We start from the raw sequence: 144,179 nt of genomic DNA on the forward strand, positions 1-144,179 counted from the left end.
TCCTCTGGTGTTGACTAACCAGGTGGCTTTTGCTAAATGTGTATCCCAATGTTTGAAAGTTCCACCCCCCATTGCTCTCAGTGTAGTCTTTAACAGTCCATTGTATTGCTCAATTTTCCCCGAGGCTGGTGCATGATAGGGGATATGATACACTCACTCAATGCCATGATCTTTGGCCCAGGTGTCTATGAGGTTGTTTCGGAAATGAGTCCCGTTGTCTGACTCAATTCGTTCTGGGGTGCCATGTCGCCACAAGACTTGCTTTTCTAGGCCCAGGATAGTGTTCTGGGTGGTAGCATGGGGCACAGAATATGTTTCCAGCCACCCAGTGGTTGCTTCCACCATCGTGAGCACATAGCGCTTGCCTTGGCGAGTTTGTGGGAGTGTGATATAGTCAATCTGCCAGGCTTCTCCATATTTATATTTCAGCCATTGCCCTCCATACCACAGGGGCTTTAACCGCTTGGCTTGCTTAATTGCAGCACATGTTTCACATTCATGGATAACCTGTGCAATAGTGTCCATGGTCAAGTCCACCCCTCGGTCACGAGCCCATCTATATGTTGCATCTCTTCCCTGATGGCCTGAAGCATCATGGGCCCACCGAGCCATAAATAGCTCACCCTTATGTTGCCAGTCCAGGTCCACCTGAGCCACTTTAATCTTGGCAGCCTGATCCACCTGTTGGTTGTTTTGATGTTCTTCAGTGGCCCGACTCTTGGGTATGTGAGCATCTACATGACGTACTTTTACAACCAGATTCTCTAGCCGGGATGCAATATCTTGCCACAGTGCGGCAGCCCAGATGGGTTTACCTCTGCGCTGCCAGTTGCTCTGCTTCCATTGCTGTAGCCACCCCCACAGGGCATTTGCCACCATCCATGAGTCAGTATAGAGATAGAGCACTGGCCACTTCTCTCTTTCAGCAATGTCTAACGCTAGCTGGATGGCTTTCACCTCTGCAAACTGACTCGATTCACCTTCTCCTTCAGCAGTTTCTGCAACTTGTCGTGTAGGACTCCATACGGCAGCTTTCCACCTCGATGCTTTCCCACGATGCGACAGGATCCGTCAGTGAACAGGGCATATTGCCTCTCATTTTCTGGCAGTTTATTATACAGCGGGGCCTCTTCAGCACGTGCCACCTCCTCCTCTGGCGACATTCCAAAATCTTTGCCTTCTGGCCAGTCTGTGATCACTTCCAAAATTCCTGGGCGACTGGGGTTTCCTATGCGAGCCCGTTGTGTGATCAGTGCAATCCACTTACTCCATGTGGCATCAGTCGCGTGATGTGTAGAGGAGACCCTCCCTTTGAACATCCAGCCCAGCACTGGCAGTCGGGGTGCTAAGAGGAGCTGTGTTTCAGTACCAACCACTTCTGAGGCAGCTTGAACTCCTTCATATGCTGCCAATATCTCTTTTTCAGTTGGAGTATAGCGAGCTTCAGATCCCCGATATCCTCGACTCCAAAACCCCAGGGGTCAGCCTCGGGTCTCCCCAGGTGCTTTCTGCCAGAGGCTCCAGGTAGGGCCATTCTCCCCAGCTGCAGTATAGAGCACATTTTTAACATCTTGTCCTGTCCGGACTGGTCCAAGGGCTACTGCATGAACAATCTCCCGTTTAATTTGTTCAAAGGCTTGTTGTTGCTCAGGGCCCCATTTAAAATCATTCTTCTTTCGGGTTACTTGATAGAGAGGGCTTACAATCAGACTGTAATTTGGAATATGCATTCTCCAAAACCCCACGACACCTAAGAAGGCCTGTGTTTCCTTTTTATTAGTTGGTGGAGACATAGCTGCTATTTTGTTAATCACATCCATTGGGATCTGACGACGCCCATCTTGCCATTTTATTCCTAAAAACTGGATCTCCCGTGCAGGTTCCTTGACCTTACTTTCTTTTATGGCAAAACCGGCTTTCAGAAGGATTTGGATTATTTTCTTCCCTTTCTCAAAGACTTCTTCTGCCGTGTTGCCCCATACGATGATGTCATCAATGTATTGCAGGTGTTCCGGAGCTTCACCTTTTTCCAGTGCAGTCTGGATTAGTCCATGGCAAATGGTGGGGCTGTGTTTCCACCCCTGGGGCAATCGATTCCAAGTGTACTGGACACCCCTCCAAGTAAAGGCAAATTGTGGACGACACTCTGCTGCCAGAGGGATTGAGAAAAACGCATTAGCAATGTCAATTGTAGCATACCACTTGGCTGCCTTTGACTCTAGTTCGTATTGAAGTTCTAGCATATCTGGAACGGCAGCACTCAGCGGTGGCGTAACTTCATTCAGGCCGCGATAGTCAACTGTTAGTCTCCACTCCCCATTAGACTTTCGCACGGGCCATGTGGGACTATTAAAAGGTGAGCGAGTTTTGCTGATCACTCCTTGGCTCTCCAGTTGGCGAATCAACTTGTGGATGGGAATCAGAGAGTCTCGGTTGGTGCGATATTGGCGCCGGTGCACCGTCGTGGTAGCAATTGGTACTTGTTGTTCTTCAACCCTCAGCAACCCCACAATTGAAGGGTCTTGAGAGAGACCAGGCAGGGTAGACAGCTGTTCCGTGCCCTCCGTCTCCAAGGCAGCTATACCAAAAGCCCATCGATACCCCTTTGGGTCCTTAAAATACCCTCTCCTGAGATAGTCTATGCCAAGGATGCACGGAGCCTCTGGACCAGTCACAATGGGGTGTTTCTGCCATTCATTCCCAGTTAGGCTTACTTCAGCTTCCAATACAGTTAAGTCTTGGGATCCCCCTGTGTAGTGGGTTGACCCTGGCTGGATGCCAGGTGCCCACCAAAGCCGCTCTATCACTCCCCCTTCTTAACTGGACAGGGGGAAGAAAATATAACAAAAGGCTCGTGGGTCAAGATAAGGACAGTTTAATAAACTGAAAGCCAAGGTCGCGCGCGAAAGCAAAGAAAAACAAATGATATTATTCTCTACTTCCCATCAGCAGGCGATGTCTAGCCACTTCCTGGGAAGCAGGGCTTCAGTACGCGTAGTGGTTGCTCCTGAAGACAAAAAATGCCCCCCTTCCGTCTCCCTTTACTTAGCTTTTATATCTGAGCTGATGTCATATGGTATGGAATATCTGTTTGGTTAGTTTAGGTCAGCTGTCCTGGTTATGTCCCCTCCCGAGATCTCGCCCTGCCCCAGCCTGCCATTGAGGGGGGGGCAAAAATGTTGGAGAGACAGCCTTGATGCTGTGCCAGCACTGCTCAGCAGTAGCCAAAACACTGGTGTGTTATCAACACCTTTCTAGCTACTGATGCAGAGCACAGTGCTATGAGGGCTGCTATGGGGAGTATTAACTCCATCTCAGCCAGACCCAATACACCCTGTCACACCAGAAATAGAAATGGGTTCTGCCCCTTCATAACTTGATGGCATTAAAGTACACTGTGCGCCGGTGTCTACTAGAGCCTTATACTCCTGTGGGTCTAACGTGCCAGGCCATCGAATCCACACAGTCCAATAGACCCGGTTATCCCTTTCCTCCACCTGGCTGGAGGCAGGGCCTCTCTAATTCTGGTCAGAGTATCCAGTATTCACTTCTCGTAAAATTGGCTCAGAAGTCCCTTCAAGAGGATCAGAAATAAGATCAGCCCTTCTACTCTGTTTGAAACCGGAGCAGCATTTTTCCTGGTAGAATCCCCTTTTGTGGTGGTTTTTCCGCGCAGCTCACATACCCATGCATTTAGGACCGAGGTAGGTTTTCCATCCCATTTCCTCATGTCCTCTCCATGATCACATAAGTAAAACCACAGGGCACCTCGCGGTGTGTACCTTCTATATTCTCTCTCTTGGGCAGAGGAGCGCTCACTCCTAATAGCTGAGACATTGGTCCTTACAGGTGGGCAACAGGACATCTCCTCTTTGAATTGCTGGAAATCCTCGGACAGCTTCTCCACAGCCGAAATGCAGGCTTGTAGGGAGGAGGAGAGATTTTCTTCGTATTGACGGATTTGGCGAGCCACCTTCATCCACTGTCGGTGCCTCTTCGTCTTTCCAGGTCATTATTGCCAGTGAGTTGGCATAGGACGATGGTGCACTCCGTACAAACTTCTGCCACATGGGTCGTGTGCATTGGACTTCGTCTGGATCTTTGGGTAATTGTGGGTTGTCCAGATCATGATGAATTGTCTCTAGCACAGCTAATTCCCTCAGATATTGGATACCTTTTTCCATGGTTGTCCACTTGCTTGATTGACATATAACATCTTCCTTAAAGGGGTACCTTTCCTTCACACTTGACAGGAGTCGCCTCCAGAGGCTGATGGCTTGTGTCCCTCTTCCAATTGCCTTGTCAATGCCACCTTCCCTGGCAAGCGATCCCAGCTGCTTGGCTTCCCTACCTTCTGATTCCAAGCTATTAGCCCCATTGTCCCAGCATCGGAGGAGCCAGGTGATAATATGCTCACCTATACGGCGGCCAAAATCTTTTCGCATATCCCGCAGCTCACTCAAGGATAGGGACCAGGTTATTACCTCTGGTTCTGCCTCTTCCTCCTGTTCCCGTGATGACCCTGGTTCGCCTTCATCCTTCACTAAGCGAACTGATTTTTTTGTATATTTCTTTTTCTGTACGGGGGCAACTGATACTGGTGCAGGTTGGTCCGCTGGTTCAGTTGCAGTACCGCTCGCCAGGTCTTGGATAACCGCAGTGTCTGTTGCCGAGGTTTGGGTAGCTGCCGTGCTCATTGCCGAGGCTGGAGGGGCTGCAGTGCCTGTCACTGAGGTTTGGGTAGCCACAGTGCTCGTCGCCGGGGCTGGAGGGGCTGCAGTGCCCGTTGCCGAGGTTTGAGTGCTCATCGTTTTGTTGTTAGGTCCAGAGACCTTCTCTTCCCCTTGAGGGTACTGAGTGGTGTCGAACAGGGCTCGATAGGCATGGGCCAGGCCCCAGCACGTTGCAGTAATTTGTATCTCTCTGGAGCTGCCGGGGTGACAGCATACCTTTTCCAAATATTTTACTAGTTCTTCTGGATTCTGCACTTGTTCAGGGGTGAATTTCCAAAACATTGGAGGTGCCCACTTTTCTAGGTACTTGCCCATACTACCCCACACACCCTGCCACTCATAACTATCCAGCCTTGGGGCCGATCTCTGGGTGATTTTCTTAAATAGTTGTTTAACCTTAAACGAGAGCTGAACCACATTCAGAAGCATGCTAATTCCTAGCAGTAGGGCTAGGACCGTGCTGGTCCCAACATCCCAAGAGTATTCAAATTTTTCAAAATTCTCAAACACCATTGTAACTGGACTGAAGGAGAAAGGAGAGGGGAAGAAAGGTATCCCACCCATAGACTGTTTTTCCAAGGAGGAAAGGTAAATGGTATAATTATTAATAGTCTCCCACAGATGGCTTCCACAGTATAAAGGTGACAATGCTGAGTGCAAGTACTGGATTAATCCCACAGCCGACGACTTTATCATACCATAAACCAGTGTTATACAATACATCAAAGCGAAAACCTTAATCCACCTCCCACGGATGATAAGCAGCAGAAGAGGGACTACATACAGCAAGCGAGGTGATACATAACAGAACTTTAAAAACCAGAGCAACAACTCTAAGAACACATAAATCAACATAATGACCAGCGACTATTAGACCAATATAATGAATGTTTATAACAAATTCGTTTTAACAAGCTCTGGTCAGGTTTGTCGTTATCTCAACCCTTCGTGCCCCACGTTGGGCGCCAAAAAGGACTGTCGTGGTTTAACCCCAGCCAGCAACTAAACACCATGCAGCCACTCACTCACTCCCCCCCACCCAGTGGGATGGGGGAGAAAATCGGGAAAAGAAGCAAAACCCGTGGGTTGAGATAAAAACGGTTTAATAGAACAGAAAAAGAAGAAACTAATAATGATAATGATAACACTAATAAAATGACAACAGCAATAATGAAAGGATTGGAATGTACAAATGATGCGCAGTGCAATTGCTCACCACCCGCCGACCGACACCCAGCCAGTCCCTGAGCGGCGAATCCCTGCCCCCCACTTCCCCATTCCTATACTGGATGGGACGTCACATGGTATGGAATACCCCGTTGGCCAGTTTGGGTCAGGTGCCCTGGCTGTGTCCTGTGCCAACTTCTTGTGCCCCTCCAGCTTCCTTGCTGGCTGGGCATGAGAAGCTGAAAAATCCTTGACATTAGTCTAAACACTACTGAGCAACAACTGAAAACATCAGTGTTATCAACATTCTTCGCATACTGAACTCAAAACATAGCACTGTACCAGCTACTAGGAAGACAGTTAACTCTATCCCAGCTGAAACCAGGACAACGAGTGATCATGAAAACACTCGGTGTGGTACCAAGGATGAATGCTCTTCCGGTGTTTGAAACCGAAGCAGATGTGAGAATCCTACATCATCTGAAAACTGTGGGTTTACAGCAGGTGGACACCAAAACTTTGGACTTCAATCCTCTCCTTCTTCTTATTGCATCTTAGATCCCACTAGACATCATCAGAGACATGAGCTCTACCAACAGCTGCACATATTTACCAGCTTACCTACCACCCTCTTAAAAAAGCCTGCTTAAAACTATCTGGAAAGAGACAGTAAATTGAGTGACAGCCTTTCAGAGTGTTTGTGATGCCTATTGGCCTCTGGATAAGGACAGCAGAGAAAGAAAAATCCCACAACTGCATGTTGCATGCTATGCTTGTGTCCATGCCTTACACTGCTGCAAGACGTCTGGGTAGGGATCTGCGCCGCCCTCTCTGCTCAAGAATAATGATTGCAACACACCTTGCTGCAGCCATTCATTTATTTTTTGTTGAGAAAGTACTCAATGGTAAACTTGGCTGCTTTTCAGTACAAAAGATTTCAGTGTGTAATTCACTGACTCAATAGGCTCCCAAATAAAACGAATCTTTCTTTGCTGGGGAGAGGGGTACCCAGTCTTTGTCTAAGCAGGCTCTTAACTTCCCTAGAGGTAGCTGTAAATGAAGCTGGGAAATTATTTTTGCACTTGCTTGTGAGAAGAACTGCATGGAGTTTAGGATAATCTCTTCACATGAGCTACTGTTCCCAAGAAAAAAATAACAGTTGAATGCAAAGCCCCATGTCCTGGGTTTAAGACCTCAAGTCTCAAATGAGATCCTATCAGTTTTGTACAAATGAACCAGCACCCAAATTTGACTCCAAGGGAGGAAGCAAACTGCAGAAGGTACCGTAACCTGAGTTATGCACATGAACTGGTAGAGCAAATGGAGCCTAAAACAAAAGTTTCCCCCTTACCCCCCTTTGTGGGACCCTCTAGCAGCAGCTGATGAGCAGCACCCTGAGACTTCGGTGCCAAAGTGAGGGCCAAAGGTCCTCTGTACAGACCCACCTACCCATGACAGCTTTGTAGCAACCGAGTGAATCGGCTCCTCCGCAGCCTGCAGCACTGAAACCCCTCAAGAGAGTGCAGAATACATCCAGGGATGGTCCAGGACACTGGGCCTTTCGCTCCTGGCACTCTTTTTCCTATCCGCTGCTTACTACCCTGGCTGTTTGCTCTAATAGCTCGGGCAGTTGCCTCTCTCCCCAGTGGAAGAGTAACCAGCGTATTTCTGTTTGCAGACTTCTGGATGCAAGTCCTTTACATGGCTGTTCTCAATTAGTTCTTCTCTTGCAAAGGAAGGGAGACAATATAATGAATAAAGCTATTTTGTGGAACACAGTTTTAACCGAAATATTTGCTGCTGTTGTCACCATTGGATTAAGACAGAAGACATTTGTTAGAGAAGAGATTAGGTTAGTTTGTATCTGCAGAATGGGGGTGGGAGGAGTAATTGGAAACTACAAAGACAGAAAAAAAAGATATTGCCACTCCAGCATCATGAATGGGGAGAAGGTTTTGCACTGCTATTGGCACATTTAAGTAGGTGCATGAAATAAAAGCAGCCCTCACTGCAAATGCTCCTGTCTTGCACTAAGACTTGTATGTGTACATCCTCCTCTGGTCTGGAAGCAAAAAAAGCCACACTTGCAAAAAGTTCCTCTTCATATTAGAGAAGCAGATTTGTGCTAAGACGTTCCAACTCTACTGACACAAAACTAAAAACACATGCAAAAAACCTTTTAATGCCTTCTCCCAAAGTGAAATCTCTATCCTAGCTTTCGTGGCCTACTAGCTTGTGGCTAGTGTATGTTCTTCCAGCTGAATAACTTTGAGGGATTTACACCACACTAGAACCTGAGTCTGTGAGCTCTCACTTGGTTGCAGCTATCACTGCAGAGACACACATTTTATTCCACTTTGCAAAGTGTTTTGTAACTAGGTACCGTGCAATCATGCAAAGGCTCCACACAGTGTTCGGCTGCCATCGTACAAAGCCAGGCTGTGCTGCCATTCGCGAGCTGAAGCCCAAGCTCAGAGGGGTCTGCCTCGCTCATGCAGGAGATGTCTTTCCTTCTCTTTTTCTTTGGTCTTTTTTTTCTTCCCTTTAGCAGACAGAAGACTTGTTCATTTCCCATTCCTGCCTACTGAATTATTCATCCAAAATGTTCCACCGGTATCTTCTTGTCTGCCAGGGAGCTCATCATCCAACAATTCCTCTTCAGTCTTGACTTGTAATCAGAGCAATTAACAACCCATTAAAGGTCTCAGCATGCCCATGGCTGCAGGGGTATGGCGTGCAACTCAGGAGTGGGCCCACTCTGACTCCAAAACTCAGGCAGAAGACCCACTGGCTAGAATCTGTTGTGAAGGACAACAAATCTACAGTGAAAGTAGAAGTCGGGTGCTCAGGAGTTTTCAGTCGATACAGCAAAATCATGGAAATCAGCGCATCAGTTTGGACTGATCTCAGTGGCGAGAGGATGAGGTCCCAGGTGCTGCCATGGTCTGGCTGGAGGGCATGATAAACTTCTCCTGTGGGCACTCAGCCTGCTCCAAACAAGGTTGTTCACCTCTCATATGTACGGGGCTTCCTCCCCACACGTAACAAACCCTTTTTTTGCTGGAAGGACCTGAAAGGGAACATGAAGGGCTGTCATTGATTCCCTCTGACGCGCTGAAAATGATAAAAAATGGTAATCAGCCCACAGTGCGTTTGCAGGCGTCTGGTAGTTGCTGCCACTCAGGACCAACGTACTCTGGGGCTGCAATCCCACTCTTCTGCCTCTAGAAAAGCACTTTACCCTGATTCAGAAAAGGGCGCACGATTCCTCCCTGTCCATGAGCTCACCAGCTCCCATGGGAAGAAGGTGCTGAGCTGTGATCTCTCCCTACCTGCTGTCTGCCCCTGTGATTGACTAACCAATATGTAATACGAAGTGGTGCATGACCTCGGTGTGAAAGGTCAACGTAAACAGCATCCTTAGAAACATTCCCTATAGAAAATAGGTACATGGATTTCCTATTCTGTCTTCCAGTCTGCGCTGGGGGCTTAATAGGTCAGGACCAGAGCAATTCATCACCTTTCCCCCCTGTCCTTTGCCTTCCTAACGTATCGGAGATGTTCTCCTGCACTTCTGGGTTCTGCCTCTGCTAATGTCTCTGGAAGGATAATCTGTCGAGAAAGAATGTGAGAATTATTAAATCAATAAACACTGCTAACCTTTCAACTGTATCTGTCCAAGGAGATATTCTCACCACTGCAGCAATCATTTGATTTAACATATTGAAAGCAAAATGTTCTTATTGCATATGTCAAACAAGACAGGAAAAACCATGCTCTTTCTCTGTCAGGAGAGTGGAGGTGTCCACAGGGGCTCACAACATGTTCCTCCTACACCTCAAGTCTGAAAGGCTTTGCAGAGTTACAGGGAAACGCAAGCCCTAAACCCTGTGTGAAATCCTCCCATCTATACCCAGATGTTGTTATTGGGGGAAAAGCAAACACATTTACTTATAGCCAGATCGAAATACATGAATAACACCTAAAATTATTTTAATGACTTTTGGTAGATTTGGTGGGGGGTTCTTAAGCAAGAAACTTCTGCATTTTTTTTCCAAATCATCTTCTGGAAGTCAAAATGCAGAACTGCAGCATGTGCTTGAGCCTAAGCCTGCTGGGAGGAGCAGTGAGCTGCTGGGGCATTTTTCAGATGCTTAATAGTGAGGGGGATGACTAAACATTTTGCTGTTCTCATGAAGGCCAAGGTCTCTGATAAGCACAGGGCGCCTTAGCTTGTTGTGAATATCAGCAGGAATTGCACGTGCTTATCTCATTATACGGTTTTAGCGAGTTTGTTACTTTGGTCTGCACAAGAGGTATCTGTTCTCAAAGCCAAATCCGCAACGTGGCTCTGCAATAATAACTAGAGAGAAGGATTTTGCTCATTCAGGAAATTTCTCCCTCCTCTAAATATACACAGGATTCCTCAGCTTCCTGGAAAACACATCAATGAACTGTTAAGAGGTCTTGTCTCTTGTGTTAGAAAAACATGATACAAATTGTGTTTGAGGATCATCCCTGTTTACATGCCTGCAGGAATTGAAACGGCTTTCCAGAAGCTATTTCCAGATAATACCAGTATACATTCTCCTGACTTAAAAACAGTCAACTCAGTGTTTAAAGCAGAGAGTGAAAATCTTTCTATCAGTAAAAGAGATCCCCCAAACATTTCTTCTAAGCTGTTGTGAGATCCTCCTAAAGCCTGTCATATTTATGGTTTTTTATAGGAGAAGTGTGACTCTGAACCACCTTTATCTTGCAGCGTGAATGGGCCAGTCTCCCATGTTTTGTGTATGCACTCATGCTATGCCAGTGAGCTTCTCAGAGACTGCAGGAGAGGGATTTTCAGGAACAGTATTATCAAAGCTAATCCTTTTGGAGGGAAAAATACCCTGAAATCCACTGCAGCTCTAAATGATGTAAGTTGTAGCAAGAAGTGTTTGGGGTTGGGTTTTTTCCCTTCACATGTTCTGTGGAGCAAACAAGAAAAAAAACTCCTCCATGTGGGTTTTTTTGGTAAGAGCTGGTACCGCGAGAGTAACATGCACAGTGAACAACAGGGCGACACACAGCATCATTTCCATGGCCCGGAGTCCTTTCCCAGCATCTGTGGCTACCAGCTGCAATGTACTACACTGACTCACTTTCCCTGGCTCTGCCTGGCTGCGGAATCACGTTGATATGACCTAGCATCGTAACTCCTCAAGACGTCTTAATGCTGAAAAGATGTACCAAGCCCTTAGTCATATCCTGAGCACAACACAGCATTTGAGTTCCACAGGCCAGGCCAAAGCAGCAGTAATTTGTTAAATTGGTGAAACATCCAACAAAACAGATTAGCGGTCCAGCAGTAATGTGAGCATGCCAGATGTCTTTCAGGCTCAGTGGGGAAAAGTTGATGGAGAAAGCTGCATGGAGCCTGCACTCAGCCTTGGTGGGACTTGCCCGAGTCCCCAGGACAGCCGCACAAAGTGCCTTCCCCTTCATTAAATGCAAGCACATTTAACGATTGCACGCTCCCGTCGCCGCCATGCGCTTGAGCCTCTTCCAAGCAAGCAGCAATGCCGGTACACTCCCTCCTTCCTCCCCGCATCACCGCAGGAGACACCACCGGGTGCTGGTGCCCACCTCACCAGGACAGAGCCAGCCGGCTCAGCCCCTGGGGCTGGAGGCAGCAATGGTGGGACCCAGGAACGCATCCTCTGCCGCCCGCTCCTCTCCCTGCTGGGGGGGTGCTGCCCAAGGACACAGCCGGTTTGGCAGCGATGGATGTCGCTGTCGCAGCAGTGTCTGTCGCAGACGTATCGGGGTGGGCTTCTTTCATGAACCAGGCACCCTTGCCGCCGTAAGAGTCGTCAGCTGGTCGGTCTGGCAGTGTGGAATGGGGGCGGGGGGGAGGCACGGGCTGGCACAGCTCATGCTGAAACCTTTCCAAACCCGCCACCGAGCAGCAGCACCTCCAGAGACTCCCCTTCAAACAGGAGATCCACGAGAGCTACATGCCAAGCTGCAATAAGAAACGGAGGCTGCGAGTTGTGTAATATTTACATTTAATACAATCCACTGACATCTGACATTTTTCTGGTAAATTTTACGTGGGCCATAAACACTTCTGGAGCACTGAGTAAATTTTAACTCCTCCAAAGGTCTTTTGCGCCGGTGGTATCTGCAATGAAATATTTTGCTGCCTTGCCCCCCAAAATCTCAGCGATCCACAACTGTCCCAGCACCGGCATCTGTCATTAAACTCCTTACGCATCCCCAGTGCACTGATGCCGCAGAAGTATCCCCCCTTTTTGTGTTTTTGGTGTGATATTCCCCACTATCAGTTCCCCTCCCCGGGTGCAAACAGCATGCACATGGCAAACCCAGCTTTCCTGTGCCCTGGCTCTCAGAGCCAGCGGCATCCTCCCTCGGGGGGCTTTGCACAAGCTGCCACCTCGGGTCCAGCAGCGCTACGCTTTCTCTTGGTCATTTGTACACAGCTGACCTGCCGATGTAATGGTGTCACAAAGAGACACCTTTTAAAAAGCAATAAAAATTCAAAACCAGGGAAAGAAAATTAATAGCTGAGTAACCAGCCCACCTCTGGTAATGAAACAGAAAGTGGATAGACAAGGAGAACCTGAGTCAAATGCAATAGCTCCAGGCTCCGTCTCCAATGCCTTCCCCTCAGACCTTGGAAGGAGGCCAGCAGAGCATCCCAGTATCTGAAACCATATCCAACCCTGAAGTTCGGATCAATTTGCGCTCTGCAGCCTATTAACTTTTTGTTAATCCACCCCACATTGTTTTACATCGTGCCTTCCATCACAGAGAAGGAGGGTTCGTGGCAGTGCCGGGGTGACTAATGGCAAGTCCCCCCTCAAAACCGGGGGTTGTTCAAGTTACAGCCAGGTGCAGGACTTAATGGGCTTTGGCGATGCTGCCAAGACATAATTGCCGTAAATCAGTCTGAGCCCTATGGAGACAGTTCCCTGTGTTTTGAAGTCCATTTGCCCGTATTGCTTGTTCAGCTCCTTAATGCATTAATGATAAGATAGCACGGGGCATATGCAGTACAGCCCCCCCCCTCCAAATCGTGAAGTAATGAATCAATACTGCGCCTATCTGGTCTGACCGTGGAGGAGAGGAATGTAAACAAGGCTGCATGCAGGGAAGATCTCTTTTTCCAAAGGTTTCTTTGCCAGTCCCAGGGAGGGCTGAGCATCTCTAAGGACTGTGGGGGCTGGTTTGCAGAAGTATCCCCCAACTTTGCACATGACTGCAGTACTCCTTCCCTTGCTGCCTGCCCGCATGGGTATATTTTTATTTGTGCCTACCAATGCTTTTCAAGTGCCTTTCTCGACTGAAATGCGCTACATTAACAAAAAAAACAGGGAGAGTACCACCAAAGGACTGGAACGCTTTTTCTTACGTCAGGCAAGCTCCGGAAATCAGGTGCTGAGTGGTACTTCGTGGCAAATAACCTGGCTTTAAATGGGCCCGACGCTTTTGCCCTTCTAGAAGGCGAGGTTATTGGGTCTCTGAGGTGAGCCCAGACAGGTGGAGGTCAACCGCAGGCATTGTCCCTGCGTGCGGCTTGGGGGGCTGTCCTGATGTTCACCGTCCCCGTCCCCTGCTGCTGGGGCACCCAGGGGCCGTGGCATCCCTCGACATCACGGGGTGGCTGTGTGGGGGCCAAGGGGGCTGAGCAGCTGTGAGCCAGCCAGGGGAGCCGGCGCTGCCTTGATACTGAGCGACTCCGGGGAGGTCATTGGGCTTGCCCGGAGAGGAAAGAGCCCCAGCATCGTGCACTAGCAGCAGCTCCCTTTGAGCTGGCTGAGTCTTGGCAGGGTTTTCTCCCCTCCACCCCCCTGATTAGTGCATTATAACCGCTTGACAAATTGCTGGTGCTCTATTGACACGTTTATTCTGCTGCTTTCTTCTCAGCCAGTCAAGAGGATCCTGGCTGCTGGTAGCAGGAGCTCTTGGGCATTGCAAACGTCGACTGATGCAAGTGTCACCCTGTAAGAGTGAAAAAAGTAGACATACACGCAGAGACTATCATCCTTTTGATGGTGACATTGTTTTCATTCTGCCCCATCTCCTCCTTTTTCATGTAAAAATTTAGAAGCAGGAAAACCCAGACAGAAAGGGCAAAGAGGTAAAAATCACTGCCTGTCTGTTCCTCGTCACCTAGCGCAGGTTAAGGTAACGAACAATTTCTACTCACCTAACGTTTAAAGCAGTGAACGGCCTCTGCCTGCCTCGGTCTGATGGCACGTCTCGTTCCTGTCCTTGTCACCAGCACAAGGTAGGGGCTGGCCTGACCTGCACCAGCCGGGACAGCCCTAGCAGGAGAGCTGGGACAGATCTCACCATGGACACAGTCTAGCTTGCCCCCCTAACCCCTTCCCCAGCACCTACCCCCAGCTGCTGGGACGTGTGATGGGCTTGGGAACCAGCTGTCCTCAGATAACAGTCGTGAAGCTGTCTCTGTGGAGTTTCTTAGCTTGCTGGGGAGAAGGATGACCAGTCCAGCTCTGCTTAGTTGCCATCAAAAAATCAGATGAATAATGGGATGAAGTCTGGACCCCTGTACTTTTTCTCTAGTGCAAAAGGCGGTCCCAATACCCTCGTTCTGTTTTGATTTTGAAAGATTTTTTAACCGTTGCCTCTTGAGAAACTTTATGCCCCAGATCAATTTGTGTTCTCAGTATTACAACGTACCTGAAATGACTCTGCAATCTGTTGTCACTGGTAATAAAACTTAATTATTCACTCTGCTATCCTTTACAAAATTGCATGCATTAACTCCTCAAAGTACTGTGGACTAGCTAGCCAGGTGGGTCCTTCAGCAGAGGTCCATGTCTTTGGAAGTGAAGGTCAAGAGTTTTGTTCCTGTTGCTGCACGTGTGCAACTGGCTGTCACCCAGGGCTGGCTCTGCCGGCCTGCGCCAACAGACTGCTACATCTTCTGCTGCTGCCAGCAGAACTACGTGAAAGACAAGAGATGCTATACAATTAGCAAGTGACACTTCTTGCAGGGTACAAAGCAGAGAAGTCGTCTCGTCACGGTGTGGCATCGGCTCCCTTTGAGGTGTGACTCAGCTCAGAGAAACTGCTGTATCAAAGCAACGGGGCTTGACAGGGCTGGGGCTGTGAATGATGATGAATGCAGAGGATCAAAGGGTCACAGGCAGACACTATAGAAGAGGGAAAAATAGCCCAGCTTAGTTAAAAAAAAACCAGCCATAGTATTTAAACATAGAAAAGAGTTATAACTTACCCAGTGCACCCATTGCAGATGCAGATTTGTTCCTTTTAGTATATTTTCAAGTGTTTTTCTAGTCTAGTGCTAAATAACCCAAGATTTCACTGGTCCCCTTAGGAGAGGATTTCACAGCTCAAGAAATCTCTCTGTAAGGAACCATTTCTCGTGCCTCCACCTGAATTTTCATTTGTCCAGTTTCACCCATTTCTCCCCATTATATAGCTCCCAGCCTTGCATGGCCCTGGGGATTCTTCTTATACCTTGGTGCCCAATCCTTCAAGTCCTTAGAGTCAACATTTGCATTCCCTCAAGATGTCATTTAGCTGAGTGATGTGTGTTTAGTTACTCTAATCTTTCCCCATAAATCACCTTGTTCAACCTTCTCTCTGTTTCTCATTTATGAGTTTTTCCTTCTCTGCCATCTTTCCAGTATTACTGAGGCATCTGTAAGTGAATTTAGCATCATATTTTCAGCCTTGTGGAGGAAGACCATCATTTTCTTGAACAATGAGATGACATTTACTATATGATAGGTATTTTCTGAGCTATACGACTCTCCACTACCATACTTCTTTTTATATCCATTATCACAGCTGGGTTTCTCTCTGCAGTACAGATTTCCTATTAATTACCACCCACTGTTGACTTTGCTCCTTAAATTAGACAACAGGTTCTGGAATAGGTACTAAACTGGTTTTTTGTGCCCTACACCAGTCTAAGTATTGGAGAATTATGTGAGCAGCAGCAGGAGGTTATTCGACATCTGCCTGTCTTGGTTTCCTTGTGCCTCTCTTTGAGGCATCTATCACCGGGCTTACCCAGTATCCCATCTCCAATGAGGCTGAAAAATTTGGCAGTTCCTGTGATCTTAACTGAGGCGATTCTTTTCACAGCTAAATCCACACTTGTGTTATTTTTTTTTTTCCAAGTGCAGAACTGAGACCACAAAAAGGTCCACAGGTCACCATTCCTCTCAGTTACAGGCAGCTGCTTGAAATAGATGCTTAGTCTGGAAGAGTCCACCAAACTTCTAATATATATTCACGCAGGACAAGGCTCACTCCATCACTGTTGCAAGCACAAGACTTGTAGTACAGAAGACCAAAAGCTACACAAATAGCAATATGCTTCAAGTAAAGAGCAATGAAGGACACTACTCATGTCCTAAATCCCCACACCAGCAAGAAATTTGTTAGCTGAAAATGTCCAAATGAAAGATGGATCTTAATCCTTACAGTATTTCTAACTGTTCTTTGTCGTGTTTTGCCCAGATGAATTCAGTTATTTAATAAATCACCACAGCTCCACTGAAGACAAGCAAGGCACCAAGACATGGCCTCGTTCTGAAATGAGCAATACTGAGTTGTCGCTGTTGGCACGGAGAAAGAGGAAAGACTTTTTTGATCCCCTGTTCAAGGTGGGAAGTCTAAACCCATATACTCAAACCTCTGCAAAGGCATCAGAATAAGTGACCTACTCTTAACCTGGGCAATTGTAACCTCACTTTTTAATGCCCTCATCTAGCAAAGCACATAAACAGCTTATACATAAGCACAGTGAAACAGGTTTATAAACATCGATAGATCAGGGTCTACCTGTCAAAATGTGGTTGTAAATTTGTTCCTTCACTTGCTACACTGTAACGGACTTCATGACACGTACTTATTTCTTCTGGTCTGAAATTCTATACAGAGCATCACCATTTATGCAGCAACAAAACCAGTGTTTAAGCAAAGTGCTTGACGTTTTACACGGACCAAGTAGTTGCAAACAAGTATGATGGAAAATGTAGCTTATAACACGAAATCCTTGGTGCACTGGCAAAAATGCAGCCCTTTCTGCAGAAATGTGGAATCATGGTCCATATACACGTTGTATCATAGTTCGTGTTTTGGTAAGCCCAAAGGACATGGAATAACAGCCTGTGTCCCCTGTTGCAGAAGAACAGATTTCTTTCCGCAGGAATGCAATCAGTAGAACAATGAAAATAATTCATCAGATTAAAGTACAGATAAATCCTGTCCTGACAATTGGATGTTATCGTGTTCAAGTTCAACTTAATTATTTTTGCATTTAATTACAAAACGGTTAATTGCTTCATTTTAATTATGTATCTCTTTTAATTAGATTGAGGCTAAAAAAAACCTGATAAGGCTGCTGCTACCCCACAGCCCTTCCACTCTTCATTTCATCTCACACCGTATCAGTTCCTTTCCCCTGCTTTGCTGTTGGTTTCCTGCGCCAGGTCTCTCCCAAATCCCCTGCTTCCTATTTACCTCCACTTTGGCAAAGCCCCGGCGTACAAGCCACGTGGCAAGCCCAGGAACCCGCCTGCTAGCCGCAGCGAGGCGGTGCGTGTGCCTGTGCTTGCGCAGAAGCGCGTGCTGGGCCTGGGGGCTTTGCCTCCTCTTTCCTCCCACACCATGGGGCCAGACCCATTTTCCAGCCACAGAGGTTTGCCCAGCTGTGGGGATGGCTGTCAGTGAAGCAGCCCAATTTATTAAGCCTTCTCCCAGAAGGGAGGAGCACATCAGAAATTCCCTGGGGCATGTAGGGGAGCCGCAGTTTTGCCTTTGCTCAGGCTAATTTCAAAACCTAAGAGTGTCCCTTGCTGTCTGCCTCCCCCTGCACACTCATCGCTAATATCTCAGAGTTGGAGGATTGCATGTGTGCGTGCACATGTGCACGTGTGTGTGTGTGTGCACGCGCGTCTCGCTCTCACGCACACACTCTGCCAAGTGCTTCCCCAGCATCAGCGGGAGGATGTAGCTGCCCACACCCCCATGGAAACGCAGGGGAGCCCCTCTGCAGTGGAGGGCACACTGATGGGCTTATCTAAACCCCGGCTCTCTGCGAGGCATCGGGCCATGAAGGGGAGGTAGGAGGGAAGTTGCCTGCGCAGTATATAACGGACCGGCATTCGCATTAGCGACCAGCCCTTCTCCAAGCAGTAAATCCAGCAGCTCAGGACACTTTGCTCCCGGGGCGGACGAGGAGGAGCTGAGCTGAGCAGCTGCCTCCAGCTGCACTGCAGGACACGGGTAAGCGGTGCCCACGGGGGACAGGCAGCGGCTCCTCACACCCCCAGAGCAGAGATAACTGGTGCGTTGCAATCCAGGCAGCTTGTCCTGGCTTTTATAGCAACTTCTACATCAGCATTGATTTTAAATTTTGCGCTAGCATCTCTTTATACAATGTTGACTTTTCGGTGTAGTCAGTGAACACCAAACCTCAGCATGAATGCCGAAGGGGAGAAATGTGGAGAGTAGAAAGGAAAGTCCCTTTTTAGCATGCATTCTGGCAGTGCTTCTTTTCTGCTTGTCAGCATAAAAAGGCATTCCTGAACTTCTCACACAACAGAAGAAAATCATAAAAGCTTATGAAGACACCCTCAGACTGAAACACAGCAGGAGGATGCTCAGCTGTCTCCTTAAAATTTTCTGTATGAACTTTAGCAATTCATGTTGCCTCTACAAATTTAACACAAAAAATAAAACAAAAATAAACACAAAAATATTGGACTAGGTTATTAAGACTCCAGTTTGCTAGGGTGTCTTAGGTATGGTCTCAGGTCATCACCACTTTTCCAAGATTAGTGTCTAGGTTCCCAGAACCAGGCAAAAACCTGCCAAACTGCAAACACTTTGGCCTGTTTAGTTCTATTAAAACTAAATACTAACCAAAAAATACAGGAAATATACAGGAAAACAATATCAACCAAACTAAATGATTAAAACCAGTGAAGTATTCGTAAAGCTTTTGCTTTAGGACTAATCCCATTCCCTTGCACTATAAAGCCCTTTATAAGACCATGCACTGTTTTTTCTGGCCATTAACTACAGTATGAATGGCTCTTCCAGGGTGACAAAAACCTGCCTGACTTGGGAAGGTGTAGCCAGGACAGTAGGTGTAGCCTCCCACCATGTGCCTCCAAGGGGCTACTCATCCTACCAGGAGCTCTGAGACCCAGCAAAGTCATGTCAGCCTGGGATTTTAGAAAACATGGCTTTTAGGTGCTTGTTTCGGTGGCAGGCTCAGAGAAGCTTTGTCCCCCTTTCCCTGATACCCCTATCAGATATGTCCCAGCCTGCCCATCCCATGAGGCTGAAGACCCTGAAGGGAAGCATTGGTCTGACCCTGCTTCCCACCCCGACTGGTGCCACCTCCACCTGCCCTACTCCCAGCCTTTGCATTCCCCGCACTGGGCAAAATTAAGTCAACAGGTCTCTTCACATCACTAAAAAAAATAAAAGACCCTTAAAATCAATGGAAATGTTTAGTATAACAGAAGAACTTAAAATTCACGCTGCTGAGGGATCCCCCAGCCCAGCATCCTGCTTCCAATGGCATGCAAGAGGCACGGAGAAAGGACAGACAGAAACGAACCTGTCCATCGTGATCTCCTTCTAGCACTTTTTTCCACCTCCAGCACTAAGTGAAGGATTTCCTGAGTCAAAGGTTGCATTCAGCCATAGCATTCCTGGGTCTATTTGCTGTATATTTGTTTAAACATGTTTATTTCACTTGTGGTGTTGGGGTCCACACCACCTTGTGCAAACAAATTCTGTAAATTCATAGAGCACTTGGCTAAAAGAAGTGTGGGTGGGTTTGGGGGGGTTATGCATTTAATTTTCATTAATCTGATCTCTAAATATTTAATTTTCTTTTAAGACTGGTAATTTTCAGTCTGATGATTCCATAGATTTCTTTCACAAGTCCTGGAAGGGTAAGTAATGGCCCCGCATGCACCCCTTTCCTCACTGCTCCTGTATCTCCTGCCTTCCCCATGGTCCTTTTGTGTCCCTTACTGGTGTCAGAGTCCTGCTCCGCTGTATCTCTGCCTTGCAGGGAAGCTGTTTCCTGCTTTAGCTTTTCTTGCTTGCCTTCCCCTGAACCTTTCTGAGCCCTGCTCTGCTCTAGTTGAGCTCAGGTGACCTGCCCGTGCAGTCTGACCTGCTGTCCACGCAGTTCTGGTGGGTACCTGGCGAGTGGGGGGGAATTTGATGCAATGCAATTTGATGCATTGTATTTGTTTGAGGTTTTTTTATCTCAGCCCACCTGGGTAATTCTAATATCTGAAGAATTATTGAAATATTTATGCTATGCTTTTGAAGAAATGCACTTTACATTTAAGAACTGGTCCGCCTGATGTTTATGCTGACTGTTTAAAGTCCTGGCTCTTCCTTGGCTTCCTGTTGTGAGAAGGGATGAGTTTCAGGGAGCTTGCATTCTCCCTGGAAATTCTCTGATGGGGAAGTGCCGGAGGTGGGTTTGTGGCCATAGGAGAGCACCAGCAGCATGCACCCCACTCCCACTTCTCCCCCATGGCCTCTCCTATTCTCCGCTCTGAGACCAAGCTAAACAGAGTGTGGCCTAGCCTGGCATCCCTGCCCTCACAGCTTTCAGGCTCAGCAGCTAAAACACAGGTAGGGCCAGAGTATTATTTGAGTAAAACTGTACCAGGTAGCTCACTTCTGCCTCATCTTGGTACTTCCACACCAGCTGTACACAGCAGTGGTACCTAAGCAGCAGCCTGATGGATTGGATGTAAATATATATATGTGCAGATACAGTATCACTGTCTTCATCAAAGGGTAGTGGATGATTATAAAAGCATTCATGGTAGAGAGAACCCACCCTTCTCACAGGACATTCCCCCTTTCCTCTGAAGCTGAGTAATAAAATAATTTTTAGGTTTTAAATAGAAACCCCAAAGTACCTGAAATGTCACCAGTTAAAGCTTTCAGAGAGAACCCTGGACTGGGAAGGAGGAAAAGGGTTCTGGTATTGCGCCAAGAGATGGACATTTTTGTACAAACACCTGCAGATTTGCAAGGTGTTGCGTTTTCTCTCCTCCTCCCAGATGTGTCTACTCCTGACCTGGGGGCAATTTCCAGCTAAGTCCTGCTGGAATTTCTCATCTCCAGAGATAAGGTTACACCTTTTTTAAATAAACCTGGCCTTTAATAAAATGCCTGCCTTTGTCCTGCTAGCTAAGCCTGCCCATAGGAGCGCAAAACAGCCAGCTGTGCTGGTGATTCCCCTGAGGTGCAGTGAGAAGGGGAACTGGGGCAGTGGTGGTGGCAGTGGTGACAGCGGCTCTGCTCCTGGGTTCTGGCAGAGGGTCCCTGAGCTCCCTACATGCACAAGTGAACAATGATGGGCACAAAAGCCAGGCTTGACCTAAAGTTGTGGTTTTTCTCTGCCAGCTCCCCACCTACACGCTGGACTAAGCATAGGGTCCAACTGCCCCCAGCCCATCACCGCTGTTTTGGACCAGCCCATCCTGGAAGGAAGGAGAAAAAGTTCTAAACTCTTGACAGATCAGTGCCATAAAATTCAATATTCAAGGGGCCTTCCCTGGTGGCTTAACCTTCCTCACTTGTGACATAAACCTTATAGCGACACACAGCTCAGCACAGGATCAGGGACCAGCAAACTGGTTTCAGGGATCAAGAGGTCAGAATAACCTGGCACGACTCCTTCCCACACAGCCTGAAACCTCCTGCGCTCAGCAGCACTGTGACTGCAGCCGGGCTGGCATCACAAACAGCTGTTATCCAATTAATTGATGTGACATGGGGGGAAATGGGGAGAGGGGGAGAATACGGTGGTGTCATGAGAGAGTTTGAGTGAAACACTTTTTAGCCACCCTTTCAAAGAGCTCCTATCAAGTGCTTCATTTTTAATGCTTCAATTTGCTTTCCTCTTCTTGATTGTAATACCCTTCTTGAACTTTGCAAATAAAATGTGCTTTCCCTTTTGATTTTTGTCATCATCTCCCTGGCAAGTTATCAGACTTTTAATTCCAAGCCTCCATTTCTCCCACACACACACCTAGAATACTAGCAGGGCGAGAAGTTAATAAAGTATTTCTCCCAGATTCCCAGCTCTCCAGTGAATCAGCACTGTGTCCACAGCCCTGGGCAAGGTATATTAGATCAGTTCTACTGCCTCTTCTCTTCAGGAGGAGTAAGATGTTAACCAAGGTCAGAGACTGGATAAGTCAATTACAACCTGGATTATACTAACCTCTCCTCTGTCAAAAGTCTTCTTCAGTTGAAGCAAGGTCATAACACAGTGCCTGTGAATGCAAAATGTTCCTTTTCCCCAGGTGTCTCAAATGACTGGAAGGAAAAGAGGTGCCTTTGGGAGAAAATAGACAGGGCTGGAAACTAGTACACAGCCCTTAATGACAACCTACAAGGAAGTCCTAAGTGCCTAGATACTATCTATATAGAAACCACAATCTAAATCAAAACTAAGGATGCTGAATTCTGGTCACGAGAGACAATTGCAATAAACAAGATGCTCCAGAATAAGACTGGCCAGCAGAGAAACAGAGGCAAACTGGGCAGCTCTTCTCCAGGTCATGGTACCAAAAGGAAGACGGCTCTTCCTCAGGTCTTAGCCGCCGTGCCTGTCCTGCCTCCCTGCTGGCAGCTCTGGGCAGACGCAGCCACCAGCGAGGATCCCTGCCCAGGCAGCCCCAACAGTGACACTTCTGAGCAAGGCTATCCACAACTGCTTAACAAGAGGAATACAGTCACAGGGTATCGGCCGCTGGGAAGACCAGACCAGAGATTTAATTTTCTCGGTGGTGGTGAAACTCAGATGTGACACTGGGGATGGTGCAGGTGCCTGGTACCCACGTATTTTGGGGTCAGCAAGAAATAGGAAATGATGGAGCCACCACACAACACATCAGCCAGACAACTCCATGGGATGTCAGAGGCAGCGAAGCTGACCCCTTCCCCACAGATAGCTTCACTGGGGCTGGGGAAATGAAACTTCGTTCTTGGGAGCATGAAGACATCTGTGAGGGCAGTTAATTGAACCAGTGTCACTGAAAATGATATGGGTAATGACAGATAGTGTCAGCTCATGCTGCTGTTTCAGTTACTGGAACAAAGGAAGAGAGAAGAGGGCAGAAATAGAAACAAATGGAAGAGAAATTTCTACCAAATGTCAGGGAGAGGGTTTTATTTTTATCTCTCCACCCTCCTTCATTCAGAGAATAAGCAGTCTGTGCCACCAGGACCCTGACCAGACACACGGCATAGCTATGCTGAGGTCCTGGAGGTCCTGGCATGGTGTGTTAAACACCTGCCATTACTTCCCCAGAGCCCTCCTCTTCATCCCGTACCTAACTGGGGAGCAAGCAGACACTGTGCACGGACTGCCTCGGCAGTGGGGCAGCACCAAGGGATCCCTCAGAGAAGCAGCACCGAGTCTTGGTATGCCTGCACAACACTCACATCTGGAAAATGAGGTGAAATTTGATCTCTGCTGCAACCACTGGCTAAACTTCCCCTGATTTCTGAAGGACTGGGGTTTCACTCTGGGGATGTTGCATTTCCTTGGCTGATGCGCTTTCCAGAGGGGATATGCTTTCATTTGCCACAGCCGTCTCCACTCCTTGGGAAGGGATCTGACTGCTGCAGCCCGGGTGTTATCTTATTGTACCTCCACCTGAAATATTAAAATCTGACCTGGTGAAAGATAGCACAGAAGTACAAACCACCGAGGTCCCTGACTGTTGTGCTCTCACTCACTGGCTGTGCTTTTCCTGGCAGCCAACTCAAAGGAGACGCAGCCTTGGTAGGAGCAGGACACTCACAGCGTGCTCCTGAGCTGCCTGAGACCAGAAACAGGGGCAGGTACGGGAACAAGGCAAAAGCCAGCTCTGCCCTGGGGTGGCTTTGCTGTGCATGGCAGAGGACAAGCCAGCCGTCCACAATGGAGACTGAGCCACAGCACGGCTTGCCTGTGAGACCCTGCCCGTCAGCTACCACTGAGACAAAACAAGAGAGTGTCGAGAGCATCTGAGTGAAGGACCTCTGTGCTCTCGGTGGTGCTGAGGGTTAGCCTATTTCTAGCTCGTTCTGTGATAATGCAGCTTGTGTTTTGGATGCTTGCTTGCACTTAAGCCTTTTAATCACTTGTTCATTAAGAAAAGGTTTTCAGGACACCTTGCTGAGAGGCAGCATCTCATATACCTCTGAGGAGAAAAAACAGCCACTTAGTCAAACACTCAAACCACTCAGATCCTAATGATAGAATAGTAATGAGGGTGAAGTGTATTACCAACTTAATGATAAACTAAGAGATTTGGCACCCGTAACATGGGTTCACTCTTTAAGCCCCATGGCTGGTGTCTGAAGGATAAGTGAGATAAGTAGGGGCCAGAAATTGTTTTTTCTGTTGGGAGCTGGACCACCTAAATTGAATTTTAAAAATGGTTTAGTGACACAGTGGAAGAGTGGTGCAAGGTGGTGAAAAAACCCCTAACCTTCCTTGTGGTGACTCATGACATAACAGAATCAGAAATCAAATTTACAGAGGCAAAAATCCTTATGAGGTGCATATTATTTCCTGTTTACCTCTGTGCACATCCATCTTGAGGTGTAAATCAATATTTCCTAACTCATGTACGGCAAGAACCTATAGCTTCAGATGGACGTGGAAGTAAAGGCAATGACTAACCCCACCTTGTCCCCAGTTATCCAGGACTCGTACTTAGGGCCGAACCCTTCCCTGAGAAGCCTCCTCTTGTCATTGCTAAGTGCTACCACTGGCAAAGCTGGTAAAAAGCTCTTATACAAGAGTCAGACCACTGCTTTAATTGGAATAGATACCAATTTATTTTTTTTCTGCCAAACCATCAGAAATTGAATTTATCAGTCTTTTCCTGTTCTGTTCCTGGATCCTCACTACGGGGCAGCCAAGATGCAAGGTGTGAGATTGCCTGTCCTGCATTTACCGCAGACTTTGCTCTGGCCATGGGGAGATGGGGTGAGATGCCCATGACACCACACCTCCATGAATATTGCATTTGCTAAGAACTGATGCAGCTTTACATACTTATATACACAAACATATTAATCAGTCACACATAAAGTGCAATCTAACGCAATGCCATGGCAGGCATTGCCCATTGAAGCGATTTGCGATTGCTTTAAAGGATTCCTTTCCTGACAGAGTGAATAATTTCTAATCTATGTAGACACAGGCCATTTAGCATGGTTTACCTTAAAGAGTGCTCCTCAGCTTGGCCAAAAGGCAAACCAGCTCTGCTGGAGGCCCAGGGAGCCTGGAGACAGCTAGCAGCAAATCTGGGGTTTAAAATCTCCATCTCCTAAAATATAGTGCTATTTTTGAGGTGAGTTCATCTCGGGTACTTGGAAGTCTGGCCAAACCATTTCTGGGCCATCCAGGCAGATAGCACGCTGTGAAAACAAACCAAGGCATGTACTGCACCTTCTTGGATGCAGTTGCACAAGTGCATATGTGGCTGTTGAGGACCAAGGGGGATAGTCAGGAGGAGGTAGGCTCAACCGAAATGCTTCTTAATTACAGACAAAATTGAAACAGAGTCCCAGCACAAGTCTAAAATTCTTATCATAACTCCAAAATACTCAGATAACTGCATTTTTTCCAGAAAGAGTGTTTCAGTTTTGCTTGGACTGTGTGGTTTCAGAGCCAAAACAGGGGTGCACACACTATTAGGTATCACAGGGCACTTTTCTCCAGGCAGCGGGCTTCCTTCCTGGGGGCGTTGTTCCCCACCAGCTCCCAGCACTACCTTCCGTTCTCTGAGCTCAGGCAGATGCAGTGCTACCACAGCATGGCTCTGGGGCACCTCATTGCTTGTTTTGAAGGTCTGGAACCAAATTTGTGGATAAACACAACATTGCTGTTGTTAGTAATAAATACAATAGATGAGAATTTCATTCTTTGAAAATGAAAAGGCATTAGCTTTTACTAAGCTAATAATAAGGGTTTATTTTTTACCCTCAATCTCTTGCATGCCTAAATTCAGACCTTTCAAAACCAGCTCTGTCTATTATGTAAATGACTTTAATAGAAGGGTTAAAAATGCTTCCCACCATCATGAACTACAGGCTAAGGTGCATTTATCTCCTGCATCAATGTACAACTTCTGCATACTCTAGAAGGTTGGTGCTGAGGTTCAGAGGTTGGTAGCAGATGTAGGCAATATTTAAAAAAAAAAAAAGTCAAAAAAACAGGGTTTTTTTTTCAGTTTCTGTCCTATTTGCTCTGCTGTAATTACCATTATTAAAGATTTTTTAATTGTATGTTACAGGACTCTTCTTTTGTTTCTAGTGCAGATCTGGCACCCTAAAGGAGCATCTGGCACCCTAAAGGAGCATCAGCCACCCAAGGCAGTTCTTCCTGCGGTGGTGGGATTATTCCCCATGGTGATTCTGAATCAGCTGCCTGAACTAACACTATACTCTCGCTGGTAACCTGAAAGTACACTTTCCAGTTTAAAAATTTGGATTAAAAATATTGGGTGTTAATACCCAGCCCCTTTGCTGGCGGCAGGGTGTGTGTATGGGGGGGAGAGGAGGAGAGGGCACACTGCAGGAGCACGGGGAGCTTCTCAGACCACCCACTAGGGCAGCCTCCAGGCTCCAAGTTCCCCTTGTCTGAGACCTCCTCCCAAAATCACAGGACGTGGAAAAGCCACGGTTCAAGTCTGCTTTATGACTGATGTGTTGCTGCTCTTTTCTTTTGCAGATAAAGCAGTGAAGAAATAATTAATGAGAAAGTATAAGGATGATGCAATCCAGAGTGAAATCCCAGTTAAACCGAAGCCAGTGGGGTTTTTGCTTCCCACGTAACCAGAGTTCACATGCCAGCAGGGAAACGAAATAGAGGATGAGGCAGCAGTTAATTATTCGAGTGTTTTGCACTGTGATCAGTGGGCCAGGGACTCCTCTCCCGGCTTTCTCTTTGCACCCACGTTCCTCCCTTGCTGCTAGAGGCAAATCATGCTTACAGACATACAGACAAACTCCTAAGACGGGACCCCGCCGTGGGATGCTGCAGCCCAGCAAGGAGTTTGTTTACGAAGCAGATGATTGCAATGCAAGGCTAGCACAAACGCCAGAGGAATTTTTACCTTCAGAGGCTGCTTTTCCATTGCTGGTCACCAGACATAAGATAACAGGAGAACAAGGGGAGGAAGGACTGCAAGGTAGATGCGCCCGGCACTAGGCACGGCTCCACGCTCTGAGTGTTGGTGTAGCAGGAGATACCCATAGAGAATTCATTCTCCCATCTGTTCCTCTGTAGATCACTTTAAAAATTAACTTACTCTATTAAAAAGAAAATGTGATTGTTACAGTTAAGTGGCTGCAGTGCTAGAGATAGTTCGTCCTCCCCCAGCCTCTCAAATTATATCCAAAAATGCACAATTAATAACACATTAACTTAGCCAGAAACGAGTGAGAATAAGTTAAGGTTTTGTTACAAATGCACTTTATTTTGTGTAATAAACAAATTTTTTTTCCTGGCCTGTAATATTGCAGAAGAGATAATTCCTCCCTACAGCACATTTCACACTTTCCTAGTTTCAGACAGATTAGCACAAATGACATTTCGTGCTCAACTCATCTGATTTTAGAAAGCACTCCTCCATCAAGTTACGCTACGTTCAGATAATTATTCTATAAAAATATTCTTAAACTAATTGTATGAATGGAGCAAAAATACGGTTACATCAGCTAGGCACTCTCTCCATGTCCAGCAGAAAATGTGGAGCACAGGGAGCTGCCAGGGTCCTTCTACCAGTGGAGAGAGTGACATCTGACAAGGTTGATATTTATGTACAGTTCACATGTAAGAGTATAATCATTAAAATCAAGGTAATACAAATAAAAATAGGTATTAATGTTTCAAGAAGCTCAAAAGAGACTTATAAATCCATTAATTTTTCAGCAAGAATGAATCCATCGGAGCCCAGATCCTTCTTTCTAATAAATTCAGTTGTCAGGCTCTGAGTCATTTACTGCAGATGCTGACAGTGCTCTATCAGTACCCAGGTTAGGCTCTGCTTTGGTAGGATCTTCTTTCTTTGTCTTTAAATTGATCGTGTGATAAAGCCTGCTGCTTGAGCAATGGGTCTTACACCAATTAAACCACTTAGTTTATCAATTCTTTTTCCGTAGCTAAAAATAATAAATGTCTACAGATAGCACTTTGCTGTCTTCAGAGCTGATCTGGGATCAGTTCTCTTATGAGAAAAACACTGCCCGAAATGAGATGTGAGCTCTGCCTTGTTACACTCCAGAGCAGGGAGCAGTGTAGCAGTGCTCCAGAGAGCCATTTGCCAAAACAGTTTCCTCACAAGTATTCCATTGGTATCTTGGGCAAAGAGAAAAGTAGAAACATCTGTGTGAAGTTATCAGTAAATTTGACCTCTGAATGCTGAGTTCCTGTCTCCATTTCACAGGATGTTTTCACCACCTTCCTATGTGAAGGTCCCCAGTAGTGCTTGTCCTGGCTGATGTTGTATTAAATCCTTCTCTAAAAGCTTCTTTACAAGATGTACCTGCAGTTCTGAGTTTCTAACTTCTCTGATGGTATCACTTAGATATTGGTGGAAAAGTCACAAAGATACTAGACCTGTTGGTATCAATCCTTGCCCTTCACTGGGTTTGCAGCCTAAGAGGCAGAGTAGTTTCTACAAGTTAAAAGAGATGATCAGCAGCCATTAGCAGTCAGAACAGCTTTTCTTTCTCCAGGCTGTAAATAGCCAGAAGGTTGTGACTATTCCTTTTCTGTTTCACGATTGTACCTCTGTGCTGGGGCACCGGCTGCTATGCTTCACAAGATGGTTCATCTTAAATCTGGTTAGCTGGTTAAGCTGGTGCAGCACTTGGTGGTAAGTGTCCTTTGTTGTAAGCAGTGTCTGTACTACAGAAAGCTGCACTGGCTCCCTGTTGGCTTCTGGGTGGCTTCTACGGTGAGAAACTTAACTTCAGAAACACCTCGGCACTGATTCAGCTTGGGCAATGTCTGAAAGTTCAGCCAGGGAAGACATTTGGCATCAAGTCTTCAACTCACCTGATCCAAAAGCAAAGTTCCGTTAACTGCCCCAAAGGCACATGGATGCTTTGAGTCCGCTTTCTTGAATCTAAAAAATGCACCTCCTGTTAGTGTTAATTTGACTGTTCATGGTGTCTTTTTGCAAAGTACAGCAGAGGTGGCTTTGCAGATCCACATCCCTCAAAGCCACAGCTCAGAGCAACCCTAACTCAGGCGACCTGGATGGACAGCCAGCCCTGCCCCATCTACTCTCGCCTGCAGGCAACCTGCAGCTTCCCTCCAGCGCTTCCCTGTGTTGTCCGGTGGGTCCGGAGGTCCCCGGCTTCCCACGCCGTGGTGGTCCCTGTCCCCGCGCGTAGGTGCAGCCCCCCACCAACCCTCCTTACAGGCTGTGCGGGGATCGAGCTTGCTGGCCTCTTCACCAGGCGCTCACCCTTTTTGTAACAGAGCCCACACTTTCTGCAGGGAATACTTACACAGGCAAAAATGTAGTCAGAAAATTCCCCCAGAGAAAAAAGGGCAAGAGAAGAGGAAAAAAAGGTTTCATGGAGATATTTTCAGCAGGTCCCAGTGGATCGCTTCACTGCAGGCAACTAATTTGTGGGGCTTCGTGCCAGAGGGCAGTGTCAAGTATCACTGAATTTCATACAGGTCCAGAAAAAGTTAGACCTGCATTTTAAGTGATGGCAATATTCAGAATGACAATAGGTTTGCTTTAATCACCGACCAACCTGTTCTGGGAAGGTAAACCCTTGTGCTCCAGGAGCTATGTCTCAGCAGCCAGAGGTTGGTGTACGAGGAAATGTTCTTGGTGGGAGGGGAGGGAAAGATTTTTCTATATTGTCTGGATGAAGTACTGCCTAATTTCATCTAACAGCCTGGACTCGGGTGCTGGCAAGCATTGGGAGGTAATGCAATGAACAGAGCTGGTGTCCTCTAGCCTTGGCAACCACTGCTGCTCTTCACCTGCTGGCCATTTCCCACCGCTCCTCCCCTCATGTGGCCAGCCGTTTTCATCACAGATACATGTAAGCAGCAGCCAGTTTACATGCTATATTCCCAGTTACACAGTCATAGAGTGTGAGGACTATTTGGGTAATAAATACTGACATGTCATTGACATGTATATAATACATTTGAAGCACAGACTACAGGTATTCTTAAATGTATATGTAAATAATTAGTATTCTTCAGCTATTTCTGAAAATGTGTAGAGAATAACTCTAATAAAAGCTATGTCAAATAAAGATGGGAGGGATAAAAATCCCTGTGAATTTTTAATCTGAGAAATAAGGAACATACTGTTAATACAGCATAATTGTTTCATTAAATATTTAAAATATACCTTCCATACTAAATTTATATTTTAACAAATATCTTTTCTGTTTATAAACTTGTAACACATTTTATGAATATTGCATACAGCCAGGAGAAACTTCCCCAATAAAAAGAACTTAATCCTTACACATTCAGCCTCTTGATCAAACATTTCCATTTTATATCAGGATACATTTGTATTATTCATTATAATTTATAAATTTTCTACTTAGAGATAATGCGATTACAAATGTTTCTTGCAAATCTTTCTTACTCCCCTTACATACCATTTCATTTAAATATTATTGTTATTTACAATTGCTTCATTTTAATAAGAAAAGATGCTTACAACCAATTATTTAATTGAATGGTGCTTCTCAACACACTATTCATCTCTTTCAAAATAATTTGCATTTTGTGTATTTGGAGCTGATATCGGAAAACATTATTGTCGTTTTGTCAAATAACATTCTGCAACGTGCCACTATTTGGGGCAAGACCTGATATGAGAATGGAAATCAAGAGCCTCATGAGCCTTACCAGGCTTGTATCCTCCTTTACTAGATGGAATAAATATCCTACTGGAGACAGACCTTCAGCTGGCAATTACTTTATGCCCCTGAAAATATTAATTTGGTAGGAGCTCTTACATATGCCTCATTTTTTTATGTTCTCAGAACATTGGGCAAATCCACCAGAAACTCTGGCTGGGAAGGAAAGCTTCTCAGCCCCACCATATCTCAGTTAAGCTACCCATATGGTGCTCCTTTTTATTCTTTTTATCTTTATTTATTTTTCCTTTTTTTACTTTTTTTTTCATTTACATTTAATGAAAGTCCAGGTTGTATGAGGAAAACAAAAGGAGCTGAATAATGAACTAAAATCATCTGTAGGCAAACAGCATCTCTGTAGTACAGCAACACCCTTCCACAGAGTCTTGGCATGTTCTTTTATGGTGTGTTTTAGGGTTTTCCCCATTTCCACATCATTAAACTACGTATGAAACAGTAGTTGCAGGAAGCTATCTAGCACCGGCTGGCAGAGCCAGTATTTGTGCCTTGATGCTCTTCAAAACACAAATGTCAGATTTTCATCTGATATAAGATATCAACATTGATGCAATCATATTATCTTAGACCAAGGGGATGTGCTCAGACCTCAGTTCTGCAAATACCAAAGCAATTGATGAAGTGTATTACGTAAGATCTCCTAAATGAGTGCTTAATTTTGCATGGTTGTCTGAGCAATCGTTACCGCTTCCTATGGGCATGTGGATTATGAAACATCTTTAATTATCTCACTATACTACTGGGTTTTTTTCTACTTGACCCCTCCCTCACTAATTGCTCCTCAAAATCCTGCTCGTCCTCATCATCAATGCATGACTGTCTCATTTACTGCACACTGTTCACACCCTGCTCTGAAAGCAGAATTATTCATGCCTTCTTGGGCTTTGCTGCGGCGTGCAGTATCAGTGTTTCACAAACATTTAACTTACTCCCACGGTGCTTCTGGTGAGATGAATTATCAGCGGAGATGGTTATGCATAGAGAACCAAGACACACTGAGCGTATGGTCCAAACTACCCACTAATTCAGGGTAGAAGGTTTGAAATACCTAAGGCTTATCATTTCATAGTACATCATATTTTCTACAGCACTTCATATGCTCAGAAAATAGCTTCTATTGATTTCAGATGCGACTGTGCATGCCAAGTACTCCTGCAAGCCCAATCCTGAGATTTCAAGCTGGGTACCGCAACATGCAAATTGCCATCTCTGAAAAGCTTGGTTCCTGTGGCTTTCCACCTTCACAAAGGGATTTTGTGGCAGAAAAAAGGCTAGGGTGAGATCCCAGGCGGGGATTCAGCTGCACTGTAGAAGAGGCTTTTCTCTGCCCACAGTGCCATGTCCCACGTGCAACTCACGCTCCAGCTAATGTAAGAAATGAGATGCAGAGAACTGTTCAACTTGGTCCACAGCTCTGATTCAGTCCAGAAGCAAAACCCGGGCTGTGCACAATGCCGACCCATTGCATTCAACAACCCAGTTGTCCTCTAGAGAATACAATTTGGCCGTAAAATGCTGTAGATGTACAACAGGGTCAAATGAGAGCTGTCCGGACTGCCTTAGTTCTGGCAGCTTTCAATGTCTGAGGCATTTCCTTTATCAGCTTTAAGACAGTAGCTTTTTCGTGTAGTCTTCTGCATTCTTTTTCTAAGAAAGATGTTAAAAAATTAATCCCATCATTTAGCATCAGATAACGTTCATGTGGTTCATTTGGGTTGGTGGGAGCTTCTGTATTCGCAGCATAAACCTGCAACACTGGAGCCGGCCAGGTAGCTGGTAACAGTGGTAAGCTTTTGCAGACCAGAAGTAGAAGAGAATGAGACGGATGAGCTTCATAGATGATGCATATAGCTGGGGAACAGCAGAAGTCATGGACCTGGGAGTCCACTGCAAGCTCTGGGTGCCCATCCCTCTTCCTTGGGGGCCATCAACAGGAGCAAAGCTGCTGAGAGCACTGCAGAGAGTTGCTGCCCCCTCTTTACCCCATTTATGCAGGCACTACAGGTAAGTGTTGGGTGAAGTCCATCACCACCAGTGGCCCTGGGCTTGGGCACGCTCAGGTGCTCTGTGCACATGTACTGCAGTCACTGAGGTCCTGGAGACGGGAGGTGGCATTGCAGCATGCTGTGTGAGGTCGGTCCCCGGGGAGATTTTTAGCCATTCAGTAGGACAAGTAGTTAATAAGCAGATGCAGCCCACAATGGTTTTTTTTTTTTCATATTCTTGTACTTTAAACAAGTCCAGGATGGGGATGGTAAAAAGCATGTCCTTGACACAAGGTCTTGGCTGCAGAAGAATTGCCAGCCCCTACCTTGAAGCTTTCAAATTTCAGCTGAGAGATAGATGTTTTTCCCCAGCTTCATTCTGAGGAAAAAAAAAATCAGTGAGCAGTAAACATCCAGCATTGAAAACTTTAATGCAAATACTTAATACTTTCCTATGTTTAAAAAGGAATGTTTTATCACAGAAAATACCACATCTTTTCAGTAAAAGGTAATGACCCCGATGCCTTCTGTAATTAGAATGACTTCTGTAGTCCTAAATAGTAATTTTAAATAATAATATTTTCCAAGTAATTTTGATTGATTAAATAATGAGCCACAAGCAGGAATCTAGAAAGATCAATGAAATATAGTTTTTAATGATTTGATATGCAATCCTGAGCCTGCAAGCAGGTGAATGTGCCCTGTTTTGCAGCAGGAGGCCAACGCCTTCCAGGAGCATCACCTCAAAGTGATCACTGAAATCCTTTTAATCTAATATTTCATCTTATACCTTTCTTCTACAAGTGGCTTTCTGACCAACAGCATTAAGTTGGATTTCCTGTAGATACAAGGCACGGGCAGATGCTGGCTTCATTGACAGGATCCCTCTTCCCTTCCTAGTCCCCCATTTTCATGCAAGTTTGTAGAACCTACCTCCATGACCTCTGGCAGATTTTGCTGGAAGAGGTTCAAAAGTTAGCAGAGAGGACAAATTGACACGATAAGGTCACACACACTTTTATTAAGGAGACGGAACTAGGAAGGGGGGTGTGGGTGTGGGTGTGTATAATCACCATATACAGAAGGGCACTGTATACAGAGCACAGCTGAAACAGCTGGAGCTGCACCAGTTGACATGAGCCAAAGATTTTGCACGTATTGTGCATTCTAGCCTTTCATTTGCATGGCGCGTGGAGAGTCCGAATGGTTTGCTTTTCTTAAAGCAGTGCACCACTTGAAGTAGATTTCTAGGACATAATTGCTGTAGCTACTCCATGTATTTATTATCTTCGCACAATAACTGACTCCAAAGTTTAATAGAATGGGATATCATTTCTTGCACAATAGTGATGTCTTGTTAAATTATTCACATTATTTATTTGACAGATACTAATAACCGTTATTTGGTATTCAAGAGAGAGACAAAAATGACTATTTATTACCTTCCTCCATTATCTAATATTCATAAGACATGTGTGATGTAAAATGTCTTTCTGATAGATGGCTGTCTAGGATATGTTTACATGTTTTTCTTTATTAACAGAGAAAACAGCTACTGAAACTTATTTACAACTGTCCCTCAGTGCCCAGGCCAGCAAACTTCATTTCTAGGCACCAAACCTCCCTCTTCCATGTTCAGAAAATATCCCGATTTGGACCACGTCCCACTCCTGCACTCCTTGGCCTTTCCCTGTGTGCCTGCCAGCCCGCTCTCATGTCTGCTAAAATGTGGGCAATAGATTTGTGCTGTGACCCCTCCGCACAGGGTTGAGATCCCTCAGGAGGTCTCACTTATCCCAGAGGTAAATTGATGTTGACATTTGCCTTCAGAGATGAAAACCTATTATATGAACATTGGCTGTGTTTCCCACCCCAGCCGATAACCCACCACGAAACCGTACTATTCATAGGCTCGATTCATATGACAGAATGGGCTGCAGGCAGGATTTATTTTCCCATTGTCGGTTCCCATTGAGGCAAGGGGTATTTACATGTGTTAATAGACATTAGTCATGTAAATCCCCAGTTCATCAATGGGAAAAAGGACTCTGAAAATTGTTAAATCTGATTTTCCAGGAGATTAGAAAAAAGCCACACTTAATCGTATGCTGCTATCGCTACTCCTTTTTTGGTTTTAAGAATGTTATTCTGATTATTCAGATATAATGGCCCAAATATATTCAGTTATGCAGAACAATGAAGGGAAATCAAGTGTCCTTGATTCCCTGACATGCTCCTATGGAAATAACTGATTAAATCTTTCAAAGCAACGTATTTTCTCATCTTCCATTTTAATCATCACATTATATACCACTACTGTTCAAATGCAAAACAAGAAGTTTAGTTTTAAATGCACATCCAGCAGCCTCCTTCTTTGATTTAATCTTTTTAAACCTCACAAACAAGTTATCAGCTGATTCTATAACCTCGAGCAATGGGCTTTCACTCTAATTAGCAAACAGAGGCAAACAAATCCAAACAAAGAAGAACCATTCCAAGTTTCATTGACAGTACAGCCCATACAGGGCACAGCAGCCAGGCTGTCAGCTCAAAAATGGGAATTCCTCATATTTTCATGAATAACTTGGACATTTATTTTACTTGCAGATAAGCCCAAACTGAACAGGTTTAAAAGTAGGCCACAGGTTGAGATTAGAGTTCTAAACTGTCTTGGTAAACCTGGGATCCTTTCTCCGGCAGGAGATGCACTCTAATAAATACAAGAACAAAGTAGGAATAATCCACTGTACAAGCAAAAGGGCGGTCAGGCAGCAGTGCTGCAGAGAAGGATGTGGGCTTGTAGGGGCTTTCAACGCAAAAATTAGTCCTGGTGGTGTGCTCTGGAACAGCCGAGACATGAAACCGCCCCTCACAGAAGAACCAAATCCAGTCTTGGATACTGTTTGTATGCCTGTACTGTTTGTTGTCTTAGACTGCAAAATTTGGGGGCAAGAACACACTTTTTTCTTTATTATTGTCTCTGTACATCACATAGCACTATGGGATCTGTGTTAAAGCTAAGGCACTCTGTCAATGACAAAGACGATGATGATATTTACTGACTCCACAGCCACAGTAGGAGACCCAAGAGATGGTGAGGTTTGACCTACAAGTGGGACCCCCAAGTGGGGCATGTGGGACCCATAGGGCAGGGGACTCTTCTCTCCCCCAGCCCCTGCAGAGCTCAGTCCATCTCACACACGAGGGTGAGAACAAAACTCAGCGCATGTCGTTCAAACTACTGCTACAGAGACGCATCCATGTGCTTTCCTAAACACTAAGTGGACAGTTTAGTGAAAGACCTATCATTAGCTTTTGGGGAAGCCAAATACGCTGTGTCCAGAGGGTCATCCTCATCCACAGATGTACCGGCTCTTCCGAAGGACTCTAACAGACCTGCAGTGCAGCACATCCCTCCAGTATCAATCCAGCCTACCTGTCTGGTCTTTTTTTCATCATACTGCCTGACAATTTGCTTGGTATGGAAGGCAGACAGACAAGAATGTGGTTTCCCAGAGCTCTTTTTTTTAAAAAGAGTATCCTATCTACCATCTCCATTTCCTGACGTATGACTGATGGAAGGCAGGGCTTACACATTGCTGTTGGTAGTTTAGCAGTCTTGTAATTGAGTCTCCTCAGGAGCCCAGAGTGAACCCCATCTGGACCCGGTGATTTGTTGCTATTCATTTAATCAACTTGCTCCAAAACCTCCTCTTCTGACAGTTCAATCTGAGGCGGTTTGTCGCTCGTCCCCAATAGGAAAATGCTGTGGCACGGGAGGCTTCCCGAGGCTCCTCTTCAGCAAACACCAGCACAGAGGGCTTGTCTGCCTCCGCTCTTACGGTCCTGTCATCTCTAAGTGCTCCCATTACCTCACGGTCATCTGTTGGCCCTATGTGCTTGCTGGCAAGTGGCTCCCACCTGATGTGGTTGAAAAAAGGTTGAATTATTGGGTTTTATGCCTTTTAGCAAATTATTCCACAAAATCCATTTTGGCTGCTTTTACTATGGTTTTGCATCTGATTGCAGAGCTTGTGCTCTTCTGCTTTCCCTGGTTTGGACACAACCGACACTTCTTAAGGCTGTCTTTGACAGCCTTCTTTATCCAGCTGCTTACCTTGCACCTGTTTTACTTTCTTTCTAAAATATTTTCTGATAACTGGAAATACTTCTACTGTGACCCAGTAGTAAGGTGCCTTTTGAGATAACCTCCTCACCACCTGCAAGTGTTTTACCCTCTTGGCTGTTGCTTTTAATTTCCTTTTAACAAGCTGCACACCCATATGTCATGGGTCCCTGGGTGAACCATGCACTCCGGTTTCTCTCGAGCACCCAGATGCTCTACAGGCTGCGTTATTACGGCACCTGGTGAACACCTCTGCCAGGCATGATAACCCACCTATCTGCCAAATGGGCTAAGGACGGGCACCAGCATCTTCCCGCTGGCCTCCTTCCTTTGCTCTGCTATACCTGTAGTCCTTGGGGGACGATTTGGGGAAGAAGGGGGGAGACTCTGTTACTTGTTTACCTACACTATTTTAATCCATCTGGTATGGACTCTGGAGAGTGAGGGACTCTCTCCTTTTCTGGAGTTGGGGACTGAGGCTTCTCTCGCCCCCTTCTTCTCCATCACCTCATCTCACTCAGCTGGAGCAAGCGAGGCGACCAAGGCTGCCCTACAGCACTGTCCTGCTCCTCCACGGCTCCACACCACCACGACCCAACAAATGAATGAGCTGGCAAACGGCACCGCGTATGGAAACCAGCCCGCTCCATTGAGAAGTCTGTGGTCAAAGTGAGCAATTACCTCTCCACGGCCTTTAGTTTTGCCTCCTGTAAATTCTTCTTTTATGATGCCCGGTCACTAAATATTAATCTTCCAAATGCAATGGCTCTTCTCTTAACATGCATGTGACTGGACTCACCCCTGGTGCAGGAGTGTTCAGTGGCTTCCTGTGCATTTCACAATCCAATACCAAATCTGCTCCCCACTCTTAATGACTTTGTGATTTATCAACTTGCCCATCTTTCCTCACTTCAGCTCACTGAGATTTATTTATTCCTTTTGTACATCAGTTCAGGGAAATAAACAGCACACGCATTTCTTTTGCAACCAAACAAAGGTGATACAACAACAAAATCATCATTAAGAAAAGTCCTTCCTTCCAGGCACTCACATTCACTACTTTTTCAGCAGCTTGCATAACCAGGCCTACTAAACACTGAGTAATTAGTCCTGCTTGGGATTTCTCCCTAATGCCATTATCCCTAACGGCACTGGCAAAGATTTTACTTCATGTGCGGCCTTCATTGATTGTGTAATCACCAACATGTTCACGCAAATCATCTCCTGGATGTTGAAAGAGATGTCTTGGCATAAATTAATGGAATTTGAAAAGCTTTCAGCACAAAATTTCTCAAAACTTGTTCCCTCATTATCACTTGTGGTTATCCACAAAGCAAACTATTCCTCTTTTCCTGAAAAGAGCTGCACTGTCCAGCTGTGGTCCCAAGCCACACTCCCACCTATTTCCCTGAGACCCAAAGACCTAAACCAGCTCTGAATCCACCAGTCCTGCAAGGTCGTTCTAGACTTCCAGGAAACCATGTTTGTTCAAAGAGATCCTTCCCCGGGTGATGTGGACATGATACGATGCTCTCTGTCCTCAATTCTGCTCTGGCTACTCATGCACTTCATGTATGCTGGCTAGTCTCATGTGTAGGAGAAAAAAAAAATTTAAAAAAAAGCTGTTATATCTATGCCCCCCAGTAATCCCTCACTTTCACAGTATAACAGACACTAAAAAAAAACTGGCCAGGATTAAGTAACTGCCAGGACAACTCACTGAACTGGCCTTGCAGCAAAGACTGGGCGAGTGTCCTGGTTTCAGCTGGGATAGAGTTAATTTTCCTTCTAGTAGCTGGTGTAGTGTTATGTTTTGGATTTAGTATGAGAATAATGTTGATAACACACTGATGTTTTCAGCTGTTGCTAAGTAGTGTTTATACTAAGTCAAGGATTTTTCAGCTTCTCATGCCCAGCCAGTGAGAAGGCTGGAGGGGCACAAGAAGTTGGGAGGGGACACAGCCAGGACAGCTGACCCAAACTGGCCAAAGGGGTATTCCATGTCATGTGACGTCATGCCCAGTGTATAAACTGGGGGGAGTTGGCCTGTGGAGGTGGGGGCAGATCACTGCTCGGGAACTAACTGGGCATCGGTTGGCGAGTGGTGAGCAATTGCATTGTGCATCACTTGTTTTGTATATTCCAATTCTTTTATTATTATTATTATTTCCATTTTAGTATTATTATTATTTTCATTTTAGTATTATCATTATTTTCTTCCTTTCTGTCCTATTTAACTGTTCTTATCTCAACCCATGAGTTTTACTTTTTTTCTCCAATTCTCTCCCCCATCCCACTGTGGGGGCAGGGGGGGCAGTGAGCTAATGGCTGCGTGGTGTTTAGTCGCTAGCTGGGGTTAAACCATGACAGTGAGCCAGCCCCAAAATCTGAGGAGGAGGGATCTGTGCCCTGAAAAAGATGTGGTGGCCGTGGGAACAAGCAGCATAAGGTAAGGTGCAGTGAGATCAGATGGGTGACAGGGCTGACACATCCTCTGGGTAAGTATGCAAGCAGAGGCCCTCCCTGAGGCTTGCATGTTCATGTCCTGGCCTCAGAGGGCCAAAACTCGAGCAGAAATGTTATTCCTAGTAACTGCTTTTTTATCAAAACCGTTCAGGTCAACCTCCTAGCTGATCAGGGCAGAGTATTGATGTAGGCAGCTCAAAACCAGACAGCAAGCCAAAAATTACCTGCAACCACATCTTTCTTTCAAAAAACGCCTCTGGTTATTTCGAGGATTTTGGCTTTGGAGGCATTGACCACCCCTACACTGAACACAAGCCCCTTGGGATACTTGGGAGCCCTTGATTGTGGGATCAGACGGAGGCACAGGTAACCCTTGCGAGCCTCCGTTGCCAAAGTCCTGTGCTGAGTGTACCACCCCAGCCATGTTTCCCCAGGCTTCCCTTGTGTACACCATGCTTCACCAATGACACTAAAACAGTCAGGGGGTCAAATAACATGCAAGTACGCATGGGGCAGTCCAGATGATGGCTTGGACTGGAGGGTTCCTCCCAGTAACATACAACATGTCTAGAAGCAGCAAATGCTGGTTGCTCCGAGAAAAGAAGAGTTCTGCAGCCTGGAATGGGACCTTCAGAGAAATCCAGGGACCCAATGGCTAAGGAAGAAAGGGGTATTTTCTAAAAGAAAAAAGTAACTAAGCACATCTGTATGCAGCGCTGGTGAAACCAAACCGGGAATAGTGAGTGTACTTCTGACATCCATGTTACCAGAAGTATTTGGAAAAAGTCAGCAAGCACATAAAGAAGAGCACCCCAAACCGATTGGACAACCAGAGAGCTATTCTCTGCTGAAAGGCTGGGAGTTCAATCTGTTTAGCTCATCAGAAAGAATACCAAGGAATGATTTGATGATAGACAGCAGATAAGCACTCTAAGGGATGGAAAATATTGGGTATTAAAGAGCTCTTTTAATCTCATGGAGAAAAGGGACAGCAAGTATCAAAGACTGGATGGTGAGCTCAGACCCATTCAAATCTGAAACATGGCACAGATTTTTAGTATGAGGGTTGATGGGCACTGCAAGCAAACTGCCACAGAAAGTTATGGATTTCCTCACCCTTAATTATTTCAATGAATTATTAAAGTCTTTCTGAAAGATATGCTTCAGGCAAACATGAACATCCTGTGCTTCGTACAGAGATAAGTGTGTTACACAGAGGGACAGAGGAAGCACGAAGAAATGAGAGTAGCTTTCTGGCCTTGGACGCAACCACCAAGACTAACCTCCTTCATGCTCTTAGGGGCCCTGGTTGCCCCCTCAGAGGAAGACGACAGATTTTTCTGGACGGCAAGTCAGACATGGGGGCCTGTTTCTGTGCTATGCAGGGGGGCTCTGATGACTCTGCTCCTGGCCTTGCTTCAGTGCTTGAAGACCTTTGGCAGCAATGCAGAAGGCAGGAGACTCTTCTTTCTGTTTGCATTTTGGGTATTTGCAGAAATGTCTCTTCCATTAGCCTCCTTTCCTAACATATGTCCAATCAGCTGTGCCTGTTTGAATTATTGTCTTCTGGGTTTTATTTCCTTTTTTTCTATTAAATAATCCACCTTGTATCTCTGGCTCTGTAAAACTAGCATTACTTTGTAGGATTTTTACTGGTGTTTACTTGGTTACCCTTTAAAACTCTACTAACCACCAATACATGTCAAAACTGGTGTTCACACGCTGCTCGTTGCTGTTGGATGCACTCGACAAACACTAGCTGGCAGCACCACATTTGCTGCATACATTAGCATATTAGCCTATAAAGTTATTCATACCAAAGTGCATTTCTGCTGTTTAGTTGAAATCCTATCATCATCTTTACCCTTGCAAGGCTTTTCTTGGCTGAACATGCAGTTGTTTTGGTCGTTTCCTCGCCAGGCACAACACAAAGGCCTTATTGACTATTCTTGCTCGAGTGAAGGAGGATACCTAGAAGAGTTTTGCTTACCTTGTAGGCTCCAGCACATAAAAGACTTACTCTGATACCATTTTCAGCACAGTGGGAGCCAGGGCTGCTGAGAGCCTGGGTTATTCATATTAATTTTTAATTCTTTGTTATTGCTTCTAATATACTTCAGCCATTGACAAAAATAGTTCTTTGTACCCACATTTTCTATCCTGTTATTTCCACCTTTGGGCAGCCAGCGTCCAGAACCCTGTGAACTGGGAACCACCTCTGGGAACACAATTTCCCCCTTCCAAAACACTGAGAAAGCTGAAGCTGTTCCTCACCACACCAAGGAGGAACCTGACAAAAGGTGTGCCAGAGCCACGGCACAAGGCAGCAGATGTCCCACGGATGTTCTCTGGGCTGAAACCCCGGAGAAGGCACCTCTCCTGCACAGGGAAGGATGCTTTGCACTTACTGCGAGCCCACTTCGGGACCCCCTGCACTGCCTGGCAGCAGGCATATGCTGGGGACAACCACAGCTGCAGATCTCTGCTGCCTCTCAGACATTGTCCCATACAACCTCCTGATCTATACATAAAATCCCCTGGTTGAAACGGGGTGGCATTTCTGAGCCAGGCTGGTTGGTCTGGCCAGGGCATCCGCTTCCAGCTAAGCTGGTGAAGATGCAGGTCATAAGCATCTATATTATGCTGGTCCCTCAACACCTGCACAAGGATGGGCATGACTTCTCTCCCACTGAAGGCAGGAGGAAAGAGGGAAGCTTAGTGTATGGCAGTTGGGGCAATATGGGCCACGTCCTGACCATTTCTCATCATTTGCTTACTGGGATGTAGCCAAGTGAAAATGCTGTAACTTGGAGTTGGAAATCATTGATGTTAGCTCTGAACATGAGGACAGACACAACAGGTCAGAGGAAGGTCCACATGCCTAATGGCAGAGGAGCAATGTAGGGTAGTGCTTCTCTGTTAGACGTGCTCAGCCTCGAGATACCAACAGCTTGGAGGTTGATACCTGAGGTTGAGGTGCTGCCTTCATATTTAACAGCCTTCATGGGGACTTCTTCCCATCAATCTACCTTGCAGTCCATGTAACTTCAGAGGCACCATGTCCTGAGATAACAGGTTCCTCAGCGCACCTGTGGCCTGCGTGAGAATCATATTCCGCCCTTTGTGTTGAATGTCCTCCTCGAGATTTCAGTCGGTGCCCCCTAATTCTCCTGCTGAAAGAGCTACCACAGGTATAATTCCTGCTTTGGAGGCAAACCATACCACCAAGACCTTAAGCCATGGTATAAATTACAGCAACCTTTCGTCCCTCCAATGAATGCCAGCACCAGGCGGCGGAGGAAAAAGAAATTGAGGCTGATCTCTGACACCCACCTTTATTCCCTTTACTGAGCCACCTCCAGCTTTGGCTGACAGTCAAGTTCTGCAGCACAAAAATCTGAGACCTCGTACATGTAGCTCACATGAGCAGCTCTTCCTACAGAAAGAGCCCCTTGAAAGCCAGGGAGCTGGCCCAAGAACAGGTTTTCCTTTCATGAGAAAAGGTTGCAGGTTCAGACTCTAATTTGTTTGATAATTCTTTTATTGTGCTGGCCAACACGCTAAAAAGAGATTTATTCATGAAAAGGACAACGTCAGCATCTATTCCCTGTGCAAACAGATGAGAAAAAAAATTTGTAAACAGCAGAAGTAAGAGAGAAAGCATGAAGAGCAGCATACTAAATTACCCCTGCCATGTGGGTCACTTTGGAGAACGTTTTTATTTTATTTATTAAACAGCTTCTGCACAAAGTGTGTTTTGCTCGACTAAGGCATCATACAGTGAATATTAAAATGATGCTGCAGCTCTTAAGTGCTGGGGGCAGGGGGAGAGCGGAAACACCCCTTTTATCCTGGAGTTATTGTTTTATAAATAAAAGGTGCTGATGACACTGTGTGTACAACACAGATAGGGCGTAAAGAATCACTGCAGTGGCTTGATAGGGATGATCTGTAGCTGAAAACCCATTAACACAGACAGTAGGTGAGGCAAATGTGCTGAAATGTCAGGATGTGGAATGCCAGGAGAACAACCCTTAAAATAGTTCCACCAAAAATAGCCTCTGTGGACAATAGGAGGGGGGGGTGCCTTCATTTATTTGTATTACCAGCTCCTTGATACACTGTCCCTCGAGCACTCCCAGTTGCAGACAGAGCGGGAGGCCAGGCAAAGGGCACACTTTCGTCCCACGCGTATGTGCCACTGCTGCAGTCCACGTAGGGATGGGAGCACTGATCAAAAAGCAAAGCCCACTGCCCCTGGCGTGCTGGGGCTGCCACTGTCGGGGGAGGAAACAGTTGCCTCGAGCGGCTGGCAAATACATGGGGTAAAACTACAGCTCCCCAAATGCTTCAGAGCAGCTCTCTGCAAACAGCAGCAAATCCTCTGACAGAGCCCAAAGGAAATAAATTGAGTGATGCCTGTGAGCTGACAGGGTCTGTGCGAGAGGAGGGGACAAGCGCTGATGGGGTGGCTCTGATGGGGAAGCAGACTCCTACACTCCATCATGCCGAGCACATACCTATTTAACAACCTGAAAAAATCACCTCTTCTCGGCTTCTATGCTACCTGCAAAGCTGGACCCGCCCTCAGGAGCTGCAGGTGGTGCCCATGCAGTCTTCATTTCTCTAGGCGAGCACCACTTAGATGGCTTTAGAGTTAAAGCCTTAACAAGGGTTAAAGGGAAGGACTCAGCAATGCTTTTTTGCTGCGAGGTACATGCCCCAGCCACATCTCACAAAAGGACCTAGAGTCAACTACACCCACCTTTGGTTTCTGCAGGGTAAAAAAGTCCAAAAACCAGGTGTGTAGGCAAGAACCATGTCACCATGTGTCCCTGAGCATGATGGCCAGAGGACTAGTTATGCCAGACTTAGCTCTTGGTGCACACTATAGGCATGACTCAAGGCAGGGAGGGGAAGCCCCCAAGGAAAAGAAAACCATAGGAGAAACCCACTTTTTGGCACATGGTGAAATACAGCTATGTCAGCAAAGTTTCATTTGCAATATGTGCAGTGAACATAGGTGGGAATTCAGTGCCTGGATTTGCAGCCAACAGCTTGTGATTCAGTGTGATGACTCAGGACTTTCAGTTTCTCTGCAGGCAAAGGCTGCTCAGACCTTACTCAGGCAGAATTTCCATTTTTCATGACAAGAGGCTATGTCTTGCTCTCCTAGCTCTTGTCCTGATAAAGCTGATATTGCTAACTCACAGCATTTCAGAAATTTTGTACACAATAATCATAGCCCTGAGAAGAGTTGTAACCATTGTTTGTTGGCTTTATAGTCACCTTTTCTGTGCTTAGAAATGATGTTGTCACACTCTTCCTGAAACCTACTGACCTGATGCTGCATCTGGCAGATCTCCCTGGGATCAGGAGGTGAAATAGTCATTCTTGCATCCTCCTCCCTTGGGTACAGATGTTAAAGGCGACTCTTACTCCTGATTTCGATTTTGTAATGTGACCGCCGTGTATTTCCATGTACCACCTGTGCAGCATCACCCTATGCAAGTCCAAAGGGTCCAACCTCTCCTTGAAGCAGAGGGCATTCAATGTGTCCAACACCTCTGGTGCTTTGCCTACCTCTAGGTGACAGCAGAAGATGGGAGTAAGATTTATACCGAGGTCAGGCATAATTAAATAACACAGGATTTAGAATAAATGAAGTATAAACAATTCAGGTGTTGGAAAGGATGAGGTGGAAGTAAACCTGAGTGAAGCTTTGACTCTAGAAAGAGTAGAGTGACCACAGACATTGCAGCACTTGGGAAAGTATAGGAAGGAGGCAGACTGTAGCCTTTGGAAGCATAAATCATAGACTGTATCTATCTTCTCCAGTCATTGGGAAAAAAGAATGAATGACAGAAAAAGAGAAAGGAGAGGAGGTCAACAGAGAAGGGTTAAAGGTTAATTACCTGATTGCCAGAATATGAAAGGTAATGGCCCCAGATGCCTGTGAATTTCCTTTCAAAAGAGGCATCATCATTTAATACACTCTTTTATTACCACTTTCATGTCAGCTTCCTTGTGTTCCAAAACGGTCTTTTCTTCTGCTATTAATATGATAACAATTCACACACCGTTTTTGACATGTTAGGTAAGGGCAGTAAATCTGTTAGAAACATAACCTGCTCCTGCTGAAGTCAACGGGAACTTTGCCACCAATGCCTACGGCGATGCGGAAGGTCCGATTCTGATGACTAATGGCATTACTCACATCTTTACTGGAACATGTTGTTTATGAATGATTCCAAAATGTTTGTTCAGGGAGCTCGATTTAGATGCAAACATTGCCAGCTTGTACTCCATTTTATGATATCGGGAGCTCTCAAACTCTGGTGTGTGTCACCTGTAGTCTGCAGGCTGCCTGCTGCTCTCATTTTAAGTGAGGGATTTGCATTTTGGAGGGCAGGTAGCATACAAAGGGCTCTTTCTTACAGCAAGCATTGTACAGCATGGGAAAGCCAGAGAAGCAGTCTATGTCTAGGTTTCAAGGTTGAAACGTTACAAGCAGGTGGTGGGAGTCATGGTCCGTCCCTGGTCCTTTTCCACTGCCCAATGAATGGACAGTCCCTTTGGAAAGGATGAGTATCAATGCCTTAGATTCAGCCAGTTCACCTCAGCCATCCTATAGAAGTCATAAATCAAATTTTTGTAGGCCCTTTGCTCTGGGCAATGGCCCCAGCTCCATCATCCCCTGATGGAGGGCAAAGGACATGACAGGGGACATCCCCTGGGCCACCGTGCAGCTATGTGGTCACACACGGATTGGTACCTCTCCACGGGTTTCCTAGGTCCTGCCCCGTAGAGGGTTGCTGAACCCACATCTGCTACAACAGGGCCCAAGAAAGGTCCTCTCTGCAGGTGAGGGAGGGAAGCAGAGGGCCGTCTCCTTCCCGGGCTCTGTGGGCAGAAGGGCAGTAGCAAGCCTCTGAAGGTCTGAGCTGCAGTCTGCTGCTTTCAGCTCTGCTCTTACTCCAAGCACGTGGCCCCACGTCAATACTAGAAGGGGAATCGTTTGTGTTACGCCTTGACCTCGCAGGTAAGCTCAGGGCCTCATTTTAAATACGCTTAGTTTGTGGTCACCAGTGTCTAGGACTTAAATAGACATGGCAGAGCAAGGCAATATTCTCTCTCTATTGCATGGACAAAGGGCTGGCGGCTGGCAGGACAGCAAGGCAATGGTACCCACAGCTCAGGATAGGAGCTAAAACTGAATCTACAAAGTTTTGCTCCCAACACAACCCACAAGCTCACTCTTCCTTGCAAGGCTCTTCAAGTCAAGCTCCTCTGCTCAGAGACGAGAGAAAGAGTTCACAGTACTATAATGGATAAATGGGGTTTACCGGCTTCTAACTGGGGTAATACGGCACTTACCCTCTTCTCATGTATAGTGAATAAATCAGAGTTCACCTGCTGCTTTGTGGAGAGGAGCTTGAAGTGCCTGGGTAATCAGAAGGCAGCTCTAAACATGTCCTGGGGGTTGCCTGATGGCTGAACTACTACTGCATCTGCCTGCCCCCAAAGGATGGTAAAAGCTGATGTACAGACCCAGTGCATACAACTTATTTTTGTATCCTCCAACTATGCCAAAACAGTATTTTACACTTCAGCTGAGAGCTAGTCTCTACGTAAATGGGCCACTAAACAGAGTTATGCCGTATTGGCAGTTCTCAGAACATCAGGCATGGATATTGCCATTTTTCGGGATGTGGGATGTAAGATGAATAGATTTCATACCATGACTTCCAAGCCTCCATACTGGGACTTCTGATCAACTGCTCTATTCACCACAGTTATGGCAGCTATTTATGTTAAATAGATTACAGGCTGAGCAACTTAGATTTTCTCTGAGTGAGGTGTTGTTTCAGCTTCTTTTACGTTAAAATTTGTTTGCATTAGTGAGGAAATACCATACTCACATTCCGCTGGGACAAAAATTTGCTTGTGGACTCCAGTTCATCTATTTCTTGTTAGAGTAGAAATGTCTTCTGGTAAGGGGCCAAACAGGCTGGTTCCTGGGTTCCGAGTGACCATTACTTATTGAAACACTTAATTCTTTACACACCTCGTAAGGAGACCTCTACGGCAGATACTGTGGGAAAGACTTTGTCATCTCCCATTAAAATAATTCTAACACATTTTCAGCCCAGATCTTTACCCACTGAAGTCACCAACCTAATTCCTAGAAATGTACCCTAGCAGGCAAGTAGTACTTCTTTAAGTACCATAAGTTGCAAGACTCAAAAGTAATCAACTCCTTATGTTATTCACAGCTTTGCTATTTATTGGGATTAGAGTCAGCTTCTTTGGAAACACTTTCTAGCACTGTTTAAAGACTTTCAGTTTTCTGTTTTATGCAATTTAACCACTCGGAGGCTTTTGTTCAAAAATAACTCTGCAAGTATTCTTCTACCATAACTATAATGGGATGATTACATTTCTACAGAAATTCTGGGAATTTATATAAATAAGATGACAAATCTTCCTCTGTTTGAGTCAGGCTTCTTGTGTATGTTCCCTGCCCCCCGCCATTGATCTGTGCTACTGATTCATTAGTAGATTGGTTCTCATTTTGGTAGAATTACCAAAACTTCTGTTGTCCCCCTTGTAAGAATCCCTTAGGTAAGGAGGGAGAAGCTACAGGGGTATCATACTCAAGCAGGGATGCAGCCCTTGTTCTTCAGTATCTTTGTCAGGCTCCGAAGTCCCATGTCCCCACTGCGGGCAGATGCTTACTTCTGTCAGCTCTGCAGCCATGGGACAGGGAGAAGAGCTGGTGAAAGGGTGTTTCAGGTGAAGGTGAGCCAGAGGCTTTACCCGAGTACTGCTGGGAGCAAAAGAGAGCAGAGGTTTGCATTATAGTTCTTTTGTAACCTGCTCCTCCCGAGCTTTGCTGCTTCTTAGTAGCAGTAAGCGTGTAGAGTATCTGTGCACCAGAAAGCTTTCCTAAATCAATAGTCTCCTGTTGCTACATAAATACCTAACTGGAGCAAAGATGTTTATTTTAGAAGTGGGAGATGTTGCTCCTGTGACAATGTTTTATTATAATGATTTTGATCCTGAACCTGCAATCTTTACACAGAGACAAGACTCCCCTTGATTTCAGTGCAAGCTTTGCCTGACTAAGGATTTCAGAATTAGCTCTTTGCTTTTATTTTTATTGAAAAACAAGCCTGCACTTGACAAGGAAAAACAGTAAGTGGATCATGTCAGGGAGACAAGTTCCTATGAGAAATTTCTAGCAGGAAAAACACAGCTTTACAATTACATGGCAATAAGTTGCAAGGTTAAAGTTTTAAGAATTTTCCAGGAGAAAAAAATGCTAATGCACTAATGTCCAGGGTACCTATTCCATCAGGGGAAAAGGCCCAACCCAGCACACGCCTCTGGTACCTCCCTGTCAGAGGCTACACAAATGAGTAAAGGTTGCAGCACTGAAATGAGTAATAAAATATTTCCATGAAATTTTAAAACATCCATGGAATTAAACACATTTTGACCTAAGGATTTCTGAGGGAAGATTCCACATCAGTCTGGCCATACTTTATGCCACCAAAAGGGCCCTGATCCCAAGGGGGCTATAAGCCTACCCAGGAGCGGCAGCCCTGTACCAGCACTCTTCCCTCTATGAGAACTACCTAAAAACGCACCATCTGCAGAGGGGAGCCACACAGCACCCACACCCTGCAGGGATGGGAAGCACATAAAGCTCTGCAGCTAATAGTAATTGCAGAGGCTCAGAAATGGCAGCAGAGGGGCCAGGGGGGCTGCCCACCAGCCCTGCTGTGCCATGCAGGCAGGCAAGAAGTACCAGGGGAGCAGGGCAGGAGCAGGAGGCTGGGAGCACTTGGCGTGGGACAGGCAAATGCAGAGTCAGGGCTTCAATCCATGCCTGTCCCCTGCCCCCCAGCATCAGTGGACCCCAAAAAAGCCTGGGACAAAACGTCAGTGGGGCAGGTGCATTCACTGGCTGGTCTGGCAAACAGGGGCAAATGGAGCATTTGGATGGGTTTGGGGTCTTGTCTGTGGGGGGTGGGGTGGTGCGTTTGTTTTAAACCAAAAATTCCCGAGGGTCGTGAGCGTGTTGCTCAGCCCGCAGCTGCTTGCTCAGCCCTTGTGTGTGTTTCGGTGCCTTGCTGAAGCAGGTGGGTGCCCCCGGTAGTTCATCCCAGCTCTGGCTGGACCAAAACCGGGGGATCGGCAGCACCGCAGGCACAGAGAAGGCAAGGGGGGAAAGCGGGGATGCATTCTCCGGGGGTGGGTTGCTACATGAAAGAGCAGCAACCCCAGTGCCCATATAGAGGGCACAGGAGCCTGAAGTAGGCAACTTGGCAACCTCAGGCATGCATTTCAAAGGTGGGCAGCCCTGGGGGACACGTGTCGGCCAACGCCGCAGCCCCTCCGGTGCCCCACGCAGGGGGCAAGGCCCAGGGCAGGATCCCATCCCCCTGCAGAGGGGGTTCCCCCCCCCCGTTAGGAGGCTGCGCCAAATAACCGATCTTCAGAACCAGAGGTGCACCGGCATCACTCTGTAAAATCCAGCGTTCAGCTCATCCTCACAGCGGGCTGCCAATCCGTTTTAATGGGATTTTGCAGCCCCCTTGATCCCGCTTTTTAAGAAGAGACAACGCCGGGGTCAATGTGTTTAAACTCATTCCTTCATAGGCGTGAACCGCCGGCATCTTCCCTCCGCGAGCAAAACGCGCGGGTGCGGGTGCAGAGGCGGCTTCTCCCGCCGCGCCCACCCCCAGGCCCCCTCGCTCCCCGCCGCGCCGCCCGCCGATCACACACCCGCGGGACCCACCTGCCCGCTTCAAAAAGGCCTTGTCGCACCAATTTTTTTTATTTCCCCGGCCCGCCCCACGCCCGAGCCGCGGATCCCTCCGGCCACCGGGGAACTCACTGCGGCGCTATTAAGCGATCGGTACCGACCCCCGGGGGGAGGCAGGGCAGGGCAGGGCAGCCGCTCCCCCCCCCTCCCGAGGGCGGCACCTCCGAAGGTGCGGGCCGGCAGCCTTGCCCGCCGGTCTGAGGCTGCTGCACGGGGTCCCCCCCCCCGGGCGGGCGAGCAGCCGTGCCGGCAGGCAGCGCCGGGCGCGCGTGGGGGCGGTGGACGCGTTCTAGAACGCCGCGGGGGTGGGGTGGCGGGGTGGTGGTGGAATCGGGAACGGCTCCGTTCTAGAACGCCGGCTCGGTGACCCCCCCCCGCCCCCCTCGGCGGCGTTCTAGAACCCCGCCCGTCCAGCGCGTGGCGTGGCGCGGCGCGGCGTGGCGCTCCCCCCCCCCCCCCGCGGCCGCCGCCCGGCGGGGCCCGCCCGGCTCCGCAGTGTCGGGGGCTGCCCCGTCACCTGATCACCGCCGCGCGCGCGCGCTCTCTCGGGGGGGGGGGGGGGGGCGGTGCGCGCGCGCGCGAACCGCCCCCCCCAACCCCCCCACCCCGAGAGAGCGCGCGCGCGCGGGGGCGGGGGTGCCCGGTATATACGGCCCCGCCGCCCCCGCCCCTGCCTGCCTCCTGCAGCAGGGGAGGCTGCGAGCCGCCGCCGCGCCGGGCCCCGGCAGGTGGGCGAGCCGCACCGCACCAGGGCTGCTACGGGGTGAGTGCGCGGGCGGCGGGGCGCGGGGCTCCGGCCCCCGCCCCCCCCTTCCTCCCCCCGGTGGGGGGGGGGTGGGGGGGGGAGCGGCGCCGCCGCCGCCGTGGGAAGGTGCCGGGGGGCGGCGGCGACGGCGGCCGCGGGGGTCTCGCCCGGGCCGTACCTGTTGCGGTGCTCGGGGGGCTGGGGGCGTGGGCGGCGGGGGGTGTGGAGTTGGGGATGGCGGCGGCCGGCAGCTGCCCGCGCCGGTGGGTAGAGCCCCGCCGATCCCCGGAGGTCCGGCTGGCCGGCCCCGCCGCAGGGGAGCGGAGCGGCTTCGCCCTGCCCGCCACGGGGCCGCGGTGCCGGCGCGGAGGAGCGCGGGTGGCGAGCCGGGACGGGCGGGGCGGTGGGAGCAGCTAGCGCCCGGCGGCACCTGCCCTACGGCAGCCCGCGGGCGCAGCCCCCGGCCCGGCCGGGCTCTTACCGGAAAGTTTCTAGAACTCCTTAAAACGGGAAGTTGCGTTAAAAAAAGCAGGCAAGCTCCCGGGGACCGGGCTCCCGTGCTGCCGCGGCCCGGTGAGGACGCTCGCGCGGAGGCTCGCCTTGGCGACCTGCCCTTCCCCGCACCGCACCGCTGCGCGCGGGCTGGCGCCGGGCGCGCGCGCGCGCGGGCGCGCTGCCGGAGCGGGGGCGCGTGGCCCGGCCTCAGCCTGCCGGCAGCGGTGCGCTCGGGTGCTGGAGGCGGCAAGTTCGCTCCCCGCGCCGGGCAGGTCTGTACGGGGAAGGGTGGCGAAGGCTCGCCGCCCTGCGAACAGCTGCGGGGGAAGATGGTTTTGCGATACCTGTGTTGTCGGGGGAGGGGGCGGCGAGCGAGGGTTTGGGGGTTCGGGTGTTTGGGTGGTGGGTTTTTTTAGTTAAAATCCCTCCAAACTTCTGCAAGCATCACCTTCTAGCCACTCTTTGCCTCGCGAGAATCGAGCAAAAGCTACAACTAATTTTTTTTTTTTTACATTTTGTTGGGAAATCCAGTATAGGAAAAAAAAAAAACTATTCTGCTTGTCGGTGTGTTGGGAAGAGCAGCCGCTCTCTGGGAGCATGCCTTTGCCGGGCAGGTTGTGGGATGCCAGTGCTGCGCTGGCGCGTGCAGGAAGGTTCCAGAACGGCGGTGGTGCTGCCTGTTCCCCCAGCAAGGCGGGCGCTGCCCACTCTGCGGGAGCGCCCCAGAGCACCCACCTCTCGCTAGGGACCGCGCAAGGGGAATGAGCAATCAGGCTTCCACACCGATACAGCACATCTCGCTGTAACCTGGGGGGGGGGGGGGGTTAACAACGTAAAGCTTCTGCGCTGGGTGCTTGTGATAAGGAGAGCTCGGCTTCCCTCGTGCAGTCGTGGTTCGGTGACCAAGCAGTAGCTTGGTGCAGTCAGTAACAGGGAAGCACCAGAAAATGCCTTTGCTGTGCTGCTTCTACTGAAGTGTTTTTGAGAAATCCAGGTTGCTACAACCTGGAAGAGGTTTAAAATGGCAATAGTTGATGATGCTCCCTTTTAACAAGCCCTCTCCTCCTGCAGTAGAGCACTAGCTCTCTTTGTAGCATAGGCGTTAACGCGCTTTATGCAGCAGGATGGGTTCTTTTTGCTTTCTAACAAACTAGCCCAATTACACAAAATCCGCTGAGAGGGGCGACCTACTTGGGGAGAAGAGGCAAAAGAGTGTTTGAGGAGACCTTGATTTCAAACATCACCTCGCATGTCCTACCGTTTGTCCTAACCAAGCAGGGTTATTACCTCCTGAAGGTGTGAAATGCATGGTGTAAAGGCTTGCTTTTTTTTTTTTCCTTGCTGCTTTAGCAGGAAGGAAATAGTTATTCATGAACATGCATTTCAGGTGTTTCTTAAATGTTCTCGCATTACAGCTGTAACATCAAGAGGTTAAAATACCTAGAACGCTTCTCATTATCCTGTCTCTCTCAAACCATATTTAAAATTAGAGCATCATTAGCCAAGTCATAGGTGGTTCTGGGGAAGTGGGGGATGTTTTATGGTTGAAAGTCGCAAAGCCAACAAATAACATCTTCACAAATACCTGGGTCTTACAGGTCTTCAACATGGTTGGCATTGCCACAGCTACCTTCCTGCATGCGGCTCGGTGCTACGTGTAAGTACAAGAGGTGTTCCTATGAATGCTCGTGTGTGTGGATTTTGGTAGATTAATGGTTTCTTGCCCCCCTCTTTAAATAGGCGGGTTGATTGCGACAAATGGGGAACGTAGCATATTGCAGATGTTTTTGGTTGGGAGGCATCATGGGTAATATCCGAAAGGCTCTGCCTTTCGTACCAAAAAAAAAAAAAAAAAAAAATGGTACCTAGGAAAGAATTTGCCTGTATTTCCAGTGCTCGCATCCCAGCACCTATTCCCTGTGAAAGAATGAGATATATTTCAATTAATTTGTGGCAATGTTATGGCCTTTTTGAGCCATTGAAATGTCAGAAGGTAGGTACCCCAAGAATTTAATTAATACCACTCAACAGTCAATGAATAGATGAAAACCACAAAGCAAAACTAAGGTATGATAACAAATACAACTTATTTCATGTGAAAATAGTGTTTTTAATGTATTAAGAATATAAACTGTCTTACCAGTGTGAAACATCTATGTATTAAATGCCCGTTCAGAAGGGGGGAGTTGGTCGCATTTCACCACAGGTTAAGTAATTGTGGGTTAATAGGATTCTGTCAAATACATGCTGGGAAATATTAGTGTAAGAAGTAATGATTCTTCTTAATATGCCTGCATTTTACCTTGAAAAGAAGTCCACATTTCTGAAAACTTAGTACTGCATAGATGCCTGATGGCTGTCTGGAGATGTAAAATAGGTTTTAAAAAGGTGCTGTAGAGGGGATAAATAATAGATGCTCATAAGATCAGTTTTAGAAATAGAAGCAGGGGGTGAATTGGGCCTTCCACAGTGAAAACTGTGTCCTATCTGCTTATTTTCCCTTCGATACATCAGGCTAAATGATGCTCCATTTTGACTTGTGTTAACATTAATATTATTGTTGGCTAGTCTGTTGGGCCTGCGTTTTAAAAGATAGATGAGGGGTACAAATTCTTTTTAATTAAACTGAGTGTACATAGAGAGACCTAGGAGAATGTGATATTACTTGAAATTGTTTCGAAAACAGAAAATATCTTCTGTACTTTAGCAGTGTCTTCAGTATTTTCTCACAGTGTGTAGTTGGTATTCAGTGTTAAGGTATGGCTGCCTCAAATCAGTCACATAAATAGTGATTAAGTAAATGTGACATTATTTCATGAGAAACTCGTCATTTACTATTCTTATGAATTAGGTGGTTAAATTCATGTGTTTATTGAAAATCTTATAACTTGGATTTCATAAGTAAAGTTTTTAACATTCTTTTCGCATACTGTGCATTTGCGTAGTAGTGTCAATACATATGCATGGTGCAAAGAGAGGAAATCATATTTACTTCATCTTGTTTTAGCCTTTACATTTAATATGTCATACACAGATAGAGTGAGGTAGATGCGGGGACTCTGTGTGTAAAAATCCTTGTTCTCAAGATATTTGGGGGAAAAATAATTGATCAATATAGGCTTGTCTGTTTTTTTGGGGGGGAGTGGGTGCTTTGAAGAAGGGTGGGGTTGTTTGTTTTGTTTTGGGTTTTTTTTTTTTCTGGTAATTCTTCATTTTTAAAGAATTGGTTTCCTACTTTAAGAAACCAGCAAAGGAGGGAGAGATGTGAGACCTTATTGCAGGAAAAGGTCAGTACTATCCTGTTCCTTCATTGTTTCATTCATGGGGTTTTTCTTCCTCGAGTCTGACCTGCCAAAAGATTATTTGGGAGGGGAGGGAAAGAAGAGAGTGTGTCTTTTAAGGCAGATGCCTGTATTGGAGGGGATGCTTAATTAGAAAATTGTAATACAGCCCTACAGCCTAATGGAGTGAGAAGATGACAATTCTCAGCCAGCTGGGTGGGGCACAATGCAGTGCTAACTGTAAGCCTTTTGTCTAATAAAAATGTCTGAAACAGTGATTGTCTGGTAATCAGCATCCCACTTGACCTTTTTAAAGACAGGAAAACAAAGTTAATTAATGTATCTTTCAGTTGCCACCCGGTATGTCGGGATTTTTGTGCATTACTAGAGAGCCACGACTTTTGCAGCTTTGGTTCCTATCGCAGTGTGGCTATTCAGAGTTTGAAAGATTATTTGTGAAATAGTGCCTGTTGAAATTATTAAAGCCTCGAGCAAAAGAAAAGCTCTCTATACAGCTGCTAAATTACTTTGCCTGACTGTTTTTAAGGTTTCTTTTCTTGTCAGTGCAATGAATTAACTTCACCAGAGTTTCACAGGGTTGCTGGAAAATACAAATCTTGCTGTTCCTAAGCTGCACTTTAAGTCTCCTGTATTACTGAATAGTTGGAATTACTAGATAATTACAGAAAACCTAGTGCATTATGTAAGTTAAATGTAGGCATTGTTTAAAAACCTTATTTTAATGAGATAAGGCATTCTTAAATGCTTTTGCTAGAAAAGTGAATTTGAGCTTCTTTAAACGCTGAAAATACTGCATGATTATTAAAGAATTTGTAGCGTTTCGTAAGCAGGATGCTTGCAAGACGCTGTTATTTTTTTTAAGGCTCTAGAATGTAAAATCAGGTCTAATAATCCCAGGTATGTGTAAGCAGCAATTTAGTTTTGCTAAATTTGAAATGGTATAAATTGTATAGCTTGTGCAAGACTCCAGTAAGCCTGAATCTATTGAAAATTGTGTAGTGCAAGAGTCTGATTATTCTGATGCAGAAGATCATCAGTGGGAGGGGAATTTTATATGGTTGTGAGGTACCTTGGAAATAATAAAACTAATAATTGTGCTGGTTTGTTAGTCCATTAAATGCTTAATTACTTCCTTTGAACACGATTGAGGAGGTTCATTTACAAATTAATACTTGTTTTTAATGCTAGGTGACAGTATCACCACTGAAATGCAGAATTCTCTGTGGTTTACACTTTTTGTAGAGACAAACAATTTAATTTGCATGTATCGGAAAGAAAATGGTGGCTTCTCATCTCTCCGTGAAGACTGAACAGAAAGCTGATGTGGTGATGTCTTAACACTGGGGCACTGTTTTGCAAGGAATAATGTATATGCTGAAGTATCATCATAAAATTAGCCAAACTTTAAAGAGAGCAGTAAACGTTTTGAGATGCAGTTCCTCTGCTGCACTTAATATCTGAATGTTATAATGGGTGCCTACGTTAATAGAACACACTCAGGCTTATATATTGTATTATAGATAAAATAGGGAATGGGCTAAAGAGGGGGAATGTAAGTGCTATCCAGGAACTGATTTTTCTTGAGCTTACTGTAGGATATTCAATGCTAAGATGAAAAAGTATAAATGGTAAACAGTACGTATTTATAATCTGTGCAGTATTGATCTAGATGAAAAGGAAACAAGTAAAAATCAGCATTTTAAATAGAACTTAAAAATGAATCTATAAGACTTTGAAACCTGTAATCAGCGTAAATTGGAGGGGAGGAGAAGGAGGGGATTGGGGGAACGGTTGCGTGAGTAGAGCACATGCTCTACTTCTTCAGCTCTGTATAAGGAAGTAGGTATCGTGATGGAGAAGATAAAGCGACCACCTAAATTTATTGGATTCCAAATCAACTAGTAGCACTTGTGAATTATACAGGTATTTCTGCAAATCAGTGTGTTGTGTCTGTGCTTTGTTGGAGCAGCAGACCTATTTGCAAAGCTGTTTGTCACACTGTCGTTTTTATTATAATAGGGCTTATATGGAAATATTCCTGCAATGCATCTAAAGAAAAGACAAATGGCAGCATTTATAGAAGGTGGCAGATTATACTGCAATGTGTGTGTAGGGAGGAGGGGGTTGGTGTTGTGTCATTCCCCCCATCCCAGCCCCCTTACTAAAGAGGGATTGACATTATTTTGTTTAAATATGGTGCGTGTTACATTGGACTAATGTAAAGATTAACACAATAGGGCCTTTAACCTGGTTAAGGACTCTGGGTCCTGCCCCAAGGTAAATAATGAATACGGTTTTGTTTGCCGAGCGGGTCTTACTGTGTGGAAAAATAGCTGGGAGTCTGTTCTTTTTTTCTTTTTAGCTGCTTGTCTCGCATATAAGTCAATTAAAATTAGGAGTGTTTTGGAAGAAGTTTGGCCTTTCTAACAAGCCAACAGACTTGGATTTTGTTGTTTTATTTCAGCTGGAGGGCCTGATCCCATTTTAATATTTTTGTCCTCAAAGAGCAAAACCATCAATTTCAGGATAAAAAAAAAATAAATGGTGACCTTTTTAGCTGATGTAAAGGAGCGATTGCTCTTGCGGACTTGTGCTGTTCGTCTTCTGTAGTGAATGTGGTCCTTAGTAATTCAGCAATATACTGTTAATTTTTGTGTAAATTTGGAATTTAATTTTTCTTGAAGTGTTAGAGGGAAAAACATGAACAAGGAAGGCAGAGATGAGATAAAATGGTAATTTTTTTTTCTCACTGGGAAAGACTGCTTTCCCTCCTGAATGGGTTTAATTTCTCCATCTTCTGTACTAAGGGGTAGCATACAAAGGGATGCAAGTCTTAGATGATGATGCAGGCTTTATTTGCAAGAAGGTGCAAGGCTGGACCCAAGTTCCTTGGTGTCCTGGTGGGTCACACCTTCCCCCCCGTGGACCCTACCTGGTGAAGGATAGGTCTGGCTGAGTTTTTGGCTGCTCTTTGTTCTGGTGAAAACCAGTGTTCGTCTCGGAAGCTGACAAATAAGAAATAGGTTATTTTAAGGATTTACTAAAGTGCGAGCTTAAATTAGAATGCTTCTGAAGACAGATCTAGTCTAGATTTAGACTGCAACTGAAAGAAAAGTTGTAAATTATTATTACTGTTTTGGTTAACTATCAAGGTAATGATGACACAGGCAGTTTTGGAGTGTATTGCAGTAAAATGGCTGCCTCCAGTTGTCTTGGCTGTGCTTGCAGCAGCACAAGCTCTGCCCCAAGTCCTTCATCTGTGCTGGTTTGTGGTCCCATTAGCCAAGCTGAGAGCCCTTTGCTTTGAGATGCACCTTGCACTTCTTGCATCCTTGAACAGCTCTGTTAGCACAAGCTGAGTGTTTTCGCTCAGCTTGCTGGCATGCTATGGACTTTCATCCTGAGCCGCTTGACTCATCAAGACTTCTTAAATATTTGCAAGGTTGACACAGAAAGCACTGGCGTCACTGCAGCCAAGGAGAACGGTGCTATTGACTGCAGTTGAGGTGACGTGTGCCCCGCTGGCAGTCATATAGTGGCTGTGCATCCCTTTCCCCTTGCACAGTGTCCTCCTGAGAGAGGAGGGTCTGCAAAAGACACTGTAAGAGTCTCTTACCACCTGCTTTCCAATTCAGTGTTAGATAACTTACCAGAACAGGGTTACCCTACCCTAAAGAAAGAAAACTCTGTCTAGCAGTTAAGTGACTCATGCTGTGCATGTCACACAGCTGCACAGAGGCAATTGGCAGCCTCGCCATGCCAGAGCAAGTACTAGAGCTTCAACTAGTCTGGTTGCAAGTCACCCTTGAGGACTTGCAGGTTTACTGGAAGCATGGTGGAAACACTCTTAGCATGCTGTGGTAGGTATTGTATTGGTGAAGATGCTGGTGGCTGTATCTTAAATCTCTGCTGTTGACTGATGATCAGGTCCAAGTGAGCCAAGGAAGGACCAGACATAAAACTGGACAAAACCCAGGTACTTCCAGTGTGAGTTATGCCCTGCTTTCCCCCTGCCCCAGTCCTGGTATGTTACTGGTCCTGAGAGCCATTGAGGATGGGCACAGCTTGAGGAGCTTGGAGCTGGCACTGGCAGGGCAAAGCTTGCTCCCAAAGGGGAGGATGATGTTGCAGCTAATTCCAGACGTACAGCCTCATCACATCGTCTAGTGGTTCTCTAGCTAGGCTGTAAAAAAACAAAACAAAACAAAAACATTTTCCTTCAAAGCTTCATCTTTAAAAGTTAGAGGCGCAGCCTGGTGACTAACTCTAGGATTGGAGGATGGATGTACAGGGACTTAAGACAGCTCAATCTGTCACAGATGCCAAGCCTGACCTTGGATGCATAGATAAGCCTCCCTCCAGCGTTGCTTTTCCAGCAAAGAATTGGGTGAGGTGGTGGAAATGGCATTTATCGACTTCTTGTGAGCATGCTGTGAGGTCTAATGTTTGTAAAGATGTTTGTGATGCTTTGGGAAGAAGTACAGTGTGCTCCTGGCTGGCACTCCTGCTTCATAACCCCCTTTGTAGGGGTGAGGTGGGAAGCATGGTTTGAATCTCCACTCCTCAAAACCTGCTCACTGTGGGCTCCTTCAAAAAAAACAGGGACAGCTTTCCTGGATAAAGGGGTAGATCCCCAGAGCATTTGAATGCATTATCCAGCTGGCTGTCAGTATCAGAGCTGCTGAAATGGGGAGTGTACAGGGTTGCGTGCAGCCTTCTTTTGGGGAAAGGAAGGTGTTTTTTTTTCCTTGTTTTGTGTTTTAAGTGAAAGCGATGTCTGCTGGCCAGAGAAGACTGGGAAGAGCTGTGTGCTTCCTAGCCTGCAAAGGGGGCTTTGATGCTGCTTGGAGCCGAGCAACCAGAGTGTGGATGGGATTTACAGCTGTGAGTGATGTGCCCTCTTCCCTCTGCAGTGTGCTCAGCAGGAAGGCTCCACATCTGCCTGTGGCTTTCGCCCCTGGACAGCATCAATTGCTGGATTATGGAGGCTGTCATTTATCATCACTGTCTCTGACTGTAAAAGACAGTCCAATGCTCCTGACAAAGCGATGGGAGGATTGGGTATGGTCGAGAAACAGCTTGCAGGGTTGTCAGGCTTTTTTTAAGTAGGAAAGTGATTTCAAAGGAAGAAAAGGAGGTTGGGAATTGGGAGGGAGGGAAAGATCCCCAAAGACCTACAGCAACAACTTTACACTTGCACAGAGAGTTGAAATTTGCATGAAGAATGAAAAGTGGTATAAATAAGTGTGCCTGAGCACAATTAGAGATAGGGATTATTTAAAAAAAAAGGGGGGGGGGCAGGAGGGCTTGTATTCAGAAAGGTCATCAGGCTTAAGATTCCTTCCAGGGAAAGCTGATGGGAAGCAAATAGAGTTTTCTGGGAGGGAAGGTGCAGCATATGTCAGAAAAGGGAACTGGTGGGTCACCTGGATGCTGCAGGGGGATTGCTGGGGCTTGTGAGCACACCAGGCGCAGGAGACCTGGGAGCATGCTTCTTGCCCTCCATGTGCCAGGAGGCTGGTGTCTAGCTGGACAGCAAACAGCCTGTTTGAAGGTGCAAAGGTTGAATAGTAATGGAATTAACAGCGCATTTGCAATCTAAAAACTAACAAGTCCTGGTACTTGCTAGATCGATTCTATTCCCATTAAAATATGCTGGTTTTCTGCTTTTGGTTTCAGCAGGTAAAACTACTACACTGAAAGAGTCACCTCACACTGGATAAACTGCACAGGTTTACCATTAGCATCTCCTAGAAAGGTGTTGAGTATTCATGTACCTGTTTATACTGAGAGCTGTGGTGTGGCCTGTACTGCTTTTTTATTTTAGGGCTTGTTACCTATTCATGCAATGTCAGTACTCTGGAGACCTAGTTTTCCTCCAGATATGTTTTCAGCAATATTAAAGTGACTGTATAAAGCCCATTTGCGTAAATCTTGAGCAGGGTTGACAGTTTAAAAGATAATCCAACAGCGTTAGGAAAACAGGTTGGAGGCTCCATGCAAATTCAGCAAACTCTTCTGTCAGAAACCAGAGTGCGAAGGGGCATCTAGCAGGATGCATCTGCTGCTCTCTGGTACCCGTACGGCCCCAGTGATACATGCAGGACCTCCAGTCACTACCAGCAGTTGCAGGAGAGCAGCTGCTGATGTTGTGCCATCTGTGTCCATTGTGCATTAAATCCTTGCAAGGCTTGGCTGAAATGTGTGGCAACTTGCAGTGGAGCCAGCCTGTGGAATTGGTGTGTGAGTCCCTCCTCCTGTACTGCGCTGCCTTTACCACCAAGGTGCCTTCCTTAAAAGCCACTAATCTGCTGTCTCTTGGAAAGTGTGTTTGGGGTTTTTCCTATTGACTGTCAGCGCCTGCCTAGTCACATCAGTGTCACATAATCTGCTACCCACGTTTCTCAGTTGCCATCCCAGTCTCGATGACTTCCCCTCATGGCTCACCTTGTTGTTCTAACCTGGCTGCTGCTGTGCCTGCAGCAGATCTGGGTGCTGTCGCAGGCTGGCATCCCTGTGCAATGGTGCTGTGAATTGCAAGTTGCGCAAGAACTTGCATCTTCAATGCATCCAGGAGAGCTGCAGATGTAAGCTCAGGCTCCTTAGCAGCAGGGATTTCTGAAAACACATACCCGATAAGCAGCAATGGCAGCAGCAGCAGTAGAAAGCTTCAGGAGGTACCTCCACCCACAACCCATTTCAAAATAGTAATGAGAACATTCAGCAGTAGGTAGTCTAATGTGTCTTGGGATATACTGATTTTTTTTTTTAAGCTGGCTTTGCTGTTTTTTCAGGAATCATGTGATCAAAAGTTAAAGGGGTTTTATTTCTCTGCATCTCAAAGGTTAAAGTGGCAACAGTTTCTTTGTGCTGTTTGACGCAGGATCTAGCCATAGCCTGAGAGCACCGCAGCTTCCCTTTGGTGGTGCGTGGCTAGTGGATGATAACGTATCAAATACCAAGGAACAGCTGAACAAAAGCTCTTTTTAAAACAAACAAAAAAAGCCCTATGCCAAACCTCACAGAGGCCATGGCATTGCTGGTTCTTAAACCGTTTTGCCTTGTTGGGCTAGGGTTGGTAAGTTCATTAGATGCATGTGCTGTCAGGGGAACAGAAAAGACTGAGTAAACCCTCTATTCCTGCTTCCAAAAATAATCCAGGCTAAGTCAAGCAATTCTTTAACTCCACCTGTCCTGAAACTTGGGGGAAAAACATAATTCCTGCTACTTTGATTAGGTCAGAAGGTGTAACTTTGATGCCTCAGGAAATGCGGAGGGAAAGGGCTGTAAGGATGCCCATGGCTTACCTGGTGTTATGGAGCTACCAAAAATGCAGCCGAGTTCTTGCTACAACCTCATGAAAAAGTTGGTGAGGGCAGTGTTAGAAGCTGTGGTGTTTAATTGCCTCCAGACTTTGGGGAATAGAAAATTGAGGTGATACAGGATATGTTTCTGGCAGGCAGAAGAACAGGCCGTGGGTTCCTTTGCAGGTACCAGTTCTCGCATTGTCTGCATCTTGCTTTACATTGCTTATGTTATAAATAGGTCAAGGCAGGAATATGCCTTGTTTATACAAATCTACAAAAAACACAGCATGCTTCTGGGTGTTGTGTAGCTAACCTACAAGGGGTTTTGTTCTTGTATCTGTTTCTGGAGGGGCCAGGCACTGTGTGTGATCTGTGGTGCTAAGGGGAACATAGCTGAGAAGCGAGACACAGAAGGGCCTTTGCTCAGAGCAGCGGGGGAACAACCTTTCCATGGCTCTTGCCCAGACCAAGAGGAGTTTAACCTTGCAAACTCTGAGCTGTTGGAGGATTTGAGGGAGCGAGATGGGAAGTGCACAGTTTGGAAAATCGGCATTAGGGGTTAATGCTGCCCGAGGGTTTTGACCCCACAGGTGGGTGCCTGGGGCTGGTGGGAAGAGGAGCCAGCCCAGCGGCTTCCCCTCTTGCTTTTGAATTTGTCTATCTTTTTTTTTTTTTTTTTCTTTCCTCTTTCTCTTGTCTGCCCTCTCATCACAGGATTGATCAGCCCGGTTGTGCCCTCTCCCGCAACCGGGCGAGCAGGGTGAGGCCCCTTGTCTGCCAGCAGCGTCCCAAGGGGGGCACGGGGAGCAGGGCTGCGGGGGGGTCACCAAGGCATCCCGGCCTGGGGACTCCCCACCCTGCAGGAAACGAAGCTGTGCCTGCAGCCCCTCTCCCTCCCTTAAAAACAAACTCGTGGGGGATTCAATAAAAGGTGAAACCCAACGTAGTAATTCCAGAGAATGGCTAATATTTTATTACTGGGAAGAAATTGTCTCTCCCTGTGAGTAGGAAAAAGGAAAATGTGAGAAAGAGCGTGTTCTGTAAGGACGACAGGGTGTGGCTCAAGCATCAGTAACAAATGCTGGAAGGAAAAAAAATGCTCTTTGTTCTGCAGTCAGGTGGGTTGACAACTATTCTCACCCATTCCTGGCATGCATAACACCCAATGCAATTAAAACATCGGGGAAGGCTTGACATACTGAAACTGCTGCAAATGCAGCAAGCAAAGAGATTCAGCCTAGATTCTGCTGCCCCTTTTTTTTTTTTTTTTTGTTTTAGTTTTTAAACAATTAAGTTCCAAAGCTCGTCAGTATCAAAATTAGCATATTTGTGTTTCATGCAGCTGCATTGTTTTAATATCAATGTTTTGTGTGTTTAATGTTTGAGATGGTAAGTTAAAGCTCTCTAGCACCAAAATTTTTACTGGCCTATATGTGACTAGAATTGGACCAAAGTGTGTGTTAAAGTGTATTAAAAATGTGTATATCCATATATGCATGCAGTACAGCAAATTGACTCATAATGACTGTCTTGCTAATTGGAAAATAATTTCAAAGTTATTCCTTTTAGACTACCCTGGTTTGTCTGGCAGGTTTAGTAACACTTTTTTTTAAAAAAAAAATAAATACATGGAAAATAAAAATATATTCACAATTGCTTTTAGATTGCTACAGGCTAAAGCAGTATCTTGAGCTTAAAAAAACTATTATCCTCTTTTTTTTTTTTTTTTAATGCTTTGTTCATTCTGCTGTAAGTTGGTTTGAGTAAGTGACTAAAATGTTGCTGTCTTTTTTCCCCCCTAAGCATCGGAGCTAGAACTTGGTCTCATTGCAGTTGCTGGCAGGAAGTGAAATCCTTGTGTAAGTGAAATACTATGAACTTGTTTGTAGACAAGCAAGTGGGAATGAACATATAAAGCAATGAAAAGAGGGTATGGCCAATATACATCTCCTCTCTTCCCATTTCATGTAAATCCTTTTAAGTTAGGGGTCAGGAATTTGGATGGTTACTTATTTTGTGTGTCTGTATAAATATATGTATATCTTCATATGTTCTAAAAATGTCTTATTTCTTTTTCTGGGAGAAAGAGAAATCTACTCGCAAATTTACATCTTGTGACATTTCCTTACAACTGCATGCTGGCGTATGTACTGCTAGAGGCCAGCCCATCATTTCTTGGTAAAAAGAACCTTTCAGCTCGGTTACCTCCTGTAGAGAGCTAATTTTCCAGCAGTCAGGCTTGATCTGGATAAATAATTAGAGAGCGCGAGAGAGATGAAGATGATCACATCAGCGCTGTCTGTAATTCAGTTAATACAGCCAGACCCTGTGATTTCGCGTCTGCAGCGTACTTGCGTGGTCTCAAAAGCCGCAGAGGCAAGCAAGCAACAAAGCCAATCGGTTACATTTGTCTTGGAAGAATTAGCAGCACTTTTCATTCATTTGTCGAAAGCCAGCAAACAGCTGCAGCATGCATCTGCAGCACGAGAAGGTGATTCTTGACACGTTCGCTCTCTCCCCCCCCACCTCCCCGTATGCAAAAATTTCATCACGCAATTAATGCTGGGGTATTGCCATCCTTAAGGATAGCTTTTTTTCTTTGCGGTTTGAGACGTTGCAGTGCTTTTTATATTTGAGTTAAAATCGGTATCTTGTACAGTGGAGTGAAAGCTGACTAGGTGAAGCCTACCATTTTGGCATTTCTTGATTTTTTTTTTTTTTTTTTTTTTTTTTTTTAAAATAGCTGGTCAAAATTATCTGATAGCAATACTAAACTGCAGAGATGATGTGCCTGGTTCCTTCGTAAGCGGTAGCATTTCGCATGACTTAATATCAGTGGAAGAGATCCAGTTAAAGCAAACTACATTCTCATTAAGTCTTTGAGGATACGTTCATTCTTGATGCAAATTTGTTCCTCCTGCGTATGGTGCTATAAAGGGGTTAAAAATACATCTTTGGTTCACTTTATTCCCAGTGGTAGCTCCATTGCATTTATACATGGATCAGATTAAAATAGGTCAATATCTTCTGTGGAAGGTCTTTTGACACTTTGGTGCATGACTGCAGTACACCTACCTTGAGGATGAATGGACCCAGAGGAAATCCATGCATTAACAAAAACACAGCCTAGGGATACTTTAGGATCACATTCCTTTATTCATCAACTAAATCAAAGGCTTGACAGAGGATACTTTGTCATCAAGTCAGTCTAAATAATACTTTTTAAGGTGACAGATAACTTCTGCTGAAGAAATAAAACCCTGTATTTAGATAGGCAAGAAACATCTGAATGGTGTGGGTTTATTCTGTTCTTTATACTGCATCATTTGCATTAAAATATATATGTATATGTTCTAGCTGAAATTTTTCAGAACGTTATTAAAAAGAAAAGTGTATATTCAGGAATTGCCTTATGGCAGGAAGTCTTTGTCTGCCTGTTTGCTTTATTGCAGTTGTTTACTGCCTTGAATTGATTTTGTCTACCAAATCAGTATATTGAGGATGGCTGAGGAAGGCAGGGTGGAGGGGGGGGGTGTGCAGTTCTGCAGTTAGCAGGACCAAGAAGCTGTTTGCTGCCTCACGGTGTGTAGGGGGGTTTTTTTCTTTTTTTTTAAAAAAAAAACAACAAAAAAACCCCCTTGGAATTTCCATATTATAAAGAGGAAGAGGCTTCTTTTCGATATAATGGTGCCATTAACATCTATTAATAATGCAGACAGGGTAAGTAGCTGGAGTTGGAGCTCCCTGGGGGCCTCGTAAAACAGATGTGCACTATATCTTCCCGGATTTGATAGCTGCTGGGGTCGAGGGGGTCGCTGTGGTTCCCGTTTATTTCCTCTGGCAGCGGTTTTCTAATTTAAGCACCTCTGTCTCCTGGCTACAGTTGCCTGCTGTGATGTGGAGGGGGTGTTCGTGCATTGTCATGCCTGCTGCCGGAAAAAGGGGCACAAGCAGAGTCGCCCCTGCCTCGGTGCTGCCTGCCGGCTTGCTCACTCTCGGCGCTGTCTTCTCAGATGCGTTTTCTGTTAAAGGTGATGGAGCTGGGCTCTTTTGTTGATTCCCCCCCCCCCCCAAAAGAAATTAAGGTAAGCATTTCCTCCTCCTCGCAGCTGCAAATTTGTTGTTTGGGTTTTTGGTTTTTTTGTTCTTTGGGGTTGTTTTTTTTCATGGGAAGGAAGAAATATTTCAGCTTGCAAGAGCATGTAGTCTATTGCTTCAGGTGAGGTCTAGCCCCTGGTGGGAAATGTAGTTGCTGTATCCCCTTTTTCAAGATTATGCTTCTCAGTTTTAATTTAATATATTCATGGTGCTGCCTCTGAATAGATAGCGCTGCATGTTCTTTCTATAGCTGTCTGCGTTTAACTTGGGAGAGGGTGGGCTATGCCAGAAGGACTTAAAATATAGAATAAAAAATGAAATTTCTTTAATTGCAGATGACTCTGCAGAAGTAGTGATAAAATATTAGTGGTCATAGTGTGTGGCAGAAAGACTTTATAATCAGTACCATATCAGATGTATTCACATCATACAGGTTTAGGATTGCCTTCAGTCAAATATGAGATTTGAACATCTGTCCCTGTGTGCACTTGTATTGCAATATAGTCTTGCTGTATGTGTTTAAATGTAGAGGTATGCACTTTTGCTAGCTTGTCACAGATGTGAGGGGGGAAAAAAATCCTGGTGTCAGGTCCAGATCCTTTTCAGCTGCTTCCACCAGCTGTGTGTTACAGTTAAAAGTTAGAAATGTGCAGAAAGGTAATGTAACTCCTCGGAAAGGAACAGACAGAACAGTTATTTCTCCACCTCTTTTATTCCTCCATTACTATGTATGCAAATGACCGTTAGTCTCTCACTGCAAGGAATACTGTATTATATAGGGAAGCATAATTTCTGCTGTATATCCTACAGTAATACCCTCAGCTGAGAATCAGGTTGCATCTGCCTTTTCAGAAAGATAAAGATACATCAGGTAGAACGAAACAACAGAGGCGTGAGCAGGGTTTTTTGGAAGTGCTGTGTAAGCCAGTCTATGGGATTTCAGCAGGGAGCCTGCAGAATAGGGTGGATGGACTTTACTCCTCCCCAAAATTCGTTGAAAACTTAAAATAAAATTTGCCTCTGACTTATTGCATGCTTAAAAACACTTGCTGTACAGCGTGCTTTCTATATACTGAGACACTGTGTATTAGCTTGCCTGTCCTTGTGAATGCACACTGACATACCAGGCGTTTCACTTAAAATGGTACTGTGTGATTGCTACCAGACGGCTATTAAATTGGGGTGTGAATGGACATGTTAATAACTTGACTACCTGTCATATTTTAAAAGCATAAATATTTATAACATTTGTTCCTCAAATGTTTTCTTTCTCTAATAGTGCCCAAATCCAAAAGACAGAAATTAAATAATAAATTTTGTTTATGTAAAACTTGGAGGAAAAAAAGACTGAAAAGCAAAACTACACTTTTACGTAAAAGTTTGTTATTCTTCTCTTTTATTAGATCCAGGCTATACTTGCAGATAGTTGTCTTTTTTAATATATTGATTGTTCCTCTTATCTTTCTGATAGAATTCCAGTGTAATACTAATATGTTAGACTTCAAATATATATGTGCAGATTTTACAAAACATCTAAATTAGGTATTTAAATACATGTAACTTTAAAATGAGTACATTTGCAAATAACTTTTAAAAATAGAGCCATTTTTCTTGGGAAAACTTGCTTTCTGTTACTTCTGGTAATTTTGGTTGCTGAATAATACAGAACATTTGCCCCCTCATTACAGAAGAGGTCAATAAGGCTCATAACTGACAGGTTCAAAAGAACAATAAAATACCATGTGTTTTTAATCAGATACTTGAGTCAATGTTTTTTATTGATATTTTGCTAACTTAGTCTGTTTGGTAAATTCTGTTATGCATTTATATAATATTTGTATCCTTCAGCCCTTTTTTTTATGAAATCAGTATGTGAAGCTATGACTGCTGTTAGTGCTTAATGATTCCTTTTCTCCTGGCTCTATAAAAATAATCCCTTCAGAATTAATTGAAGACCTAAACATTAAACAGCATAAGGAGAGATTGTAGGACCAAGCTGTATGTTTTGTGGTTTGCTTATTTGTTAAAACAAAACCACCAAACCTGAAACATTTGGGGTTTTTTGGGTTTTTTTTTTGTTTGTGGCATCAGTTGCTTATTTGGGCCCCCTTTTGGATTATCAGTGGCAAATTTTACATCCAAAATGCAGTTCAGATGTGTAGTATTTGGTGGTTTAATATTTAATAACTGATTATGATTGAGACTATATATAATTCTTCTTTGACCTGGTAGGAGTTTCTCTGTGAAATGAAGACAGACTGTGGATTTTGCGGTCTTCGTGTACATTTTAGTGTACGTTTTCCCCTTACTCTCCTGTGAGGGGAGAATACACACACAGATACAAGCAGTAATAGGAAACAGTAATTTTAATGACTTTTATACTATGCTTGTCCTCTGGATGATCAAACCATTTTTGTTAAGGTAGAATAATAAACAAAGCTAGAAGCAAAATTGTCCACTTAAGGAACTTGGTTAAATATAAGAATACATTGCTAGAAGTCAGGCTTCCGCATTCTTTGGGAAACAAAGGAAAGATCCTCTTTCCTTTGTTAATGGTATTTATCATCTTTAACTCATTAGTTGCTGAAGGCAGAGATGAAATGTTGGAGGGATTAGAGATGATCCATTGATAAAATTCACATAGGTTCTTTGAGGAATGCCTGTGTGCTGGTATTTTGCAGATAAAATACACACAAAAATACATAAGCTGCAGGCACTGCTCCTCCTTAAATAACACCGAATTTTTATCCTGTGTTGATGCGTGTGTTTAATGCTTTCTAAATAAAGAAGAACAATTGCAGAATTCCTTTTTATCTAAACTTTGGGTGCGCCCTTGTGTAAAATGGAAATGCTTTGTGAGGCATCCATGAGAAGGGAACAAAGTAGAAGGCAATATGGGGCTGCTTTATATGACAAGCTGTGATTTGGCCTCTTCTAGAAATATATCATTGTAATTTTGTCTGAGCAGTCTTAATTTTTTGAAAAGTTAACCTTTTTTAAGTGATCGTCTGCAAAGCAGGATCAATTATGGGTTGACACAGCAGTATATAAAAATACATAAATATATAGATCTTTTTCTTTGAAAATTATCTTTTTTCCTCTTTATTTACATGTTGAGGGAAATATGTCCAAAATGTTAGGAATATTTTTTCCTTTAGGTAGGTATAGCACTTTTGCATGATGCATACTCTTTGCTTTTTTTCAAGTCCAGTGAGTTCTACTCTAATTGAATTTTAAAGAACTGTGTTTCAGTGGATGCTTCACTACATTGTGTCTTGCTTACACAGGGCTTACAAACCCACAAATAATTTGCACAATTTTTTTTTATTTATTCCCATTAAATCATCTATATGTGTTCCTTGAACTTTCTGTTAAAGGGGAAACAAATTATTCTTTCTAGTGACTCTTATGGTTTTGTGTGAGATCTTGCAAACCTCTAACCAGGATCCTTACTGCAGCTGCTTATGATAACCTCCAGCATGTTGATGTGAGGGGAGGAGCAGAAATCTAACAGCTCACACTCCAGACACCTACGCTGATTGCAATAGAGGAAACTCTGTACAGTAGCAAAACAGAATAGTAAATATAGAGTAAGAAATCATGAAAATGTGGCAAGTTATAATTACGAAGAGGGGACCTACATGAAGCTGAATACTCTTTTCTGTATATGACGCAAGTGAGATTACTTGCAGGGGAAAAATCCTCAAATTTATTCATTGTATTTACTATTTATAAATGTATGTTTCTGTGTCTCCTGATTTCTGATTGACTGACCTCAAAAGGAGGGCTTGTTCTTCTCTGGATTGTGACTCTAGCTTCATACTCTTAAGAGTCAGGACCAGGTACAAAAAGATGTAGCATTGGTGGTGACAGCTGAAGAGCAGCAGTGATATAATTTTCTCCGTCTTTCTCTTTTGTTCAAGTCATATACACAATTGTACATTTATTTCTGCGTGGCTTTGTACATGTGGCAGAGTGGCTGTGAATGTACTTCAGAGTCTCCAGGGATTCAACACAGGTACCATGGATGTGCAGGGACAGAGCTTCTAGTACCCTTTTTGAGTTTCCATGTGCAGGAACTTGAATTACTTCTCCCAGAATCTTCCATCAGGGAGCAGATTATTTGGATCACAGAAGAATATGAAGTAGTTATTTATTGGATGTGCCTGGAAAGACAGGAGGCTGCATTTGTGTACAGAATAGGAGACAACTACTGATTAATTATGCTATAAACCACATGTAGCTTATGAATGTGTGCATGATAAATGTCTGTATCATATACCCTTTTCCACTTTATCCATGGACAACCCATTCATTCGTCTCCCTGACTGCTGCAAATATTTCAAACACCCATCCCTTTTAAAATAAAATAAAACCTGCCATCATAGTGACTTTTTTCTTCCTCCTCCTTGCTGAAATGGTGAATTTCCCCCTCTGCAGATCATGCCTGTTTGTTGCTTATAAGAGAATCGAAAGTGATTGGCATGTTGTAAGCAGCCTCACCTGAAGGAGGGGGGGACAAGGACCCCCATGCCGGCTGTGGGGCACAGCCTTTGCCTCTGCAGGAGAGATGAGCAATGGGCTGTGTGGGAAAGGGCTGGGGACGATGCTTTGGGTAGAGCCCCTCATCTCCATCCCTTTCAAGGCCTCTGCTCTTGGTGCTCTAATGGGAGGGGGAGTGGCACCTTCTGGGCTTGAAAGAGTTAAGAAAATGTGACTTTGTACCCACTTGCCTTGCATGTCTGCATTTACTAAATTACATTTTATTAAAAGGCAAAGTCACTTTCCTGACACTGTAACTCTGACCTTCCCTCAGGGGCACTTGTTATCCCAAAGGTATGGCTTTCTTCCTTGAGGAAATAACATCGCTGTCCCTCCCTTCTGCTTGTTTTATGCGCCAGCACTTAATTTCTGTGAGACTCAGTGTATCTTCTTTGTGTGTTTAGACCATGAACACCGCATAGGGAGATTAAGCTACTCTGCACGACAATTATGTGTACATGAAACTCTTCATTAGCCTCCGTACTAAAGAAAGGAGAAAATAGATGTCACAGAAAAATTTCTGCCCAGTTTTGCTTCTGCAGCAGATGAGTGGGAGTGTTGAAGTACCTCTTCTGACTCCAGAGCGGCAGCGTGCGGGTTTTCAAGCAAACTTCTCCAGTGATAGATGAACAGGGACTGCAGCACGGTGGTCCTGGTTGCATGGCCAAACCAGGAGCTCGGGTACCACTCGAGTGAAGGAGGCGTTTCCAGGCCTGAGCATCTCCGTGCATCTGCATTGCTTTGTCCGTGACCCTGTGTTACCTCCAAAACAAAGCAGCAGAGCCGGATCCTTCGTGAGATCGTGGGCCCCAGGTGACGGGCTGGAAGTGCTCAGTGCTGGGTGAGAGAGGGTTCAGGTCTTGCATTCATGTTGAGTCACTGCCCAAAGCTGTGCCAAAAGCCCACTGCGGCTGGCAAGGCAACGCATCAATTTCTGCTTGAACAGCAGAAGGATGTCTTGTAGGCTTCTTGCTCTGTCGGACTTGAACTTTGAACCATTTTAAATTCATAAAACATCTAGGAATATGCAGATTTTCCAATCCAAAGTCAAATCCCGAAGAGCTTAATAAATACTAGGAGTACTCTATAATTGGCTTGATTAGGCTAATATTAACTCCAAGTGACACTTCAGTGATATCAGCTGTGACAATGGCAGTGACATTTCTGTATTGCCTTATTTTAGGGAGAATGTTGATTGTGGCTTTTTCAATTGTTGCTGTGGCATAATGCTCATAGACCAACATATTTCTGGCAAGCGTGACATGTCCCTTCTCTCTGGTTGCAGGGGTGTGGATGGTCAGACTTGCTGTTGCTCGGTAGGGTTCCTGTGCTGACAATATGCAGCGATGGCATTTCTGTCAACAGAAACCCGTGGATTTCTGTTAACCTATTCAGAATTAAAAGATTTTTTGAGAAGCAGTTCTTGGTTAGATATCATTAATGTTTGCTAAGGCAAGGAAGGAGACAAAGACTGCCAATGTTAATGGTAAAGCCTATGAAGCAATGGGTTCAGTGGTCTGAGCATATGATAAAAGAGCATCAACAGTGCAGCATCCTTTCATTTTTCTCCTCAGCAGTGGACTACATGTTTTCGATTCTGGTGTAGCTTTCAAAGGATAACAGCTTCGAGCACTTGGCATCTAGAGAGGGGCAGTTCTTGCCACCGCCTGTATTCCTGGTCCCACGTAATTCTCTGACTCCCAGGCTGATACCAGATGTAGATAGTGATCTTCTCTGCAAAGTGCTGTGCAAGTATTTGCTAAGCCCCACTTTAGATCTTGAAGGTTGTGTTAGCCTCAATAGTATAGGCCAATACTATTCTTTGAGCTTATGTCCTGGCAGGCTTCATTCCCAACAGTCTATGAAGGCAATCTCAAAGTGTCCCCTAGTCAAGAGCCAATGACTGTAGGCAATCTTTTTATTGAGGGAAAATCACATAGTTTTGGTGAAACTTGTTCTCTTTTAATGATTGTTTCACCTACATTTATAATCATGCAGAAGAAGATAGATGCAGAATAATTCTAATCATGAAAGAGATTGTTTAAATAACTTCTTATCTTGGTAGGTTGCCATGATTGGGGTACCACTTCCCAAAAGGTTCAATGCAGAATTTCTGGTTTGTTTGTCGTGTAGGAAGTGCAACATGGATTGTAGCTAAGCAGATGGAGTACTGTCATTGTCTCTTCTGATTGACTAGAAATAACCATATCTGCTGGTTTATTACTCTGTTCTCTTTACCTGCTAAGTCTTAGCTTTGAAGGCCCTCGAGATACAGGCTTGTACTTTCTCAGTCTGTTCCCTGGACAATGGAGCCTTGGTCAGTTTGGCCGATAAATTCTGCTGTAATATATGTCATAAGCCTGGGTAGGAACCTAATTAAATTGGCCTGTGCTTCCCTTTTGCTTCCCATCTTTCAATCATTGATTGGAGTTTTATCCAATATCTTCTATGTAACTTGAAGGAGTGCAGCTGTCTGTACAGAACCCGTACTGCAATGCAACACGTATCCAGCTTCTACCAGTGTACCCAACCGTATGTGCAATAAATTAGCTTCATATCCAGATCCTAAATACATTTTCTTGCTTGATATATTTTACAGAAAAAGAACATTTACACACTAATTATTTTTCCTATATATTCCTGCTGTGTTTCTTTTCCAGTAGGCTCATTGAAATTAAGCCTGTGATAAGTCTGTCACTTCTAAAAATCAGAGATTCTTGTCTGTCATTCTCATGATTACATGAGATGAAATCTATAAAAGAGATATTTACTACAGATTTGGCTTAATCCAATTACTTTGTTTTGAAAATGGGGGGGGGGTGTCTTGTACTTTATGGCTTTTGCGGTCTTAAATTCCGACACCGAATGTTGCCTGCTTCACTGCCATTGCTGATGACAAAGTGTTTTATTCATAATTTAGTATTTTCTATATAAACATTCCAAAGTCTCCTTATCCATAGTGCTTTGGATATGACAGGGTGAAATCACATGTGATTAACCAGGGCAGTATGTCTTGTTGCACGCCTATCCAATGACACTGTCTTCGTTCATCTAATATGTTGCAGCTCTGTGGCTAATTATCCAAGAGTAATAGCCACGTTTAGTCTACCTGTGTGTGATGTGGAGTCTATTCATTGTTGTTGCATGATCTTCTGGAAGACCATTTGCTATGATAACTTTGTAATTTAAAAATTGCTTAATGGTTATGTTGAGGTGAAAAGGAACAAATCACGTATTCTGTGTGTTCTACTTTATTTGAAATGGGTTTTTTTGCCTAACCAGTTAATTTATTTCATATTCTAATGTAAGACTCTTCTCTCCAGTTTCCACCACAAAATTGTGAGGCTATGTTGTACATGTGTATAGCAGCCTGGACTACCTGTGTTTTGGTGAACCCAGCTTTCATTTCAGCTTAATAAAAGCTGATTGCTGTAAAGCTTGGAACATTATTACAGCTGAAACGATTGTTGTTATCTGCTAATGCCTGGAAATTTATTTGTTTGCTATCCTGAAGTCAAGGGAACGTAGTGCAATGCAAGAAGAACCAAAAATAGGAAGTTTCTAGCATGGTTTAACGTAGTGGATCAGCAGCCTTTAGTTTAGTTGTGTGTTGTTAGGTAGACATGGTATGTTCATCACTTGAGGTTAAATCTTAAAGGATTTTGTATGCAGCTCTGTTTCTGTGTTTTCCTAGATCATTAGGATGCCGTGATCATTAGATAACAGAAAAGTTCGTGTGGGACTGTCTGAGAGCTAAGAGCACCTAGAAGTGACCACCAACCCAGAAGAAGGCTCTTGTGAATTTTGAAAAAGTTTTTTGAGTTCCTATTTTCAGGACTGACCTGTGTTTGGATAATGAAAGGCTGCTGTTGGCTGAGTGACTGACAGGTGTCAACCCTGTACTGTATGTCTCTGTTATCCAATTTAAAAATCTGTTTTAGGCACCACCACCAAGGTTCCTGCTTAATTGGGTTTTTTCTGTTTGTTTGTTTTTAAATATCTCTAAAAAGAAGAAAGATAGGTCTGTCTATCTTTAAAATGACATGAAGAAAGATAGGGAGAAGCATGTGGATTAATGGTCACCTGGACTGGAACATCTGCTTGGTATTCAAATGAAGTGCTTTTCTGGTTATTTCCATTGATCAGGGCTCACAAAGGGTTTTCTGTTCGAGCTGTAGGCCTGTTAAACCTCTGACCATGCAGATGATCTTCTTAACATATCTGGTCAGTTGTCCTGGATTTGCTTATATCTGAGAAAATCCTGTAGGAAATAGCAGTAGAGCTGGGTTCTGTGGTCATGCCCTAATACTTCACTTGCCGAATAAAGCAAAACCTTAATTACAAACTCAGCCACATTAAAAAATTGTTGAAGGTTGACATTTGTGCATGAATTAAATGTGTGATGTGTTTGTTGTGGGGGCATGAGGTTGTAATTAGGGTTTTATATGATATTGTAAAAGGAGATTAATGTATAGTGTGTTTCCTTATCAGCAGGAAGCAGGAACCAGTTCCCTGTGACAGCGCGGAGCCAGTCCCCATCCCCGGACGTGTGCCGTGCAGGCGCAGGCTTGAGGAGCCCATCTAAAGGGTTTCCATTAAATAGAGTTTAAAAATACTGGAGAGGCAGAGGTTGGTAACAACGTAGGAGTTGGGAGTGCTTTTTGAACTTAATTCCAGGATTTCCTAGTTTGCTAAAGGGGCAAAGTGCCCTCTGTCTGATCATGGCACAGTGCCTGAATACTTTAGTGGGGCTGTCTGGGTGTACCTGACACCCCTTCAGAGAGGACCTCAGGGTTGCTGTTGGTAGTCCTGTTCTCCAGGCTGCGAGTCAGCAACAAGGGGTGGCAGCGGCAAGGTGGTCCAGCCGGCTCGTGGGCTAGATGGGCACGCTGCACTGCTCATGTTAAACATCAGGGAGCTGCACAACTGGGCAACTTCTAGTGGAGTCTATCTGTCTTTTTTCTTCAGGGATCTGCTGTGGTTCCTGAGTTTTGCTGTGCTGCAGAGCTCACACACAGTAATTCCTGTTTCAGTTCCAACCCATCACCAGCCAATTTTTCAAAGCAATTTACTCATACAGTCGTCTTCCCCTTCCCACACCTACGCAAAAGTCTTTTATTGTTTTCTTCTTGCTGCCTTCTCCCAGCTTCTCCCCATACCAACTGAGCCACACAGTGAAGGTGGTTATGAAATCTTTCGCATATGGGCAGGGTTGATGTTTTCTACATCTGTCCTCTATTGAGTCAAAATTATATTTTTAACTTCATCTGCAAATCTTGCTTTTTATGTCCAACACAATGGATGGGATGGGCCCAGCCCTCTGTACACGCTCTCTGCTATTCTTTCTCTCCCTAGATGGAAAGCCCCCATTTCCCCATCTTGTTGACATAATTTCAGGATTCTTTAAAGCCACCCACGTGTGTATGTAAGTGGTTTGCTGAGCCGTGCATAATGTGGTCACTTGAATGCTTCTGGAATGCATAGGTATCATGTGAAGATAATTATCCATATAAATGCATTTTGTAGCAAGAGACTCATCTATAGATTGTGTGCATGTAGGTTGCCTTAAGCGGTGGAGCTGCTTTTGCGTTTTGTTCCTCTCTCTGCTTGCTCAGCTTTAGATCCCTTTTTTCAGCTTTATTTTTAAAAAGGTTTTCTTTTGTTAGCTGTGTTAGAGATATTAATTGTGCTCTCAGAAAGCCACGGTTAGGTGCATATGTATCAAAAGCCTCTATGCTCTTCATCTAGAGGAAAATTGCAGATTGTTTTCTTTAGTGATTTAGTGGTTGGTTGCTGCACAGTGGGAGAAGAAAGTAGGACTGTGTTTCATACAATTTCTACATTCCTTTTTTGTTGTTGTTTGAGGAAAAGTGTCAGGTTTTTCCCACATGGTTCATCTTGGGTCTGCAGCCTTCCAGAAAAGTTGTTCTGTTCTTAAGGACTATAGAAACAAAAAAGTGTAGGTTTGCAAAACTATTAATTAAAATCAGCTCCAAAATACATTTTTCTCTTTCTTTCTCAGTGAGACAGCTGAGATAATTGACAATTTTAGGTGTTGGTTGGTGAGGGGTGGAACTTCCTTTTCCTGTCCGTATGTATAAAAGTATGGCTTGTCTTTGATGTGCCAGAACCTCACGGTCGAGTCATCCCCGTGGCCCTCGGTCCTTTTACTCCAAGACTTCGCATCACACTTCCTCCTGCTGCACAGCCCTGTCATTTCCTGCTGACACTGTGAATCATGCCCTTCAGATGCCTGAAGCTGGAGAGCAATTTCTGCAATTAGTGAGCATAAAAAGTAATATTGCCCTCACCATGGCCATATGAAGACTGCAGTCCGATGTTACGAGTCAGGTCTTGAACTGGAAAGAAATCGGATCTTTGCTTAACAGGGAGCTTACATACCACCGGCATGGTCTGATGAGGGCTTCTTCGACAGTTAATGTGAGAGACCTATCTCAAACACATTTACAGTGTTTTCCTATGTTAGTGTCCATATCGAACTCCTGTGAAGCCTGTCTTGACTTGTGCCTTTAACCCTATTTGTTCATGGAGGCTGAAAGTTAGCACTTCATCTGTCTGCATATCCCACATCTTAGGTGTTGAATGAAAACACTTTAGCTACAAGGCATGCTGATGGGTCATTAGATGTCATTAGTCTGGAAGTGCTTCATTTGAAGCATACTGTGAAAAATCCCCCAAATTAGACCAGTTCTTGGTTGGGAAATCCATACCTTCTCTGACCTCAAGTCAACAGGAGAGTTCAATGACTTCTTATTTGTATGTTCTTAGAAAAATCTCACTACAGACATATGAATTGGAGAATAAATAGGGTAGGATTTAAAATAATCTCCAGAAGATATTTTCTCAGCTAAAAACAAAAGAAAGCAAGTTGTAATTTTTGATCCACATAATCTTGCCTTCATTTTGAAACAACATAGCCTATGAAACTAAGCCTGTTGGTCACAAACTAATGCTTCCATAAATGTTTAAACTAAAAAACCCCACTATTAGCATAAATATTCTCAGAAATGTGAACAATAACTCAATTTAGAAAACCACGTTAACATTATCAATCAAAATAGTGAAGACAGACTGCTGACAACACTGATCTGTGTGCAGCATATTAGTGAAACAAGGAATAAGGCTTGTACTCTGAAATCATCTTTATACTGCAAAGCCAGGATGTATCCATCATGTCACTAAATGTCATTTATAATCCATTGTAGAATAAACTCCTGAGTTAACATTTCTGCACTGCAGGCTGCCAGAAAAAGCAAGGAAGCTTTTTAACACTATTCATGATTTGAAAACATTCATAATTTTGGATAAACCTAAAAATCCTGATAGAACATCCCTATCAGAGTCTGTGAATGAAGAGGATCCACCCCAAGAGAGTCCCTGCTACACAGCAGATTATTGGGTTTTCAGGAGAGTAAATGGATAAGCTTTTCTCATAGCCAGATAGCCACAAAGGCATTCTTCCTGGGGCTGAAGTGGCATTGGCGTGAAATCAGTTTGTAAATCACATTGTGCATCACAATGCTATCTCTAATTATTACATGTATTCTAACTTCCAAATAATGTCTTCTCTAGAGCCTTCAAATACTGCCTTACCTAGTCAAGCAAGGTCTTTTTTTTAATGATTCTGCATATTCACATGTGTAAAAGGAAAGCTATGACAGGGTTTTGTGGCTCCTGAGCAAGCAGTTTTTCCTCTACCAGTTGACCCAGGAACATCGAGCTGGTGAAATACCTAACCTTTCCTGCCTGGCAAACCCTGGCTGTGTTTGTTCTCGTGCTGCAACATCAAACTTTTAGCTTCTTCTTGGAAATAAATGCAGCACTGGAAAAAGGTGCCTGCCAGAGAGCAGCGGCAGGATGTGGGTATCTTCCTCTGCCAAGGGGACAGGGAAGCTATGCCAGCTTCTTCTAGTCTGTCATGCTCTAAGAGACTGAAGGGACAAGGATTTAATCTCAAAACAAGCAGTCTTTGGCTTGTCTGCCAAGGTTGCCAGCAGTTTTAGGGGCAGGGGCACCCATCCCCTGCAAGTGCAGTAAACATCCTGCTGCATGCGATGAGCCACCAAACAGCTGCTGTGCACTGGTGACTTTTGGTTTCTAGCAAAGTGCAAGAATTGTACCTTGCCAGGTTAAAGATGCTAAGTTGTCATCACACTTTTGTTTTTTGTCTTTACCAGGTCTGTAGGACACTACTTAAAGCAGTCTGTGTGAAAAAGCAATAGCTATTTGTCTGTCTTCTGTCTTGTCCCAGTATATTTATTATATCATACTATGCTATGTTTATGTCATCAGACATGCTCCTCATTTTCATTTTGCTCTGTGGATTCAGAACAGAATTCTGTCTCCTTTTGGATTTGTTGCTAATTCCTTTAGTGAGCAAGTAAGACCACAAAATTCTTGGTAAATGTTGTCGATGAACATTTGGAAGAAAACTTAAAAATACTTGCCTTCAGAACACTTTTGGGACCCCTGTAAGAGACACAGTAATTTGTTCAGGTGTACAAAAATGTCACTCAAATTATTGACATGATAAAGTACTTTAGTGAATGATTCCTGCCTGATTTCATCACATCTACAGCAGTTTCTATGTGACACTTGCGAAAGGACAAGCCTTGAAGTTAAGCCAAGCATATGCAGAGAGGTGTGTTTTTAAGTTCTGGCACTGGTATAGATGCTGGCACTGGATACCTTTGCTTGACTGTGTAGTTTAGCCCTTACAGTGGCAGTGGACTTCACAAACCAGAGGTGGGAAATGAACGGGATCTTACAGTGGTTAAATTACTTGAGCAAGCAAAGACACACAAGCACAAAAAGCCTTTTGCACTGGGCAGTGTTTGCATTACAGCCAGAGAATCTTCACAGGTTCAATTTTTATACACTAATTAAGGAAACGGATCTTTTTCATGAAGCAGATTTGGAGTCTGTGTCTGCTCCTCTAGAAGTCAGTAGGGATTTTTCAGTTGACCTTAGGGCTGTGTCAGAAGAGATGAACGTGATGTGAAAGAGAGTGCTTGGATTTACAGGGGGAAAACCCTGAAATTATCATTACCCCTCTTGGTGTAATGCTAAGCCACAAGCAATAATTTCTGTGAATTGTTAGCATTGTTGAAGAAATCCAAAACAATGTGAAGGTTAGCTAAAAATATGCTACCTGGCTTTTTTGTAATATGCGTTAAGCTCCTAAGTTTTTTCATCAGTATTAAATTTGGGTTGAAATACTACTTTGCAATAGGACAGATAATTGAGAATGTCTTTTCACTTTACTTACATGCCGCTGAGCTAGGATTCAATGTCCCCTTTCACAGCTGGCTTCATCAATGCTGCTTAGGTGAGAGCCCAGGCGTGCGGCCCCCACATTACCTAGCCGTGACATCATTTTCAGTCGCAAAAGAAATACAGAATCTGAAATGGAGGAGGAGTGAAAGGGACTGCAGGCTCTAGTGTATAATTGGAAATCTTTACTTTTATTAAAAAATGTCTTAGCAGAAGCTTTGTTGTTCATCTTTCCATATATAAGTGGACATATTCTCATTGTCTGCTGTTAAGAGGAATATTTTTAACAGCTATGGAAAGGTCCTTGGGGTACATGTGTGTAATAATAATTTGCTACTTTTAAAGGAAATCATCTGTAAATCCCATTAGTTATCATTTTTCAATTTTCGTCTTTCTAAGCATGATTTAACTTCAAGTGTTGCAGTTCTTAAATCTAATTAAAGAATTGCCTTTAGTTCCCATCAGAAAGTCGACCTACTGTAGATTGTTTCATCGAATGTTGGAGATGAACAAATTAAAGCCCATACCTGTTCTGGTATGGAAGAGGTACAGGGATGTTTTTTGGGTGTAGAGCAGGGCTGAATGTGGCTGTCCTCCCCCCGGGAGGTGCAGACCTGATCTTGTGCCAGCGGGGCCACAGGAGGACCCGGTGGGACTGACATCAGGCGGATGGAGGAGGCACGTTTCCATCCAGCGCCGCTCTCCTGATGCCTTTGTGGGAGGTGATCCCTGCCGAGGGGAGAGGGCTGTGAAACCAGCCTTAACTCTGTCCCTTCGGCCAGGGTCCTGGTGGGCAGCGGTGGTCCCTCTCCTCACCAGCACAGCGTGTGGCCTCCCCCTCCCCGTGCTGCTGCAGCCCCGTTTTGTGCTCTGCAATATCCAATAGCAGCATCCATGGAAACCACCACTGACTGTGGCTTGCAAAAGAATTTGTTAATTAAAAGACGTTTAAAATTATAATAAAGTCTCTATCTTAAATCCAACAGGGATATTGCAAATGGCATCCCACTCTGCCATCGCTCTCCAAAGCTGAAATGCAGCTGGAGATGAAGTGCCCCTTTGCACCCAGTTCTCATCTTCTGTTATCTTAGCGTGCAGTCAGAAGGCATATATTAGTATTAAAATTTCTATAGTTGCAGCAGTGAGGGCTTGACCCAACCCTGTGACCACCCATAAACTCTGTTATCTGTCCCCCAGTTCAGCACGGGATGAGGCAGTGCGGGGTTTGTCCCAGTCCTTGGTGGAGGAGTCTCTTCAGTGGAGCCATTCCCAAGAGCACAGAGAAGATAAAAAGGGGTGAGCAAGAAGGGAACAAAACTCAATAGCCTGGAAAACAGAGCAGAATCACTGCAAAATGAACATGAGAGCGAAGATCAGACTAACTTCTCACAGACTGAAGGGAAATAAAAAGCTAAAATCTTGTTAGAAACTTGTGGGTGATTGAGCTGAGGAAACACTACGTGTGCTGAGTCTGGGGGGGTCTCGTGGGAAGTAACTCAAATTGTCTTTGTGTTCAAGGGCTGGATCCATGCTACGTTTGAAACGGAACATCATTTGCTGCCTTTGCATGCACGAATCACGGTGCAGGAGGGTTGTGAACCTGAGAAGTTGGCAGTCTTTACAGCTCCAAGTGTCACTTAACCAGCACCTAGACATTACTCTTTAAGAAAAGATGATGTTCTCACTACGTGGAACAAAACCAGGAAATAAGTAGAAGCCAGTAAGGGACGTTCTTTGGGGTAGAAGAGTCAATGCAGTTTTAATACCAGCCTCTGGCTGATCACTTCCCTAGGGCAATTAACATAGCAGCCATAAGGTTATGGGAGAGCCTGGGAGGAGATGGGGAGCTGTATCAGCAAGGCAGCACTTCTGCAGGAGCTCGCCTCCAGCAGGGTCCGTGAGATGCGACACTCCACGTAAACTCTGAGGAAAGGGTACTTGGCGTTCTTATGGACACACAGGCAGATGAGTTCAACCCCTGCTGTTTCAAGACTTCTTTACTAATATTTTTTGGCAGTTTTCCCTTTCCATCGATGAATAGTTCTTGCTAGCGTAAAGTATCTCTGGTAGCTGATACTCAGACTTGAAAGATTAAATGTGTGGTATGCAGGATAAGGAGAATTAATTTATTGGTGTTTTCTGTTCAGCAAGGAAGGACAAACAACCTGGACATTGAAAATTGCCGTTTTCTTTTTAGATTAGTTTCCCATATAAAAGACTGTAAAATAAAGGCTGTGTTTAAACTTTTCCAATGAAAATATTAACTTACTCTAAGGTAAAAATTTTTCAAATTCTTATCCCTGTTATTTCGTTCTAATTCTTATCACAATTTGATTTTTTTCTCCCAGCAGAAATAACTGGTTCCAGCTAATAACAAATCCTCATCTCTATTTCATTGGCTCGTATCTTGGGCAACGCAAGAGACATTCTGTAATGGCTCAAAATATCCCTACTGGATAATGTAAGTAGACCACCAAATTAATCCAATTAAACTTTTTAACCTTTCAAAGTTAAACCCCAAGGATTTGGACACTGCCCACAAACAGAACTAAACATGCTCAAACCTTTTTACTGCATGTCATTTTTGCATGTTATCATACACTTAAATGAAAATGCAGTTATCTCTATTGGTTATTTGTGTTTACTAGTGCCACCAGGTAATTAATTTTATGGTTAAAATGAACGTTATTAAAATAGAGAACCGTATCCCAGCAGCATACCTGCAGTTAAACAGTATTGCCCCTCTGTGTGTTGAGGATTCAAACCAGTCAATTTATAATTTGTTTCCTAACCTCCAGGAGGATCAAAAATGAACTGTACAGAGAAAGAAAAAGAACAGAAATTGTATTGGCCTGTCGTGCTGAGTAAAGTGATGGCTAAAGAGCAATTCTGTGAACAGCGTAACTTTATTGTGGAATGAAAGAACATGCTCAGAAAATGGTTGCTCTCTCGCTGTCTCTCTGGCATGGTTGTTTCCACATCTGACACCTACCAGTGCCGCTCACAAGGGTGCTGATGGCAGCTGAAAGTTGTGTTAAGAGGAAGGAAAGCATTTCGAGCTGACTCATTTCAATAACTGAGCAAAATCCCTGGATCCTCTGACAACGGCATGTAAAAAGCACGTGTTGATGTTTCTCCTTTGCTAGCAATGTGAAGTAGGAGTACAAGCTTTTTTTCACACCTTTTCCCCCCTCTTTTACGTGACGGGGTTGGCGAGTGGAGAAAGAAGGCAGGGAGCTCTGCAGCAATGCCCCGTGTCCTTCAGACCACTGCCTACTGCAGGTGCGGGAGCCTCTTGTCTTCTTCCCTATAAAAATGAGGCTCTCAATCACTAACAAAATATTCGCCAAAAGCGTAAAAACGGTGTGTTTGTATCAGGTACAGGTGTATGTTGATTTGACCTGATTTTATCAAACCAAATGGAGTTTTCTATTACTTTTTCTAGTATTTCATGTTACTCAAGTCCTGTTCAGCAATGCTGTTCCAGGTATGAGATACAGCAGAGAACTATCTTGGTACAGGCTGAGACCAGAGGAGACTCCCTCAGCACTGTGGTCTGAAGAGGGATTTGCTTTCTAAATTCACTATACAAGTCAGATGCAAGTCAGAAAAGAAAAAGGAAAAAAAAATCCTTTTTGCCAGCCATCAAGGTTGGATTTTGGGAATAACCATCCCTAACCCCTCTGCAGAGCTTCCGCCTCAAGCAGAGACCAAATCACGTAGGTCTCTCTTATTCTGGTTCCTGGGGAGATGCTGAGCTGTTCGGTGGTGAGCGGTCGCTTTATTGTGAACGTTTGCTGGATTGTTTCAAGTCAGCTGCTGGGGGTCAGGTCTGGCGGCCGGGCTGCTCATTTGTCTCCCAGCTGCGCTTGCCGTGGCCACCAAGGACGGAGCGAGAGGCTGATGGTGAAAGGTGTAGTTAAGCACTCCTTCAGAGCAGTCCCTGTGGGTGAGTGGCCCTGCCATGGTCTTTCTGCGGCCATCAGTACTCGGCTTTCACTGGGGGCCATGCTCTCATGCAGGGTGCGGTTCCAGGGGGCAAGTGAAAAAGGTGCTGTTCAGGCTGCCCGATTCACTGCCCGAGCAGGGGATGACTCCTAAGGGCTGTCGCTTCTGTAGTCTGAAAGTTAGAAAGTGTCACAAACTAGATGCAAGTCAACAGTGACATGCTTTTGCAAGAAGATGAATTGCTGGACGTGAAGCATTGCATGTACGACACAGGAGTTAATAATTTTGAGGTAGCTGATACCAATAAGGACTCAGCTGGAGTTTTTGTGTGTCCACTTCGGGGCACAGCCCTTCAAGAAAAATATAAGGAAGGGCAAAGGTTAACAACAAGAACGATGAGGAATTTAGAAAATAGGATGTAGGACAGCAAGCTGAAATAATGCAAGCTGTCATCGGGTCTCTTGTCTAGGCTGCGTGACCTGTGAAAGGTGTAAAATCCTGCTAGAGGGAGGGGACTAGCCTGTGATCTGTCTGCTGTGAGTGGGATAAAGAGCAGTAAGTTGCAGCAAGGAAAATGTAGGTTAGATTTTAAGAAAAAGTTTTGCAACAGAGGAGGGAGAGAAGCACTAGAGAGTCTGCCTGCAGCGGTCCTGGGGTCTTTGGCACCAGGGGGGTTCGAGGAGAGCTGGATGAACGCTGGTCAGGAGGGGTCTAGGTCACTGGTACTGCCAACGGGGGGTGGGGGGGGCTCCCTACAGTCTCTTTGAGCCATGTGGTTCCCTCATTCTTTATTTTTATGATAGTTAATATTGGAAAATTACCACTGCAGATGTGAAAAGTGGGAACACGCCTATGTCCGGCAACTGTGTACGTGCAGGGATGGAAGTGGGCGATGCAGTAAGGTAGCTCTCCTAACCTGCTCACACCATCCTAGCAATTGCAGATTGCTGCGTTAGTGGGTAGCTCTGTTTCTCTTGAAGATATCGCCTTCTTTGCATGTTAATAATTTCTTAAGTTTTTTCAATGCTTTTGCTTATGGGATTTGTACTGATGGCTAAGTAGTATTTTTGCATCTGATGTACGCTGCATAGAAATAATATCAGCACATCTTCCAGCCTGGATTCTGCATTGCCTCACTGGGTTTTTTTGTCATGTGTCAGGTCACTAACATCACTTCAGTAGGGTTTTATAATTGCATTTAATATGTCACTTACTATGCATGCCTCATCTGATTTCTATGGTACTAATGAGATAATTTATCTTTGCTGGGTTGCACAGTCAGTTGTGTGTTGATAACGCATTTAATTTTACTGAGTTACAAAATCTTGGCTGATTTTAGAGAAGGGTCAAAGCCAAGATAATTTTGTATTTTAAAATACTTACCAACTCCAAACCCTTAATATTAGCTTTCTCTTTGTCTTGTCAGCTAGGGCAACTCCATCCTGAATTTTATTCAGAGAATTCATAAAACTTCCATCATTTGACTGATAGAGGAAACAAAATGAGAAATTCTGTGCTAATGTTTATTAGCTGTTTAGGGCTCATTTGGGGGACGGGGAAGATGATGGGGAGACAGAGCCAGCTTTCCAGTATCAGAGCTATCAAAAGAGCAAGCCTTCCTACCTTGCAGCAATAAAAGCCCAGCAAACAAATTAGTGGGTGTGGGGAATACTTTCCATGACTACTTTTTTTTCTTAAGTTGACAGGAATCTCTGGAGCTGCGTTCTGTCATTTTAGGCTGAACAAGGGATGTCACTTGTAGGAACAGTTTTAGTTTTTAGACACTTTTTCCAAGTACTGTATTTCACTCCTGTACAACAGTTTTCTTGCAAAGTTAATTGCTCTTTTATTTTACAGTGACCTTGACTGTGTTTCATATCTGAAGAAAAACGACATTTGGGTTTTCTAATTTAGAAGCACAAAAGAGGTTGAAAGAGACAGCGTTAGTACCTCATTCGCATGCCGAAAAAAGGTGCTTGTGTTAAATTATAGGCTGCTGAAGCTGGGACCAAAGATAACATTATTAGACTTTTGGAATAAATATGATTAATGGGACAACGGGGCTATCATTTGGGCCACCTCTTGTGTATATACCTTATTTATTTTCATGAGTAGGATTTCATCATTTAAATCAAGTATGTGCACGCATGTATTTTTTTTAATCTCTTGTTTTCCTCTCATCTGGAGGTTTAAAATGTCTAAAAATATTCATATTTTCTGAAGTCCACCCTGGCAGAATTTTTGGAAAAGGAGGAACTTCCCCTTGTGTATTGTCTCTTCCTCTGGTTAAGATGTATGAGATTTAGGAGAATACAAGTTACTCTTTGTAATGGAAAAAAACTCTCCTGAGATGTGGAAAGAGTAGTCAATTAGAGAGAGCTGCCATTTTTTTAAGGCTATGAAAAGGTAGGATAAAATGAGCACACTGGCTTGTGCTGAGCTTGCTGGGAACAGCTGCCGTGCAGGATTCCTCTTGAAAACCTTGTCCAAACAAATCATCATTTAAATACAGAATTGTTGCTTTACCGAAGCCTTAGTCTTGCAAGATCTTTCACGTCTGTGCTTGAGATGGATGTATTGTAGTGCAGAAGCCTACAATACATCTTTCTGTAGTCTTTTAAACTCTGTTTGGTACAAGGGGAATCAAAGCATAGGGCAACACTCAGCTTGTGCTCACTCATGTTTCACAATGGCTTGGTTTTTGTCAAGCCTTTAAGGAAATTTGGAGTCCAGCAATGATGCTTTCCCCTGCATTGCCTCCCTAAGTATGGATACAGATTGTATAAATTTCACGCTATTTTTAAGACTGAGATAAAGGAAGAAATATCCTTTCACAAAACCAATAGTTTTTTTAACCTTTTAAAAGCACAGACATGGTAGATACTGGGTGGACAGTGGCATCAACGTGATGGATTGGCACGATTCCCATGCCTCCCATGGGGTCAGCAGAAGCATGCATTATTCTGACATGCTGTTTTGAGGGGTAGGGGGAATCTTTCAGATACTTAAATCATCTTTCGTGAGGAAAGATCAGAAAACATTACTCCAGCAGCTGAGCTAGACCTATCAGCGCTTTTTTTTTTTTTCCCTTAAAACACTGCAGTGCACTTTGTTCCCCACTTCCTTGCCTTGAGTTCAGCCTGCAGGACAGAGCGCTGTGGCTTCATTGTGTATGTCTGGTTTTGCACCAGCCTCCATCATATTTGTGTTTTGAAAATCAGTGCGTCTGTCAACTCCCCCCTGGGAAACAGCTGATTTTTTTGTTTTGGCAAACCAAAATAAAAGCTGAAAACAGAATAAGCACATTTTTCGAATACTGGTGTGACCTGATATGCTAAGCGTTTTTGTTTATGCTTATGTCTCTGACCAAGATGTTAATTGCTATCCCAGAAGCTTAAAATCAGTTAAAATGGCAAAAAAAAGAAAGAGACATTTGGCCTATCTGAAAGATGAAATAGTAATTTTTTTTTTTCCCTAACAGCCTGGAAAACCCTTAACTGTTAGCAAGAAAAAATATTTTTTAAAGCGTCCTAATATTTAACAAATGACCAAAAGCATTTAGGGTACTTTTCTTGTTGGTGAAAAAAAATACCTTTTAAGCCTGTGGATCTGAAATATTTTCTGCTTGTATCCCCACCTGGAGGTGGCAATCGAGTGTGGCTTGAGTTCTAGCAACAGTATGAGATAAAAGGAGGTGAACATCCGTCCTGCTTGTGGTCCCTCTCTGAACTGCTGTGACTGCTGCATTTGGGAGTTGGGGTTTCACTGGAAGCAGGGGGAAAGGCTGTTGCTCTCAGATAATGTGCAACGTATTCTTTGTGCTTGTAGAACTCATTGGAGTTTTACTAAAATCGCTTTACTCCGGAATTTAGATTGGTGCCCAGTGCCATTTCACCAACCAGTCAGCAAACCTGTGTTTGCTCACCAAACAGGTTTTTGCCGAGGTGGTATGTCAGCTCTAAAACTCTAAGTGTCGGTCCCTTTTCCAGCCCTTCTTGTGCAGAGGATAAAATAGGAAGTGCAGCTTTCCCAATGTGTCCTCTTATCTCTGTCATCCAAGGATGGATAAAATATGTTTTGAAGGCATGGGCTCCCTCCTAGTATGCCTGTTTGAAGTTGGTTTCCCTGCTGCGAAGCTGGCTGCCTTCCCCTCGGCTAAAATCCAGTGCCTGTTCAGGACTTGTGTTTGTAAAACCAGTTTTAATCTCCGCACAGCATGTTAAACTGATGTTAACCTGGCAAAGGGTCTGTCCCAAGAAGTGCAGCGGATTGCAATCCGTTCTGCAGCGAGTGCTGTCTTGTAGGCACTCGCTTTTTAAGGCAACAATGCTGAATTTAAACACGAAGCAGGAACAGCTTGGCTTTTCGATCCCTACACTGAAAGACATCCTCATTTGAGGATCAAGACAACTCTGGAAATTCCTACATCTTGAGCTGTTAAATGAGGTAAAAACCTCCAGAATAAATGTACATGCAGTGCAAAGGTGTTAGCTAAGTGCTGAAAGCAGCATAACTACATCAGTCCATGCCAGAGCCCAAATGAATAAATCCAGCCCCAGGAGTTTTCCTGGTGGGTCTGAGCTGGCTGACGAGCAGCGGTTGCTGTGAGAGCAGACCATGCTGCTCACCCTCCCAGGTCTAGCAGAGCTTGGGCTTGGGCGTTTGCACTGCAGGCCTTTGCTCAGTTGAGATAGGTTCTCTAATTTACATCTGATATTTGAAGGGACTGTCTGCGGGGAAACCCTTCGGAGAAACACCAGGGTTGGGTCACGTCTATTTCTACTCTCTGCTGTCTTGGGTACAGTGGCTTGCGGCTGATAGATGTGATGCTTAATGGCAGTGGTGAATGTATACATATTTCCCAGGATGTCACTAGGGAGGGGGAAAAAAGCTAAAATGTAGTACTGTGTCTTCAAAATAACGTGGCCCCCGTGCTTTTTACTGTCACGGATGTGTGCTTAGAACAGAAACCTGCAGTGTATTTCTCATTCCAGATACTAACCTAATCCTGTACCAGTAATGTAGAAAAAGGCTCAGATAACTCTCCATGAATAGCCTTTATGTATTTGGGATTAGCCTTTTTTTTCTTTTTTTTTTTTTTTAAGTGAAATATTTTTATTAAACGTCTTTATATTGCCTCATATTAACTGAGTGAGTAGGTATTTGCATCTGGCTGGTCTGTAGCCAGTTTAAGAAGTGTCATCACATAAAGAATTTATCTGGGAACCACATTTAGCTCTTGAGTGTATAAATATAGAAGAATGTAGGAATTTCCTGCAAAGTGGTGCATGATAAAATTAAGGAAGAACAGGAGAAAGTTCAGTTTAATTTCTGGCAAGTCAAGGTATAGAAATACTTACTTGCACGTGTCTTGCTTTGTAGCATCCAAGACAATTTTTTTTCCTTATCTAGGATCCCTGTCAAATTATCGGTTTGGGAAATGAGATGTACATTGAATTTTGACACCAGTGACAGCCCAAGGAAGGGATTGGTATGATTTTGGTACCAGGTGACATGGCTGTACCATAGTTTAGCAGCTGCCTTAGTGATCTCCAGGGTAAGAATTTCTTCCACTTCATTGCCAGCATCCTCTTCCGAGGAAATCAGTGCAGACTCTTGCACATAGCTTTGTTCTTTCTCCAATAGACTGTGCTCTTAATAATCAAAACGAGTTGCAGGCATTCCATTAATTGTCCAGATAATTAGCTTTAGGCAATCTGGCATTTCATCTTTGTCTCTGACTTAATCTCAGCTAGTTTTTGTTCAGTCGCTGGCATGTGTAATTCCTCATCTATTTTGACATTTCTCTGTCGCATTAGCATTTGTCATATTTCAATTCCTGTAGACTCGAACAAGCTTTAATCAATCGTATTGGTTTGCAACTTACTTATGGTACATAAAACACATATAGTTGTAACTTTTGTATCTGCCAATTTGATAAACATGTGTTTTCTGTTCTAACGTGCACTTACAGTCTTAGCTGGCTTGCCTTGTTTTCTCGTAGTGCCTCCGCGTAGGTTCTTAAAACTTTCTGCAAGAATTCTCCTTTCCTGGGTGCGTATGTGGAATTTAAACCTAACTTTGTTTTTATTAATCCCTAGAACAATGCCAGATGGCGAAATGCAAGGGTATGTGATCGGGCTGCATGTGTGCGCGCCCATGTGTGCACACGCACATTTTATCTCTATGTGCACGAACGCACAGGGCGATTCAATGCGATGGAAGGTTTTATTAGGTAATAAAGCTGCGTTTTAAGTTATGCAGGTCACTTCACGTGAGGACTTAAAAAAGGATTTATTTAGCTCTATGCTGTGTATGGCTTTATAGAAAAGCTGTTTAGAAAGCTCTGCTATTAGTGATTGGGAGCACTTATATTACCTTTCCCTAGAAGTTGGATGCCTTCTGCTGCTGGGTCCAGATAAAAAAGGAGAAGCCATTCTGTGTTCATTTGGAAAACTGTGAACCTCCCAGTTAGTTATATTGGTCCCAAAGTGCTAGTCTGAAACACTGCATGGGCATCAGGGGCTAGCCCTTAAATCTGTCACTGGTTCCCTGGGTGTTGCACACTTTGCATCTGAAACCAGTAACGAGGTGGAAAGATTTGGCAGTAAAAAAGAGGAAAACATCTTTATGCTAAGTACATTTTTTGAATTTTTTTCTTAATTAGGTTTGAAACTGCTGAAAAATTGAGAATATTAGAGCAAGATCTGGTGGAGAGGTGTTGCGTATGCAGAGGAAAAGCAGAAGTGTGTTCCCTGTTTGAAAATTGGGGGGAAGGTATTTACAATGTGTATGCATTCATGTCTGTGCTATATAGCAGAAAAAAAAAATGCTCTTTTGCTCAGTTGTTCTACGCTTTACTGAATTTCCTATCCTTGGTTTGCTTTTAAAGGGGAAACACTGTGGCTTCTTCCCCTAAGGCCAGAAAAAGTTTCCTCTAGGTTTTTTTTGTTTTGTTTTGTTTTTAAGGACAGGAGCAATCAGGCAGAGAAAACTTCATCAAGATACAAGTGCTTTGAAGAGCTGCGTACGCTCGCATGGCAGCGTAGCGGTGCAGCAGCCACTGTCCTTAGGGCTCTTTGAACCAAGACGTGCCAATCGGGGTGGAAGCACCAGCAGCGTTGGCATCTGGCATCCCGCTGCCACAGAGCCCCCGTGCTGATACCACCTCGTGCTGAACCTGCCTCGGATTGTGCAGATTAATTGATCAATGAAATCATTGCGAATATCAAGGGTGCTACCTAACACCTTCCTAAGGAGCCCCGAGGCTAACTGCCCAGTGCACCGTTGGAAGTGCTGTACCTGGGACCTAACCAGGACCAAGCACTGAGCATCCCAACGCTGCACAGGTCCTTGAAGATCATGGCGCATTATTCTCAATTATATCTCTGAATCTTGGGTCCCTTTCCGTGCGGGAAACCTGCCTTGTGCTGTTTGTCTTCAAGGGAAAAGTTCAAGGGGCTTCAGAGCTGCTGTTTCAGCTGTGGAATGTGAGGTTGTGGCTCAGCAGTTCACCTTCAAAGGTATCTGCTTCTCGGGAGAGGTGTCGTGTGCAAACACCAGTTTGGGGGAGAATAATATATAGGGCGCTGATTTTGCATGTGAAGTACAGATAGATAAATTCCTAACTTTGTGCACATAAATCATCCTGCCTAAGTACGTTGTGGAGTTGGAACCCATAAAATCCATGACTTTGCTGATATCTAGTTGCTGTATAAGTCCTCTCAGTGGAGTTTTAAGTACAGTTATGCCTTTTTAAAGATCCTAGTCCCCTTCAGACTGAGAGGAACAGGCTGCAGCCTTTTTTTTTTTTTTTTTCTGCTGAAACTGATACGGTCTCTCCAGCCCACGATGCTGTGTAATGGCTGGATTTTTCATGTTTAGGGTTCAGTTTCTGAAACGCTGTGGTAGATTAGGTATTTGTAGCTTTTAGTACAGTTTAATTGGGTTCATACTGTAATCTGTTCCTCTTTATGTATGACTTCCTCTTCAAATACACTGGTGCTTTATGGCAAGAGACGTTATTTTAAGTAGTCTTTTTCGAGCTTAGTACAAACTGATCAAAAGTTCCAGGCTCTAAGATTTTACCATAACTCATCTGATCTCTTTCATAATGACATAAACTTCTCACCCACTGGCTTACATGGGGCTTTGGTTGATTGTTTTTAAAAAGCCCTGTTTTTCAGGGCCAAGTTTACTCTTCTCTTGGTAGAAGGATTTACCACCTGTGGTGCAATAGGTAGGTTTCCCTAACTAAGAGATTTTAAAGCCAGAAGGGGCTGTTAAATTATTTAGTCAGCGTGACACAAGATATAAAATGTGATTTAAACGAGGTATATTCTGCAGTGAATCCCCCAAGTGGAAGTGGAAGCTGTTTCAGCCCTCTTGGCTAAAAAAGCGTGTCCTTCTTGGTCTCTCCATGCATTGACTGAAGGAAGGGAGACAGCTGAGGTTGCTCGTATACTCCTTCGGTAAATACGTACAGTTTGTTTTTAATAAGGACGACTAAGTGGTGTGAATCCTTGTACTTGCGGATGACTCTTTCTCAGCCTCCTCACACATTTTGCAGCCGTGGGAGGAAGTATTTGAACACAAACATGATTCGGGATTTATGGATACTGCTTGTGTGAGTAGCGTTATTCATTTGCATTGCTATTTGCTGGCGTAAGCTCATGCATTATGCTTCGCCTTTTATTTTCCCTCCGTGGATCCACTACCACCCTTCACTGTGATGCGCTTGCAGGGAAGAGTACAAGCACATGGTGGGATTTGGGTTCAAGTTCCAGCTTCAGCCAGGCTGTTATGCCCCTGCCTTTCAACATCTGGGCTAAGAGCTTTTCTCTGATTTATTGCAGGTGTTTCTAGAGTAAGAGGTGAGCTACTGCGTCTCTGCCACATGTGCTAGCTGTAGATAGGCGTTTGTACGAGATTACCTGAGAAATGGGTTAGGGACACTTTAAAGCAGACGGTGCTAATCAGCGGTCTATCAGGCACATCAGATTCACAGAAGGACAGAAATACTGCCTGCGGGAAATAAGGGTCAGGAGTGATGGGTGGGGAAGAGGGAGAGACACATTTAGGAACCAGCCAGCAAGAAAATGGAAAGAGTCAGAAATGCATTTGCTATTGCTGCCTGTCAAAAATCAGAAGCCGATGGCATGCTTATAAGAGGAGCCATTTTTTGCTTTAATATCTCAAATTCTAGATTGTTGCTGTTTATTCTGCAGTGGTTGGGCAGAACATAACACGGTGAGGTCCTGGGCTGTGATTCTTTGGTTGTCATCTTTGTGGTCCTCTCCTAAATTACAGTAATAAATGTAATAAATGAGAGTAATAAGATATAATGCTACTTTTTTTTTCTGGGTGTGACAACAACAATTTGCCTTTAATCAAGAAGTTATATCCTCCTGAAATTTCATTTATAGGCTGTTTCCTAAAATTAGGAGCTTAGACTATTTCCTGTCAGTCTTAGTCTGCACTATTTCTCCTAAATTATTTAAAGGTATTAAAAATGCATAGCACATACACTGTACCAAGTTTAATGAAAGAAAAGATTGGTCCTGACTTTACATGGAATTACACATTAGCCATTATTTATTGTTGCACTTTATTTCATTTGGGAAACAGAATTAACTCAGATGAATACTTTCTGATGGACATTACTCAGTAATACCCCCTGTGTTATTTAATGTATTTTGTAGATCTACGTATTATGTTTCTAAAGAAAGCTCATTTTCCATTCAAATTGAAATGAGCAAAGTCACCTCTTTAAATTGCAAGAATTTACCATGATAAAATCTAGTGAATTTTTTTAAATCATGTGTCTATTTCTGTCTCCAGTCAACCTGGAGGAAGTCAAATAAAAATTTAAGACAAATCCCTTCTCCTTCCTCTCCTCTCTCTGCCAGTCTCCTCTGCGATATATTTATTTTTTTAAGGATCTGGTTTTTTGCCTTGAAACTGCAGAAGAATGTCACCAGGAAGCTGCAACCGTATTAAAATACTATGAAGTTAAATGAGCCTCATGTAAATGGTTAGCTATTGTATTAGATTTCTCTGATGCTTGCCACCTTGCTTTGACTGGAGAGTCTAATAGGTTGGTAAATAGTAAAGCAATTCCCCTGGTAATTGGACATGTATTAGCCTGGCTTGGTACCGAAATGTGTTATTGGAAGAGAATATATATGTTACAGAAAGACATAATACTTCTCTCCTGACATCACCCATGCAGATAGAGGCAAAATCTGGCAATGCTGGGGACTGTGGCTGAAGACCTCTGAGTCACGGCTGAGCTCTGGGGCTGTGCATCACAGTTACGGGAGGAGTATTTGCATGGACAGATGAACGCCATTTGATTCCGCTCATGTTTCCTCTCTCACGTATCAGCAAGGCTCACGGACTGCTTGCAATCTTTTAATCCAGCACTTCTTCAAGAAAAAAATAGGTCATTTAAACAACCATTCACATGGCTGTAGTTTAGTTGCTTAGGAGAAGGGCACTGTATGAGGTTGTAGTTGTCCAGATCTCTCTTACAGGCTTACGAGATGCTATTTGTCAAGGGGTGTCTTACGTGAAGTTTTTCTTAGAACCTGTGACCAGGAGTGGGACTGTCCCTTTCCCAGCCTGCAGACCATCCAGAGCCCGGTCAGTCCCCGCATCTCTCATTCAGCATCTTCTGGTGGTTCCCTGACTGGAGGGCTGACCACCCCCTTTGCTGGGGGATTTGTCTCCCGCCTCCCTGCCGTGGCAACGCGCTCTCAGGCAGCTGAAGCCCTGGTGTTAGAAACAGTCTGTCTTGTGGCAAGACATCCCCAGCCAACGCTGACGGTCTCCACCGAGAAAATCTCGGCCAAAACAAGGAGTGACCTTGTCAGTTATGCCGGGTGTGGTAATTATGCACATTTGCATAAATGTCGCTAACATGTGCTATTGCTTCTAGATGAGCTGGTCCTCACTTAACAGTAGCACAGTACTAAGCCATTAATTATAGGAGTCAAAGGAGAGGTACAGCTGCAGATCTGCCCCGTCAGGATTTATCAGGCTCCATTCAATGGTTTATTTATTAAATCATCACAAATGGTGCATGCGCTCTAACCATGGCTGGCCGCAGCTCTGCTCAGATATTTCATCTGAATCAATGGAAGCAATCATCTGCTTTACATCAGGTATCGAACCTGTGCGGGTCCTCGAGTGATAAATGACTTTATTGTCTGGGTGGAATTGACTGGAGCTGGTGCCTGGGGGTGGGGGGTGGAGGGGGTGGTAAAAACACTGAATTCCTCTGTAACTGGTGCTTTTGTGCCTTTTTTTTTCTTTCTCCCCCCCTCCTCCCCGCTCTAGCTTCTGCAAAGCAAATCAGAGTCTTTATCTTTGTGCGGCTGAATCTGATGCAATGAGGGGGGAGGCTCGTGAGCTGGGGCGAGAGGGAACATGCTGGAAAGCAAAAGGGAAGGGGTTTGTCATGCTTTGGATGTGTTTAGAAGTCAAGGCAGTGACCAGAAGCGGTAGCCGCTGCGCTGCTCTTGGCTCTGACCTCTCCGGAGCAGACTTAACACACACCCAATGGGCTTTGGGGATGCCATGGGGCCCTTTGGCTTTTAGGGGCTGCTGCCAAAAAAAGCAAAGCAAACAAAAATGCATTTGAAGCAAAGCAGTCCCCAAACCCCTGGAAATACCTCCTCAGCACTTCTTATTAACTTTGACCAGGCAGGGAGTTGATGCTAAGGTCAACAGATCATAAAATTTCAAAGCACAATAGCAGTATCCTTTTTATTTTTCAATTTAAAAAAAAAAATCCACACAGTGTTTCTCTGCATGTTTGTGGCAGTTGATTTGTTCTGGGAGATGGCAGGGCATTGGCTTAGGTTCATTTCTGCACACAAGACTCTGTTTTTAACGGGGACAGCGTGTCCTCTTACATCCCTCTGAAACATGGGGCTTTGGAGCTCACAAGTTTTGTGTTCTCGTAGCCTTCATTTTTCTCTTACCTCTGGCCAGACGCCTGACGAAGAAGCCAGAGTTGCTCAACTCTCATCGCTTGCTGGGTGTAGCCCCTATAACATGAGACTACTCACCTAAGGACGTTTTGGTTGGAAGCTTGCTCCAAGGTCATCATTCTTGCACCGTGTAGTCACTTCTGTTGTTGCAACAGCAGAGGTTCTTCCTTGCCCAGTAATAGGATACAGTGAATAACTTTGGATGGGTGGCCCGAGACTGGAAAGAAGCCCTGTTTAGGGTGCTTTTCACGAGGCCCATTGAAGTCCATACAGGGTGTCCTGTTTTCTGCAGTGAGCTCCGAGACCATGGATGTTTTAAGAGAGGTCTGACTCAGTGTGAATCCCTTGCCTTTGCACTGGGGATAATTTCAGCCCAGACCTGTGTTCTTGGCAGCTAATTCACCCTTACGTGGGCTGCTTTACAGGAACTATATGATTTGCAAGTTGTGTGAGGTCTGTTATTGACATAATGAGGCTTTATTGGATTAAAGGGCTTGCTGCCAGAACTAATTGTTCAAAAGAATATATAGGTTTTTATAAGCCTCCAAAACTAGCCTTTATAAGATCTGCATTAATATATTTCATGCCCATGCCAGCAGTAATTCAGGCATACTGTTCCTCCCTTATGACCAGTACGTACAGGAAGGTAGAGGATTGCAAGAAAGACATGTCCCCTGTAAGTCCTTGGTATCCAACCCTGTTATGCAAAAGAAAGGCTTGGGCCACTGTATTATAAAAATATTGCATTAAATAAGTATTTACAACCTGTATTTGCTAAATTATATCCATGACACTTTGTACTCAGCCCACTGTCCTGAACATAGAAAAAGATGGGGACGTCATTTTGTTTTCTCCTGGGAATAACGTGATCTTTTGTCTTTTCCAAATAGTTAAGTCTGAGTAGGTTTCTGTATCGGCTACTGTTGGTGGGGTTAGGCAGCAAAAAACCAAGGCATTGAATATTCAAGCGTAGTCCTCACCACGCACTCACTTTCAGAAGTGTATGCAAAAATTTATACTAGCACATGTAGCTGCAAAAGAGCAAATCTGATACAGCTCCACCTCTAGCAGGAATGCCTTACTGTTATGTGGTGTTACTGACCCTTGGTGTGGGCTGTGCAAACCCACTCCCTGACTTCCAATGCCTATGGGTGCTGCTGCCGCTCGCAGCCTGCGCCGTGCGGGTCCCGGGCTTATATTCCTGGCTCTGCTACTGGGTGCCATTTGATGTTGAGCAAGTCACTTAACATCAGCGTGGCTGTCTTCCCCCTTCTTGGGGCTTATTTAGCGATGCATAGCTGTAAACTTACAATGTGAAGTGGAAACTTTCCTGAGTAGAAGCAGGGGAGAGAATTAATTTCCCACTGAAGCTCACAGTTGATGCTGCATGATGGGGTAGCACCAGGGGGTGAGAGGGAGAGAGATACATAGCCATCTGGCAGCCACAGCCCACTCCCTGCATTTCTCTAACAGCTTCCTCTGAAGCGCTGCCTGGACCATATGAACCCGACCTGCAGGTTGGGAGGTGAGGGCAGTTGCACTACTAAACCACACAGAGAGATAAATATTTACCTGTCATCTTGGGCAGCTGTTACAAAAACACACTCCCAAAGGGCGGCTCTGAATAGGTACAAAGCAGCATTTTCAAGGATTTGCACAGATAAAGGAAAAAAAAATCCTGAGTGTTTAATTCAAGACATCCAATCAGCAAGCATCAGCATAGAAACAGAAAAGCATGAATATACCTAGTCCTAAAGACCCGCTCCTGCCCATTAGTGAGTGGTCTGTTCGGGGGGGGGGGGGGGGCACCAGTGTAATGTGTGGGTGAGCAGATCGGTTCACACCGGCACAAGGCTTTTGGGGTGTATCCCTGAGAGCTGCAGCCTGAGCACATGTTTGCTCTGGCCTGGGCTGTCCCCTGGGAGCAGAGGAGGACCACGTCAGTGGCTCGACTGATGCCAGTGGCGCCTCAGCAGTTGACGTCCACCGAGGAAGCTTTCCCACAGCGACCTCAGTCATCTTGATGCTTACTGCTGTAATACTTTCAAAAATGTTCACAACTGAAATTCAGCTCAGAATAAGTCAGGCTATCTGATCTATAGAAGGGAGAGCTGCTATTTTCCACTGTAGACATACATCCTAGTCATTTTTGGTGCTGTATTACGGTGAGAAGTTATGTATGAGATCGAGTTCCTAACTGGTGACTAACAGTGATACCTTTCACATGTGTGTTTACTTGTAATGTTTTCCCCTCCAGTACTACTAGTAATAAAAACTTGGTGACTCTAAGAAGTATGTAAAGCTGCAGATGTTGTATATTCTTTCCATCAACCCATTTTCTGTATAAAAGAGGTTAAATCACATTAGGTTTTTACCATTGAGATCCCAGGGCTGTGTGAATCTGTTCAATGGAAAATTAAACTAATGTGTGCTTATAGTAACGCACTAAAACCTGCACTGATTTTTTTTTTCTTTTCATTAGTTTAGAGAAATTAATTAGCTGACCATAAAAGTGCATGGTAAAAGATCATGAATGGAAAATGATGACTCTTTTAAACATTTTGTTGGACAGCGAGTTACACAAAAAGGAGAGATTGTTGCTTCAGAGTTACCGTCTTGCTCCTCACTGGGGTAATAAATGCATTCAAATTTATACTAGCCAGTTCTTTGGTGTGCAATTTGTGTGCATGTTGATAGGGTTTCAAAAAGTGTTGGGTTTTTTTTAACCCTCCGGGGACTTTTTATGTGCAAGCCAAGTGCTTCTGCACGCATGATAGAGCAATTTCTTCCCTCTGGAAAGTGCTGCTAGATAGAAATACGATAGCAGAGCAAACACTGACTTCCTCAGAATTGTTACTTGTTCAAATAAGGAACCATAAAAAATCTTACACAGGGTCAAAAGTGCTTGCCTCTGTACTGATGAGATCTCTCTCAATAATTTTTGATAGGTTTCCAAACAGAGGGCATAGTTTATTGAAAAGTTGGTGCACAGTGTAGAGAATAACTCCTGATCTGGAAAATCACTTAATTTAAACCTTAAATGTATTACTAAGTATTTTTCTAATGATTTAGGGCTTGTTCCCTAGCTAGAATAGATTGGCAGGGTTTTGTTTTGGTCAAAGGACTCGTACTGATGTACCCTCTTGGAAAATCTGAAACTTGATGGCAATGTTTGGGGGTTTTTTTGAAAGTTTAGCACTTCATCTCATTGAATTGTTTAATGCAGTGCTAGCAGAGCCTGGAGAGTAAAGGTGCATATGTATATATACACACAAACACACATCCCTTATAAGAAGAAGAGTGGATTATTCGTACAGTGTACTATTATGCAAAAGTCCATCACGAAAACTCAAACCCAAGCTAAGCGTGTGCACATATATGCAGAACCCATTTCAAGAGCAGATTCAAAGCACATAACAATTTTAAGAAGATTAATAATCTATGAATAATACATATCCAAGATACATAGCAGCAGTGTGGGTTTGGAAATGGAGACAACTTCAGCGAAAGGTGGAGGCTGTGTCTGCACTGAAAATGGACTCATTGGGGGCAGATCTAACAGTGCAAACCAGCACAAGGTCTTTTGGCTTTGGAAAAGGAATACTGATATAAAACAATGGAGCATCTAGTTCAATGTGTATAGCATACAGATCTATTACCATTGCATATAAGTAACAATTTCATACTAGCATTTTAAACTATTACTCCCTTCTTAAACCATATGCTAATTTTCTTAAAAAGAAGTCTAATTGCTCTCTTTATATGCAGCTCCAAGTCAAAAGCTTAATTTATCCCTCCAGTTGGATAATTAAATCATACAATGTTCGTCTCTTGTGACTCTTCCTGTCCCAGAAATCTTAAATTCTTCTTCTCTAGCTGTCTTCCACAGAGCACAGCTCCTGACAAAGCCTTCACCTTTAATTTACTTGTGCCAGTAAGACAGCAGTTTGTCTCAATTCAGAAGTGAGGCTTCATTTTCCTTTCCTTGAGTTTCACTGCATATTTCTTTTCCTAGAAAAGAAACCCCATCTCTCCCACATGTACCTTCTTCAGGCATTACAAACCAGGAATTTTATTTTTTTTTCTTCCCTGTGACCTGATTTTGCAAACCTGCAAGTACTCCCGTTTAAATCAGCAGCCTGGCTTGGATGGGTATGGTGTGGGGAATGGATTAACTTGAAAATCAAAAAATGCAATTTGAGTTTCTGTGTAGTGTGGTATGAGTATTACTGCGTGGGGGCAGTTAGAGCTAGAGCTGCAAGGTGAAGCTGCTGCTGCACGGAAACAGATGATGACACCCTGCTGCAGGGAACTCCTGGGAGTCACTGATGCATAGCACCCCACAGGGGCAGGCTACAGAAGTATAGACTTGTATTGGAAAATAGATTGAAGGTCTAGAAGAGTTCACGCTTGGTGAGGCATTTCTATTAGAATTCCTTCCTTTGTAAGGTTCAACCTCCTTGCTTCATTTCTTTTCTTCAAAATAAGAAGTTTTTGAAAGCTCAGCTGTGGATCAAGTAGACCTGGGCGTAAGCAGTCCTGCTGAAGTCAGGAGGACCGTGCACATGCCAAAAATGAAGACCTCCTAGTCAGTCTTGCTCAGAGATTTTGCAGGATTGCATCCAGTAAGAGGGATCTCTGAAGGGCTTTCCTGTGGTGTGCTTGTGGGCTTATAAGAGATGGTACGACAGTTAGTTTGCAAATTGGCAAATCTGGTGTTGAAACGTTGGTTCCGATATTATTTCTTGGGTCTAACAGTGCCTATACCTGCAATCGTGTTAACTTTGCTTGGCCATTATGCTCTCAGTGGAACTACTGTGTTGGTGCACGTTAAGGCAAGGGTTTGGTGAAGCAAGAGAAGCTGACCTTAAAAAAGCTAGCTAAGGACTAGCTTTGTGCTTTGCTTTGTGTTAGGCTACTGCCTTGCTTTTCAGGTTTCACAGTGTAGCATGTCTACTAGCAATGCTGACTTCTCTTTACTAGAACTGCAGACCAGCATCTCATACTTTCCCCATTGATTTTTAAACGCTTCATGTTTCCCAGTACATTTCATTCATGTTGCTGTTCAACATCCGTATTTAAACATCGTTTAAAATGACTACACTGGTTTAGCAGGTGCTGAGACACTGCTTGCCCTCCTTCCCCATCTTCCCCAGCATCAACCCTGTAGGATCTTCTGTATCTGCTGTCCAGCTCCCGGCTGACTCAGGATGACCCCTTGGGAATTCCTGATGGAAAAGTCAAGACGTAACTAGAATTTAAATTAAATGTGCTTTCTACCCAAATATACGCAAAGTGCATTTATTTTGGGTCATGCAGGAGTCTATTTTGCGGTGCAGTACCTTGTGGAAAAAAGACATCAGTGCTCCTGATGGCATTTGTAGTGTTGGCTCTCACTGACTGCTTTGGGCTTAAATGGGACCACAGAAGTGATGGAAATTTCACTCTCCCTGCAACTAGCCAGAGAGCAGAGGTGGGAGGTATCACAACTACAGATTTTTTCCCTTCCCTTTGATTTTGAAATAGCTCATTTGTCAGATTTCAGGTAATGGTCTTTGCTTGTGCTGAGGTTGTGGGTCCTTAAGTGAGCAGGTTTGAGTGCAAATGTGCTGCTGCTTAGTTTGCAGGAAAGTAGACTCTTTTTTGTCTTGCGGTCAGGTGGCCTGGTACCTATGTAGGCATTCTTTAAGCATCACTAATGGTTCTTTGAGTGTTGTTTTATTCAAAACTTGCAGAAGAGTGATGCTTAAAGAATAGACTGTAGTTGAAAGAAGGGGCTGAATTGCCTGAACTAGTTTCCAGAATAGTGCACTACATGCTGTGGGTCAGCTTTAGTATCTACAAGTGGATTTTTTTTGTGTGTGCATGGTAGCCTTGAGACAGCAAGGAGCCACACAGGAGGAAGCACTGTGATATCGGGGCAGCGATTTTGTCAGAGGTCTTGTGTGCATCTTGAAAGGTCTGCTCCTGAGATTACCCAGACTGCTGAAGTTGCACAGAGATGCGGACAAGGAATCCCTTTGAACACCAACCTTTTGCTTTTCCCTTTTTAGCAATAAAATATTCAGGGGAGCAGAAAGTGACCCATTTTGTGTGCTGCCTGTCAAAGCGAGCAGAGGAAGGAAAGTACAGCAAGGGCCCAGGTGGAACCCAGTGAATGCAAATGATTTATGGAGTAGCTGCTTTAAGCATTTCCAATTACTTCCATCGTCATCCAGTAGCATCTATTTATGGGTATAAGCTTAAACACATTGCCTAGAAGAAACGGATGGCACAGGCAGCTGCAGGACTGATGTGCACTCCAGCATCTCTCTTTGTCCCTCTGCTCACTGGGTATTTCCTCGTGATTTGCACAGGGAAGAGAAGCCCTGCCAGGCAACCCCTTTGCTTCAGCTTGGTTTTTCCTCACAACTAAACAAGCAAAGTTAGATACGTGGTGCATCCTGAGCTCAGAAATGCCTTGCCAGCTTTAACAGGGTTTATTTCTTGTAGGCTGGGAAGGAAGGCAGTTCACCTGACCTAGCTGCATATGAGCAGGGAAGATGCTTGAAGCGGCAGCTGGTTATACAAGTGTGTGCTCTTCACATCCAGCCCAGAAGGATCCCTGGGCTCTGCCTAGCTGAGGAGTGTCTGAGCACCTTTGTGAACCACAGCCACACCACCCTATCAGTACAGAAAAGTGGCAATTAGCTGACTCAGAGAGAGAGGAGACTAACTTCTATAGGCAGGGTCTTTCATTTCAAAAAAGGTGCCAGGGTATGTCTGGTGGTACACATTCTCCCAAAGTAAACTTAGGTAAAAGTGAGTATTTCATTCCTCCTAGGTGTCAGAGGCTTCATCTGTGGTTAAAAAAAAAAGGCAGGGGGAGAGGGGTGCTGGAAATAACATCATCTTCAAACAGGAGTGAGTTTGCAAAAGGAGGAGGCTGGGTTGAGCTGACAGAGTCTGAAGTTACCAAGAAACACCCAAGCCAATCCACATTTTACGCTATTTAAGGTGGGCTTGGCAGGTAGTTTGTGAAGTTGAACAGCTTGGCGCACAGCAGACCTTTTATAGGGCTTCAGCGTCAGTAAGCAGCATGCTTCACAGTCCTGAGAGGCTTGGAAGTATTTTTTCCTCCCTAGTATGGCCATACGAAGAACATAAGTACTTACAAGTGATAGCAACCGATCAGCTAAAGATAGGACCTTTGGATGTGCCTTAAAGGATGCTACCAATTCTGCCTTTATGCCAGAATTCATGTCCAGTTTCAGGAGTGAGAGCTATTTCAGGGCAGCTTCTTTATCTTCCCTTCTGCTTTTTACTTTTTTTTTTTTTTTTATTAAACCATGTCCTATTTCTGTTTAATGCACCGAAGAGCAAGCTTTACACTGATATAGCTCCAATTCCTTAGCGGCTTCTTTAGCAAATGAAAAGTTATCAAATTCCCTTGTCAAGGAGGACACTGACTTAGAGATCCCTCTTTTCTTAAAAATATAACCTAGAGATAAAACTTTAAAAAAACTTGCAACCTAGATAGTAATTATGTGCATTTAAAATGTAAGCCAGGACAGTTGGTTGTACAAAACCATTCACAAGCAAATAGCCTCCAAAAGACCACTGTACTATCTTTTCTTCACGGGCACTTAGGTCCTATATAGTAAGCGATTTTATGAAATACAGTATGGCTGTTAACCAACAGAACTGAACTCTTCAGTTGCTTAGTAACTAATCCAATCCAAGGAGGAAATAAAAATAGCATACATGATTTTAGAACCTTTAGGACCTTTGCCAAGCAAAATATTCTCACTAGCGGCAGTCAGGTTTGTGATTTGAATGGGTTAGCTTAATAGAATAGATTCTATTTGTTTTATGTAGATAAATGGTCCTTGCTTTTCAAATCTCATTAATTACGTATCCAGGCCATTAGGTCTTGTAGCTTCTGTACTCTTCCACAAGTTTATTTAACTAAAAATATAACATAACTAAATATAATATAAATAAAAATGGAAAAATGTTTTAGTTGCCGGCTTCTTTTCAGCCTTAATCTGGTTAAAAAGCTGAAGACTGCAGTATAACTCAATAAATCACATTATACTGCCAGGAGGAATGTCATAAGCATCTGCTTAATTCAAGTGTGGGTTTTTTCCTATACTCATCTCTAAAGCTTGTTGAAAGGAAAAAGGATATTATTTTAAAAAAGATATTATTGCCACCATTGGTGGAAATTGCCATGCGGTACCATAGCACTGCTTATTCAAGCAAGGTAGGAACCTGATACGTTTAGTTTCTCTAAAAGTAATTCTCTAGCTGACAAAACATGCTTCCTGTTTTAAAACATGTCTTCAAAAATTTATCATTTGTCTGCATTTTTAGAGGCTTGCTCTGTTTATGCGCATTGCCTGCACATTTGACAAGTTTCATATACAAGACTTTTGCAAATTATGGCGAGGTTCTGCATTTTTTCCCACAATTTTATCAGCGTCACCACTGGATGAAGGATTTGCAGGACTAAATCCTAACGTGTGTGAATAGTGTCGCCGAAGTCAGCTCTCTTGCCCTTATTCCTGAATAAGGTAGGTGGTACAGGATCCAATATTCATGTAATGCATGTATTCTGAAGCAGTCACGGTGCGTTGGGTTATCAAAACAGATAGAGTGCTCCTTTTGCAAAACAATTTGAATACCAACTTCTGAGTACATGAATTCTGATTTAATTCCCCGCTCCTCTGAACCATGCATTTGGGAAGGTCTCAGGTATTCCTTAGTCTCTTTCAGTTCAATAAGTATTTTAATGTAGGGCAAAAAGCACTCAGATTCAGTTTTATGTGGCTGGTACATTTTGCTTGAAGAATACATTTTTTTAGATGTAGTGATTCAGCACGTTTTTCATTCCACTTCAGGATTATCATCCTGTAGGGTAAAAAGCTAAATATAGCAAATACATGCCTTGCACAGTAGTTTTAATACTTTTTACTTAATGCTTTTTTTGCTGGTGGAGTTTCAGGCTCTGCTATTCTTATTTTTAGTGTTTTAATTTATTAATACAGCTAACAGGCTCGTCTGAAGCAAATTAAGATTTTTCATCATTGTGTGCTGAAAGAATAGCGTGCCAAATCGAAGAGGAAGTTTCCACTGGAACATCATTGTAATTAGTTTACATGCCTGAAACCAGGAGAGATGTAGCTACATCCGTGACTGAGAAATAGAGCCGCGGGAGTTACCCTGCAAGCCTATAGGGTGGCCCACGGAGATGCCTGGGGTGAAACTTCTGGGCACAGCAGCTGGAGACGTGGTGTGGTCCTCCGCATTGGCGTTTGGGGTGAAACCAGCAGGAAGGGAGCTCTCGCATGGAGCCAGTGCTCATTTTCTGCCTGGAGCTCCTGGTCTTTGCTGCCCTGTCAGCTTGCCCGACCTCAGAGGTCTGCCTGAACGTTTGTATTTTATTGAAGATAAAAAACCACAAGTGCTGTGGTAAAATGCAACTTGATATGCTACTAATTTTTTTCCCTAAAGAAGTTCAGAAAACATTGCGTTAATACAAGGATTTGTGGCCAAAATGTATTATGCAGTTAATTCAAGTAAATTGCAGTTACTTTGTAGCAAATAATTACCACCTGTTTCACATCTGCCTCAAATCCACTCAAAATACAGCAATCTAGTCATCATTCTTATATTATTTATGTAATTTTATTATTTGCAGTTAGACTTCTATTTACTTACCCGATTCACAACACTTTTTTCATGCCTTCTGTACACAGAATGGTGAATTTAATAACCTCCTTTGGATTTGTTTATAAAGCCTTTCAAAATATGTTTGCAATACATGACAGGGCTTCCGATGCGCCACAGACACTCAGTGGCCTTTTTCATCATGAACTGCGGTTGGGAGAGTGCCACTTGCTGCCCTCAGATCTCAACGCCTCCGTTTCACCTTCAAAAATAGTCCACATTAACCTGTCACATGCGTGGTCTCCTGAGCTTTTTCAAAGTCACATTTTGCTCTGTCAAGATGGGAGCTTCTGGGTTGCTTGTTCAAAGCGTTGGGATGCTTTGGTGTTGGGATGGACAGTGAGGCAAATGAGGGATTTTAGCAAGAGTGATCACCTCCTGCAAGGGTGACCAGGTATGACGGAAATGCAAAGGAAAGATAGGGACAAAAGGCAAATGTACACTGCTTTAAAATACTCAAAATGGTCTGCAAGTGGGGCTTGGACATTTTGTGCTTTGTGCCTACCACAGCAAGATGTGTCATCATAGTGGTTTCTTTCGATATTGCACTTCACAACCAAATGGCGAGTGCAGGAACGAGGGCGAGGGTTTAATTCCTTGCAGCACATCTAGGCCATCCCCTGAAATCACAGGAGCAAAACCAGCTGAGCAGTGAATCAGGCCACCCTGCCTCTCCAGGACAGGAATAGCAAGAATCAGAAATCTTGCCCTCAGCTGTGCTGGCATGCAGGGTTGCAGAGGAAAGGCACAGGAGGTACAGCCAGTTACTCACCTCTGAGTTTCAGGTCTTTTCCATTACACCCAACCCATATGTATGGTTTTGCAGCACCAATATTGAGAGCAAAACATGGTCCCCCGCACTTCCAGTCTGAGTTAGGGTGATTGGTCTCCCAAGGTGTGTTTCTGTGGCAACACCCTGTCTCCCCTTAAATTTTCCATCTTAGGTAGGAATTGATTTTCCATATGGGCAACTCCATTTAATTTCTGTAGTGCCCTCTTTATGTTAACCTCTCTCACAACAGGAACGGCGTTCCCCTCTGCTAGAAGCATCTCTGCGTGGTTGTGATGCAGCGCTCATGCCCAGCATGTGCAGACGAGGGAAATCTGGATGCACGTTTCTGTTCTGACATGTTTCTTCGGGAGGGGAGGGCAGCGATGGGCTGGGATCTCCAAATATTTCTTAAAGGTGGAAAAAAAAATTATAGCTAATAAAAGTTAAGCTTGGAGGATTCCAGGGGAATGAGTCACAAACTCAGCAGCACTATTGCATGTCTTTATGATACCTCTCAAAACTGCCTGTCAAAATCTCCCATTAAGGAGCATCACAGATTAGTAATTATGCGCATCTATTAGCTAAGCATCCATTCTTTCTCTCAAATGCTTTGTGGCAATATCTCTCCAAAGAAGCGCATATCTCATCTAGGTGTCTGCTAGATGGCCATAACACCTCCCCAAGGGAGATGCCTCTGATAACACTATATTAAAGACAGGGCTTGGTTTTGTCTTTTAAACCACTATCACACAAGCCAGTGCACAAGGAAAGACACCTATTATAATGTTGTAGACAAACGCTAACAAAAGCTGCCTGCACACATGCACACACAGAGAAAAATTCAATGTTAACATTGCAGGAGGCTGTGATGATGACAGGAGTACTTTTATTGTCAGCTCTGCTGGGGAAGAAAAAAAACCCACCTTACTTGTGCAATAACCCGAACGTAGCTTCATTCCCGAGCATCCTAGTTGCACATGTGAGTATGTTTTGTCAGCTATGTCTTTAGGTACAGATTCTCATCTTCAGATGTTTGTGTTAAACAGATTAGTGCCATAATAACACGCACACATAAAGACATGAATATTGTATAGTAAGAATCCCAAATACATGGTGGTTTTGATGTGGGGTTTGTTTGTTTGGTTGGTTGTTGTTTGTTTGTTTTTCTAAAAAACGGTTGAACTCTCTTATGCTTAGTTTTCCTGATTATATTCTGTTCATTAATGGAGAGTAGATCTGAAAAAGAACTAAGAGCAAAACTGGAGGCAGAGGATAATAAAACTCATTGCCATTAATTAAGCTGAAATCTTCAAACATGCCTCCTTCCAACTTGTTACCTTCAAGATCCTGGATTGCCTCATTCTTTCGGTGACTACTGCTAGACAGACGCATCCTGTTGTGATAAAGGAGACCAGCTGAATTTGGGACTGTGGCTTCGCGTTTGTGGTACAACTGACCATATGTGATTCTCTGTCAAGTTTGCAGCTTTAATGGGAAATCTCTGAAGTATTTGCACTTGATTCATGTTTTTTCACTGGTTTGGTAACAAAAGAGGGGATGGCTTTGTGCGGCTGGCTTGCACTAACATAGATTGCAGTGTGGTCTTTGCAAAGGAAAGGGAAGCTCTTGCATACTTATCCTTAAGAGCCGCTTTGGGCTGGTTTTTCGTTTTGGTTTGCTTGGGGATGTTTTGGTTTTGGGTTTGGTTTTTTTCAGGAAAAAATATCTGGGACCAGAAACTACATTTCATTAGGGATGTAATTTTGAATTCTTATGCTGATTGTGGTTTTTATCTGGCTTCAACAGAACTGAATAATTCTGTTATCTTCATGCTTGCTTTGAGAAATGTGTGTCTCCAGCCTCTGTAGGTCTGGGAACAGAAGGGTAGCTACTTGTGAAAGAAGCATAACAAACAGCAGATGGAATTTGCAGGAGTTTGGGGTCTTTTTTTCCTGTGAAGGAGCACTGTAAGACCCCTGGTCAACTTTTCTGATACTTCTGATCTCAGTGTAATTTGATTTGAAAGTGTGTAAAGAATGTGCTTCCATCCTTTTATCCATGTAAGGCTTTACAGTGTCCACCATGTCTAACCCCCTTTGCTAAAAAATCAAAGCCTGTATATTTGTGTAAGGTCACAGACCCGAATTTCTCATTTAAGTCTTTTGATGCATATATGTTGTTCTCTTGCACATATGGTAATGGACAGCTGGTATCTCTGGCTGGAGGGAGAAATGGTACATTGTGCAAACCTTGCCCACTAAACTCTGCTGGTGCATCTCTGTCCTGACCTACGACATCCTTGCTGATCATTGAGGTCCTGTCCCGAGTTCTGAATATCCTTCCCATCCACTGAACACTGTAGCAGTGTTCCCTTAGGAGAGGCACCATGCCATAACACTGAAGAAAATCTCAAATTCCTACAGCTTTATTAGACCTTCTGTTAACCTGGCCATCATGTTATGTTAGCTCTCTCTATCCCCGGACTATGACTTGACTGTTAAAGGTGTAGTGGACAAGAGTTGAAGGTACCTGTGGCATTTGGCTAAGGGCAGGAGGGAGGAAATTTTATTTTATTAAAGGAGAGAGATGAGGAGAAGGACTGTCTCTTCAGACATTGAGAAATTAATTGCAGCCTGAAGAAGGGTTTGCATTTACTGGTCTTCCAGACTTGAGAGCAATACACATAGGAGCAAAGGACAGTGATGGTCACCCGGGTATGGAGGAAATACGAGTAAGGAAACTCCTTTCCTTTTGCATGCTACACAAGTTTTACTCAGAAGGTGTGGTGAGTGTACTATAATTTTTTAACGGGTTACTTTCACATCCATTCTGTCTGCTCCTCTGAGCTCTCTGGGTTTCAGCCAGAAAAGTCAAATGCCACAGGAAAATCTCATCTTCTAAGATTTACAGCCTGAAGGCAATTGGAGAGGCATCAAAACTTCCAAGTTAGCCAAGCGTCTTGAAGTCCCCTGTTAAACACGCACAGAGAGAAAGCGTAGGTTAACACTCAGTATCCAGCCCTGGGCTTACCATTTGCCCTTTAGTTGAATACTTACCACGTTTGTGTTTTATATTGCCAGTGGCTTGTGGCTGGACTGTATCTGCTCTGCACCTTATCAAACATTGTACATTTGAACAGCGCCTTAATTTTAGTGATAAATCAGGGGGATGGGGGGAGGTGGTTCACCTGGGACTGTCACAACCCAGGGACTGAGCAAAGCAGGGAAAGTGGGGAGCAGCTCCCTCCTCCATCAGTGAGGATGATGCTCAGTAGTGCTGGGTTACAGAACATGGGGGAGGTGGGATGCTTCTTACTGAATTGCTGCACCTTTATGCTTTTCATCCAGGACTTTTCTGATAAAGGAGGGCCAGAGAGGAACCATCCAAAGAGCGACGCGGGTGTCCGAGCCTCTGCTCACCTCACGGCTGCATAAATCTCCATGTGGTGAGGGAGAATGTCCTTCGCTGCAGCCAGGAGGGAGGAAGAGGCGAGGGGCTGGGCGCCCCAGTGCTCTTCCTGAAGTGCCCATCATTTTGGGTTAGGTGTCAGCACCATCAGTCCAGGGGCTGTGCCTCTGTCCCACAGGGGGCAGGTAAATAGAGGAGGAAAGATTCAAACTGGTGATTTGTCACTTGGTTTTGCTGGTAAGTCCTCTAAACAACGAACAGGCAATCCGGTAACAGGCCATAGATTTCCCAGATGAAAACCAGCTCGTTATCGCGTAGATGTGAGTATTTTCTGATAAAAGAGTTTCTAAAATGGAGGCGTTGGCATCCAATTCTGTATGAAAATCACATATATATCTAAATGAAGGCTGCATTATTTAAGTACGCTGACAGAAAACGGTACACTGAAGTATTTTGTGCATATTTGAGATCCTTTTTCCTTTGAGGCAAAACTTTAATTTTTCTAGAGCTAAAAGGTGTTTAAATTAAGAAGGAACAGTACAAAATAAAAACCATCAGCCTCTGTCCCTGAAGAGGCTGTACTGCAGCAGAGCATTTAGCAAGGACCACATTGTTACCTGCTCCGGTGGCAGGATACCGGTGGGCAAAAGGACCCTTCCAGGTTTTCACAGGCCCTGCTGATGTGGCTGTAGTGTTGGCAATCAGGTAGATAATACCACACCTGCATTTTATTTTAAAGTGCTGTTTTACTTGCGCAGTTCTCTATTGTTGTAAATCAGCTTCTTAAAATGTAGGGGGTTTTCTTCCTCCTCCCAGACCTGTACAGTTCAATACTTCTGAATATTTGATCATATAACCATTAGACTCTAATCTCCAAGCCTGTGAAGCAGGTTGTGTGAAGTACCACAGAGTGAGGTCTGTCATGAATGGTAGCAGCCCTGTCCTGCTGCTACTCAGTTAATGGGGGAAAGGCTCCAACTTGTCTCAGTATTGCATTCAGCAAGCAAATCTTCATATTACTCCTTTAAATCAAAATGCACAGTGACACCCTTGACTAGTACAGTGCCTATCAGAACTGTACGTTTCATCTAAACATGTCTTGGAGACTATTTATTTTCTCATTATGAAGAACATAGCGGCCCAATGTAAATGTCAGTGAGCTCAGTGCATTTTGTGCAATGAAACGGACAGATCTAAAACAGTAGCAAGTCAGGCCTGGGTCCTAGGAACTGAGATGAAGAGCTCTTGCTTTCCCTTTTGTTTTTTTAAGCACTCTGCGTTCGGGTCGCACTGCCCGCTAATTTGAGTCTCAGTCGGCCTCGGAAGAGCAGTTAACTTTGCACACACCTCTTTCCCTGAGAGGGCAAGAAATTATTCTTCATAAAGTAGATGATCTAGCAGGTTGTGGTGTGGGGGGGGTTGGTTTGTTTTTTAACAAATATTTCCTTAGCCTGGATTTTAAACATTCCCATAGACAGTAAGGGAAATGTGAACAATATGTCCTTCATGGTGAGCAGGTGTGTTGGTGGGAAGGAGTCTCCTGTGTGCAAACAGGGCAGTGTACAAACCGTGTGGTGGTCAGTTTTGTTGTCTGCAATCAGTAACACTTAGGAAGAGACAGTAAAGCATCTGGAAGAATATTTTGAAGTACACATGTATTGTTTTGGTGAAAACATCAGCAAAAAGCCAGAAAATCTTTTTGAATTTCACCATGATGAAACAGAGTCCCTCTATCAGAACATCTAAAAAGGAATCCTGAAGTCCCCAGTGTTAATGATCAACACTGATTACAAAGTGCTTTTTCCAACAGAGAATCAGCTCACTAAAAAAGCATCTTGCTGTGCATATATAGCACGTAGCAGTCTTTATTAAGGGATCAGCTGATTATTATTCTGCTACCGGCTTTTATTTTCTTCTACTCCCTCTCTTGCAGGAAGGCTGCATACAAATACAGCAATCGATTGAGAGGAGATGTTCTTCCTTTACGAGATTAATTACAAACATAGGGATGCTATGTCTAGCCCGCGTGTATGATTGATCTTGTAGGAGGAAATGCAATAGGAAACTAATGCTTCCTTTTATCCAGTAAGCAAAGTTCAGAGATGTTTACATTCTGCTAGGTAAGCACAGCTGTCTAAAGACGTGAAGACGGATGGACTGTCCTGTCAGCACAAATTCATGCCGAAGTAACAGGCTACACTGTCCCTGGGGACCTCTCTCCGGCCAGGAGGCTGTAGGGCCAGAATCACCAATTTAGCAAACAGCTTAATTGTTTCACATTTTAATTAGCAGGGAGATCCAGGCAGAGCCGACGTGCTACGAGGGGAAGGTGTTGGTGGACCATGCTGGTGGGGCTGTGGGATGAGGAGGAAGGCTCCTGGTGATGCTGAGCGTGGGGCGGCCGTCGCAGGGCAGCTTTTCAGAAATTGCAAGGGCTTTTTCTTTAAAACCTGGCTGGTGTAAGGAGCGATCTGTGTATTCGCTCTCAGTAGCTCACAGCATGTGGCTGTGGAAGCATCTGCAAAAAGTGCAGCGCTTAGCTGCCCTTGTTTCTATTTGTATATAAACATAATCTTACGAGCCCTGGATTTGGCTCAGGGTCCTTCTGAAAAGGTTCATTTCATTCTTGGGCACAGGCTGGCACTTGTATTTAGGCCGAGAAACAGTGTCAGAGGTGATGGATCCAGCTAAGTGACTCAGCCTTCTTCCTCACAGTATTTTAAATAATGGATGTACTACTGCTGATATTTAACTCCTGCCAGAGCTGCTGAAATATATGGTGTATTTAAAATACTGATACAGCATTGAACCTCTGCTCAGGCAGAGGAGGAGATCTCCACCTGGGATTGGTTTTCTCAAAAGGAAAAAGAAATCTGAGGGAGGAGGAGGAGTGGGGAGCCCAAGCCATAATATCTTGTAACAGTGTAAAAATGCCCTTCACCTGAGGCAGTAAAGCAGTCAGCTCTAGCAGCGTGTTGACGGAGAAACCTGAAATCGATACTGCAGTCTGCGTTATATTTATACAAGCATATGCACTGCGCTGATGATGAGGGAGAGAAAGGGCTGTTCCCTGCATTAAAATAATTAGTGTAATAAATACAGCCTGGTGAGCGCCAGAGGACGTAGGGATCCCTTTGTTCACATCTCGCCACGTAGAGCTGGGTAAGCAAGTCTTGTGGAGTTAAGCTCAGAATTTACTTACCCTTTTATTCTCTGTCCAGAGGTCTTGAACAGGATGTTCTGCTGATGCCAGAATTAACAAGCGACACTGGATCTCTGCTGCCTCGAGCAACGTCGAGGATTTCGGGGGTCTTTACTTTTTCTTCTTTCTATCATGCAAATCCTACCTGATAAACATGGATCCGTTTGCTGTTTAGCAGTCAGTTTCCTAGGCTTGACAAAGGTTATTGCAATAATTGGTGTTCCTCTTCTAATAATTAATGTTAATGAGTCCACTAAACAGTAAACAAGACAACAAAGAACTGTTAATGAGACAGTCTTTACTCATTTGTTTAATCTTTTAGTAAGATAATGGGCGATAAATATATCGCTATTCAGCCATCTTCAAGTTCTTAATGCGTGGAGAGTGTTTTAAAAAGAGATTTGAGCTGATTTTTTACACTTGCATTTAGTAAATTCGGCTGACTGGGTAGGTGGGGCGCCTGAAAGAATTGGGAGACCTATATAATTAAGTGCCTTGACATTCTGCTTCTGAAGGACATTGGCAGATATCCAAATGCTATGTTCTGCTCTCAAACCATTTAATTGAAACCATACAAGGGGGGGGGCGGGGGGCAAAAGAGAGGGAGATCTTGGCAAAAACCTTATGTGCAGTTTTTCGCTATTGGATTGACCAGACAGGGCAACAAAGCTGATAAAACAGGATTAGCAAAATTGCATTGTTGGATATTATATGCTGTGTGACATGTACTACAGCAAAGGAATTTGGCAGGATTAACCTGCAGAGGATAAAGATGTACCAGACAAGAGGGCTGAATTAATAGACTGCTGTGACCAAAGCAAGGAAATCTATTTGCATGGGATATTAAGGGCAGTAATAACCTTGTGGGGTGGGGTTGCAGTTGATGTCCCGAGTCCTGCACTGACCCTGCACCTGAGTCCTGCTTACCACCCAGAAATTCAGCATACAAAAACCAGCTTGTTGGCACAGTTTCTCATTACACTTTCCTGTTTCTAAATATAAAAAAATGCTAATTCCTAGGCAGGATTATCTGCATTATTGGGGGTTTTGTGTTGGGTTTTTTCTTCCCCCCAAACTGAGAAGTTTATTTTCCAATTTATAAGAGATGAGATTCTTCTCGTAATGCACTAGTGTCATCCTAACATAAATATTTGGGTTTGGTGGTTTTCCTCAGGGCTTCTAGACCCAGCCGGCAGGATGGCATGGAGGAATGCAGTTCCCTAGCTGCTAGTTACTCAGGTGTCATAAGAAAGCTTTCAAAGCACATAGTGTTAAAGAACATGAAACCTATTGCCAATAGATGAGTGAATAAAATCATACTAAGTAAAAATGGGAGAATATTAAAATCTCAGCTCAGACGTACTCTAAGACTACATCAGACTCTTTGGCTGAGGGCATAAAGAAGCAGAAAACCAGCCTCCATCTCTGGTACATTAAGAGGAGAGAAAGCCTTAGAGTAAGTGCTCATTTCTCACTTGTACAACATATAATACTGGTTTTTACTTGAAAAGGCTTTTAAATTGGCTTCTTCAGGGAGCAAGCAATGCATATACAGTAGCCTGCTTTTTTTAAGTAGTCTGATATACTTCAGCACAGATTGCATGAAAGGTTTCAGAAGGATTTAAACAACCTTGAAAAAGGCTCGTATCATTTGTTTTTCTTTTCCCACCCACAGTACTGGTGGCAGACTTTAGTGTTCCCAGGGAACAGAGAACATACAAAAAGTATTTGGCATTACTCTGTGTGTGACATAATGTGCTTCATCAAGTGTACTCAGTGCCACCACACACAGTGAAAGATCTGCTCAGGGGAGACGATTCACCTTCATCTGGCATTATCGTGTCACCATTGATCAGCACCAGCCACAACACAAGTTCAGCTTTCAGGCTCTTCCTTTCAGGGTTGAAGGCTGCATAATAGATACGCATAAAATATAAATACATTGGTATTTTCAATGTGTTAAAATTCCAGAAACTGCTCTTTAAATAAAAGCTCTGTAGTACAACATGACTTAGACTTTACAAGTGTACACACATGTACAGGTGTCAGGAAATTTAGCTCCATTTCCTACAGCGACTAAATTGCATAACCTGTCTCTCTGGGATGTCTTCTGTTAGTGCATATGTTAATCGCTCTTTTGCCCAGGGACTAAATGTGACCTTGTCTCCCTTCTCTGCAGGGGAAAGACAGTGCATGAAGTTTCCTTCGGATTAAATTGGGCAGTGGGCACGGTTGGGGGGACACTTCCTTTGTCAGCAAGGTCGGAAGTTTTGCCGCCACATCTAACCCATTTCAGGAGAACTATTAAAAACCAGCAGTTTCTCCCTGGAGGTTTGCTAGGCTTTGCATCACTTTCTTTTGTCCGGTTTGCTTAAGGACTCCTGCAATGGGTCCTCATCCCAGGGATAGGTCCAAGCTGATTCACAGAAACTCTTTCACGTTTTGGTTGCTGAGGAAAGTCTGTATTACACAGGATGAAGTTTATTATTTGCTTATATTTTGCATGTGCCTAGATGAATTAGCCCAAAAAGGAGTTGTTGGTAACCCCTTAAGAGTGACCTGACTATTTCAAGCAGGTCATTGTACCATCCGTGCAGCATTTTGAGGGGAATTGGGGAGAAGCCTGTGTTTGCTTCCACGTTTTTTTGTCTGCTTGAAAAGCTGCAGGACTGCCTGGACCTGTGCTCTCCCCAGGGCCGTTCCTGTAGTGCTGCAGCACTGCAACACTGAACTCTCTCCTGCTGCCCGAGAGGCATGCTGCGTGCAGGCTACCATGGTCAGCGTGCTGACCACCATCAGCCCTACGCAGGCGAGGGAGATTTTTTTTTTTCCTTGAGCAATATGAAAGCCCCAGAATCCGTAACTCCCTGTGTGGTTTTAAAAGAGGATCAGCTTTCCTGGGCAGCAGCGGGTTGTGTCCCTCAGCTTCTGCGAGCTCCTGAGGGATGGGTGCCTCGGAGGGGAATGAAGGGCCTGCAGACTGGGACATTCATGGGTCCCAGCAGGACTTTTGTGGGGTGGGGGCACCTTCCTGAATGCCCACACACTGGGCAACTTCTGGGAACGGACCACGCACGTGCTGGTGTCTCACCCACCTCAGAGGAGCGCACGGGGTGCAGGCGTGAGGGTTAATGGCAGCATCGTGCTCAGGAAGCCATGCAGTCCCTGGGGCACCGTTCTCCTTTTGACAACGTCCTGGGATCTGTGAAAAAGCAGCCTGTTTCTCCTGTGTCTCTGAGGGCTTGGCTGAATTTCTAGGTTGCTTCCCCCACCTGCCAGCCTCCAACCCTCCTGAGATGAGCGCAGGAAATGAATACCAAGAACGCAGCGGTACATGTTACCGCATCGCTCTGCAGGGGCCACCTTTACGAAGCAGTAGATCTTGAGTGCAGAGCCAGTTTGCCACTTTTATTTCTTTTTTTTTTTTTCCTGGGAGACATACACCCTTCACACTTTTGTATTTTAAACAGGCAGGGGTATATAACCTGTGGGATCGATGGACCTAACCCTGTCACTTTGCTTTCCAGCACGCGGTGGTGTGGAAGATGGACCCCGGAGGAGGGCAGAGCACGGAGGAGCCCAGCAGCGGGGACCCCGTCCAGGGGACCCCTCGGGTGCCGTGCAGCAGCTGGTGTTGTGAATCAGGCCGTCACCAGTCGGAGAACGGCTACTTCACAACACCAGGGTCGCACCGCACCACGGTTCGACCACCGGCCGGAGAGGAGCAGAGGTTCCCGCAGGCAGGCAGGGGATGTGGAACACCTCCTGGCTGCCTCTGCCCAAGCCCAGACCTGCAAAGGTAATCAGGTGCTCAACTCCTATTTAGGCACCAGCCTCCCACTGAAGTCTGAAATAGAAGTTAGGCCCCTAAATATCTCTGTGGGTCTGGCCCCAAGACCCTGCCTTGCTGTGCAGTGCAGAGCAGAGCTTCAGCAGGCACGGGGCAGTGCTGTCAGCAACACGGTCACTGCCTGCTTGCATGCGGTGTGAACGTTAAGGAATGGGTAACTTTTATTAAGCTGTGGCAAATAGTAAAAAAAACCCCAAACAAAAACCCTTTGCGTGTCCCATGTGTATTTCTCCCTGACAGTCATGTCTGTGGTCCTTGCCTGTGACTAGTCCTGATCCCTTCCGTATCTAGACACCTGATCACATGTTCTCTGTAAAAGATGCTGTACATACCAGGAAAAAAGCCAGACTCCTTGGAAATGACACTAAAACAGCCCTAGGTGTGTTGTAATGAATGAAAAAGCACCAAAAATAAACAGTGGGGTTGTCCAGAAGTGGTACGAACAGCTGCTGTCCTTAAAATAGAGAAAACATTTGATTTTGCATTGCTTAAGCAACCCCTCATAAATCATTAGGCATAGACGGACAGCAAAGCACACTCAAACTGACCCTGTCTGGAGTGGCCCTGTAACGTATGCCATGCGTTTCAGGTCTGAAACGCAGGCTCTTCCCTGCCTCTTCCCTTGCACTGCAACACCAGCATGATGTTAGTTTGAGGGGAGTGGGTTACAGCAGAGTGCTTTCCACCAAACCCGGGTCATGTTCCCGGAGGTCAGCACAAAGCTGATGGCTGTATACAATCCCTTAAGTCAAACTGAAACACTGTTCAGTTTTGATCTCTGAAAGCAGCCATCTGCCCTTGGACTCGGGATGGGGTTTTCTCTGGTGGGTTTTCCCTTCCTCCCACCCCCCAAGATAGTCTAGCTATATGCTCTTACGTGGGTGTTGGCTGGCTGTTCTCTTGTATGACATAAAACACTGGAAATGTCTAAAGCAAAAAGTGGAGAAATGCAGAAAGCAAACAATCAAGGTAACAGAACTGATGAGGGATGTTTTTAAGTTTTCTTCATTATCCTAATTCATCTGATTGAAGCTGCCAGTAAAAATGACTTAAATACCATCCTGGATGTATGATTGCTGGCAGGGAGATAGACGTAGGGGAGATTCAGGATATACAGAAGATCAGAAATAGCATGGGACAGCCTGGAAATGCAAATGAAAGGAGACAAAGGTGGTTACGTTAGACCCACCCTAATCTTTCTGTTCAGGTGGGCTTCCTACAGAAGTAACCCTGAATTCCTTTCATAGCAAAAGGTCCACAGCAACGCAAGAGATGTATGGGAGGCTCACTCATACATTAGGAGAGGGCAACTGTTGATGCAGGCTAGCATTGGGTTGTTTTCATTGATTAGAGGAAAAGCAAGACTGTATTTCTAGTTCAGGCACTATGGCAAGGAGGAGTATGAATCTGTCAACCTAACATGCAAGAAGTCTGTTTTATTAAACTTGTTCTCTGCTAACACAAACCGTGTGCTCTGTGTGGTAGTCTCATTGTTCGTTATAACCTTGTTTTAAAGCTCGATACCTTTCACTCCAGGGTTTGTTTCCTGGGGTAAATTACACAATTCCTTAGAAACAGGAGGCAACAATGAAATAACCCCAATAACGCCTGTACACACCGGTTTATGTAGCAGCTATTCATATATAGAACTAAACACAATTTCATCTTCTATTGAGAGCCAGAAACCTGTTTCACCTACTCAGCTTCTGTCGGTAAATACGCATAACATTTGAAATAGGTTAATGCTTAATATCCACTGCCAGGTGACCTGATAGACTACTTCCATACTTCTCCAAGTATGATATGTGGAGACAGGTCATTTTCAGTTCCCTTTGTTAAAGAATTTCTTGGGAACATCACACTTTGGAGGTACTTTTGGGGCATTTATTGTACTCCCTGTTTCTAACTTGAATCCATCACACTTTATGCTCTTCTAAAGTGATTTCCTAGCAAATTAATGCATGCCATAATGTAGCACTGCTACTGAAAGTCAAGCACTCCTGCTTGTCATTAAGGAGCCTGATCGTGTCGTTTTGTGAGGTGGATTGCAGGCTGAATAGCCAACCATCAGCTTCAGGTGATGGAAGCAATTTCTGTTTGCTCCCTTCAGCAGTTAGAAGTACTTGATGTTAGCATGTGCTGCAGTGAAAGGTGAATGCACAAAATAAATAGTTCGATATGAGTTATAAATTTGTGTGAGTGTTATTCTTAAATAAGTGCCTACAGTTCATGTCAACCCCAGTTCTGGCTGCTAAGCTGGAAAAACAGGGGTTCGCTGGGTTTCTGGGTAGCCCCCAAAACGGGAGGCCCTTGCAGTCTGTGGGTACGCCTGGAGAGCTTTCTGGTGCTTTCGAGATCCTTTCTCCTTCTTGTGTACTATTATAAAAAAAGGTTGTTTACCCCCCAAAATACCCCATTAGAATTGTTGAAAGGCCTAATTTATAATCTTAATAAAACACTGTGCTCAGCAGTGGAGGAAAAAAAGAGCGAAGTCTATCAAAGATGAAATGCTGGGCTGTAATCTCTTATGAGATATTTTTAAGGGGTTGTTATTCTGAAAGTGCTTTTTGTATTTAAGCAAATAATATTTCATTTCACCCTTGAACCCTTTAAAATCTAAATCTGATGGGTTTATTTTCTCAGTGCATCCACTTAGTACTACGGGTGTTCTTCAATTATTTTGAATGGCTGTCTTTGTTTCCTTCGTGGGCTCACCAGCAGTGCACATAGCACTTCAGAGAGTAGCATCCTTGTAAATTTTGTTCTCTTTCCCCTGCATGCAAAAGCCAAGCTGACAAGCACAGTAGGGCTCAGCATCTTTCACTTTCTGGGTTCGCACGCACTCTGCTTTGTTATCATGGGGTTCCTCGTGAAAAGTGCCATTAACGGATTTCTTTTTCATCTCTTTAATTGGGCTTCCTCTTTGGCAAACAACTAATATGAAATTAAAATGCTATTTCAGGCAGCATTGCAAAGCAAACAGTAGGTGGGACTGAATTTTGGTACCCACAAACCTGAGTCAGGTTTTATTTCAGTGCTATAAAAGCTTTTCAACAGGAGGGAGAAAATACAGAAACAGTCTTCAGGCATCTTAACACAGTGAGCAAGAGGTGACGCTGAGGAGGAGGAAAAGGGGCTTGTTCACAGCTACTGTTTTAAAAGCCAAAGTAGGATTTTGATAGGAAGGCTGATCAGATTAAATAACCTATGAAACTCCCGTCTGTTTATTCTGTGCTTGGCACTTTGAAATCATTTCTGTGGGACTTGTGCTTTATCCAGCATGTGGCAAAAAGATGGCCGGTGGCAAAGAAAGCAGGAAAACAGAAAAAAAAGGCAAAATGAACAAACAAAAAGGAGTTGGGAGGGAAGGGACATTGCAGCAGACATTGAGGCCGTGAGGCTGGTGTGCCTCACTACAGCTGCCCACCCCACCAGCAGCAGCAGCAAGCAAGGCAACGGCAAAAGTGTGAGCCGGAGAGCAAGCACCGCTCAGCTGATGGCACCGAGTGGACATTATCTCACTGTGGGTGAAGCAGCTGTGAAATGTGGGTCTTGGGCAGCAGAGACATTGTGCTACTTCAGCACTTGATTTCCATAGCCCTGTATGTATTGCTGTGATTGCTCTGCAGTGAGGCGTGCCTGGTGATGCCTAGCTTGGTCACCCCGTAGTAAATGACTGACAGAGATTTTTTACAGTTCACAAATGCAAGTCTATATATATTAGATACATATTTTTAGAAAAATCAGAGTCCTCCCAGTCAGGCCTCAAACATGCACGTAAAAGGGGCCAAAGCATCCCCATTGGGCAATGAAGTGGCACCACAAAGAGCATAAAAATCATGAAGTAAGGCTAAATAACCATTTCACTCAAAGGTTGATGTAAACAACAGAAGAGAGTAAGCAGTCTCTGAAGATCACATAAACTACTCAGAGAAGTTTTATAACCCATTCTCTAAGGATATTCTCCCTGCTTAAAAGCCAAAGCAACGGAGACTTTGCTGTGTCATACTCCTTGTCTTTATGTATATTCCAAAAATTATGATGCTTCTTTGACAAACAGTTGCCTCTGTTCTTTAACAAGACTAATTACGTGTGCCTCAGTAAATGAGTTTTTACGTTGCATTTGATTAGACTTAGTCCTCCAACCATGCAGTAGCAGGAAAGAGCTGCAAGCTTAATGCATGCAGCTCTCACCACCACAGAGACCGTTTTGAAAAAGATGTACAGAACAGCCCAGCCAGACACTCTCTGCTGCCTGCTTCATGCCAGGAAAACTCCTCTGCTCCCAGGGGGACACGGGCACTATGCTGGATGCTGGGAGGGAGGCTGGGACCAGGCGCCCATCCCCGTGCCACTGCAGCTTTGTCCCCCCCTGCTGCTCTGTCCGCAGAGTCCGGGGAAGGGGCTTGGGATGGGCTGGTTCGTTCCTGGGCTGGGACAGCACAAAAAAGCAGAACGAGGAAGAGACCTGAGGTCTGTATTAATATTTTGAGTGCATGGCATCAGTTAAAAATTTTGGCAGTTTGGGAAGAAACGCCCAGTTCTAGAGAACTCTCTGGCATATGTCAAAACTCAACATCCAAATACATTCTCCCCTGTATGCCTTTAGTGAAGTGGTTATTAAGATGACTAAACCTGTATTTTAATTCCTTCCTTTGCATAGGGGTCTTATGGCCTGAACTCTTTCTACGCTGGTCTCCCTGCCATTTGGGATGTGTAGCTGGGGTAGCACATGTGTCCCTGGGCTCACCAGGAAAGCCAGCAGCTCCTCTGTATGAATAGCAGCTGTGGACTGAAGCAGCTGATAACGCTGCAAATTACATTTAATTTCCAAAGCTCCGGCTGAATTTCATAGCCACAGAGATGCCAGATCAGGTAGAGGTCTGAGGCGGCAGCTCTTTGTGCTGGTTTTACCCCTCCCTGCTGAAGCACATTTCTGCAGGAGAAGCTGAGAAATTCCTGTAGCTCGCACCCATTACGATAGCGAGAAGCGCTTGGATCGTGCCAGAAAACAAGCCCTGTGAGCTGGCATAGAAAGTCCTTGGGCAGGTCAGGAAAGGCAGCAAGGTGGCAATCAGGGCCCTGCCGGGAAGGGGGCAGTGACAGGCACCCACCCAGCTGCTCCCCTCTCCAAAGCCTCCCCTGACCACCGAAACGCATGTAGGTGCCCACCACCCTCAGCCGATGAAGAGCGGGATGGTCTTCTGGAAAAGGCACCGCTCTCTCCACATGCCTGATATCTGGCCATATTCCTCGCCAAATGGCAAAAGGCTTTAGCGCTGACAACCTACAGGGGTTTTACATGACTATTTTTTTATGATGTAAAAATACTAGTTTCCATAGTAACAGCCATGTGGGCCAGCACTTACCCAGCTCTGGAGATACGCTGCAGAAGACTCTCGGAGAATAAAAATCCCCACGTGCCCCAGGAACCACGGCACATCAGCAGGGTGTTTCCAGGGGAAGCACTCCTGCTCTCCATAACCTCTCCCTTCGCTAGATTTTAATAAATCTAGTTTATTATTTTATTGTTCCAAATAAACTTTTGTTGTTGTTCTACCTTAGGGACCTCCAGAGAGACCCGTAACACAATGGCAGCATCTCCCACGTCAGCTGCAGAGTGCGTTAACTCTCTGGTGAAAAGCAGCAGCTCTTTTCCTCCAGGAATGGTTTTTGATCTCTTCCCACTTTCAGCTAGTCTAAACCCCAAAGTATTGAATAGCATTCTGGCGGCTGCCTTGCTGAAAAAGCCCTTCTAGTTTCATCACTTGAATTAAAAGCATACTGTCTTCAAGCTTTGAATTCAAAATGGCAATGCCTTTGCTGCTTAATGACAAGGGAAGGGAAGGGGACCTGGTGACTGCTCCCAACAGTATATGCCGAGGGAACAGCATCACTCATCCTGTCATCGGGGCAGAAGTGTCTGCTGTCAGGGAAAAGTAACCTAGAAATCCCACACCCCCACAGCCCCCCCCCAGCAATGCGACGGTGAGCGTGCAGGCAGCTGCCTGCAGTGGGAGGTGGTGCATGCCCTGGCACCGACGTGAGAATAACCCCAGGGCCAGGGCAGCCAAAATGAGCTTTCCATGCTCTGGACTTCAACAGGTGGCTCAGTCCTGGGCAGCTTTGGGTGGAGTTGGCTTGTTTTAACCCATGTGAAAGAAAGCCCACCTAGTTGGGGCTGGGTTTTTTGCCTTTGTAAACAAAGTAGCTACGTTTGTGCTCGGGAAAGGGGCGATGTTCACCAAAAAGCCTCCCCGTCCCTGCCGGGATGAGTGAGCAGCTTTCCAGCAGCCTAATACCATTAACACAGATGCCTCCGGCACAGCGCAGCCGACGTCCCTGCTCAGCCCCTGCCCTTGGCTGGCCCTGTCCCACGCACGTCACAAATTCAGGCACCTTCACTGGGGCTGCAGCTTTGTTCACAGGAGCTGAAGCCTTACTCCCTCAAAGCTAAGCTCCAGAAAAATACCAGATTGCAAAATACAGATGTTTCATAGTGACGGGAATAGTCAGTGACCAAGAAAACCCTCACGCGAGCTTTCTTTTTTAATAAAGCAAACTGCATTGCCTTGTCATGTGAATTAATATCCCCACAGCATGGCTTTGTGTATTTATTCCTTGCTGATGTTGCTTTTGATCACTACTAGCTGAAAATGAAATATCGGATGCTTCGGGGCTGCTGTTAGGACAGATTCAATGAGATGAAAACGCATTTCAGGAAATACCACTGAAGCCAGTTTTTGTTTTAATTTCCAGGGACACGCAGGGCTCCAATTCCCTGGACACAGGAGGAATTGCGGTCAAAGAAGGGCACACTGAAAACACACATCAAGAGTCTGTCCTTCCAACCTGCAGAAGCAAATGTCATTCAGAGGCATTGCTGTTATCCCCCTCAGTCACAAGACTCTTCCTTTTGAAGGCAATATTTGGGAATCCAAGCCCCTTCCTTCTCAGGCTTTTTAAAGAGGAGGTGGTCCCTGAGCACAGACTGCAGTCAGGGCTGTAGCACCCCAGCACGCTGTGTGCTGGTCCCACAGCCCCTGTCCATCTGTCCATCAGTCTGCCTCATCAGTCCTGTCTCCAGGTTACTCAAAACTTCACTTTGGTGACTGACTTTCTGCCTGGCTCGTGGCCTTGCAGGCAGGTCCCCAGCTGAATGCATCACCCCTTGCTTGGGGAGCTTTTCCCTAGCTAAGGTCCTCTTCTCACTCTAATTTGGGATAACCTCCTTTCTCTTCTTGAGTTTATATCCCCACATACCCCTCTGGGAGGTGTACCTGATTGGGGAGCTGGTATGATCATCAGATAAGGCATGAGGTGCTCCTGTTACTCAACACTTGTAATTACACAACCGGCCTACGGCAAATAGTGCCAGACCAGATGATTTATGCTGTGTAAGTCACTGCTTTTCACAATCACCTGCTTTGTTCAAACCCGACATCAATCAGTTTAACCTACATCTGAAGAATCGGGTCTCTTCTTCTAATTTAAGCACATGAATGGAATCCACTGAGTCTCATAGTTAGATCTGGTCAGGAAAAAAATTGAGTTTTCCCCATACATTCATAGAAGGAAAAATCCATATTTGGAAACAGTTTAATTGAAAAAGTCAGACACTCTGTTATTGAACATAACCCAGATTAACAGTGAAAAACTCCAGGATTTTCTCAGAGGGAAAAAAAAAAATCCAAACCACTTCAAAATGCAATTTTTCCTATAAAAAATCAGCATTAAGTGGGGGAGAGCAAAACTTCTGCCCACACCATCGTCCCCCCACAGCGCAGTGGCAAGGGTCTGGGTGCCCTGAGTGTCTCCTGCAAGAGCGTAGGATGGGCAGGCACAGCTCTCCTACCACCCCTGCTGTACCAAGGGGCTTAAAAGGCCAAGAAATTTGGTCCCTTTCAGATTTTCCTTCAGCATTTCCCCAGCTTTCTCTGTGTAGGCATCGCACGTAGCACGGTGGGGTTATGACACACAGCAAGGTTTTCTAAACACTTGTACAAGTAATAATAAAAAGCCCCGACCATCCCCGTCTGGGTGTCTCATAGAAACGGATTTAAAGACCTCATGGTCTACAGACAGGGACAGAGCCTACAAAGAGGCTGACAAAATCCCACCGCCCTGTTGCAAGGTGGGGAGGAGACCTCTGATGCTCTACAGCCCAAAACTGGGTAGCAACCACCCACATCGCCATTTTGGCTCAGTTTCAATCTTGATGTCCGCACCTCTCCAAAGACTTCCAGATTGGGGAAGTGAACAAATTAAGTTTGCTGCCACATCAGCCTGAAAACTTTGTAGCAAGGAAACAGACCTTGGACCTGGTGTTCTTAACAAGATCCAGGGAAACCCTCTGCCATGTGGAAGGCTTGTTGGGGGCGTGTTTCTGTGCGTAGACCAGCATCAGTCACCTGCAGTGTGAATGTAGTAATGCAAATATACTGATGAAGCGATTCAGGAATTAGGGAATAAAAAACCTTGTACCTTCCTCCTGTCAAAAACTGTAGGTTGGGAGAGGAGGACATAGCTGGGAAGAGTCCTAGTGCCTTTGGGAAGCAAAAAATGTTATATTGTGTTCATTTTAATTACCCTGGGAGGGAGCACAGCAGTCTGGGTGAGTCTCCTGTGATCCCACAGCAGGGTGTTGTTTCAGCGTAGTAAAATACAGCAGAAAAAATACCAACCCAGGTGAGAGTTTCTGAAACTCTCCATCAAGTCTTTCCTCTTTCCCCAGATAACCCAAGCTCTCTTATATGGCCATGACACAGTAATTTCACCTTTGTTTAGAGCAGAAGATACTGAAATGGAAACTTGGGGGGTAAAAAAACCCTTCCAGACTGAAATCAAAACAAATCACTTTTTTGCATGTTAATAAGGCCCCTGATTGAAAGTGTTCTAGCTGTTCACGGAGGAATATCAACAGTAGATGCTGCTAATTTAAGCCTGGCTAATTAAAAGCAAAAAGAAAAAAATCGCTCCTCTAGAAACAGCCGCATACAAGATGCACTCACCCAGCACATTTCATCAAGCTCCGCTTATTATAGCTGGGTTTAGGGAAACAAACCCATGGCTTTTTTTCTCTCTTACTGGGTGGGGTTTTCCCACCACACATTGCCTCCAGCACCCTGCCCCTCTGCCGAGCCGGCAGCAGTGACCAGCGGGACCCGCAGGGACGCCCATGGCTGTGACCTGTTTGGGGCTTCGGCAAGGCATCACCAACGGCACAGGGCATTAGAGGGGGCTGAGCTAGGACTGTCCCTGCGCCAGAGCCTGTAAAGATTGACAGCTGCCAGAGTGCCATCGGGAACTTGTCACAGGTGTGCTCTGACCCTTGCCTGGCTCAATGGTAAAAACATTAAACTCTGCCAGCCCCAGAACTGACCCCCTAAGAACCAAACCACATCTCACCAATTTGGCTACAAGGATACTATGGGATATTGTGGCAAAACCCTTGCTAAAGTAGGGAGAAACGGCATCCACCGCCATCCCCCGGCCGCCAAGGCTGTCATCTCACCTCACCGCAGCAAGCAATCTGGTTGGGCACGATCCTGCTTCCCCCCCCTTACCGATTACAGATCGGTAATTTCATTTGACAATGGCACACACAAATGATGCAAAAACTCAGGGAAAAAAATTAATGCAGGCAAAGCGTAGGAGGAAGGAGGGCCGTATCCTTGACTGCAGAGCGCTGGCGGTGTCCAGCGGGAGTCAGGAGAGTGGGAGGCAGTGAGATGCCACTTTCCCCAAGCAGCAGTTTTGAAGCAGAGCTATTGTAGAAAAAGCTGCTGATGGGCTCTCAAAAAGCCACCGAGAGCTTTGCGTTAACAGCTCGGAGGCGTACAGCTCGGGCAGCACGGCTGCTTATGTTCACCAGTTTTAAAGCGATGGGGGAAAAGAGTCGGCTCTGTAACCATCGGTTCTGTGCAGGCTGAGGGTACCTGCTCCCCGGCAGTGCCCATCCACAGCTGCTCTGCGAGGCAGCAGCCAGCCAGACCCATTTTCTCGCTACCCCTTCAGCAAGCATCCCTCTTCTCCCTGTGCTGGGTCTGGGCTCTGCAGCCCAAGCCGGGAGGAGAAATGTCGCCGCAAGTCTGCTGTCAATCAGCACATTCTCACTGAAATGGGAAACAGGGTTTTGTTCTCCTTTTCCTTTTTTTTTTTATTTTATGGTTATTTATTGTGCCTCTTTGAATTTGCATCCCAAGGGCTTCTGTATGACAGAATGTAATAGTATTAGTCACCGTTTTACACATTAGGGAACATAATATTTAGCACTCATAACAATTTCCAGCTTCAAAGTGCCACACAAACATTAGAAATACACTGTATTTTTCCCTGTTTTTTTCAGGGATAGCTTGTACTTGCCTGAAGCTGTACCACTTCTCTTTGTATTACCCCTCATGAGAAATGGGGCTTTTCTATCACCACCTCTGTCAATACCAGAGGATGCCAGTTTTCTGGCCTCTTACTCAGAGCAGCTCTGAAAAAGGGGACTTCCCTGGCTCCCCCTTTTCCCCATCCATCCACAGCTCCCACGCACCTACCATATTCCTGGCTACTGAAGTCCAAGTCCAGCATTAGACAGCACCAGCAGTGGTCAATCAATCCTTCCTTTGGCAGCTTGTCCCATTGGTTGTAGGATAAAAACTACAAGATGTTAAATTTCTTTCTTCTTTTCCTCTGGCACTTTGCTTGTGCTGCCAATAAGCTCGTTCTCTGTACGGGACTAGAGACGTGTGTTGTAACCCACCTCATCGCCCCATGGTTTGAGTCTTGACAATGACCCAGGTGTCTTGCAACAGGCACGTTTGACCAGTGGAGGTGTGCAGAGCTCATGGAGGTAATGGTGAGGCTGCTCAGCATCATTCTGGGGATCAAAAGGACCTTGTCTAGTAAATCTGTACCCTGAGAGGAATGCTGAATACATCTAATGGAGAAGTAATATCTACCATGTGGGAATACCCAGCTCGTGATATATTCTCATAACTTTCACTTGTTTATTTGTTAGACTGGAAGAAATGCAATTTATATAATCGGTGACATAAGGTTTTACATGCTATGACATTTTATGACTTCTTGGTCCCATACAGCAGCATATCGAAAGTGGTTAAGAGTTTAAAATCTGTTCTCTTTAACACCAGTAATTTTTCCATCTGCAAGGATCTATGAAGTTCCTCCAAGTGTCCTGCAAAAGAGGACTAAGATAAACAAGCTTATCTGTTATTCAATGTATTTCTGCATATATTACATTCCCAAAGGGCTCTGCACCTCTGCTGGAAAACATTTGGGATCCCCAAATCAAAAAACACCTCTTAATGTTATGTCTCAATAAAGATTTTTTGATCCTTTGCATAACAGGTCTTAATCCTGCCTTCAATTTTACTGCGTTTAGACAACTGAGAAAGAAGGATTAAAAATACTGTCTCAGCTGGAGACATCACACAGGATTTGTATTCATTCCCCAGCTGTGATTTGTAGCGCAATGAATTCTCAAGAAATATCTTAGCTTGGCAAGCGTATTCCTGGAAAAGAATGATTCAGGCTGGTATCTCTCGTGGGTCATCTAGCCTATCGCCCAGTAGCCATGGCTATGCTATGACATCAGCTGCATTGAAAGGTCTTCAGTGAAAGAAAAAGAAAAGTCTGTCATGGTATGTATGTCACACACGCTAGATTTGACAAACAGAAAATCCCAAATCTAAGAACAATGAAGCATATAAATATGCCAATTCAGGAGTCATAACAATCCACAGTTTCCACAAATTGCACGCATTTTTCTTCCACCAGCCCCAGCCTTACACGCCTCATGCATTTTAATGCACACTTGCAATGTAAATGAGTTTCGAGTAACTCCTGTTTGTCAGCTGAACAAAACCCGAAAGTCTCAACCACAAAAAGTTTCTCCAGACTCAACAGATGATCAGCCGTGCTTCCAGCCTCAGCTTTTGCAGATGAGTCAGTGCCTGAGCTTTGGGGAAGAGAGGGCTGGGACACTGGTCCTCAAGCATGCTGCTTTGGGAGGGGGGAAAAACTCGCAACTGGGAGATAGTTCTCTCAAATTAAATTCCCTGCCTACTTGCAATTGCCAGGTAAAATGAAGTCTGTAGCCCACTTCAGAAGAAGAATAAAATGTGCTGCCTCTGGAACCACCACAGAAGCATCCATAGTTTCTACAGTGGTCAACTGCAAGCCTGTAGACATCTCAGCTGAGCAGGAACTGGGGACCAGTGCTCATATAAGCCCATGCGGCCCCGGGCCCTTACCTCGTTCCTTAGTGCAGGCAGCCAGCAGCCAGGTCCTTCCCATGGTATTTCAGCTGGTGTCTTTTGGCACTTCCTTAATTTTATTTCATGATGGGTGGGGAAAAAAGCCATGGCTTACATTTCGCTGAGTGCTTTGTACAATCACTCATTTGCAACAGATATAACCATGGATGGATTCAGTACAACTTCTTAGCCACACATGAAAAACTCCCCAGCGTGCTCATGGAGGCACCAAGTTTCATACATCCATACGCACATCCCTCCTCTTTTCCTGGTTGTCTACAGGGACAGAGCCCTATGGCATGTCATCATAACCCTCCTGCAGCCTCCAAGGCTCAGCCACCGACCAGAAGCTGCCTGTAACTTGCCCCAGTAAGGCTGGTACCTGCTCTCAAATTCTTTTTTCTCCTGTCAGATTTAAGCAGTGTCTTGTCAAATTAATACATGTATTTGATCACCTGCAAGGGGAGAATAAGAGTGTAGGAAGGAAAGGACATCTCTAGGTTAGTTTTCATAGACTACCATGAAGGACATGTCAGTGTGCGCTGGTGTAACACATGGTGGGACCAGTCCAGGGTGCAAACCAGATGTATTCTGGGTCTTCATGGGGCTCTGCTTCTGAACCTGCAAAGTTGGAAGCTCTGTTTCGCAGGATAATTGAGCCTACCATCATAGGAGATAAAAAAGGTTTGGTGCAAATTATGCCCTGTGTTCTCCCTGTTTAAATCGGTTTTTAGCACAACTCCTACTACAGAGCTGCCTCCAGCCTAACTAGCCAGTGGTCTTTGCTCCCAAGCTGGATGAGATGTGGCGAAGTAAAGTCTCTGTGCGAGCACCATTTCTAAACTCCTCCCAAGCCTTGCTCTTTGCTCCGGTCATCCAGGAAGCTCCCAGGAGGCAACGCGATTGCCTCGGCTCCGATTCACAATTTCTTCAGCAGAAGGCAAAAGAATTATATGGACTATAGCCACACCCCATCGATGTGAGAGCACAGAGGATTTCTGTGGAGAGGACCATTGGAGCTTTGATGTATGGGATCAGGTCTATTCATATGTGGGCCATGAAAAGATCAGCTATATGAACAGTCCTCATCTTCAGCTACATCTACCAAGCCCGTGCGGTACAAACTTGACCCAGGGAACCAGAGGCCCATCGCAAGGTCACAGTTTTGAACAGTCCTACCAGCTGGGCTTGCACAGTCCTCCCCCAAACCAGTCATGGAGTCCCTAAGATTTTGCAGGGCTAGGTGTAACTTGCTGATATTTAGCTGGAGACCTTTAATGTATTTATTTATTTGAAACAGGTCAGAAGTGAAATAGGGCAGATGATAGATATGAAAACACAAATCTGAGACTTCTCCACTTTTGGGACAGACATTTTCTAAAGACTTAATCTGGATGCCTGCAGCCACTTTGCTACCCAGCATTTTCCATATTAACATTTGCAAATGATGCTTTGAAACATTCCAGTTCTTTTAGGGCAGAGAGATTTCCCTGAAAGGAAACCCAAGTCAGCTATGATACATTGCTCTGCCTCTTCCCTTAGCAGGTCTCTGCAGAATCTGGATGTCACACTGACAGGCAGCTGGTGAACTGCAGGCAGCAGTAACAGCCAGTTTTTAAGTAACATAGGTTGCCGATTCTCGTATGCAAAAAGTGGGTGCATGAAGGCACCTAGGATCTAATATGAGGTTAAATCAGGGTCCTAACCTTGCCCAGGCTCACAGCAGAAGCATGTAATTCAAGGGTTATTGTCAAGAGGCTTTGCTCCAAGCACACACTTACAGAGCAGCTGGGAGGGAGTCATTCTTCCCCAGTGCTGGCTCCTCTGCATAAAACAGCATCAGGGTTGTCCAGGTTTACACTGCACCTCTTAAAGAGATGGTAGAAACTGCTCAATTTCTGCTTCTCCGCCCAGCCCACAAACCCAAAATAGACTCTGGATAAAGCCATGGCCTCGTGACTCCCTCTTGTGCAGACTGAATTAAAGCTATCATTGAAGGTGCCCTATTGGCAAAGCTAAATGGCTATACGTACTGAGTTTGGACAAAGCAAAGAACTGATAAAAGGCACTGAACAGCTTTAGAACTATTAGAAGATGTCACCTTCTTCTCCACCTGAAGAAGGAGGCGTTCAGCCAGAGCCTGTTCATTCCCTGTGACCCAAAAACCAGACACAGGGCCACTGACTGAGCAAACTGAGCAGGAGAAGTAGGCAGCAAAGAGAATTTGGAGTGACTGAAGATCAGAATGGGTAGAGGGGTCATAAAATAAATAACGAGATAAGGAGCCAGATGTGAAGCAGAGACATCACGCAGAGCATCAAAATGAGCAATTGCCAGTGGGCAGCACATCCATCACAAAGACATAGTATGTCGGAGGAATCTCACAGGTGACCAGGGGAAGCAGAAAAAAGCCCTGTGCTGCTACAGGACCTGCTCTAGGCAGGGGGCTGTCACTCCTCCCGCAGAAAATAGGAGTACAGGTGAGCAAGAGCCTTTTTATAGCAGTCAGTTAATTTAATGCTGCTAACAGCATAAGTGCAGCAAGAATGCAGAATCTCAAGTGTCAAGTAAGTAAATTTGTATTAAAGTAACTGCAATTATACACAGCCTGCATCCACTCCCACGGGAGGCTGTGGCAGGTTTGTGATGGACTTCACTGGAAGCAGAATTAGGATGATAATCGATACAAGCACAGCCATCATTTTGCATTTTCTTGTAGCTGCCAAAGCCTATGATAGTAAAAAGCAAAGGGCTTTTTAGATTACAGAGCAAAGGCCTGCAGAGATTTCAGCTACTCTCTGAATAATGGCATGTGATCAAGTCCTTTTGTGAACAAAAAAAAAAAAGAGAATTTCCTGCTACGTGCATGTAATTCCAATGCTGTGATAAGTTATTTGTTTCACTGCTAGTTAGATCACTGCATAGTGTTCAGTGGCACAGAAGGTTTTGGTCAATCAATGCAGTTTTTCATCTCTTGTATAAATACTGGTTTGTGCCTTAACTGTGTTAGCGGCAAATGGATCTCTGGTCTAACAAAAGCAAAACTAATTTTAGTGCCGTGAATAACCCACTATGCTCAAAAATTAGCCACTTCCTTCAATTACGCACACAACCAGGTAGCTGAAAAAAGTAATTCAATATATTATGAGTTTGATTGCTTTTTTGGAAAAAAAAAAAAAGGCAATAACAGAAAGAACAGCAGTTTGCCCATCCAAATGGCGGGAGGCCAGAGGGGATTAATGGGAGGCAACCAGTGCTGCGGATGGGTACCGAAGGTTGCTCCCTCAGTGCATCTGAAGTTGGTTGGGAAGAGAAAGACTTGCTGAGCACCACTACCACAGAAAAGCTGAGGCCTACAAAACCGAATGTGTGATTACACCGATGAGCAGCCAGTGCAAAATATGATTGTCCCTTCCCAGATAACTGTGGCTTATTCCACACTTCTGCTCTGAAGATTATGAGGAAAATCCTCATTTGGCTGCTGTGTCCTGCTAACCTAAAGAAATAGCAAGTTCTCTAAACAGAATTTATTTTCCAAGCGGATACCTTGATCTGCTTCAGGACGAGCCCAGACAATTCCCACAGACTGCACACAAAGTGGACTCACTCACCATCTCCTCCAAGAGCCCACCCGCCTCGGAGCAACCTGATATCCCCAAAAGAAACAGGTGGGAGAAAGGAAAGTGCTAAGCGCCCACTGTTCTTCCTGGGACACTAACTTTCTATTGACGAGACGTCTAGATTTCAGAAGGTACCTATAGAAGCATAGTGCGAATGACTTGCAAGGAGCCAGAAGCTCCCTTTCGCATCCCAAAACAGAAACTCACAGTTCGCTTTGCTCTTGTTTGGGGCCAGTAATGTCACTTGCCAGAAAACCTCAGTGGTTATCACAAGAAACAGACTCAGACAAAAGAGAGACAAGAAAAAGGGACAGCAGTCCCGCAGAACAGCCAGACCAAAATGATGCAACCATCACACGAGTCGCTGCTCAGGGAGCTGAGGCCAAGCTTCCCTGCACTGGCTCTCAGGGTATGCACTGCCAGCCCACCGCTACCTCCTTGAATTCCCTTCTGAGCAGGCTCAGGTAGTGCTGGTGTTTGGGGGGGAGCAATATACAGGGCACGCTTTGGCTTTCAGGTGCTCCAAGAGGAGCTCAAAGACCTGAAGGAGCTTGAAATGGAGAAGAGGCTCTATCCACCGGCAAGGCGTGTGGAGAGCTGGCCCCAGGCGGGGTTAAAATCCATTTTGCACAGTGCTGGAATTAGAAAAAAACATATGCATGTGCACAAAGTGTCTCTTGTAGAGATTGGCCAAGAGCAGGTGGAGACAGGGAGAGGACAGAGGAAAGATGGTTGGACAGTGGCGGAGAAAATCCTTACCTTAAGCTGCCACGCGGAAACTTTTCAAAAAGAAGAGAAGGAAGGTAATGATGATGACAAGAGACCTTAGGCTGGGGAATTAGTAGATTTTTTACCTCTGCTGTATGTTGAAGTTCATGGGAGCCGCCCACCTGCTCCCTGCTGCCCGTTGGGCGCACACGGCTGAGAAATTGGGGAGCTGCCCTTCACAGTGGCAGGTCACGATGATAGGGAGTAGGAGACAGAAAAGGGGGATCCAGCTCCCTCCTTTGTTACCGGCCCCAAGCCAATCACCCTGCCTTCTGCCGAGCAAAATCTTTTCACCAAGGGCTGGCAGGATTTCTGCAGTTTTTACAATCTTTGGGTTCCCTATATAGTCTTGGGGAGATCTAGTCTCCTCTTTCCTAAACTAACCTCTTCAGTGCAGAGTTTCCTTCTCCACTGGCTGTAGAGCAAAGCATGCCTCTTTCCCCTGCAGCCCCAGTTAGAGGGGGTCACTGCCCCCCTGGTGCCAGAGGGCAGAACGGGACACAACCTCCCTTGCTCCTGCACCTTCTTGAATTTCTCCCGGGAAGACAGAGATGAGCAGCAAGAATTGTTCATGCTCACTTCTTCTCTGACCCTGTGAGGGTGCAACGCTGAGGCGCAGGGCTGAGACACTTGCAACTTGTCCTGAACTTTGCGCCTCTACCAAGAAAATGCCAGAGCCTGGGAAGGTACACTTTTCTCCCCTCCCTGTCTGCTTTCACCTGCATGCAGTCAGGAGGAAGATATATCTGAAAAATGGTTGTACAGTTCTCTTAGTAGCAAGTCCTGCTACTATTCAGCATGATTGCTGGGATTAAAAGGGTTTTGATTTTCAGCACTTTCCTCCGTGTACACCTTCTTTTGACAGCATGATGTCCTATTGCAGCTATTTTGCAAATCTTTTAGCCATCTGGGAGAAGGGTGTGATGGGCAGATTTGGCTATTGCCTTGTACCCTCAGATAGGGCACAAGGATAAGGAGGGTCGTAGCCGATCTCTGCCTTCCCCTGGTTGTCCTAAGGTCAGCCAGATTTAATGTTTGCATTTTGTTTGATTCATTCACCACACTATCAGTGTAACCCAAGACAACATGGGTGACATTTGTTGTGAGCTGGCCCCTTTTTCATTAAGAATTGGCCTAAATCCACACACATTTAATGGTAATTGCTAGGCAGGCAGCACAGAGCAAATACCTTTTATTTCAAATCCAAGACAAGTCAGTGCTGGCTGATAGTTTGTTGGCACTTTCCTACATTAATTAAGTACCTCTCATCTAATATTACACGCGGTCTTTCTGAAAACCTCTAGTGAAAAGTCTATTTGTTAAAAGCGCCAGTTGAAGTCAAAACAACGTCCAATATTGCAAATTAGGATTCCAGATTCCAGGATGAGATCTATTAATCTTTCTCTGTTTAACTAATTAAAAACATGGAGGGACAGAATTTGTTTGGTCACTCTTCTGTCCATAGGACTCCTTACAGTAGCTAAGAAAAGAAAACAAAATTCCCTTCATTTATCTTAAGATATCGGCTGGCTTACCCATCTGTGAGCAAAGAATGTTTTTGCTTAGCTTGCTTAACTAAATGAATCTTGGTTCACTTGCTTGCAGCTGAAGACAAATTAGGCTGATTATATACGAAAGGGCATACAGTACATCTAGGAATTAAACTGTGACTGGGTATTTAGGATGAATGAAATGAATAGGCAGCAACAGCTTTGCCTTGCTCTGAACAATCAGCAGTCCCCTTCTCTCTCAATCTTTTTAAAGCACTTTCAAAATAATCCTCAGTCTTATTCTTGTGTGTAACTTGCTAGTTTGCAAGTATGGATTTTTAAAGAAACAAAAAAATCCCCATGCAAACTTTTCGCCCGTGGTATGGGAAGCATTACCAAGCTCAGCAGCTCGCTGCGATGCTGCCTTTTGTAGTCAGCTGAGGAATTCCCGCCACACCACACTGCCGGGCTGCTCCGTGTACAAATCGCAGAGGCAAGCAATAGCATCGCATCCTCCAGCACTTTTATTTCTCACGCCTCTCTTACTCCATAGGACACTGCAGAATGTATATCGTATCTGCTGCAAGTGCCTGACAGGTGGTATTTCACATTCACTGCTCTTGGTGGTATGGGGAGTAGGCTGAAATACTGAGTTCTTCACGTGTCGATGGTTTTCAGTAATTAGCATATTTCAGCCCAAATCACAAACATCCTCCCTTGAAAAGAATGATAATTGGTGACAAAATCTGTGGCATGCAGTTTCATCAAATGCAAATTTGGGCTAATAAGATAGACACTAGGCTGCACTAGGAGAATAAAATGCACCATAATTTTGGTAAAGAAGTAATTTTTGCTAACATTTGGGGCATAATGATTTTTGAGAGGACATTTGTAATTTTAGTCTTTACGTGATAAAAGTGCGGATTTGAAATACACGGACAAAAAAAGTCTTACAGGACTGTTCTTGTAGCACACAACTGACCATGCGCTGTACAACTGCTTCTCAGTATGACCATGAAAGATGGATACATCTTAAACAAACTGGAGCTTTAGGTGTCCAGATCTTCTCTGAAACACACGTCCTCATTTGTGCTATTCTAGGTACTTGCTGAGATGCAGTAATTCCAGTTTTGTGCTCTCTCCCCTCAGTATGGATGCAAAAGAGAGGTGGAAGACTTCCTCTCTGGTTGTTTGAGTCAACACAGGCTTAGGTTGGTGCTAGCTTCTTTGCAGTGCTGGTTTTGCAGCTTCATAACCCAAGCATGGCATCAGGAAGACGTTTGCTCCTGTGATTGATGTCAAGAGGGGAAAGAAAAGCAATCCCTCAAGCAACAGAAAACATACATTTCTTGAATAGTGGGTGTTGCCCCTATACCGAAATCAGATGAAAACTGAAAGGCAAATATTTGTGCCCCAGCAGGACAAACCTCTCTTTTGAAAACAACAGACAGCTCTGGGAAAGGTGGTAGAGGCTTGAACTGGCCAGAACCCTGCCGGGGAAATTCCCAGGGAAATATCTCTAAACAAAGAACTACACTAAGGTGTTTGGAGCTTGTTGACTGAAAGTCTTTCTACACTACGATCGTCTTAAGGAGAGATGGTCTTGAGGGGCACCTTGACTTGTATTTGGAACTACACATAACTCCTCATCCATTTGGTATTGCATGCAGATACACTGCTACCTCTTAGGTGGCGATGGGCCACTGAAAGACAGAAATACTGAAGTTGTTTTACTCACTATGACACAGGGAGCCCAAGCCAAAGTGAATACTGAACCCAGGTCCTCGAGGTCTCAGCTCTCAATTTCAGCTAAAGCCATCTTTTCTTCCCATCACTTGTTTCCAAAGTCTGATTGTTCTTTCCATCTGCACCTGCTTCCCTGCAGCTTGGTCATCCTCTCTCCATGCTGACCCCTGCCTCTGCTCCCGCGACCATCCTCCCTCCCTAGCGAGTGGTGACTCAGTCGCTATGGGTGCAATACCTAATGCCTCCAACGCCTGCTGTGTTTGCCTCACGCTGTTTTAGCAGCATGGATAGTCATGGTAGGCTGACTCTCTGTCTTCTCATTTCAGCTGCTCTAACACATACTCAGGCTAAGGAGAAGCAATAGAGCACTTTCTAGACCACAGGCACAAGCTTTTTTCTCTTACTAAAAATACCCAAACTACTGCAGCAACTGCAGACCCAGCCACTCTCTGTCAACTGAAACGTGATTCTCATCTCAGTAAGAAATCAGAACAAAAGTTTTCTTTCAAAGACTTTCTGACTGCAAAACCATGGGAAGCAAATATAACAAGTCAAATCCCCAGCCTGAGATAACATAGTCGATACAAGGTAGGATATGGCTTTTAGTCTGAATTGGATGCTGCCTTATTAATGCTGATAGGTCCTCATGAATACAAGTTAGCGGTTTCCTTTTATCTAATGTTTTTGTTTTCCTCTGATATGGCAGGTTCCTGTTTTAGTATATAAATTTGCTTTTGATGTATTGATGCACCAAGGATTTATCAGTCATGTGGAAAACAAGACAAACGATCATAATATTGGGGTTTTTGTAACACAACTGTTGAGCTTTCATGACATAAGCATCATAGTAAAATGATTAACTACATACAGGAGTGCACATCCAGCTTGCTTTTGAAAAATCGCGTTCCAAACACACACACATGTATTTCTATAACAGCCATATAAACAGGTACTTGGTCATACCCTAACTTACAAAACATGCACTACTGGCAATCAGAGAGATAAACCCTTGTCTAACACTGAACAGCTTTGTCTCTTCCCTCGCTACAATTCTCTACCATGTTGAAAACAATTTTGCCTCTACCGCTGAATCCAGGCTCTGAAATCTGAAGACTGTTATATCACTGTGCCGTACAATCACCGAATGCCAGATTAAAATAAACACAGGCACCATATTATTTCATTATCAGAAGAGCACAAATATATCTCCTTTCAGATATTATTTATATGGTTTTAAGAAGTTGTATTTCTTTCTAGAAGAGACTGACTGAGAATTTCCATCTTTATAATATAGTAATGTTACAGGTATCTAAAGGAAAAAAACAAACAACGCAGCAATTAATTTTACACATATTTTGTATAGAATGGTTAGATTCTTAAAAATGAGGACAAAGTTACACCCATCAGAGATGTGAGCATTTTGTAAAATAACAGTGCTTTTCTTGGCGTCACAGAGGATGAAACTTAATTAAAATTTTACATTACTGCTGAAATACGTTTAATGTCACAAAAAAAAAATACACTTAGTAACGTTAATAGCCAGCTTGCTTTAACAGCCATCAATAACTGATCCTCACAATTACTTCATGTGGCACAGAAAGCCGCGGTATCTCCAGAAGTCTACATGCAGGGAAATTTTAAAAAGCAGTCACACAGCGAGAGGTAAACCAGGATCAGAACAAAAGTAACCCCAGAAGCTCCATTTTTTTTTTAGCCTTAGAGGCGTGCCAGTCCTTCTCTCATCTGCAGCATCGACATTTCCTCGCGGAGCCTCGTCAGCGAGAGCTGGGCAGCTCGGGGAGCAGGCACTCCTGGGGCTCAGCGTGTGTCAGGAAATTCCTCCTCTTTTCCGCTGGCTGGGCTGCAGTTACTGCGCTGGCGGTGCAGCTCAGGGAGCAGAGCGGGAAGATGCGCTGCGGGGGCCCAGGGAGGCGGTGAGCACCTGGGAATAACCCAAACCATGCTGGCCTTCTGCCTTACAGGTGTTTGCAGGAGTTTCTGCAGGGAAAATCCGATTTACAGACAAGCCACAGAGCGCCCGTTTTCTATAACGTGCGAAATCAGGCTACATGGCATACATGTGAAATTAAACCTGCCTACACACGATGGAATTGCAGCCTCGATTCAGCTGCATCATTTCCTGTTGCTGCTGTATAAAGAATAGCATTTAAAACCTGACATCAGCCCTTTTAGACATACAGGGCTTCCCCAGATAGATGACTAAACAAATGCCTAGGTAAGAGGTGTAACGAGTATTTCGGAGACTATCTTTGTCTGGAAAAGACCCCCATGCACAGATAAGAACTGTGGCTAGAATTTTTAAGTAAGTGATTCACAAAAGGCTAGTTGTTAATAATCTAAGATTTCTCATATAGGGCCTTCCTCTCCACTGGAAAAAACGGAGGGATTTATAAATTGAATATTTTAAAAAGGCTGAAAACTGTGGAATTGGCATCACTGAGATGCGCAGACAAACAGCAGGGAAGGACGGTGTGATTAACCAGAAAGACTGGCTGCACTAGCTGCTTTCACCATCCTGACCAGTGTGTAATTGGGAGGCTTCCCCGGGGGACTAGCTCCTGGAAACCCCAGGAGGTTCCTTGTACAATGCACGGACGAAGAACAAAGCCAGAACTTGGGCTTACTTTGTCTAAAATTTACCTGCATGATGTGCGTTCAGACATCAGGAGACACCAAACCTCTCCTGAGCCCAGGGTCTCTGTGTCCCTACCACTGAGCAGACACGACGCCGATGTGTAAGCCACAGCTGGCAGTTTGTACAAGCCCACCGCAAGGAACAGCGAGCCATCCTGCAATGAGGCAGTACAAAACTTTTCCCAGGATAAAACTGGGTTTCCTCCATTTTGGTTTCCTACTTTTCCTCAGCACTTTTTTGTTTCATGTACACTGACATTTCCCAGTTCTGAGTGAAACCGGACATAAATGCCAGCTCTCTTCCACAGAAGCAGGAAAGCACAGACCGCTCACAACACTCCTGACTAAATTTGCAGACTCACTCCTGTCCCAAAGCATCTAAAATATTTGGTTGCTAATTCCAATCTACCCAGCAAACCCTCCATCCAGGATTTCCTGGAAATGACCAAGCCATTTATGATACCCAGCAACCCTCTTTTCTGGTGGGGTGGTTCAAAAGCTAGGAAAATAAATGTGTCAAATGAGGATTTTAAAGGAAAAATTAAGGTAGCAGGAAATATGAGCCAAAAATGAAGCCTGTACCTACTATCCTCTAATATTTTCCCTTTCATATTATCAAAAGATCAAGTTGTTAAGCCTGCTGAACTCCAATGGCTACGAAAACCTGAGCTCAAACAGAAGCTGCTAATGAGAGGCATTTCCTAAAGCTGCTTTAGCAGGTGTTTCCTGCTGAAACGGGGAGGGTCGCAAATGTAAATCTCATTTGGAAAGTTTCTAACCCGGGGGATAATATTGAGTGGTGCTGCCACTCTCACTGCCATCTGCACTAGAAAGTGGTTCAGACTGAACTAGATAGCACTTGATCCCACTGAGTGAGCCCAATTGTTTGCATTCTTGCACAAATGTGTGAATGGCAGCCTTCCGGCGAAGCAAATGCTGGGTCTGCTCCCTTCAAAGGCTTTGCCAGTGATCCTTGCCCTGCTGGCTTCATCCTTAATTGGCCTACACGGTGGGGAGCAATTAAAAATAAATGGTAGCTTGCTGCGATGCTGGAAGGGGAAGTTTTGTGACTCCAGGCATGAGCGCAGCTACCTCAGTCCACCGTGTACGCCATGCATGGGGAACAGCAAGAGGGAAAGGGGAGAGACCTGGCTATTCTGAGTAAGTGCCAGGGAAAAAAAATCATGTTGCAGGCTGCAATAAATCATCATTAGCCTTACGATTAAAGGTTTGATTGTCTGGGGCAGGAGCATGCTTCCCCTGGAGTTTCTGTGGAGTGTGGGAATGGCATTTCCTATTATGCCTGTAGTCCAGAAATGGATTTTTCGTACCATCTTTGCAAGACAGTATGCCCCCCTTCCATACAGTCTCAACGGAGGGAGCAGAATGGCTCTTATCCACATGGAAAAATGAGGTTTCTTCAAATGAAACATCCAATACCAGAAGTTGTAAAACTAGTCTTTAATGAAAGACAGCTAATCTCGAAGAAAAGCAGTCCCCCATAGCTGTGTCATCAGGCTCTCTGAAACTTTAATCATAGGTGGGCAGTTCTGAACCAGCGATTAACTTGCCATAATTATCTGTATCAAGCATGGAGTTTCTCAGATAATCTCCTACTACTTATTAATGAAAGTCCACTATAAGGATGAACCAAAAATCCCGATCGTTTATGGAATTAAAACCTGAATTAAAAATACAGACTTTCACTACACACCAACCCACATTTCCATGATATTCAGTAGTGGATTAAAGCACAAAAAAAGGAGTAGCTGAGAGTCACTTGATTTTCCGTTGTTCCCTGAAGATATTTGACACTGAAGGTGGTCAGCTTCTCCCAGGAACTAACCAGGTAACTCATGTCAGCAACAGCCATTTTATAAACACCACATGTATGTCATTTCCTAATGACAGGGTTGCACATAATTTTTTGCATCTTGCTGCTTTACTACAAAGCATCTTAATGCTTCTTGTATCAGAAATGTGTGGTACCTTCAGGGATGTCTCTTCATTTCATGGTGGAATAAAAAGGGACGAAGTCTGCACTGGGAAGTCTCCAGGACATCCTTTTCTCTCGTCTCCCTTTGTTGATACCAAATTGAAACTAACAAAAGGCTTTACTCAGATGATATCCTAAGCAATCTGTGGCACAGCTTTTAAGAGTTTATCATCTCTGGGAAAAGCTACCACTCTTTTTAAGCAGATTCAGTGTGCACGGGATAGAGCTAGTGTACAAACACACGCTTCTTGTTGCACTCATTTTTATGCCCAGTGTTTAGAATGAAAATCTAGAAGTACCTCTAAAAGTTATTTCTCCCGTAGCTAACGTGTGATGTTCTAGTGTCTGCAATACATGTTGGGAGTGGGCCAGAAAGGTATATTGGTTATGTACCAGCCCAGTTCAACCTCTCTGATTATAGAGCTCCCCTCTCCCAGGAAATGACCTACAAGAAGCAGTAGAGAAAGATTTTTTGCAGTAGATTTCATCTTCAGAGGGGAAACAGGCTATATAAATCGGATCTCTGCATAGAAATATCCTGTGTCTTGTGCTGCAATTTAGCAAACCATCTGAATTGCATTGACAGAGTATGATTTACTCAACTGCAGAACTAGGACATTTATGTGCAAGCACATACATTTGATATACTGTTTGTAGGCACCTCCAAAATTCACCTTCTCCAAAACCACAAGATGTCAACAGCAGTAGGGTGCTGTGGGGGCTGCAGAGATGCTTTTCATGCTCTCTCCATAGAGGGCTGGAGAAGATAATGTAATCCACAGTTCTTCAACAAAGAAATGCCACTCACCCAAGGCCCTTTCCTTTTAGTCCATTAATTTGTGATAAAGTTTCTAAAAAAGAAAAAGTTCAAAATGATGCAAATCTCTCTAAAGCAGTTCTGAGCAGAGAAACAGTGAGAGGCCAGTTGCTTAGTGATAATCACAAAGGCAAGGAAGAAAATACTGCAAGCCCTGCTATATCTGCACAGTCAACGTGATGAAAAGGCCATGGCCTTGCAAGGGAAACAACATTAAGCTGCTTTGTTGTGTTGCTTGTGAAGATTTCTTATATGCTCATTCTACTTGATTACACTCAAGGTTGATAATCAGGTCTTTCAACTCCAGAGTGAAAAATTTCCTACTAAATAATGATAAGGGTTCTAATATATTGTTACTATGACCTTTGTAATAACGCCTTTAAAAATCAGGTGGTATTTCAAAGCACAGGGTAATCCCATAGCATTTCGCATGTACTTTGTTTTCCTTCCACATACTTACAATACACCACTTAAGCACTATGGAATGTGTCTAGATGAGGCACAAAATATGCTAATGTTATGAAGACTGCCCTAAAAAGTTTGTCTGCTCAGATTGTTAGACAAATTCTGTCGGAAGAATTTGATATTAAAAAGTTACTATTGCTTGGGCTGGTCTTACCAGCTATGAGGTTGCTTATGGGGTCCCTTCCCCATTGCTCAGGAACCTTGATCCCCTATTAGTCACTCCATGCCCCACAGGCAACTCGTCCTCCATAAGGTAGGAGGATGTCAGCAAAATTGTTTCTGACTGCTGCCTATGTCTTCCTGTTCAAGAAACGCAAGCCAGAGCTTAGTGAACACTCACATTTTTAGTGTCAATTCCTGACCACAGTGCTTGCGATTACAATAGCAAAAATGTGATTTTATAAATAAAACATAAAAATTGTGGTTTTGCTTACCTAACTGCTAAGTACTTTTCACATTTACACATCACTCCAAAATACTAGAGTATGAGGTGATCCAAAGATTTTTTTTCTTTTTTTACCAAAAGGCTCAATAATTCTTTAATTAAGACTGGAAGAGGAGCACTGCCTTGGCCCATCTAAGAGGACTAATGAAACGAGGGTGTACATTATTTCTAGCCCCAGAAGTATGTTGTATATTTATATAAATTATGCAAACCTTGAGGCAATACAATACAAAGCCAACAGTGCAAATGAACTAAAGATTAACGCAAACATAACGAAACACGACAAGGGGAAATTCAGATTGTGCAGCACCTAGGCATATGCATAAACAGACTACTTCCACATTGCACGATGGCAGTTTCCAGCGTCCTCGGGATCCCTTTCCCTCCATAAAGGTTGCTCTCAAGTTGCATATCACGAAGTGCTGGAGAAGAGCTGGTAGCAGGACGAGGAGCAGTCCGAGGCACATCCCTCGCTCATGGCCACCAGCGCAGCACCATCTGCTGGGAACATGCACATTTTGGACAAACCTTTCCAGCACCAGCGTTTGTCACGACCCATCTTCTTAAACACAAGACGCCCGGAAAATTTCCACATCTCTGGTTCTTCGCCCTCCTTTTCAGCGGAGATGAACTGATTAATCACTGCAAGTTAATCAGATTGTTACTTGAGCAATTGGCAGCTCGGAGGGCTTGGCAAAAAGCACGGTACAGCCTGCAGAAAGTTTGCATTTTGCAAGTCCTATCCAAGAAGTCATTTTGTTACGGTCATCTCTAATCTCTGCAGGCTAACTTCACAGGCAGGCATCTTCAAGGGGCTGGGACAGGCTAGTGATGCCAAAATGAACCTGGGAAGCTGAGGCAGGGCCCCTTGTACTGAGCAATGGTTTTGGGTGTTCAACCCTTCCGAGGAGACTGGTTTCAGACGTTCAGA

At 44.6% G+C, this 144,179-nt stretch overlaps 1 long non-coding RNA gene across 1 annotated transcript; it reads left to right on the plus strand.

Annotated features, from left to right (window-relative positions):
* The first annotated feature begins 50,975 nt into the window (after positions 1-50,975).
* Positions 50,976-119,170, plus strand: LOC128146145 (uncharacterized). The gene is made up of 4 exons (XR_008236688.1): positions 50,976-51,073; positions 53,149-53,207; positions 82,442-82,554; positions 116,658-119,170. It is a non-coding gene; the product is annotated as an uncharacterized LOC128146145 (long non-coding RNA).
* Positions 119,171-144,179: the final 25,009 nt, after the last annotated feature.

This window comes from Harpia harpyja, chromosome 1 (genome assembly GCF_026419915.1).
Source record: "Harpia harpyja isolate bHarHar1 chromosome 1, bHarHar1 primary haplotype, whole genome shotgun sequence".
Taxonomy (NCBI): Eukaryota; Metazoa; Chordata; class Aves; order Accipitriformes; family Accipitridae; genus Harpia; species Harpia harpyja.